Below are 144179 nucleotides of genomic sequence, written 5' to 3' on the forward strand. Positions count from 1 at the left end.
AGGCAGACCCTGTTTACCGGCTAGTGTACCATTCCGAATCATTGCTCAAGTATATAGAATGGTCATGGCCGGTACCATCATAGATGAAGGGGCTTTTGTGAGTATCCTTTCCTCAACTGCTTGGAAAGCGCTTGGTTCGCCATCGCTTTTGCCTGAGATGAGAAATCTGACAGGCTTTGACAAAGGAACCAGTCGACCGTTAGGGATCCTTCCCAATGTGCCCATAACATTGAGAGGGAAAACCGTTCACATGAACGTAATGGTAGTCCAAGGACCCCTGGATTATAATCTACTCCTTGGACGAGACTATATTTATTGCATGGGAGCCATTGTATCCTCACTCTTTAGAGTAATGTGTTTTCCGCACGAAGGAAGAGTGGTCAAGCTCGTAGACCAGCTTTCATTCCTCGGTTCACGCATAGCAAATAGTCATATACCATCCCTGAATGGTCTTTTCACGCAAGGAATGTCTCATCAATCCCTAGTCCGTCCTCCTGATGAGCGCGAGTGATTCGAAGGATATGACTGAAACCCAGGGGGCATGCACCCTGGTCTGCTTCGGCAGGAAAACTTCATGTATAGGGTAAGTTTCCGCGAGGGATATATGACTAGTCTGACACACCCGTCTGTTTTGGAAAATGGGATTAGATTGGAGTAAGATTCCCTCGTCAAAGTTATGTGAGTGGAGGCGTCTGTGCCACTCGCCTTTGTCTATTTCGGTAGACATCGCTGAAGAAGTGTTTTGTTTGTAACACAGATAGAACAATCTTTGGTAACCTGAAAGAGGTAGGCCTTTCCCGATAAAACAAATGTTTTGTCTACAAATTGAGGGGTAACCTTGAAACTCTATTTCACTATACCTGGGGGCATGCAAACCTTTTGGCATGCAAGCGAAGAGCGACCATTTATTTTTTAAATTTGTAGGTCCTCTAACTCTTTAAACTCGTAGGATTGGTCATTTCCTAACTTGCATAAAAAAAGGATGTGGGGCAAAGCTTTGAAAAAATGTCATTTTTAGATGAGACATTCTTATTATACGACTGGATCGAGCAGTTTTAATGCGGACTTCAAGCTCGTTAAAAAATAAACATAAGTAATGAGCAAGTGTTTCCCCCAGCGTTTAAGCTCATTTTAAAATAAAAAATGAACCAATTTCCGGTAAATAACCGTCGTGAATGTAGTACTTCAGCCTTTAAAGCCTTGTTTATGTTCTCATCGCCACCTCCACTTTGTATTGTCCGATCATTCACCTCCACTTGATTGTTTACCCCTTTTGAGGAACAACTGCGAAGAGTGATCCTCTTAGCCATCCTTGTAACACTACCGTGATTGGAAAATTCCAAAACCTTACCTGGAATCAGCTGCTACCTGAATTTATCACTCGTTCCTCAAAGACGAGTCTCCTTTAAGCTCTTTTCAACTAACTCGTAAAATATGAAAATATTGCCGAGCCATTGGCCTCTCCAGCTCGTTAAAGTGATCGGAAGTGCTATCCCTCCTTTAGATTTTAATCATTTTGGACCTGAGGGATTATTACACAAAAATATCGAGCGCTTGTTTTGTTCAGCTCGTTAAAAGTATCGAAAATTCATCCCTTCTGTATTATTTTATACTTTTTCGGACTTAAGGGATTAGATGACAAAAAAGGATTTTTTGGAGTTTCCTTTACGTCCCTTTTCAGACTCTCTAAAATTGAAAAGGACCGAGTTGTCTTTGTCGTTAAACTCGTTAAAACCTAATAGCGACAAACTTGTCCATAACAGACAAGAACGAGTTTCACTATCGCTAGGCTCGTTAAAACATAGCGATGGGTTTGCCCGAAGGGAAAATTATAGAACAAGAATATGTTATCCTCCTCAAGTTTGACAAAAAAAAAGAGGTACTGGTCAGCAATGACTGGGGAAAAAATTGGGAAGAAAACTTGAAGAAACTTTGTTGGTAGCAAGTCGCTCTTGAACATGACACTTTCACTCCGCATCCAAGTCGGGTTGGGTTGTTCCATTCACTGGTCACATCACCATGGTTCCATCACACCATCCACATTTGGGGTTAATGCTACCGATCCATCATGTCAGTGTCGCCGATATGTTCAAGATAAGTCGCTCAGAGAATTCACCTGTGTCTCACCCACTGCAATACATTTACGCTCCATTCTTTCATGACCGCCACCCTGAACCTTATATCACGAGATCGTTTTCACCTCCATTAAAATCATTTGCTCCGTTCCGTGTCATTGATGTGGGATTCATTAAGGCCCTCCTATGACAGATCGCTTCTTGTCAACATCAGCTCATTATCCAAGAAGTCGATCTAGGAACAACCCTTTCAGTACTTTGAAGCTTGCATGCCTCAATGGCAAGTTTCTCACTTCTGGCGACACGTTTACATCAATGGCCTTCGACCAAAAGATTTTGCGTGGTGTTCGACGCCAATTCCTTTATTCACACCACGTAAATTATACTGTAGTACATTGAGGGTCATCATCATTATCAGTGATTCCTCTCGCACCTGTTAATGGCTTACAACATTGGCTGGTAACAAAGCGATGTCTTTCCATGTTCGACTCCAGATGATCTCTCACATGGATCGAATTGTACTTTGAGTGAAGATCGAATGAGATTGAAGACCCCGGATCTAGTTTCATCCATCCGGGCTGCGATATATATTCAGGAAAATAAAGACATCAAATGTACATCATTGTTGCACAGATAATCATCCAATCTAAGGGATGATGGCTCTACCAGAATCATTAGTCTACACTCAGACGATTGTCTGTCTCATGTACATGAAAAATGAATTTATAAAGCTGAGCATGGGAATGCCCGCCTCAGCTAGATCATGAAAATATTATGAAGATAATGTATTGTATTGTATCTTATTACAGGTCTCCTTCCAGCTTGAAAGAACTTCGGATCCTCATGATAAAGCATTTCACCCGACATCAAAAAGATTAACAACCTCATGCTTTAGGGGGCAACTGTTATAGAAATTTTTGGGCACTGCAACCCCAAGCATAAATGTCCATAAACCAAGGGCTCCTAAGTCCCTAAAGGTGTTGTTCCAACCCCTAAAAGAACAAGGTCAACTGATTACAGCTTCTCCCAGAAGTTCTCCATGAAAAACCACTCAGAACTAGTCAAAACTGGACCATTTCACCTGCTCCATAGGCAAAGTGCGTTGCATCCCACCTGAATACACATAGTAGGTGCGTTGCATGTCAAAAAGCCCTTTTATGGGGTGCGATGGGCGAGAAGGGACAAATGGTAGGGTCAATCTGCAAGGTGGAAAAGAATGGAATCTTCCAGAAACTTCTCCTGTGACACTTCCCTCTCTGAATTCGACGAGGGATGAGTAAGACATCATCAATCTCCAAGTGGAATCAAGAACTATTAGAGGGAATACACTAATCAAATCTCAAGCTGACTCACCTCCCTTGCAGACATCTATATATGGATCCCTCATCCCAGAGATCTGGAGGCTGGAATTTTGTATCTTGTAAGGAAGTGCTGCTGGTTTCTTGGTGCAATATCATAGTGTTGGGTGATCTAAGCTTTTCATGAGGTGAAGAAGGGCTTCTTGCTGAGAGGATGATGTTGGGTCAGAACAATTGGTTGTAATTCTCTTGGCTCTTTCTTGATTATCAATAAAGCTATTCAAGTTTTCCTCCATACACTTGTGTGATTGATGTTTTATGCATTTGTATGGTTAATATACATCTGATCCTATATTGCTTATGATAATAGATCTATGTTATTTTAATTAATGGAAAAACCTGTGAGCAATTTATGAAACCGACGTTTCGGACTAGCTAATGAGTCCATCATCAGGGTAATGAGATCTGTATTTTGAGAAGAGAGAGTCAAGAAGATGTGAACCTATTAATAGAAGGATAGAGAGATAACTTTGGGTAGGAGAGGTCGGCTTGAATTTTCATATATTTATTAATAAATTGATTAAATTAATTTTAATTTAGTTTTGAATTTTATTTTAATAATAAATTTAAAACTAAATTAAAAATAAAATTAATTTAACCTAAATTAAAAATAAAAATAAAAATAAAAATAATTTAAACTAAATTTAAAATAAAATCAATTTAATTAATTAATTAAATTAATTTTGAATTTAGTTTAAATATTATTTTAATTCATTAATTAATTAATTTAAGTATTTATTTATATATATATAAATATATATATATATATGTATATTTTTATTTTTATTTTAATTATAATTTTTTTAAATTAAGAGCTGTAAATGCTGCCCCAAGGAAGAATTTGCATAAATTAAAGTTACTTTATTTTATTCAGCAAGGGTTTCCAGGTATTACTTAGTTTAAGACCATCATCCCTATTCATATTATTAGAAGATTTTTCAATTTCAATTGCCTCTTTAATTCTTCTTTTTAAATAGTGGTCTTCCTTATGGATTAATTTAGCTTGTTCCATGCATATATAGTGAGAGGTGGAACAAGCGTGCTCTGCAAGACCTGATTTATCAGACCTATTTCTAGTAATATCACTAGTGTGTTCTTTTAATCTTACTCCAAAGGATCTCCCTATTTCCCCTATATAAACTTTACCGCACGAATAGGGAATCGAATAAACGCCTTTGTGATTTTTTGGGTCGATTGCATCTTTAGCAGATTAAAGCATGTTTTTTATGGTGTTAGGGGGGGTGAAAGCTACCATAATGTTGTGCTTAGCGAGAACTTTGGCTATTTTATGAGCGATTCCTTTGATATAGGGAAGGGAGATTCTAGGGGTTTCAAATGATTTCCTTTTGTTTTGTTTATTGGTTAAGGAATCTTTAATTATTTTGCGAATGGTGTGGTGTTGATAGCCATTGTTTACAAAAACTTCATGGAGATGGACAAGTTCTTCATCTAGATGTTCTGGGTCGGAGATTCTAGAGGCTCTGGTGGCTAGGGTTTTTATGACACCCATTTTTTGCTTAGGATGGTGGTGGGAGTTTGCATGAAGATACCTGTCAGTGTGCGTTTGTTTTCTGAAGACCTGGTGGCTTAGTTTGCCATCTTTCTTGGTGAGGAGGACATCTAAGAAGGGGAGCTTGTTGTCTTTCTCAATTTCAATGGTGAATTTTATGTGTTGAGAGAGGCTATTTATATGGGATAAGAATTCCTTGAGCATAACCACACCATGGCTCCATTTAGCAAAAATATCATCTACAAAACGTTTCCATTCTTCAGGTGTAAAGGGGAAAGACTTTAGGGCCATTTTCTCAAAGTGCTCCATGTAAAGATTGGCGATCACTGGAGATAATGGAGAACCCATTGCAACACCATGAGTTTGCTCATAAATTTTACCTTTAAAACTTAAGTATGAAGATTTAAGGCAAATGCTTATAAGTTCCACCGTTTCTAAGTCTGTAAAGTTCTTTAATACTTCTAAGGCTTCATCTACTGGAATCATAGTGTAGAGAGACACTACGTCAAAGCTTACCATTAGGTCATTGTCATTAAATTCTAGGTTTTTGATCCATTCTATGAAGGAAGGGGAATCTTTGATGTACGAGGGAGTGTTCCCAGATAGAGCTCTAAATTTGCTTGCTAGATATTTAGCTAGCCAATAAGAGGGGGATCCTATAGATCTATGTTCTCGTATAGTGTTATGCTGCTTTGATTCTACAGGTATTCTATGAAGCTGGGTACACAAGAAAGCAAGTAGCAAAGGACTATCAGAAGAGAGAGGAATCGAGCAAGGAACCAAGCGCAAGACAGAGGTTGGTCTCCTTTATTCTTCTCTCATCTATCTCTCATAAAGGAAAACGAAAGTAGTTTTAGTTTGTTTGTTTCTAAGGTAGCTACCAGCCTTAGTGGGATTAGCAGCTTTGCATAGACACTATTCGCGGTAACACCACTGAGCCTCTGGTTCTTTTACCCAGTGCCACCATAATTTTTCTCCTAAAACCTTGCTTAGAATCTCAGGATCATCTAGTCCAAGACCCCCATGGTTTTTTGGTTTGCAGATTTTTTCCCAAGCAACCAAGGCCCATTTCTTCTTTTCTTCCCCCTTGCCCCAGAGAAAGTCTCTTTTTATGGTTCTGAATTGATGCAAGACTCATTTTGGAGCTGAGAGAGCTGATAGCAAGAAGATTGGAATTGATTGGAGAACAGCCTTTGTAAGCACCAACCTTTCGGCCAAGTTTAAGGATCTCATGGTCCATTTCCTGATTTTATCTTGCAATTTATTAATGACTGGTTCCCAGATGTTCTTGTGAAATGGTTTGGTAGTTAGAGGCACTCCCAAATATTTTGAGGGGAGAGTTTCCCTTTGCAAACATAGAATTCTAGAGATGTTCCTCTGAATAGAAATATTAGTATTGAAGCAAAAAATCTTAGATTTGGAGAGATTAACTTCCATACGTGAAGCCTTGGGAAAGTCACTTAGGATTTGTTTATGTGCAAGAGCTTCTTTAACTGTGGGGATTCCCTGCAACATGGTATCATCAACAAATTGTTGATGAGTCAAGGTCTGTCCACTATCAGAAAGTTGGAGCCCTTTGATCTTACCAACGTCTTTTGCATGCTTGATAGACCGTCCTAGTCCTTCCATCATGAGGATGAAAAGAAAGGGAGAGAGTGGGTCACCCTGTCTGAGGCCTCTATAAGGGGTAAAAGTCTTCGAGGGCGAACCATTGACTAGAATTGAAAAGCTGGAGGAAATTACTAGGGCCAAGACCCATCTTACCTAGTTGTGATCAAACCCAAAAGCAATGAGAAGTTTCCTAATATAGGTCCAGTTCAGCTTGTCATAGGCTTTGGCTATATCTAATTGCATGATCATTCCAACCTTCCTGTTGCAAGTCAGAGAATGCACCACCTCATGAGCTTGAATGATGTTATTAAGGATTTGCCTTCCTTCCACATATCCAGATTGTTCCATCGAAACCAGGGTAGGAAGAAGAGGTTTGAGTCTATTGGCCACAACTTTTGATATAATCTTGTAGACCACATTGCACAAGTCTATATGTCTAAACTTATCAGGAGTTAGAGCTGCCTCCTGTTTAGGAATCAGGGTTAAGAAGGAGGTGTTCAACACTTTCAAAATAGTTCTATTGATCCTGGAATCTTCTACTACATTAAGAATATCTTGTTTGACAATATTCCAGCAAGCTTCAAAGAAGTCTACATTGAAACCGTCTGGGCCTAGTGCTTTACCATTCTGCATTTCCTTGAGGACCTCACTAACCTCCTCTTCCATCACTGGCCTGTTAAGGTTGAAATTATCCTCTCTAGACACTAGCTTAGGTATATGTCTAGTGAAGTTCCTGATTGAGTGCTCTCTTTCATAACAGGTTTCCTTTGCTATGCCTCGAAAGTGTTGAACTAGCACTGCTTCTATTTCTTCATGAGAATTGAGAATATTACCTGCCCCGTCCTTGATAGAAGAAATTCTATTATGAGCTCTATTCGCTTTGGTGGATCTGTGGAAAAATCTAGTGTTACGCTCACCTTCTTTTAGCCATTGAACTCTGGATTTTTGTCTCCAAAATATTTCCTCTTATTGACATAAATTTTCCCAGTCTTGATGAAATTTGGTGGCTTGATCACTTCTAACTTCATCAAATCCATCCGTGATAAGGGTTTGGTTGAGTTCCTGCATTTTACCTTCCACATATTTATTTTTCTCAAAAATGTTACCAAATTCCTTCTTGTTCCAATCCTTGAGCCTGAGCTTGATGTGTTTTAGTCTTTTCTGAAGAAGGAACATTCTTGCACCTTGAATGTTCAAGTCTTCTGACCACCATTTGGCAATGTTGCTGATGAAATCTGGGTGGGAAAGCCATATGTTCTCAAATCGAAAAGGCCTGTTCCTGGGGGTACCAATGCCCTGAACCTCTAGTTGAACCGGCCAGTGATCTGAGCCTCCAAAGGGGAGAACTCTTGCTTCTATTTCTTTGCCATTGAGCATAAGGTCCTTAGAGATTAAGAATCTGTCTAATTTTGAGGCTACCTGAGACTCTCCTCCTCTTTTATTGTTCCAAGTAAAGATGTCGTTACTCGTTACAATGTCCGCTAGCTTCTTATTGTCTATAAAAGTTTGAAATGTCAAAGATTCTTCACTTAGAACTCTAGTTCCCCCTTTTTTTTTTTCTGAAAGTGATTTGATCGTGTTGAAATCACCCCCCAAGATCCATGGAATGTCTGAATGTCTGTCTCTGACATCCTCTAAAGCATCTAGAAATTTGAGTTTGCCATCCATTCTTTGGGGACCATACACATTCTTGACTAGGTAGGTCTCCTTGTCTCCCACAGGCTGCATGACCACTAATAGGTAATCCCTAGATGCCTTAGCATCTAAAATACCAACTTTTTAAGGATTCCATAGAGTGAGTATACCTCCTACTGTATTCTTTGCTTTGACTTCCAGAAACTCAAATTGATTGAGCCATTTTCTATGAATCTCTTTTATTTTATGAATGGAACATTTAGTTTCCTCGATGAAGATCACATCTAGTGCTTCTTGTTTCATTCTATTGCTAATTATTATTTGTTTTCTTTTGCTGCCTAGACCCTTAATATTCCAAGAAGTGAACTTCATCATTAAAGATTCGTAAAGGAATAGCTGGTTAGGTCTTTCATCTTACCTGAGTCTATCATTAGCTTTCCACATTCCATCAATAATTCGTTCTACTTCTTCTTACCTTTTTTCTTTCCTGGGTTTCTAGATGCTAATCCTGGTGTGTTTTTCATCGTTTTCACACCTTCACTGCCTTGCCTTTCCTTGTTTCTTTGTCTCTCCCATTCTGTGGTTTGGGTTTTCCAAAGAAACAACTGCTGAACTCTATTGAACTCTTCTGGGGGTAACGAGTCTACCCCTTCCCTAGTTCCTTGATTCAAGAAACCTTCTAGATTTAGGTTCTCTTTCTCGAGAATCTCCTGTAGTTCATTATCCTCCATATCCATCTCACTTTGGGTCATTTCATGGTCATTCTCCTGTTCTGCATCACTCAACATGGCTTCTTTATGTTTATTCTTATCTTGTGTTTGTTCCCTGTCTTCTTCTTTCCCTTCCTCCTCGGGACCTCCTCCCTTTGCCTGATCTACATCTGTTATCCCTTCTTCCTCTTCGAGAACTTGGAACCTGTTCTAACTATCTTGTTGCCCTACTGACTTTTGTGTCTTTGGCCCTCTTTTGCTTCCTTTTCCTCTATGTGCTACTTTGTGAAAGCTTTCAGGATCTTCCATATTATTTGGTTTACTCTTATTCTCTATTTTACTGAGAGGGAAATCTCTGAATAGGTTCCATGCTCATGGCATTTGCGACACGTGAATGGAATATGTTCATAATCTACTATTTGCACCCATTCTTCATCAAATACTTCTAAGATTACCTCATCCGGTAGAGCTCCACAGAGATCCATCTCCACACATATTTTGGCAAAGGAAGTATACTTTCCCCTTCTAGTGGCCCCATAAGTTTTGACAGAACGTCCTAACTTATTTCCTATGGAAGATAAGGATTCCGTTTGCCAATCATCAAGAGGTAGAGAGTAGAGTCTTACCCAAATCGGGACTAAAGTAAAAGTTTCACACTCCGATACAAAATTCATAATCCATGGTCGCATATATAGGTCTGTTGTTGCATAAAAGTAGGGCCCTCCTTCAAATACTATGTTTTTATCTTTAATGTTTGCAAATACCACAGTGAAGAAACCCTTTGACCCAAGATGTAGGTCAATGCTTCCTTTTGGTTTCCAATGGTATTTGATCCACAATTGTAAAGCTTTTTTAGTGGGCCATATACCCATGAATTTACAAATGATAGCATATGTCTGCATGTGGTCCATGTGCGCTTGTAGAGCTGGATCATTTAAGACGACTCTGGGAGTAACTGTTGCTTTGGGTTTACATGGCCCCATGTGTGCTTTGTTTTTTGTTCCCTGTTCCTTGTCTTCTTCCTCCTTTTCCGCAGCGCTATTATTCTCCCTCAACTTATTACCCTCTTGTTCCTCTTCATTATCTCTTTTCCTTTCTTCTGAAGGTCCTCTATCATATTCCATTGGTTTCTTACCCCTTATGGCCACAACCTGCTTGTAGGAGGGAGTGGAGCTCCCTCCTCTATGACCTTCCATGGAGAACAGTCTCCGCAAAAGCCTGAAACCCTAGCTGATCGTCCTGCGCTCCCCTATCAGATTCCTTAGTCTACTTGGTCAAGCCAACAAATATTAATAATATTAAAAGTAATATTAATATTCGTATTCATATCAATTAATATTAATATTAATCATTAATATTAAAATTAATATTTATAAATAAATGAGAGTACCTTTCAGATTAATCACATTATTAGGATTTGGTCGACATTTCGAACCAATTAATGTAGTTCATCCATATTAAATGTGGTTCATCCACATTAGTTGGTTCAAAATGTCGACCAAATCCTAATACTGTGATTAATCCGAAAGACACTCTCATTTACAATATGGATCACAAAAGCCTAATATCTAACATTTGTAAATAATATTAAAACTTAATATTTAAATTTCAGTAATATTTAATGTTATTAATGTTGATGGTATATTAATTAATTAATTAATTAATATCAATAATATTAATAAGTTAAAATAATAATAATAGATAAGATTGTAAATTTAAAAAATTAAATATTATTTTTAATATTAAATGTTGATGATATTATTTATAATAATAATGTTAATGTCATTAATAATTTTAATATTTTTATTAATTAAATGTTATGAATATTAATATTGGAGATCTATAATTGAATGCATAATTTATTCTTCTAATTATATTCATCATCTATTTCAATTTATTCTTTTAATCTATTTCATATTTTGATTTTTTTTTTAATTGCATTTCAAAAATTATTATTTAACAAATATATTTCAAAGCTTACTCATTCACTAGTATTGATATCTATAATTTTTCAAATTAAATTTAATCTACTTTACATTTTAAGAATTTAATGTTCAACAAAGATAAATTTTAGAATTATATTTCAATATTTAATATTTTTCAAAAATAGATACTTATCATTTATTAATTGATGTTTTGTTGTTATTTTCCACTTGACATTTTAAAATTTCTATGTTTAATAAAAATAAGTTTTACAATTACATTTCAAAATTTGTTGTTTCACAATGAACATGGATAATTTGATACATATCCATTTTTTTCGGATTAATTTTAATATACACTTCATATTTTAACATTTCTATCTTTAATAAAGACAAAATTAATATAATATTTCAAAATTTTATGTGTTATAATTACAACTTGGAATCCATATATTTATGATGTGTTGTTATTTTCCAATTTACATCAATTTTTTAATGTTTTTCTACTCTTTCAAAACCATGTATATTTATAATGTTGTATTGTTCTTTCCCACTTTACATTCTAAAATTTATGTTTAGTGAAACTTTAAATTTGTAAAAGTAAGCTTCAAAATTACTATTTCACAAATATGGACATGTATAATTTAATAGATACACAAGATCTTTAATTAATTTTATATTCTATAGTCTGATATGATAATTATTTTTGTAATGAAATCTTTGTGTTTAATTTTTTTGTTCATTTAGTTATATTTAAGCTAAACGGCAAGTACTAACTACTATATAGCCTTGTTTTATCTTATATATACTAATTTATAATCAAATAAAATATAAACATAAATTTAGAAATATAAAGTAAGTAATATTTAAAATATTATTATTAAAATGAAAAACATAAAAAATTGCCAATTTCTTTCTTTTTATAATCATAAAAATACTAATTATATTAAAAAAATTAATTTTAAATTAATTTAAAGTTTAGAATTTAATTTATCAAACAAATGCAAATATTAATATTTACAAGATAATTCAATTATGAAATTATTTACAATCATATTTACATTTATAGCAGCTTTGGATTTTTCATGGCAATCATATTTGCATTTCCAGCAATTTGGGATTTTTCATTGCAATCATAATTGCATTTCCAGCGTTTTTGCATTTCCAACTTTTCTGGTGTTTTTCTGGGAAATCATCTTTGCATTTACTGCATTTTTTTTTCCAACCATATTTACATTTTTGGATTTTTTGAAACAACCATCACTAAAAGCATGTTACGAATTTCTACAAATTTTCCACAACCATATTTATGTTTTCAATTCAATCATAGATTTTGGTTTTTCTTTTTTTTAATAATCACTAATATCATGTTCTGAAATTGTTAATAAAATAGAAAGTTTGCATTAATGAAATTGTAATTTTAAATGTTTAAATATATTCAACAGTGTGGAAGAACTTTTACTACTATTTAAATATGTTTTTTCAGATTTTTTTATTATATTTAAAGAAAAATAAAAATTAAATGATCACTATTTCATAAAAATAAAAATAATTTTGTGGGGTAAGTTTATCTTTTTTCGAACTTACATTTAAAAGAAAAAGTTAATAAAAAATAAAAATTATCGATATTTAATAAAAATAAAGATAATTTTGTCCAAATAAGTTTATCTTTTTAATTATTCTTATCAACTTTCTCCTTATTTTTAAATTGAAAGAACATGAAGAAATATCCAACAACCTTCGACTTTCTTTAAAATTGAAAGATGGCTAGGAAATATCAAAATCGACCTATCCCACCCTCCATGTTGTGTTCAATGATGTCAATACACATGAATTTATCGACAATGGCTGTCTGCAATTTGACATGGAACGGAGCAATAACATAGTGCTCCAATGCGATAGTGCGTGGACTATTGGAAATGGCTATCCGTGATTTAAACACTCCAACGCTGGGATAAGATAACAATAGCGGACCCGATAACCTTTTCACTTTTCTCCATAATGGTTCGGGTCTGGGTTGTCGGAGTAACTACTATATTTTTGTCAAGATGAAATAACACAATTTCGTTTGGCCACTGATTTTGGAATGGTTTGTAATACATTCATTCAATATTGAATCTACTATATGGAGTAACTACTATATTGAATCTACATTCATTCAATATTTCATGGAAAATGCCCGCAAAAGGCTATGAAGTTTTTGAGGCCAAAGGAAAAAAAGGATACCCATGCTGTGACTTTTTTCATTGGTATTACTTATATCATAATTAATAAAAAAAAACAAAAAGGAAACCCACAAATAACTCAGAAAATTGAAATTGAGCCTTAAATGGGGCGAAATGCTCCTTTGGTAGGTAAAGATTATACTTGACTATGATAAAGTATAACCACGGCTTATACTTGATTTTCTTTGGGTTTTAAAGAGCGACTATGATAAAGTATAAGCACAGTAATAACATATTTGGAAATTCAAAATACAGGGGTAAGAGAATTTTCATTTCCAAAGTTAGCTCCGAGCGACATTTATTAGATACAGTATAAGCACAGTAATAACATATTTGGAAATTCAAAATACAGGGTAAGAGAATTTTCATTTCCAAAGTTAGCTCCGAGCGACATTTATTAGATACAGATCACTTTCAAACGTTATTAAAATGTAATCCACCTTGAGACGTTATTAAAATGCAATCCTACAAAGTAATGAATTTGGGCCGGGAATCTTCCATCCGGGAGTCTGCAGTAGGCCAACGAAGTATACACATCGGAAAATAGAGAACTGCAAGCAGTTTCAAGTGAAAATTTCCTAAGAATCCAGAAAGTTGTGCAAATGATAGAATCTGGGCTGCTCGTGACAGAATTTGGCAATATTGCCCTCGGTCATCGTAGTGGATCTGGATTTCTCCGAGTTGGCAATCTTTACAGTTGAGACTTGAGACATTTTGTGTTCCGGTAAATTGGCTCTTCACTTGCACCAACACATTAACAAGGGCGATTACCATCAAAATGTACATTTAAAGATTTTGTGAATAAAAGAACTACAGAGTAACTTCGTAATCAAAAGTGGAAACCATGCTAGCTTTTTGAGTGCGCTTGTCTTGCGAATTGTTCTCGAGAGAGTCTTGACTGCATCTAATTACATCTGCATTGGGGTTGTTGGTGTACATGCACTTAGACTAGTAGTTGTTGTTGTACATGCACTTAGACTAGCTGTGTTGGTGTACATGCACCTAGATTAGCTCTAGTTAACTTATTGTTTGCATGTGGCACATGTACACATTAACATAAGATAAAGCACACTTAGCTTTAGTTAGCTTTAGTTATTGCATGTACAACTAAGCTTAACTTAGTTGCTTTTATGTATTTATTCTAAAACTAATATTGTAGAATCAATTTCATTCTTTTCTCAATTCTTGCTCACTTCCTTCTCTTGCAAGCTTGTTTATTGTTTTGCAGATCTAGATCTGTGTATCTCAAAAATCTTACATGGTATCAGAGCACAACTCAATTCTTGCTCACTTCCTTCCTTCTCTTGCAAGCTTGTTTATTGTTTTGCAGATCTAGATCTGTGTATCTCAAAAATCTTACATGGTATCAGAGCACAGGGATTTGTAATCAGTGCACAAGCAATTTTATTTGCAGGTTCAGAAGATTTAAGCAAAAACAAAGAATGGAGTCTAAATTGGAGTTTCCACAATCGGCAATTCTCACTCCATATAATTATTTCGAATGGAAGCCAAAGATTCAACTTCATCTCAGAAGTAGAGGCTTATTTCGAATAACCATGAAAACGGAAGTTGAACAAACATCGGCAATGGAGAAATCAAGATATTTCAATCGCATGGACGAGGCCTTTGGCATCCTATGTTTATCTATTTCTCCGGAACTGCTATTTCATGTTGAATCATGTTCAACTCCAAATGAAGTATGGAAAAAATTGGAAGGATTGTTTGGAAAACAGGATGAAATGCAAGGTCACATTCTCGAAAATGAGTTACACTCATTAGATCCGAGAAACTTTGAGAACATTCAAGATTTTTTCACAAGGTATAAAGCCTTGTTGGTTCAGCTGAAAGGATGCGGGATCGACAAATCCAAGCAAGAAAATCAGTTGATTCTTTCCATTTTATCAAAACTTGGTCCAGAGTATGCAGTATTCGTCTCTACATTCCACACAGTCAGATTTGCAACTGGTGCAGATTGGAAGATGCCCTCATTGGATTCTTTTATTCAGTCTTTGATGCATGAGCAAGATAAGCTCATCAAAATGGACACACTTAAAAATTCCAAAGCGCATGCACTTACTGTGCATGCAAAAGGAAAGGAAAATTCCAAAGACCATCAGAAAGGAAAAGGGAAGAAGGATCCTGATCCAAGAAAGGGAGGACATCCCAAACCCCCTGATGGATCATCTGGCTCAAAGAAAAGGAAAGGAACGAAAGGGCAATCAATGTGCAATTATTGCCACCGTGGTTTTCATCATGAATCTGCACGCATGAAGAAGACTATAGATCTTATGGCGCAGACACTCCAACAACACAATCTTGGAGACCACATTCCTGAGAATGCTAAGAAGAAGTCTGGAGAAAAAGCACTAGATCCAAGAGGTAACGGGCATGCTTGGATTGCTCTTCATTCTGCACCACAAGAATGGATCATCGATTCAGGAGCTTCACATCATATGGCTTCTTCAAAGGAATCCTTTTCTTATCTACATGCATACTCAGGTCCTCCCATTCTCATGGGGGATAATTCTGCAGTTGCAGCAACTGGACAAGGAAGAGTGCAATTCGAAGATGGAAGTTTTGAAAATGTCTTGCATATTCCAAGGCTTTCTGTGAATCTTCTCTCAGTGTATCAGATGACACACACAGGCAGTGGAAGGAAAGTGGAATTTACCCCAGATTCCGTGAGCATTTATGACATGCAAACCAATTTGAAGATTGCATCTGGCAAGGTAAATGATCAATCTCGTCTGTATACATTTTCTGATTTTGTTCCTCAATCAGATTCCTGTGATGGAAATCGAGGTCAACAAGTAGTGAAGGGTTCTCTAGTTGTACCCTTCCCCCCAAATCCAATGAAGGTGAATGCCAAGGCTGCTCCACCTCTAAAGCCTTCCCATGATTGGAAAATATTTGGCCAAGAACTCAGCAAATCTACCGAAGCTGTTGTCACCAAAGTGGAAGATAGAGATCGTCATTATCAGCCCGTTTTCCGTCCACCTTACGCCCATGCTGCTTCCTATGTAACAAACGAACAGAGGATACCTTATTCAACTGTCAATCAGAATGGGTTGCAATCACCGAACTGGAGCCATATCAGTAATGGTGAGGCTGGGGAAATTTATAATAAGCGTGATCTGATAAAACCTAGCATATTTTCGCCACTTGGTGTTGCTGGCCCTTCGCTTAATGAAGTAACTGCTCGACCGTCCATTATGGAATCTGAGGAACACTCAGATGTGGAAGCCTCGGAGCGTAGGTCCGTGGTGGTTGAAGAGCGTAGACCAAGGAAAAGGGGAAGGAAACCAGCCAATGGAAGAGAAGAGCCCCTCAATCACGTGGAAGCAGAACGCCAAAGACGTGAGAAGCTCAACCAACGATTTTATGCATTGCGAGCAGTGGTGCCAAACATCTCAAAGATGGACAAAGCTTCATTATTAGGGGACGCAATTTCCTACATTCAAGAACTCCAGAGTAAAGTCAAGGATATTCGAACAGACGTTAGTCCATCGCTAGCGAAATCATGGGATGCCTCATGAAGCCACGCAGACGATACAATGTTGCAGTACTCCGTCGAACAGGAAGTGGCTTCTTTTCTCTACTTTTGCATTATATTTTGAGGGGGGGTTTTCTTCCCACTGGGTTTTCCCTCTTTCCTCCTTTTTATGCATTGTCTATGGGTACCTAAAATGGCCGTGTTGCCGGGACTCATTAATTTTGCATCACACTCACCTAAGTTATGCTTAAGGGGGGGTGTTGGTGTACATGCACTTAGACTAGCAGTTGTTGGTGTACATGCACTTAGACTAGCTGTGTTGGTGCACATGCACCTAGATTAGCTCCAGTTAACTTATTGCTTGCATGTGGCACATGTACACATTAACATAAGATAAAGCACACTTAGCTTTAGTTAGCTTTAGTTATTGCATGTACAACTAAGCTTAACTTAGTTGCTTTTATGTAATTATTCTAAAACTAATATTGTAGAATCAATTTCATTCTTTTCTCAATTCTTGCTCGCTTCCTTCCTTCTCTTGCAAGCTTGTTTATTGTTTTGCAGATCTAGATCTGTGTATCTCAAAAATCTTACAGGGGTAAATGCTTCCCATATTGGCTTCATGATCAACGATCGAATTAGGCTTAGTTATAGCCTTTCTAGGTACAATGCTATCTACTGATGTCGCTCGCTGAGCACCATGCACCATTGATAGGAAATGTAAGTTCAAATGCCTTGATCATCAAATTAGTTACTTTCCAAAAAGACCAAAGGTTATTGTGAGCACAAAAATTTACATTTACATTGGCCATGCCTACTCTTGTTCCTGCTGGTGACGCGGGTTTCTTGAAATTCCCTGGCTTAGCCGCTGTAGCCTCCGACATGCTGATGATCTTTCATCATGCCAGTATTCCTCCTCCCGTCCATAACGAAAGCCTCTTCTTCGCTAGGCAGTGACAAGGGATAGCGAAATAAGAAGAAATGAAAAGTAAAGCATCAGAAGCGCTGATCCCACTCTCATCCTTCGCTCCATTTCGGAACCAAAGGTTTTGGTCGACGGACTGCTGCTTGCTTTTACTCAATCTATTGCATGTGTGGTGTATAATTATGAGCGAATAACCTGGTTTCTTACATTTCAGAATGCAAAGAGACATCAATTTCAACATTTTGTGGCATTAATTTTTTAATTTCATTTTTCTTATCATTTTTTCTAATCCCATATAGCTGGGAGAAATGCCAACAGTCAAGTGTTTCATGATTAAATGATGGGATAATTGGATAATTGCATGTTGCCAGGTTGCGCATATGCAAGGAAAACTGTTGTTCCATCCTATATTGTTTCATATTCTTTTTATTTTTATTTTTAATATTATTTTTGTTAATCTTTATCCGTGGAGATAAATGAGAGGCACAATAAAATTTTAATCTCATTTGGTAAAAAATTAATTTAAGTAGGGTTTAAACACCCCTTTTAGATATGCAAGGAAGTTATGGCTTTTAATTTCAGTCATTGTTCTAGTGGAGACTACAAGAATATATTGCATCTTTGAATTCAGGCCATCCGATCAAAAATATTAATTAAGAAAATGATTAACTTGTTGATTCTGATAGGGAGAACGCCTATCCACGTAATTAGTTTACTGATATATAAATTAAAAAATAAGCGCCACCTAAACATTATTGCAGAGATTTTTTAGAAAATTGTTTATTATAATTTATCTATTTTTTTTAGAACTTTAAAATTTAAGTACGAATTAGTTTACTCATATATAAATTAAAATAATAATAAATGTAAATAGGCGTTAGTTAAACATTATTGCAGATATTTTTTAGAAAATTGTTTATTATAATTTATCTAGTTTTTTATACAAATTTAAATTTAAGTAGGAATAAAAATCTAAATATGTAAGTTTAATAAATATAGTATTCATTAAAATTTAGGCAAATCTTTGCACAAAATATAGATGGGATGATTGATATTATTATTTTTTCACTAATTTAAAATTAGATTGTGAGAATAAAAAGAGATGATAGATAAATGTAGATAAATATTAATCCAAGAGTTACTTTAGATTTAGGTAAATAATGTGCACCATATTTTATGCAATTCTTTACATAAATTTAGATAAAAGTAAAAATTATATATGCAGATTAAAGTTTAGTGTCCACCAAAATTTATGGAAATCTTTGCACAAAATTTAGGTAATAAGATCAAACTAGCCAATGATTTGTGCAATAATGTATAGTCACTATTTATGTAAATTCAAATATTTTGCAAATCATACTCAACCATTCTCCAAAAATTCTCAAGTATCTTGAGAAACAATTTGTAAGTACAAGGAGTTATGAGAGAAATTATCACTAATGAATAATATGTAAAAGTATATAAAATCCCAATATTCAGACACTAGCTTTTCAACATGTAACATACATTTTATATTGATATTGTAATATTATTATTTTTTTATTTATAATATAATTTATTTTAAATTGTATTTATAATTAGCTTATGAGGTGTAGAGTAGATGGTGAGAGGGTCTTCTCTTAAGGCATTTCCTGGCATAAAAGACACTAATTCTAAACTTGTCAGTAAAAATCCAGCCATGCTAAGGGTTGGTGTGGCCCAAGCTAAGACACAGGTTAGGAGTATATATATATATATATATGACTTTTCTGGATATGTTGTATTTATAAAATGTGTATTCACCCATGGTCTTGTAACATAGTATTGACTCATAGTTATTGTAACAAAGTCTATTTACACATTAAGAATTTCTATGGTTAAGAATTGTGTTACACATTTTCTTAAATATATGTATATTTAACTTATATATTAATTGTTTTTAATAATAATATTATTTATAATTTAAGATAAAGGTAGAATTTAGTTAATGTTATGATTTTTTTATCTTAGCAATGTAAAATGTGTCATGACGTAGGTGTTTTTGATGCATATCCGTATTTACCAACCATTTTGTAATAAGAGAAATATATGTGACAAAATAATTTCATCTTATTTCCTTTTGACCTGGTCAATCATTTTGTAATAAGAGAAATATTTATGTGACAAAATAATTCATCTTATTTCCTTTTGACCCGGTCAATCAGCTTTTGAATATATTCATCCTAAGTTGTTGCTTACACATGGTACATGAAACTTTGATAGTGTTGTCTCTAATTTTCAACTTATTTTTATGATGTTATAACTACATAGATAGACATCCTCTTATTGAACATTAATAGATTAATTTCTCTTTTAATCCAAATCTTTATTTTATGGTGATAAGTGAAAGATATTAACATATTGTTGTTGTCTCCTTTACATTAATAGACAGAATTTCAAATATTAATTAACTTGCATCTCTAAACATATATTTACATATTCACATTTACCTAGTATAATTATTAAATTACAAAGTAAATTATCAAATAATAAATAAAATTGTGTAAATATATGTTTATATTTTTACATTTACCTAATATAGTTATGAAATCACTCTCTAAATTATTATATAACATTATATAATAAAAACATTATGTGAATAAAAAATTTATAAAAAAATAATTATAATAAAACCATTAATTTAAAAGGAAAAAATAATAACATTAACTATATATTAATCACATTTACTAATATAAATATGTCAATAATCACTCCAGTAAATCACTATTAATACAAAACAAAAATCACTCATATAAATCACTCTAGTATATATGTCAATTTCATGACCCACAACAGATTCGAATCTTAAAAATACTTAGTCGCGACAGATTCCTCAGTTCGAAAGAGAATGTCGCTGTACCGAGATTATTGAAGAATGATGGATGATTAAAATATAGTGTCATGGAAAGTATGGTAGGATTTTGAATCTTAATAATATTTTTGGAAATTTTGTTGTTTATAGCTACTAAGGTGTAAGATTTCAGGTGTCCAAGAGTTTAGAAGTGTTTGATGATGTTAAATTTATTTCTATCATAAAAATAAAAATATCATTAAGGTATTTTTATTATTAATTTTTTTTTGGAAAAATGGTTAGATTTTTAAATTTTTGTTTTCTACCCAAAATTAATATCTTATAAAAAAAATGACTTAAAAATTATAATTTTATTATTATATTATTAAAATGTAATTTATGATAAATAAAAAGTAAATATAAAGTTTTTACAATATTTTACTATAATTATCTAATTTAATTAATTATCTTAATTATATTAAAATTTAATGTAATTTTTTATTATTATTTTTTTGCTTAAGCAAGAGACGGTCCTTCTATTGACTTAGGGAAAAAAATAAAATACAATGGTTACAACAAGCGCACATAGGCGCAACCCCCACAAAGGAAGAGGGAAAATTAAACCAAGTGCCCTGAAAAGCTCAGAATTAAAAACGTGCACGAGGATCTCAAAGTCCTCTCACAAGTTAGCCTCCATTGATCTTGTGCTTTTTAATCTGACGGTTTAAAAAACAAATCTCACGAAGAAGTAGCCCGCAGAATACCCCCTGAACTGCTTGACCAAATATGACTGTCGATCACTCCCTTTCTGATCCTACGGCTAGTATCCATATCGCACAACTTAAGAGCCCAACGCATATCGCGCGATGAGGGCGATATTCCTTCCCCATCCCCCGCCACATGTTGCCCTCCGAGTGGCATCGCTAGCTTTTCATGAAAACCATCTTTGGGTTTGAGGGCGCTCGATAAAGGTGGTGAGCCGTAAGCAGTTTTGACCCTCCGTCCCCACAAACCTGCACAACCATATGTGGCCGTTGATCGACCCCCTCCTGATCCGACGGCCATAAGCAATATCGCGCAGCACATAAGCTCTATAAATACCGCGCGATGAGGGCGGTATTCATTCTTATTCCCCCGCAACGCGTCGCAAGCTGAGTGGCATTGCATGCCATCCGGGAAAACTACTTTTTGTTCAAACAACGCACGATGCATGTGGTTTATCCTAAGTAGTATTTGACTTCGGTTTTCTACTTCCCCAGTCACCAAAGCATTGCACAAGGAAAACATGCCCTGAAGGGTTGCGTCTTGCACGGAAAACACCAGGAAATGCGCTGGCCCCCTTAATCGTTTTTCATGGTAGCCCATTTCCTCGAAGCTTTTCCTTTTGAGCAGATAGCTTCTGGCCTGATGAATTCCTCTGTCCAGGTTTCCAGTAGCCCCCAAGCTAATGTGGACTTTGTTAAAATTTTGTGCAATCTTAAAGTGTCTGTTTGCTGAGAAGCTGTCTAAAGTGATTTTATTCCTCATTTACCTAGAGAGAAATGTTGTCTCTCTGTCTATTCTGATAGTGCTTTCTGTCTGTGAGGGCCCGATATGAGCATTCCTCTCTCAATCTGTCATCGGTTACCTCCTCCCACCTACAACACCTATCGATGAGCTTGCTTCTAACCCCCTCATTGGCAAGCCAGTCCGCTAATTTATTCGTGTCCCTGCAAACATGCACAAACCTGAGAGTTCTTAGAATTCTTAGGTTTGCTTGAATTCTCTGGTAGACTTGCAGTAGCCACCAGTGCCCTGGGATTTTCTTTAGTGTTTCTCCTGCACTTATCTGCTTGACTGAATTAATGACTAACTCCGAGTCAGCCTCAATTATGACATTATGGATGTTGTGCTTGAGCAATATTTCGAAGCACAGTTCCATCGCCATGAGCTCAGCCATGTTTTTGGTTCCCTTCCCTAGATAACTATGGAAAATTACCTGTATGTTGCCCTCCTCATCTCTCATGACCCCTCCATACCCTGTGTCTCCAGGATTACCTTTTGAGGCTCCATCTATGTTAAACTTCAAAAAACCTTGTGAAAGGGGTTGCCAAAAGGCCTTTCCTTCTGAGTTGTGCTTGGTAATCCATAGAGGACTTTGAGGGAGATGAACCTGAAGCTCCAGCTTTTACAAGATACTAGCCTCTCTGTGTCCCCTGGGTTTTCCTGAGGAAACACCCCCCAACATGTGGACAGTCTCCTTGATTTGTTTAAGGATTAGCTTTATGATGTTGTCCACCGGGTCCATTTTATCTTTGAAAATCCTGTTATTGTGCTCCTTCCATACATTCCAGATCAAGAACCCTGGAGTCAAATCCCATGTTGAGTTTATTGTCTCATTATCCGAAAAAATTTTCCTCCAATTTTTCAGCATAGCAATGATGTCATTTTCATGCCTATCTATCTGCTCGAAGACATTCCCCACCCAATTCCATAGTGTTGCAGTGAAGGAGCAACTATTGAGGAGACGATTAGTGGTTTCTTCCTGTTGACCACACATGTGACATATTGAGGGGCCAACAAAGCCTCTCTTTCTAAGATTATCCAATCTTGACTTGTCGAACCAGCCACTTGAACAGTTTGACCTTCATCCAATGAGGTAATCCCAGAGTTCTTTCAAGGTATTGTCAGTGCTTAGAGAGTTAACCCATGTAGCTATTCTTTTGGCCTCTTTAAGGGTGAAGAGACCCGCCTTATTCCTCCTCCATCGCAATTGATCATCTCAGGTTGAGGTTAAGATTTGCCTTTTTTCCAGAATACCTTTGAGGGCCTTAGCTTGAGTATTTAGGATGTTCATCTCATTGTAAGCTGGAAGTTTCCATATTCTCCATTTTCCATTGTTCCTTGACTGATCCCAATAGTCACTTACCCTTCTTAAGCCTTCGTTGATGGTATCTATTTGGATACTTGCTAATTCCTCTCTACTCAGTTGCCCTCTTGTTGCCAATTGTCCTCCTAGAACCAGGCTGAATTTCCATTTCTGATCTCCCAAAAACTGTGTTTTTGAATTAAGGCCCTGTTCTCCCAGGCCCTGTTCCAAACTTGAGAACCTTTTAATTGTCCTGTAATTCTTATGAGGTTCATATCCTACCAATTCATTGCATACTTTTGTTTCCATAGTTTTGCCCAGGGGACTCGTATTTCCGTTAGCCATCTCCACAAAACTTTTGCTCCCAGAACTCTGTTTAGAATTCTTGGGTCATGGAGACCCAGGCCACCATGGGCTTTAAGGATGCATACCCTTTCCCATGCCACCATAGCCCATTTCTTCTTTTCTTCTCCTTTCCCCCAGAGAAAGTCTCTTTAAATGTTTCTTAATTGAATACTGACTCCTGTTGGTGCTAGAATGGCTGATAACATATAAATAGAGATGGTTTGGAGTATAGCCTTAGTGAGAGTCAACCTCCCTTCAAGATTTAGGGCTCTGTTTGTCCACTTACCGACTTTATCTTTCAATTTATTTAGAATAGGCTCCCAAATGTCCTTGTGAAATGGTTTGTCGGTGAGGGGAAATCCCAGATACTTCGAGGGTAATGTATCCCTTTGAAAGCCAAAAATTCTGGACAAATTTATTTGAATCGAAATATTAGTATTGAAAAAGAATATCTTTGACTTAGTAAGACTTACCTCAGTGCCGGCTACCATTGCAAACTCATACAGAATTTGCTTGAATGCTTTGGCTTCCTTGACTATGGGTGTGCCTTAAAGCATAGTATCATCCACAAATTGTTGATGAGTCATCGTGTCTCCACCTCGAGTGAGTCTCGGACCTTGAATTCTTCCTTCCTCCTTAGCAGCTCTTATTGCTCTATCCAACCCTTCCATCATGAGAATGAAAAGGAATGGGGAACGAGGATCACCTTACCTGAGACCCCTCGTGGGCTTAAAGGTTCTAGAGGGGGAGCCGTTGAGAATAACAGAACAGCTAGCAGTAGTAACTAGAGCCATGACCCATCTAATCCAGTTGTAGTCAAAGCCATAAGCTTTTAGCATTGCTCTTATGTAAGTCCAGCTAAGCTTGTCATAGGCTTTCACTATGTCCAATTGAATTATCATCCCTGCCTACTTATTGGTAATGAGTGAAAGAACCAGTTCGTGAGCTTGAATTATGTTATCAAGAATCTGTCTTCCTTCCACATAACCCGTTTGCTCTTCTGACACCAGGGTAGGGAGGATTCATTTGAGTCGATTGGCAATTACTTTGGATATTATTTTGTACACCACATTGCATAAGGCTATAGGTCTGAATCTATCTGGAGAGGTGGCATTTTCCTATTTGGGGATTAAAGCAATGAAGGATTCATTAAGCACCCTCAAGACTGTTTTAGATCTTCGTGAGTCTTCCACCACCTCTAGAATATCATGCTTTACAATCCTCCAGCAAGTTTTGAAAAAGTCCACATTGAAGCCATCAGGGCCTGGAGCTTTCCCATTGTGCATCTCTGTGATGACTTCCTCAAGATCTTCCTCTGTTACTAGTCTATTGATATTGTAATTGTCTTCTGTGGAGACCAATTTAGGAATGTATTGCGTAAACATTTTCATAAACTATGATCTATCTACAGTGGTCTCCTCAAAAATGCTTTGAAAATGCTGGACTGGAACCTCTTCCATCTCCTCATGCATGTCTCTTTCAACTCCATGATGGTCTGTGAGTTTCACAATTCTATTGTGTTTTTTGTGATCTTTAGTGGATCTGTGAAAGAATTTTGTGTTCCTCTCCCCTTCCTTAATCCATTGGACCCTGGATTTCTGTCTCCAGAATATTTCCTCTTGTAGACATTTGTTCTCCCATTCATGTTTAAGTGAATATACAAGCTCTTTCCTTTCGTCTGTGTAGCCTTCTATGATAAGAATTTGATTTATCTCCTTTAGTTTCTTTTCCACTTCTCCTTTAGCTTTGAAGATGTTGCCAAATTCATTTTTATTCCACTCTTTGAGTCTGCCTTTAATGTGTTTAAGCCTGCAATGGAGAAGGAACATCTTTGTGCCTTGAAAGTGTATCTCTTTGTTCCACCATTTTTCAATGTTTTTGAGGAAATCTGAGTGCGTGAGCCATACATTCTCAAACTTGAAGGGGTTGTTCCTAGGTTTACCAATTAGAGAAGCTTCCAATTGAATGGGCCAATGGTCTGAACCACCAAAAGGTAGGATGAGCACTGTGAGGCTTCTTCCCATGAGTAGAAGTTCCTTTGAGATAATAAATCTTTCTAATTTTGAGGCTACTTCGTTAGAGCCCCCCCTTTTGTTGTTCCAAGTGAAAATTCCATTGTTAGTGTCCATATCCACCAGTTTCATATTGGTGAGGAAGTTATGGAAGGCAACTGAATCCCTACCAAGTGTTCTAGTTCCCCCTTTTTTCTCCATGAGATATTTTATCATGTTAAAATCCCTCCCTAGAATCCAGGGTAAAACTGGGTATCTCTTTTTCATATCCTCCAATGTAGTAAGGAGCTGAAGTTTGTCCTCCACTGGTTGAGGACCATAGACATTGATAATCATATAAGATTGTCTATCACCCACAGGTTGGATTATCAAAGAAAGGTGGTGTCTGGATGCCTCTACATCTTGTATACCAAATTTCTGAGGATCCCATAGAGTGAGAATGCCTCCAGCCGATTTATTTTCCTTGACCTCCAGATATTCATATCTATTTAACCATTTGTTGTGTTTTTCTCTGATCTTCTCCACAGAGAATTTTGTTTCTTGTATGAGCACTATGTCAGGTTTCTCCTCTCTGATCCTATTTCCTAGATTCCTTTGTTTCCTTCTTCTCCCAAGTCCTCTAATGTTCTAGGTTGTGATCTTCATTGAGGTGGGGTTTTGAAGGAGTAACTAGACAAATCTTTCATCTTTCTTGAGTCAATCATGAGTTTGCCACATTCTAGCAGCAATTCTTTCCATCTCTTTCTTCCTCTCTTCCTTCCTGGGTTTTTTGCCAATTTTCCTGTTATTAATCCTGTTGAGGAAACCCCTTTGTTTTCCTGATTGGCATGTCCTCTCTTTGCTCCTACAGCTATTTGATGTGACTTGTTGAGGAATATCTACTGAACCTTGTCAACTTCCTCCTAGAGTATGGAGTTAATACCCAGGCTTCCTCCTTGTTCTAAAAACTTTTCTAGCTCCAGGTTCTCCCTTTCCAGGATATCCTGTAAGTCTTGGTCCTCTGTACCACTTTCTCTTTGAGTCATTCCATGGTCTTTTTCTAATTCCATGGTACTTAATGGGTCTGTTTTGTGTTCATTCTTTTCCTATATGAACTCCATACTTGTCTCTTTTCCTTTCCCTCTTTCCACCTAATTCTCTGTTTGCATTTGATTTCCCTCATCTTCTTCTCTTTCTTCTAAGATCTCAAAACTATTGTGACTTCTAATTTTGTTATCATTAGGGTTCTTTTTGTCTTCCTTCCCCCTCCTTTCCCCTTTCCTCCCACTTTAGTGAAACCCGTATGTTCTTTCCCTTTACTGGTGTTTTGGAATTCCTCCTTTTTGTTAAGAGGGCAATCTCTGAATAGGTGTCCATGGTCATGACATCTGTGACATCTGAATAGGATGTTCTCATAGCCAAATGCCTGAACCCATTCATCATCATAGACTTCTAGAATGACCTCATCTAGAAGAGATCCTAATAGGTCCTTCTCCACACATATACGGGCGTAGGAGGTATACTTTCCTCATACTGTTGCTTCTGAAATCTTTAAAAAATGACATAATTTATTGCCTATAGCTTTTAAAGACTCTGACATCCAATAATCTAAGGGTAAGGAGTAGAGTCTAATCCATACTGGTACCGAAGTGAAAGTCTCTCATTCCGGCACAAAGTTCCTCATCCATGGGCGCATATAGAGACTAGCTGCTGCATAGAAGTATGGTCCTCCTTCAAAAATCCTATCTCTATCCTCCATGTTCGTGAACACCACTTTAAAAAAACCTTTGGATCCAAGATGTATAGTTAACTCCCCTTTTGGTTTCCAGTTGTATTTTATCTAAGTGTATAACGATTTTGTCTGTCGGCCAGATTCCCATGAACTTTCATATTATAGCATAGTTTGTCATATGATCCCTGTGCACTTGTAGAGCAAGATCATTCAGTATTACCCATGGTTTAGTGTTGGTATTGGGTTTGCAGGGCCCCATCTTGGTTCTGTTCTCTATTCCCTGACCTTTGTCGTCCACTTTATCCTCTTATCGGTCTTGCTTGTGGGTCCCTTGCTCTTCATGGGTTTTGTTCTCTTCTGCCGTCACGAATTTTTGTCTTGTCCTCCAAGGAGTGCAGAGGCTTGTTCCTATTCCCTGCTCTTCCTCTATTTGAAACCACATTACTGTAGGAGGGAGTGGAGCTCCCTCCTCCTTGCGCTTCCATGGTTACCTGTTGACCCCTGTCTTCTTCGTTGGTGAACACTAGCTCCTGGTTGCTCTCCGTCCAATGCAATTATTTATTATAGTTATTTCTAATAATATAATTAAATATATATTTATATTAATTTAATCATATTATAATGTGAGTTGAATTTAAATATAAGATACATGCCAATATAAAAATTAATACAAAATTAGGCCCATGTGGTAGCTTAATTTGGGTTTGCTTGATAATCAAATATTATATTCCATGAGACTCTAGATTTGAACCCCTTATAGGTCAGCCAACAAAATAATAATAATAATAATAAACTAGTAATATATTTTTAACGAGTATTTAAAGGATCTTGGATGGGGTGTTATCCAAGCAAAAGTTGGGGATGGTTTATCGTCGTTCCACCTTGCCAAGACACTGACAAGGTACCCAGATGCAACTATTGGTTGTTTCCCTATCACACTGGATCATGTCATACCAAATTGCTTCACTTGTTTCTCATGTAGATACCCTCGTACTTTTCAATTGATGGGATTTTTGCATCAAAATTTCCAAATTTAAAACTTTACAAAAACTTCCCCATCCAAGACTTACCATATTGTACTATTCCATGTTCATTTCAACATCTCAGTACTCAAGTAGCCCGATACGGACCCCACAAGGTTTGACCTTTGGATATGTACTATTTTGGCACAAAACCTTTGATTTTAGCCATTTTGGAAAAAAAGAAATACACAGGAAAATCTCATCAGACGGGATCTTGGTATGAATCCCAAGACCTTTGAGTTTCTCAAGTCAATCCACCATGGACCAATCATGCATTGCGACATGGTCCTTCTTCCAACTCATATTTTTCATGTCTCATTGCCACATCATATCGAATCCTGAACTCAACTTTCATATATAAACTACACTCAAGTGTCGGGTGCTCTTGTACCCAATATACTCAAGCACTACTAATCATGTCCCATACTCACTAATCTTGGTTTAATAATCATTAATCATGGATTAGGGGCCAAGATTAAGGAAACAGGATCTCATGAGAAATTCATTTATTTTAGTTATAATATTTTTCTCCAAGTTATATACTTCCCTAAGTCTTCTAGGAAATATACTAGATTATCCCTTCAACTTATACCAAGCCCCTTTGTTGCCTATTGATCACATTCATCTACCACATTGTGTTAGACCCTTAGCTACTTCTTGATCTTGGTTTGACTCCCCCTAATATTGATATCTATGAATGGCATAACTTGACATCATTGACAACAGATACTACTAACATAGGGACCCTTGTAACCATACTTTTAAATGATTATTTTGTCATTAGAAGGTGTTTAACTTGAGAGCAAAATTTTGAGTTACAACATTGTGCATGTGGCTATGAGTTCATACTTTCTTTTTTTTCAATACACCATCCATACTTACATGGAACTGTTGTTTAAAGGAGAATGGAAATATGTTCCTTTCACTTTCTATGTGTTGTTTTAATTAACATTCCTTTGCACCTTCCAGGGAAATTACTAGTCTGAGTGTTTCTCTTGTCATGAAACATGGAGACAAATGTAAAACAATTCTATGTATTCTTATCATTGACGGGCATGGGACAACCATAAATCCAATATCAATTGTCTATATGCACAAAACTATCGTCAATATCCTTCATGATAATTGAAAAACAAACGATAATTGAACAACAAATGACCATGTAAGCATCTCACGGAAAGAAATCAATTCTAGCCGTGAAATCTATGATAACATTACTAATCTGAAATGAACATAACCAATTCGAGAAAGAGCATCACAAATATGACATCACACGGCTAATTCTTGAATATTGAATAAACAACAAATTTAAATCAGAATTGGCAATCCTCTCATAATTAGAATCTTAACAATAAAAAACAGTGAAGAATAAACAAAAATTATTATAACATGAGTGAAGCAGTAGATATTCTCTTGATTGGGCCCAAAGTCGCCAGAATTCCCCACTATTAGATACTCATAACACGATTATGAATTAAACACAGTCTTCTTCATTGAATCAAGTAACAGAGTTACAACATCACCAAGATGAAAGTATTATATGTCTAAAATAATAGTTACAATCTGTGAATTTCTAAACTAACTGTTCAGTTTCCCTTTTTGTGTTATATAATAGTTAGAAAAGTAAATAGATAAAAGCGAATCCTCGTGATGAGGGGATCCTGAGGATTTCACAATACTCGATCTGATTTCATCATAAAATAGCTTTGGTATACTCGGTCTTCCATTGTCCTGCTTGCCCTAGACGCTATCTATTTCCTTTACTTGCTGTTGTTGCTCTATCGATTGAACAACCATCGTCCAATCCGTGTCTCTGAACATAAAGATATTAAAAGTTAGTTTTCTACGCCCAAATTTATCTAATGTGCTACTAATAACTTTTACCCAACTTTAGTTGTTGTTTCCTCTATTTTGATCCATAAAACAAAGATAAAAATATGAAGACAAATGTTAAATTAAGCTATTGACGACGAGAAAACATACCTTTTTCTCGTCCCAACAAGTGGTTTAGTTTCAAATTCTTTCCCTTTGACTTCATCTTTGAAAGATCTTGTGCCCTTTGCACTGGTTTCGGAGCATCCCCCGTGTAGACATAGATTGAGGATGATGATCGATTATGAAGGAATGCCATAGTACTGTAGTGTATGATTATCCTATAGGATTTTTCCTGAATAAATCAAACTTTGTCGACTTACTAATATGTCGAGATGGTTTTTTATTTCAACCTTTAATTCGTGTATCCACCTCCCCTTCCAGATCCGCTTGCAGACAGTCCGACCTTGCAGTGTTCTTATGAAAATTTGTATCATATCCAATGTTGTGTTGGGTGGATCTATCCTTGACGGAGCTCGATCTATTGAAAGGTACTTAGGTTCTATTAGATCTGGTTGAAATGGACCCCCCTCTATTGCTTATGTCTTCAAAGCTGGACTAACATGGCCTTCCTGTGTGATAGGCAGTGTAGGTTACTCATTGCTCGATCTAGAAAGACCCTCAACTAAAGCAGTCACAACGTTCTCTGCTATTGTTGTATACTGTTGCTTGTTTTCGATCTGGTGGGCCTCATTTAAAACATTCACTACATTTTTTGATCCAGGTACTGTGTAGCGCTCATCGAACCCACACTCACAATTTTGTGGGTTTCAGATCAGATTCACAATGTTTGCAGGAGGCCCATTGTGATCTAAGCGGGGCAGGGCAGGTTGTGCTTCAAGTGATTCCTTTGCTTCTGCACTAGATCTGTGTCATGTAGTAAATCCGATGAGGCTGACGCTTATGGAATCCGATTTGGAGTAAATGCGATAAAGTACGTGAATCACCAAATCTGGCCTATGCATAGGGAAATCCACTTGATTTAAGGGCGTATCCATTATAACGATGGGATCCGATCTAAAGTGTGATCCAGAAGATAAGAGTAAATCTAGATCCGGCCTGTGCATGGGCAGATCTTCTTGTAGTGAGGGTGGAACCATGAAAACTTTGTCAGATTTGGATGTAGGCGTGTGTTTCGAAAGGCAAAATATTTTCCCATTTCTAGTGAGATTATGTACGAGGGCATGGATCATTAGCACCAATTCATGTGAGGGAGTTTCCAGTAATGACCCAGCCGATTGTCCAAAAAAAATGGTGGATTTGCTGGATGTACCATGGGAGCTAGACCTTGGTGCATTGTTGTTGCTCAGGAGGCTGGCCTGAACAAAACCGGAAATGACTCCTACAAAACCCCTCAAATCTGCTACCATATCTCTTCACCCCTTCCCAATCGAGAATAATCAACAAACCAAAATTGCCTTAACTCCAAGAGGAATTTTTGAATTGAGCTTTGAATGAATTCTTTGCTACAATCTTCTTCTAGAACTTCAAATCCAAAAGTGATCATTTATTATAATTATTGCTATATAATAATAATAATAATAACAATTATATTGCATTATTATTATAATAATATAATATTTTTATTATATTATTATTATAATTATAATATTAACTCCGAATAACAACCATGGTCCAATAATAATTAGAATTGTGATAAGGGAATAATAAACCCAAGGGATTAATATATAAACTCAACATATATAAACCCAAAGATAAATATTATAAACAATAAAATAAACATGATTGATCATCGTGGATTTTCATATTGAGATAATCCTTATCACAATTCCATGTTGGGCCATGGTTGACATCATAATAAACCATGGTTGACCGGGGAATAATAAACCCAAGAGATTGATATTATAAACCTAAAGGAACAATAACCCAAGGGATTAATACTAAAACCCCAAGGGATTATGAACCTAAGGGAATAATATTAAACCCAAGGGACTAATATTATAAACCCAAGGTATATAAATCCTACGTGGAGACAATTTTTGTCATAATGCAAGATCGGACCATGATTGACCATAGTTCACCATGGTTGACCATGATTGATATTATAAACCCAAGGGATTGATATTATGAACCCAAGGGATTAATACTAAACCCCAAGGGATTATGAACCCAAGGGACTAATATTATAAACCCAGCATTGGAAAAACCAAATATAAATATTACAAATACTAAAATAAACATGGTTTATTTTCATGGTGAGACAATCCTTGTCACAATGCAACATTCAACCATGGTTTACCATGGTTGGCTATGATTGACAATGGTTGACCATGATTGATATTATAAACCTAAGGGAATAATAAACCCAAGTGTTGTGGGGAAAAATGCCTATGCAGGACGATCCTATCCACCTAAGGTGTGACAGTGCCTTAGAAAAAAACAGAGACAACTATTCTAGTATTCTTCCTTTATGAATTAAGAATGAAGAGAGATAGATGGACTAACCGGTGTCTTCCGTTTGTCCCTCGATCTGGTCTCTCTTCTCTTTGAGGGTTCCCAGCTACTTGCCTTCTCACTCGCCCAGCTTCAAGAGGTTTCTGCAAGATCAAAAGAAGAGAACACTACACAAGACATGGATTCATATTCATAACTAGTTCAGGATTAGAAATAAACTAAACATACTAATGCAATCATATCATCAAAGATACATCAGTATATAGGAGAAACCAAGATAGCTTTATTGATGAATAACAAGGTTCAGGAAGAGATACAACCCAGAGGGCTCCAATCCAGCATCTCCTTCCCAGCAAATGGAATTCCTATCTTCACCCCCTTCAAAGCATTAAGCAACCAATGATTCCAATCTCAAACCAACAACAATTCTTTGCAATAACAAAATTACAGCCTCTAGATCTCATGGAGGAGAGATCCATATATAGATGTTTGGAGAGAGGATGAGTCAGCTTGAGATCTGACTAGTGTCCTCTCCCTCTGTCAGTTCTTGATTCCACTTGGAGGTTCTTGCTTCCACTTGGAGATTAGGAACCTCTTACTCATCACCAGTCAAATTCACTGAGGCAAGTGTCATTGAGGAAGATTCTGGAAGCTTCCTGGGTCTTGACACCTCTTGGAATGAACTTGCCACATGTCAACTCTCGCTCAGCGCAGGTAGCCAGTGTTGGCTTTGACATTCAGCGCAGACAGCTAGTGGAGCCACTGAATTGATCCTGAATTGACTTGTTTTTGAGCAGTTTCTGGTGGAGAACTTCTGTGAATTGCTGTGGTTTGTTAGCCTTGTTCCTCTAGGGGTAGGAACAACATGTTTAGGGACTTTGGATCCCTTAGATTATGGACATTTCATGCTTATAGCTGTAAGGCACAAAAATGTCTATAACAGTTTCCCCCTAAAGTATGAGGCCGTTTATCGGGTGAAATTCTTTATGAGGAGGATCCGAAGTTCATCCAATGCTGGGAGGAGACCTATAATAAGATACAATACAATACATTATTTTTCATACTGCTTTCATGATCTAGCTGAGGTGGGCATTCCCATGCTCAGCTTTATAAATTCATTTTTCTGTACATAGAACAAACAATCGTCTCGTGGTAGACTGATAATTTTGATGAAATTATCATCCTTTGGGTAGGATGATTATCTGCGGCAATGATGTACATGTCAATGTCTTTATCTTTCCTGAATATATATCGCAGCCCGGATGGATGAAACTAGATCCGGGGTCTTCAAACTCGTTCGATCTTCACTCTAAGTACAAGTCGATCCATGTGAGAAATGTTCTGAAGTCGAACATGGAAAGACATCGCTTGATTACCGGTCAATGAGGTAAACCGTTAACAAGCGCGAGAGGAATCACCGATAATGATAATGACCCTCAAGGTATTGCAGTACAATTCACGTGGTGTGAATAAAGGACTTGGCGTCGAACACCACGCAAAATATTTCGGTCGAAGGTCATTGATGTATACCTCTCGCCGGAAGTGAGAAACTTGCCATTGAGGCATGCAAGCTTCAAAGTACTGAAGGGGTTGTTCCTAGATCAACTTCTTGGATAATGAGCTGATGTCGACAAGAAGCGATCCATCAAAGGAGGGCCTTAATGAATCCCACATCAATGACACGTAACGGAGCTAATGATTTTGATGGAGGTGAAAACGATCTGTGACATATGATTCAGGGTGGCGGTCATGAAAGGATGAAGGATAATGTATGGCAGTGGATGGGACACGGTTGACTTTTCTGAACGACTTCTCTTGAACATATGGCGACACTAATGTGATGGATCGGTAGCATTCCCCCAAATATGGATGGTATGGCAAAACCATGGATGTGACCGGTGAATGAAACAACCCATCTCGATTGTGGTACGGAGGAAAAGTGTCATGTTCAAGAGCGACTTGCTACCATCAAAGTTTTCTTGAGTTTCTCCCAATTTTTCCCCAGTCATTGCTGACCAGTAAGTCTTTATTTTTGTCAAGCTTGAGGAGGATAACATATGCTTGTTCTATAACCTGCCCTTCGGGCAAGCCCATCGCTATGTTTTAACGAGCCTAGCGATAGTGAAACTCGTTCTCGTCTAAAGACAAGTTTGTCGCTATTTAATGATTTTAACGAGTCTAAAGACAAGGATAACTCGGTCCTTTTCATTTTTAGAGAGTCTGAAAAGATACATAAAGTTAACTCCAAAAGTCCTTTTTTGTCATCTAATCCCTTAAGTCCGAAAAAGTATAAAACAATACAGAAGGGATGAGTTTTCGATAGTTTTAACGAGCCGAACAAAACAAGCGCTCGATCTTTTTGTGCAATAATCCCTCAGGTCCAAAAAGATTAAAATCTAGAGGAGGGATAGCTCTTCCGGTCGCTTTAACGAGCTGGAAGGCCAAAACTCGGCAATCTTTTCATATTTTACGAGTCAGATGAAAAGAGCTTAAAGAAGACTCGTCTTTTGAGGAACGAGTGATAAAACGGGTTAGCAGCTGATTCCAGGTACAGGTTGGAATTTTCCAATCACGGCAGTGTCACAAGGATGGCTAGTGAAATCACTCTTCGCAGCTGTTCCTCAAAATGGGTAAATAATCATATGGAAGTGAACGATCGACCAAATGAAAAGTGGAGGTGACGGTGCAAACACGACCAAGGCTTTAATGGCTGATAATGTTACATTCACAGTGGTTATTTACCGGGTAGTGGTTCATTTTTTATTTTAAAATGAGCTTAAACGCTGGTGGAAACACTTGCTCATTGCTTATGTTTATTTTTTAACGAGCATGAAGTCCGCATTAAAACTGCTCGGATCTTGTGTTTATTTTTTAACGAGCATGAACTGTGTGCTAAAACTGCTCGAATTACCCAGTCATATGATAAGAGTGTCTCATTGAGATTCTATTTTTTATGGAGCTTCATCTCACAAAGCTTTACCCCAGATCCTTTCATTATGCAAGTTCGGAAACGACTAATCCTACGAGTTTAAAGGGTTAGACCTACAGGTTTAAAGGGAGGACCTAAAAATTTAAAAAATAAATAGCCGCCCCTTGCTTGCACTCCAAAAGGTTTGCATGCCCCCAGGCATAAAGTACGATTTCAAGGTTACCTCTACTTCATTTCCGTCAAAACATTTGTTTCACCGAGAGAGGCCTACCTCTTTCAGGTTACCCAAAGATTGTCTCGTTAATCTTTCAAACAAAACACTTCCTCGGCAATGTCTACCGAAATAGACAAAGGTGAGCGACGTAGCCCGCCAACTCACATAACTTTGACAAAAGAATCTTATTCTAGAATAACCCTCTTCCTAGACGGACGGGGTACAGACTAGTCATATTCTCCCGCAGAAACCTACTCTATACCCAAAGTTTCCCTGCCGAAGCAGACCAGGATGCATGCCCCCTGGGTTCCAGTCATATCCTCCCGGATTGCTCGCGCTCATCAGGAGGACGGACCGTGGGTTGAGACACTTCTTGCGTGAATAGACCATTTAGGGATGGTACTTGACTATTTGCGATGCGTGATCCGGGAAATGAAAGTTGGTCCACGAGCTTGACCATTCTTCCTTCGTGCGGAAAACACATTACTCTAAAGAGTGAGGAGACGATGGCTCCCATGCAATATATATAGTCTCGTCCAAGGAGTAGGTTATAATCCAAGGGTCCTTGAACGACCATCACGTTCATTTGAACGGTCTTCCCTTTCAATGTTATGGGCACATTGGGGAGGATCCCTAAAGGTCGACTGGTTCCTTTATCAAAGCCTGATAGATTTCTCATTTCAGGCAAAAGCGCTGGCGAACCAAGCGCTTTCCAAGCAATAGAGGAAAGGATACTCACAGATGCCCCCTCATCAATGATAGTGCCAGCCATTACCATTCTGTATATTTGAATGATAATTCTGAATGGTATGCTTGCTGGCAACCGGGGTCTGCCTAGTTGGTTCCAGTCGAACAAGACAACTAGGTTGCTTGGTGGTGGGACCGAATAGACGGCCGGGTATGACTCTGGCGAAGTTCCTTCCTGCGATAAAGGAATGGGCAAATTGCCCCCTTGTTCGTCGGAGTCTGTGTTGATGAAGAGAATTTGGACGGTGTCGTCTTTATTCTCTTCTGTGATGGTATCATTTGAGGATAGAGCCTCTAAAGGCAAAACCGGGTCAACTGCCACCTCAACCTTTTGACTTTCGTCAGGTATGGATTCTGACGGTTCATCCTCAATGATAGGTGCTTCGGCTGACCACCTGAGCGGGCCAGCCAGGTTCTCAACTGGTGAAGGACTTGGCAGGAGTTTTTGATATCCAAGAGGAAGTCACACTGGTAAAACCGGGCGATCTTCCAAAACTCTTTTAGCCTCGTCTAAAAAGGGACAACGGTGGATGGCATGGTTGCCTTCACACAGTTTGCAGGGAAATCTAGCTTTCCCTCTCTGTCCTGTGACTTCACTTTCACTAGTTGACGGTGAGCTGTCAACATGGCTATCAGAGGTTGACGCCATCGAATTGTGCAAACGGGGGGACCAGTCCCTTAGTATCCGAGGGATGCAGGGACAATCTTTGTGGAAGTGGTCTCCCTTGCATATGACACATGGCGATTTAGTCCTAGTCAGTGCTGTGTGTGGATTTTTGTCAGACGACACTTGTTTGCCCCCAGTCGCTTTTGGCTCTTTCTTCTTCTTCTCTTTCTTCTTCTTTTCCTTCTTCTCCTTAGGAACTTGGTTTTTTGTTTTACCAGTTCCGTCAAGCGAAGAGGAAGGAGGAGAGGAAGAATTAGATGAAGTAGAAGGCTGGTGGGCAACTCTGGTATGGTCTAACTGTTGATTTGACTGTTCAGGAATAGTGGTGTTCTGAACGACATTGGTTGAAAAGAGCCAGACCGGCAGGCCAATTGTCAGTCCTGGAAGCGACAATGTGGCCATATGGGGCGCACCAACATCTCCCCAAGAGGAGAAGGGACTAGGATTTCCACCAAGGGGAATTCCTTGGTTGGTGTGCTCCATTTTCTCAACCTAAAGATCAACGCAGGAATAGGGGTGATTGTTCCGTTTAAAATAAATTTTAACGACGCTTTAGACACAACTTGCTTTTTCAATTTTAAAAAGTCGAGAAAAAGCTAAAGATGACTCTAGTCTCCTTCGATGTTTTAACGAGCCCGAAGTGACAAATGCTCGGATGGAATTTTTCCGTTATAGAGTCTGAAAAAGGCCAAAAGGAACTGCTCTGGAGTTCTAGGTAGAGGGTGTGCCAAACTTTTCGCAAAACCGCAGAATACTTTTTAGGGTACGGGCGGTCGATCTTCCTGAATGCTGTGTTCAGTGCATTGCGATCAATAGGGCGGCCGACACGACTTCCTAAGGATAAAGGCTTTATGCCTATAGGGGTCTCCCAATACATACGCGACGGTACGTGGGAGCACAATCCGTACTTGCGCTATTGTTCCTCAGGAGGAATAACCCACCATCAACGAGATCGACAGTCACCAGGCTTTACGACGCCGGAACACGTCTCTAGCCTAGACCTCTATGTTGTGTGTTATGTTGCAAAGCGTTGTTAAGTTCATTCAATTTATTTTAGGTTGATCTTTTTAGAAGTTTGCCTTTTGAGGTTCACCACGAGATGTATGATACAATTCCTAAATGCAGTCTAAAGATGATAAGCAAGCTTTATATCTTTTCGACTTATGAAAATCCTAGCTACAAAGGGAAAAGAAAGACACCATCTTTTCTCAAAGAGCAATCAGCACACTCTAATGCACTTTTCCTAAATCAAACATGCAAACTATCAAGATGCAAATGCACAATGCAGGTGTTTGTTTTCCACTTTCTTAGTATTGATGCCTACAAAGAAAGCTTTTTGTACAACTTTGAATTTGCTTTTAAATGACAAATACAAACAAGTTTACTATTTCGAAATCAGAGAGGGTAGAAGAGATTACAACACTTAACGATTTTCGAAATGAACACTTGTTTCGACACTTAAAAGAGACAAACTCGAACCAATAAGCAAGAGTAAATGTATAATCAACTGTAAACAGCCAATGAACTCTCTCCTAAGATCACAATCAACAGATCTGAATCAAGGGCTACAGGATGATTATTTCACTCATGCAAAGGAAAACTGTAAATGACGCCACAAACACATAAAAACACTCACAGTCTTTTTGTACAAAAGGAGGCGGAATTTAAGCAGAGAAAAGGAGTTATCAGACTGGTACCTATGCTGGTTATAGGCTGCAAAAAATCAGAGATCAAAACAAGGCAAAACAGAGCAGAGAACCCCAGCTGCACAAGGGCTAAACTGGTTCAGCGCAACCTCAACACAGTGGTTTTTACATTTAGCGCAGGTAGCCTTCACGGGACCTGCGTTGAAATGCAGAATCCCTTCACAAGGTCTGCGCTGAAGGAGAAACTCTCGTTTCTCACTGGTTCTGTGTCACAGATTGCTATTTAATCTACTGTTTTAGGCCAAATAAAAGCAACAAGCAAGGTACAATCAAAAGGATGCTTTGAGGGGGTACTAAGATCTATCACAAAGGATCATCAAATCATTTGTGAGTCCATTGTTCAGATCATAGACAAGTCCAGTGATTGGATCAAAGTAGCAACTGTCTACTTTGCATCTGGGAATAGCAGATGCAGTTCGATCGTTGCTGTCGAGTCTATGAAACAAACAATGATGGAAACACAAATAAAATGACTAAACAAATCTCCCCAGCGGAGTCGCAAATTTGTTGTGGGGAAAAATACCTATGCAGGACGATCCTATCCACCTAAGGTGTGACAGTGCCTTAGCAACAAACATTGACAACTATTCTAGTATTCTTCCTTTATGAATTAAGAATGAAGAGAGATAGATGGACTAACCGGTGTCTTCCGTTTGTCCCTCGATCCGGTCTCTCTTCTCTTTGAGGGTTCTCGGCTACTTGCCTTCTGCTCGCCCAGCTTCAAGAGGTTTCTGCAAGATCAAAAGAAGAGAACACTACACAAGACATGGATTCATATTCATAACTAGTTCAAGATTAGAAATAAACTAAACATACTAATGCAATCATACATCAAAGATACATCAGTATATAGGAGAAACCAAGATAGATTTATTGATGAATAACAAGGTTCAGGAAGAGATACAACCCAAAGGGCTCCAATCCAGCATCTCCTTCCCAGCAAATGGAATTCCTATCTTCACCCCCTTCAAAGCATTAAGCACCCAATGATTCCAATCTCAAACCAACAACAATTCTTTGCAATAACAAAATTCCAACCTCTAGATCTCATGGAGGAGAGATCCATATATAGATGTTTGGAGAGAGGATGAGTCAGCTTGAGATCTGACTAGTGTCCTCTCCCTCTGTCATTTCTTGATTCCACTTGGAGGTTCTTGCTTCCACTTGGAGATTAGGAACCTCTTACTCATCACCAATCGAATTCACTGAGGCAAGTGTCATTGAGGAAGATTCTGGAAGCTTCCTGGGTCTTGACACCTCTTGGAATGAACTTGCCACATGTCAACTCTCGCTCAACGCAGGTAGCCAGTGTTGGCTTTGACATTCAGTGCAGGTAGCCAGTGTTGGCTTTGACATTCAGCGCAGACAGCTAGTGGAGCCACTGAATTGATCCTGAATTGACTTGTTTTTGAGCAGTTTCTGGTGGAGAACTTCTGTGAATTGCTGTGGTTTGTTAGCCTTGTTCCTCTAGGGGTAGGAACAACATGTTTAGGGACTTTGTATCCCTTAGATTATGGACATTTCATGCTTATAGCTGTAAGGCACAAAAATGTCTATAACACCAAGGGATTGATATTATAAACCCAAAGGAATAATAAACTGAATGGATTAATACTAAAACCCCAAGGCATTATGAACCTAAGAGAATAATATTAAACCCAAGGGACTAATATTATAAACCCAACGTATATAAACTCTAAGATAAATATTATAAACACTAATATAAACATGATTGACCATCGTTGATTTTCATATTGAGACAATCCTTATCACAATCCCATGTTGGACCATGGTTGACATCATAATAAACCATGGTTTATTGGGGAAAAATAAACCCAACTGATTGATATTATAAAAAAAAAGGAACAATAAATCCAAGGGATTAATACTAAAACCCAAATGGATTATGAACCTAAGGGAATAATATTAAACAAAGGGACAGATATTATAAACCCAAGGTATACAAATCCTAAGAATTAATATTTTAAACTCAAGGGATTAATAAACCAAAGGGCTTATTAATATTATAAACCCAAGGTATACAAATCCTAAGAATTAATATTTTAAACTCAAGGGATTAATAAACCAAAGGGCTTATTAATATTATAAACCCAAGGAATTCTTGAACCCAAGGGATAAATATTAAAAACCTAAGGGATCAAGAAGCACAAGGGATCGATATTACAAACACAAGAGATTAATAAAGCTGACCATGATTGATATTATAAACCGAAGTTAATAATAAACCCCCAAGAGATTAGTACTAAAACCCCAAGGGATTATGAACCCAAGGCATTAATATTAAACCCAACATTGGTAAACACTAATATAAATATTACAAACACTAAAATAAACATGGTTTATTTTCATGGTAAGACAATATTGTCACAATACGACATTCAACCATGGCTGACCATGGTTGGCTATGATTGACAATGGTTGATCATGATTGATATTATAAACCTAAGGGAATAATAAACCAAGCGGATTGATATTATAAACCCAAAGGAATAATAAACCCAAGGGATTAATACTAAAATCCAAAGGGAATAATATTAAATCCAACGTATATAGATCCTAAGATAAATATTATAAACAGTAAAATAAACATCGTTGGCCATCGTTGATTTTCATATTGAGACAATGCTTATCACAATTCCACGTTGGACCATTGTTTAGCATGGTTGACTAGGGAATAATAAACCCAAACGATTGATATTATAAACCCAAAGAACAATAAACCCAAGGGATTAATACTAAAACCCCAAGGGATTATGAACCTAAGGGAATACTATTAAACAAAAGGGACTAATATTATAAACCCAAGGTATACAAACCCTAAGATAAATATTAAAAATACTAAAATAAACATGGTTGAATTAATAAACCCTAAGAATTAATATTTTAAACTGAATGGATTAATAAACAAAAGGGATTATTAATATTATAAACCCAAGGAACAATAAACCCAAGGGATTAATACTAAAACCCCAAGGGATTATGAACCTAAGAGAATAATATTAAACCCAAGGGACTAATATTATAAACCCAAGGTATGTAAATGCTAAGTAGAGACAATTGTTTTCATAATGTGAGATCAGACCATGATTGACCATAATTGACCACGATTGGTTATGGGGCCCCATGATTTGTATTATAAACCCAAGTTAATAATAAACCCAAGTGATTGATATTATGGACCCAAGGGAAACATAAACCCAAGGGATTAATACTAAAACCCAAGGGATTATGAACCCAAGGGAATAATATTAAAAACCCAACATTCATACACCCAAATATAAATATTACAAACACTAAAATAAACATGGTTTATTTTCATGGTGAGACAATCTTTGTCACAATGCAACATTCAACCATGGTTGACCATGGTTGGCTATGATTGACAATGGTTGATCATCATTGATATTATAAACCTAATGGAATAATAAACCCAAGGGATTTATATTATAAACCCAAAGGAATAATAAACCCAAAGGAATAACAAACCCAAGGGATTAATACTAAAACACCAAGGGATTATGAACCCAAGGGAATAATATTAAACCCAATAAACTAATATTATAAACCCAACAATGGTAAAACCAAATATAAATACTACAAAGACTAAAATAAAGATGGTTTATTTTCATGGTCACACAATCCTTGTCGCAATGCAACATTCAACCATGGTTGACTATGATTGACAATGGTTGACCATGATTGATATTATAAACCCGAGGGAATAATAAAGCCAAGGGATTGATACTATAAACCCAAAGGAATAATAAACGCAAGGGATTAATATTAAAACCCCAAGGGAATAATATTAAACCCAAGGGACTAATATTATAAACCAAACATTGGTAAACCCAAATATAAATATTACAAACACTAAAATAAACATGGTTTATTTTCATGGGAAGACAATCCTTGTCACAATGCAACATGCAACCATGGCTGACCATGGTTGGCTATGATTGACAATGGTTGACCATGATTGATATTATAAACCTAAGGGAGTAATAAAACCAAGGGATTGATATCAGAAACCCAAAGGAATAATAAAGCCAAGGGATTAATACTAAAACCCCAAGGGAATAATATTAAACCCAAGGGTCTAATATTATAATTCCTAAGATAAATATTATAAACACAAAAAAAAACATGATTGACCAGCGTTGATCTTCATATTGAGACAATCCTTATCACAATTCCATGCTGGACCATGGTTGACCATGGTTGAAATCATAATAAACCATGGTTGACTAGGAAATAATAAACCCAAGTGATTGATATTATAAACACAAAGGAAGAATAAATCCAAGGGACATATGACTCTGTTGTAAGACATAAAAGAAGCAGAGAATAGAATAGATTGCAAATAACATGAGCATTTCCAGCTTTGTAACAATACAAAAATCGCCACCATAAAATAACAAAGTATATTCACCACCCCGAGTTTTTAGACACAATAAGGTGTAAATTAACTACCCAACACCTATTTATATGAAATGAAAAGCCCTAGTAGAGGAAGGAAACCTAAAACTGCTAACTGAAATCCTACTTCCCGAGATTCTTTATCCCAAGAGATTCATCATCCCAAGACCCTGTATGATGGAGGCTTTAATTCTGTGAGATCTTCTATCAGATATCATCCAAGTCTTGTCCAATCTCCCTATCTCTTGCATCGCCTCCATACCTGCGACATAATATTAGATAGAATGTTTCATCTTGTGGAATAAGGAAAACTTTTCGCCCTCCAACATTGTGAATTTAATGTCATCCCCCTTGCATTTTACGAACACCATATGTGAAATAACTCGATGCCACATGTACGGTAGAGGCCATGGCTCACCCTCTAAAGGTCGCCTTCAACTTGGCCATTCGTATGCTTTGCATGCAAATTATTACCAGCAACGAAAGATTGCTGCCGGAATCCATCATTTGATTAATTTCTGGGATAACACCCAATTGAGATTCTTTATAATATAACACTCACCAATATCTAACATACGAGATAACGTCAATGGGACCTTATATTGAACAACCCAAAACCATGTGTACATAGACTCAAATTATATTTCTTTATACCATGCAGAACACTCACCAATATCTAAACAGACGAGATAACATTAATGGGACCTTATATTGAACAACCCAAAAACATGTATACATTGCATAAAATTAAGAATATTAAATGCACTGACTTCGTTGTTTGAGCTCCAGCCTCCGACCAGTCATATTGGACATTCAAAAATTCGAATTATATGTCCTCGTAAAATGAATGATCCCCTAAAATAATAATATCTTACTGAAAATTTGAATTAGATGTACTTGCTCTTAAAAATCAATCGTTATTTATAACTAGCACAACCACATTTACCAATGTGGTTGATATACGTCGATAGGCATGTATCATCCGCATTAATAATTATTATGCTCATTTTGTTAAAAGCCAACTATCTCTTATTATTCATAACTATATAAATAATAACAACCATATTATTAGATATTTATATATTTATGATTATTATATTATATATTAAAATAATATTAACTTACTCTATAATATTTTATTTAAAATTATTTAATATAATTTAAATATTTAATAATAATATTAACTCATAATAATAATAGTAAATTTAATTAACAATAATAATCTTAATAACAATAATTATTTTAGTAAATATGGTTGATATACATATAAGACTTCATTTGTGTCTATGACATAAACCAATAATAATAATAATAATAATAACAAGGAGCCACTGTTGTGGCGCTAGTCCCTGCCGGTTAACAGAACAGTTTGGTCAGTTATTATTATGAGATTTAATTTGCGTTATCATGAGAGCTGGTTTCCATTACTAGTGTGTTGTAGGCATGCTTACTTGTATTACGATTTAATGAATTGGATGGCCAATTGTTGTATGAACTTTTTGACTTTATGCGAAGAGTGAAATATAATGAACTTTGCCTTTGTTAAGTAAGAATTGTCATAAATGTCATTGAACTAATAAATGCTTGTAATGTTGAGTTTGTATTTCTTAAAATAAGATTAGTTTTAGATATAATTTTCCAATGTCTCATGATTTAAAAAACGCTTAGAATAATAATTAAAATATAATAAAATTTAACAGTGAATCATAGAAAACTGGAGGGAAAAAAACTATAAAAGGTAATAATAATGCATTATAATGTATGAAGAATTAGAGAGTGTTTTTTTTTTTGCTTGTTAAGACTAACCTACGTACCCACAGGGGATTTGAACCGGTGACCTATCGCAAGGAGTGCCTTAACAACGCACCCATTCACCGTCAATCCAAAGCCCCGTGGGCGAAGAATTAGAGAGTGTTAAAGTAAGTTATGTATTTTAATAAGCACGGGGTATAAAATATATTTAAATGCATAATAATGAATTATAATGTACGAAGAATTGGAAAGTGTTAAAGTGAGTTATGTATTGTAATAACCATGGTGCACAAAACATATTAAAATAATAGGAAGGTGTTAAAGTAAGTTATGTATTTTAATAACCATGGTGCACAAAACATAGAATTTTCTTATTTTTTTACATTTGAATATTATGGAAATATTCATAAAATGATAATGACCAAATAAACATTATTATGAATATAAATTTGTTAATTAAATTCGTGGTGGAGAGTGTTCAATATTTACATAGATCATTCTCGAAGGTCAAAGAAGAACTTAAGCATTTAAAAATTATAGTTATGGAGTCTTGAACCCATGATTGGAAGATTACATATCTAGTAACATGTTTGGACATAAATGATACCATTCAGGTTAATCTCAATGATTGACGAATTATTCCATTGTCAAAAGAACAAAAGATATATTTATTTAAAAATATTGTTTATCATAACTTTAGTGTGAACTTTAAATTTGTCCAATTACTAATTAGCAAAGAAAATAAACACTGCATCTAATTTCTAATTAGTAATTTGTTGCATTTAATTAATAATTTGTTGTGATGCAAAAGGACATGACTTTTGACCTTTTTTATAGTTTTGGGTTAGTAAATATAGCATCTAAGTACAATAATAAAATAATTTTGATAAGTTTATTTTATAAATTAAAAATTAAAATAAACAAATTAAAATTAAAAAAACATTTAAACTTTACGAGTTGAAATGTAAATTGATCATGATCTCCAAGAAAAAATTCAATATCTTTTGGTGTTCTATACTCTTGCTCTCTGCAATATCATAGTATTCGAATTAAAAAATATAATTTATAATTTAAACTGATAAGCTAATACATTGTGTAATAATATATTGAATATATATAAAAATATATATTTTTTACACAGAGAACATTGGTTTTGGAGCATAAGAAGTGGCAGTAGAATCCAAATTCAAAATATAATGCAGTTCATGTTTATCAAAATCGTTCTATCATTTTTGTTGCAAAATACATTTATGTCAAGTCAAAGAAATGGCACTTTATAGGCTGGATAAAGAAGTATTGTGTCAGTACAATGTCAAATTTTGTGCTGTAACATTTTGTCATTCTGTCAGTACAATGTCGTTTTGTCAGCAATGACAGCACTTCATTCCAAGTCTCCATGTTTCAAAAGTTTCAGTTGAAGGGGATCCCATGGAATTTGCAGAAATTTATGCTTCTTTATACGAGCTTAGCTGCTGAATTTTAACAACATCATTTCCATACTTTCCTAGAATGGCTGCAACTGTGCGTTCAGATATTACAACTTCAACTGTAGTTTTTGTGATAAGCTCACCAGCTGTTGTGACACTGCCAAAGGTGATATACAATGCTAGGGACATTAGTACAGAAATGGTGATCAGCAAAACCCCCATGATAGCAGCAATCGACAAAGTTTTGCAAATCTTGTGTACCTTCCAAATCTGCCAGAACTCCCTTGACGAAGAATTGGCTCCTCAAACTCAGAGAAATTGCCAATACTGTTTATATCGAGATTTGACTGAATTTTGAAACAAAGCATATAGTTAGTACTACAGGGGTTGGTGTTTGCAGACAGATTTATGCTTAATTATTTTAAATAGAAATTTAATTGCAGCAAGGAATCTGCTTTTATTCTAAGAAATCAAAATCAAAAAGTAGCAACAGAGGGATAGTAGAGGAATTTTTGGCAAATGTTGGAAAATGTCGGAGGGAAATCAAGAACTGCATACAAAATGGGTGCACTTGTTTGCTGTGGAGTTCCTGAAATTTCAACCAGTGCTTCAGATGTTCCTGGTCTAACTTCAAGAAGATTAACTTTGGCATGAGAAATCTGACCATACAAAGAAAACATGATCAGTAAATAAAGGGTCTTCATAGCAAGGTATCAACAATTGAGCTTGAATCACTAGCGATTTAACACATTGTTATTTCCTCTAGCATTGAAGCTAAATTTATGGTTAATCTCATACTGGTGCCATGTTATCTCATTGCGGCGAAATGCGGCAACAGTTTTAAATATACAGAACAGGTCCCGTAAAAAATTGTTCCAGTACAAATACCAGAGCAGAAATAATGTCGAATAGTTGATAATAGTCGTCAAAGACAAAAAACCTTGTTTTAATTAACAATGGATGAAAATTAATAAAAATGTTTAAACAAAGCTGACCTTTGATGACCATGGGGCTGGTGAAGACTGCATAGTCAGATAGCTTGATGATGAATGGCCAGAATCTTGAAACGGGATGCTAGAAGAGAAAGATGTACGAGGAGAGCGGTATTCAAACCTTGTTCTAGTACTTGATGGTGGCAGAGATGAAGAAACCATAGGTGCAGTACTGTACTTGTCATGGTTTAAATTTTCTTGCAGTCTTGAAGTTATATGAACTAAAGGTTCTCGTGCAACCCTTATATCATGTACAATGTGCCAAAAGCTTGTTTAACATTAAAAAGAGTATTTGATTGACTAAAGCTGTATAACAGTAAGATACATCCCTAACATGAGTTGTCTAACTTCAAGGAGATTAGCTTTGGCACGATAAATCTGAATATACAAAGAAAACATGATCAATAAAGGATCTTCATAGCAAGGTATCAACAATCGAGCTTCAATCACTAGCCATTTAACACATTGTTATTTGCTCTAGCATTGAAGCCAAATTTATCGCTAATCTGATACTGCTGCCATGTTATTTCATTGGGGGCAAAAGAATATTCAAAATAGAAAACTCATAATGTATACAGGAACCAGTATGTGGCAGCAGTTTTAAATATACAGAACAGGTCATGTCAAAAATTGATCCACTACAAAATTCTGAAAATGACAGAAACTGTCATTTGCTAAAATTCTAAAATTGAAACATGATACATTGAACCAAGCGATTATAACCTAAGTCGAACAAAAGTTTTGGGGTGGAAAGGTTTTGGGGTCTTATTGCGGGTTTCACATTGTTCGAGGTGAATGGCAGGCTTTGGCTCAGTGTTTGACATTACTGCGGTACAGATGGGAGTCCTTTTGAACGCAGACGGATGTACATTCCCACGGCTACATAGGTACATCACTAAGCTGGAGTATGTATGTGCCGCATATTGTGTTTTTAATGGAATGTATTATGGTTTGGAGAAAGGAATAAAGACCTGCAAGTATTTTTCAAGGGCCTTTTGGAGACTTTGTTAACCAATTTCGTCATTTGCTCATTTCTTGTTTTTGTTTTTGGGTGGGAGTGTGAGGATTTTTACAGAAGCTGTTGTGTTTCTTCGAAGCTTGAGCGAAGTCTGGCGAGCTTTAGCTGAAGAAAACATTGGTACACCGTTGTAGGGTTTCTTTTTTCTTCTTTTCGGGTGAAACTGTGATTCTTCGTACAGATTGAGCAGCAATCTTTTGTAATTTGAACTGTTTTTGCACATGAAGATCTAAATAAATTGGGGTTCATGGGTATTTAGATTGAAGCTGGAGTATGTATGTGCCACATATTGGCTTTTTAATGGAATGTATTGTGGTTTGGAGAAAGGAATAACTGGGCTTTTCATGGTTTAAATTTTCGGGCAGTGTTGAAGTTATTTGAACTAAAGCTTGTTGTGCAACCCTTATATCACGTACAATGTGCGAAAAGCTTGTTTAAGATTAAAAAGAGTATTTGATTAACTAAAGCTGTATAAGACTAAAACACATGCCTAACATGGCTTGTTGCAGCTTTGCAATGTTGAGGAGATCTCTTTTGATTTGCAAAAACAATTTATTAGAAAGTGAGTATTGTATATACCTGAACCAACTGATCAGTTTCGAAAGCACACCGAGGAAGGTCTTCTCTTTGTAATGTTCTAATATTGGCAGATGTTGTGTGCCTGATATCAGAAGTCACTGCAGCACCCCTGCCAATTAGACAACACAATTTCAAAATAAGATCAAGCTGCTGAAAGGTACTTTATCATATGAAATCCTATTACTGGTTACAAAACTGTATCTGCCATCAAACTTCAGATTCACGCTAACTAGCTAAACATGACAATGCAGAAGGAGAGATCTGTTAGGCCAGGGTAACTCCTCATTAAACGAGAGAAAACACTGATTGATTTTTATTCATTAGCTAGCACTTTATTTATACAAATACAAAACGGATCAGTTCATCTTCTAGATGACTGTCTGGCTTCACCTCATCCGTTTCGGATTAGGTGTCAACATTCCCCCCCTTAATCTGAAGGGATGTTGGTGAGTCCAAGCATCATTCTGAATCTTTCAAGCTTTTCTCTTCCAAGCGCTTTGGTGAAGATGTCTGCAATTTGCTCGTTTGTGGAACAATGACGGAGATGGATTGTTTTGGCCTTAACATGATGTCGGATCAGATGATATTTAGTATTGATGTGCTTAGTACGATCATGGAACTTTGGGTTCTTGGCCAACTTTATTGCAGATGTGTTATCAATCATGAGTGGAGTTGATTGTATTTGTTTTACCTGCAAATCTTCAAGAATTTTCCTGAGCCACACAATTTCTTTCGTTGCTTCAGCTGCTGCCACATATTCTGCTTCTGTTGTGGAATCTGCTGGTACTGATTGTTTGCGTGATCTCCAGGAGACAGCTCCTGATCCAAGACTCATAGCATATCCTGAAGTAGATACTCCTGTTTCTTTGTCTCCATCGAAGTCTGAATCAGAGTATCCAATCAAGTTGAAGTCGTCCACCTGTGTATACTTGATTCCAAGGTCTTGAGTTCCCTTCAAGTACCTTAGAACTCTTTTTGCAGCAGACCAATGTCCCTCACAAGGCTTTTTCATAAATCTGGAGAGGATTCCAACAGCAAATGAAATGTCTGGTCTGGTAGTAGTGAGGTAGATGAGACTTCCTACAAGCTGTCTATACTTTGTTGCATCCTCAAATTCTTTTCCTTCAATAGATGTGAGCTTCAAGTTTTGTTCCATTGGAGTAGAAAGGGGATTGCACTCTGTCATGCCAAATCTGTTTAACAAATCTCCAATGTATTTCTTTTGAGAAAGAAATATGGACTTTGGATGTTGGGTTACTTCAATGCCAAGATAGTAATGAACATAGCCCAAATCAGTCATTTCAAAAAATTTTCCTAATTCTTTCTTTATGGATGCAATATAGCTTTCATTGTTCCCTGTCATTAAAAGATCATCTACATATACCACAAGATATACAACTGTTTTTCCAACTTTCTTGACAAATAAAGTTGCATCATCAAGATCAAAATGTTTGAAGTTGAGTTTCAGAAGATGCTCAGTTAGTTTTTCATACCAGGCTTGTGGTGCTTGTTTGAGGCCATACAAGGACTTCACAAGTTTGCATACTTTGTGTTCATGTCCTTTCATAGCAAATCCTTCAGGCTGGGACATAAAAACATTCTCTTTTAGATCTCCATTCAAGAATGCAGTTTTTACATCCATTTGATGGACTTTCCAACCGTTCTGAGCAGCTAGTGCAAAGAGTGTCCGGATGGTGGCCCATTTTGCTGTGGGAGCAAAAGTTTCCTCATAATCGACCCCTTCCTTCTGTGCAAAACCTTTTGCCACAAGCCTAGCTTTGTGCTTGTCAAGTGAGCCATCAGCTTTGTACTTGTTCTTGTAGACCCACTTGCAGCCAATTGGTTTGGTTCCAAATGGAGGATCAACCAGCTTCCAAGTGCCATTCTTTATGAGGGCATCATACTCCTTCTGCATCGCTTCTTTCCATTCATCATGAGAAGCAGCTTCTTTGAAGGAAGTTGGTTCAAAATCTGTAGACAAGTTCAATTCAAAATCATAAGTAACATCCATATCAACAGGTGAATTAGAGTTATCTACATCACCTCCATCTTGTCGGTTTGTATTTCTGGTTCCTGTTTTTCCAATTTCATCAGGATGAACACTTTCAAGTGTCTTTGTCAGCCACTTTGGGGGACCTTTCTGAGATGGTCCAGGCTGTTCTGTTGATTGAGTTGGGTCTGAATCAAGATTGAGTCTCCCAATTCTATCAATTACATCACTTAAAGCATCATCCGTTGTTGGAGTGTCAGGCAGGGGAGATTGTTCTTCAGAAGAAGATTCCACATGTTGATCTAGTATAGGAATCCCCCCTTCAAGATGTGGAATCTGATTATCAAACTCTTGAAATGATTTCGGTTTTGTGAATCTATCCAAGCGATCAAGTTGCCGCTCAACAACACTGTCAGATTTGGATGATTCAAGAAAAATGACATCTCTAGATAAAACAAACTTTTTATTTACTTCATCATAAAGGCGGTATGCTTTAGATGTGTTTGAATACCCCAGGAAGATACACTTACGACTTCTAGCACCAAGTTTGTTTCTATGTACCTTTAGTATTAAAGCATAACAGGTGGAACCAAATATCCTGAGATGTTTTACCGAAGGAACATGTCCATACCACAATTCATAAGGAGTCTTGTTTCTTATAGCACTAGATGGACATCTAGTCTTTATATATGCAGCATGGATCATACCATATTCAAAATTGTTCTGTTCATTCTTTCAGCTACACCATTCTGTTGAGGATTATAAGGCACAGTTGTTTGATGTTTAATCCCATGTTGGCGAAGATAGTGTTCAAATTCATTTGATGTATATTCTTTTCCATTATCAGTGCGAATATGATCTGAATTTGAAACTACTTGAAATTTGTTTGCAAGGTATTCAATTCAGAAATAAACATATTTAAAAGCTTCCCATGTCTTGCAGAAATGAAACACATGAACTTTTCAGCTGATTACAACCCATTTAAGCATAGCAGAATTATTTCTTTTTACTGTTTAACACATAAAAACGAATTTGTTCTGCAAAATAAACCAACCACATATGCACAAGAAGTTGATAAAGCAGTTCACCCCCTCCAGGGCTACGTCTTCTGGGTCCAAAGCCTCCAAATGGGCTTGTCCTTGTTTTTATTAAATGCTCAAATTGAAAATACAGCTGAATAGAAGCATCTACAGGAGAAATAGATGGTAGAAATGGATTCAGAACACATGAATCCTTCAGGATTGACTATTGGATCACCTCCAATGGATACCTGCAACCCTGTATAGTCTTCCCAATACTGGCCCCTGGTGGCTCCTAGAACTTTCACGGCTCCAAAAAGTATGCAAATGACCTCTTATGGCTGTAAGACCTGCACCAATGGCTTCAGAAGGTCGCAATTATCCAAAATAAAAAAAAAAATCGTCCAAAACCGACTTTCTGGGCCAAAGTTATGGCCATTTACTCCAGACTGCCAGTTTCCCTTAAAAAACTCAAGTTATCTTTAGTTGGCGCCAGTTAGGCCCGCCAAATATGGTGCGCTCTGCCAAACTGCCTCCAACAGAACCGCGGGTTTAACTGTGAGTTTAATGCTGCATGTGAGCGCACATCATGGGCGGTTAGGTGCCTTGGATTCCGCGCCGAGGTTAGAGTTAGCCCACGGTTCTCAGATTGTGGTCATATGGTGGGGGGCTGGCGCTTAGGGGCTGGCCCCCTTCATTTCCCGCCCAAAACGCTTTTCAAACTTCAAACACAGTTTGTGCCGCCCTTTTAACCACATGTGACCACGTGGTCCAACGGTAAAGGGCTGTAATGTTATGCATAATGTTGTGGGTTCGATTCACAATCCGACCACAAACTTTTTTAACACATCCGCCCAAGAGCTGCTGACGTCATCTGGGGGCCACGTGGCGCCCTTCGGGCCTGCCATGTGGCAGCCTCTGATTGGTGGCTGAAAAGGGAATATTCCCTGGAATATTCTAAGGAATATTCCTTTTTTAATTTTTTTAAAAAAATTCCAATTTTCTAATGTACTGGACAAAATATTCTTTTTATCATATCTTCTTCATACGGCGACCGTTTTCCGAACCGTTTGCAGTGCCAGAATCGTGAGGACGAGCACTTTCCGGTCGTTCAGCTTCGAACCAGTTCTGAGCACTTTGAATTTTGAGCATTTTTACGACACTAGGACATGAACACCTGATCACGCCTCCCCATTGGGAAGCTTTTGGACCCCAAAAGCCTTCAACTACCTGTTAAAGAGGTGAGGGTACAGCTCCCTCACTCTGTCCACCTCCATCCACTTTGCCTTGTTCGGTTTGCTGCCTTTGAAACCAACCCGAACATAATCTACATTGCCCCTCCTTGAAGTGCGTGTCCTTCTGTCAAGGATTGTATCTTCTTTCAGCTCATCTAAGAATTCTGGCGAGAAATCTTCTATAGATGGCAGCTGAATAGCACTTTCATGATCAACAATCAAAGGAGGTTCATACAAATGTAAGTTCTCCACATTGACAACAGAATACATTTGCATGTAGGAAGGCAAATCTAATTGAAAATCATTATTTCCAACCTTCTTGAGGATTTTGAATGGACCATAACGAATAGGCTTCAGCTTTTTACCTTCTCCTTGCATCCTTTCCTTACTAATGTACAGCCATACCTCATCCCCTTCTTGAAACTTGTGATCGACTCTATGCTTGTCGTGTCTTTCCTTGTACTTGCTTTGACTCTTCTCAAGCTATTCTTGAATTTGCTGATGTATTTGCTGAATTATTTCAATGAATGAATGAGCTTTGTCAATGTCACTATGTCCCTCAATGGCGACATCTTTCTCAAGAATGAAATCAAGAGGTGATTTTGGCAAGTAACCAAAACAAGCTTCAAACGGTGAGGTGTTTGTGGAAGAGTGCTTGGCACGGTTGTAAGCATGCTGTATGTAGTGCAAATGTTCATCCAAAAGCTTGGGATGCTTGCTGCAATAACCTCTCAAGAGGTGCACAATGGTTCTGTTCACAACTTCAGTTTGTCCATCTGTTTGCGGATGGAAAGCAGTGCTTTTCTTCAACTTGGTGTCCATCATCTCCCATAGGTTGGACCAAAAATTCCCCACAAATCTGGAATCCCTGTCACTAATAATGGAAGTAGGAAAACCAAAGTGAATCCATACATGATGAAAAAATAATTCAACAGTTTGTTCAGCAGTTATAGTTTTCTTACAAGGCATAAGTATACACATTTTGCTGAAACGATCAACTACTACATATAAATAATCATGCTGCTTTCTAGATTTTGGCAAACCTCCTACAAAATCCATAGAGATGCTCTCCCATGGTCTAGAAGGTACTGGCAAAGGAGTATACAAACCAAGCTTCCTATTGCTAGGCTTGCTTGTAGCACATAATGAACAACCTCTTATGAACCTTGAAACAGAATCTACCATGCGAGGCCAATAGCAATACCTCTGTAGATGTGCAATTGTTTTGCTCACACCAAAGTGGCCAGCAATAAGAGAAGAATGAGCTTCTCTCATGACATTTATCCTCTCCCCCTGTGGTATACACAACTTGCCCAAATGAAACAGCAAATTTTTATGCATGTGATAATCATTTTCATCTACATGATTCCCTTTACTCAAGTTAGCATACACATCTTTAAAGTCATCATCAGATGCATATTGTTCTATGTAACTATCATGTACAATGGAATCATTCTTAAGTAAAGTAACAGCACCAATAATAGGCCTTGAAAGCATATCAGCAACCTTATTCAAAGTACCTTTCTTGTACCTTATTACCAAATGGAACTGTTGCAAGAAGCCCATCCATCTGAAGTGTCGTGACTGTTGTAACTTGCTTTGTGATTGCAAGTACTGTAAGGGCTGATGGTCGATATGTATAACAGTTTCTTTGCCCATCAAATAGTGTTTCCACTTTTTGACGCTTTGTACCAACGCATACAACTCCTTATCATATGTAGGATAATTTACAACAGCACCATTAAAAGTTTCAGAATGAAATGCAATAGGCTTACCATGATGTAGAAGAACTGCGCCCATAGCATAATCACTAGCATCAGTTTGTATCTCAAATGGCTGTCTCAAATCCGGTAATGCAAGGACTGGAGCTGAACTAATCTTCTCTTTCAAAGATTCGAAAGCTTTTTGCTGCTTGCCTCCCCATTGGAAAGCATGCTTCACACTTGTCACTGCATGCATAGGAGCTGCTATAGAAGAGAAGTTAGAGATAAACTTCCTCCAATATTGAGCTGCACCCAAAAAACTTCTTACCTCTGTTATGGATTTGGGAGTAGGCCACTTCACAATAGCCTCAATCTTAGCAGGATCAATTCTCAAAGCACCTCCTCCTACTATGTGTCCCAAATAAACCAAAGAAGTCTTTCCAAATTCACACTTTGACATTTTAAGAAATAACTGATTCTTCTTCAAAACATCAAGTAATTTTCTAACATGCATGACATGATCTTCTCTAGACTTGCTGAAAATTAAGATGTCATCTAAGTAGACAATAACGAAATCATCAAGAAAAGGACGCAAGACATCATCCATTACCCGCATGAAAGTTGCAGGTGCATTGCACAAACCAAATGGCATCACAAGCCACTCAAAGAGTCCTTGTTTGGTTTTAAAGGCTGTCTTCCATATGTGACTTTCTTCAATTCTTACTTGATGATATCCACTGCACAAGTCTAGCTTAGTAAAATATCGAGCATCTTTCAGCTGGTCTAGCAAATCATCTATCCTTGGGAGTGGGTAACGATTCTTTACCGTTATATTGTTCAAGGCCCTGAAATCAACACACATACGCCAAGTGCCATCTTTCTTTGGAATCAATACAATCGGTGACCCACATGGCGAAGTACTTGGCCTTATGAAACCCTTGTCCAACAAGTCCTTGATTTGCTTCTTTATTTCAGCATTCTCCATAATAGACATGCGGTACATGCCTATGTTTGGAAGAGGACAATCTGGATGCACATGGATTTCATGCTGAATCTCCCTCTTAGGAGGCAAACCTGTTGGCTCCTGAAACATCTCATGATATGCATCAACTACATCATACAGATCTGATTTAAGTTTTGGATCACAATTGTCAAATGACTCATGATTCACATCAACCTTGGGCTTAATCATAAGAAGAACAAAATTCTTACTTGAATTGACCAGCCTTTTTACCTGTCCTGTATTCACCATCGCTATATTTGTCTTCTTGCGATGAGCTCTAACAATGAACTCCTTGCCATCTTTGAACAGATGATATTTGTTTTCATGGCGATGAAAGATAGCTTTCCTGTCAAACAAATAAGGACTTCCCAAAACAATTCCTGCTATATCAAAGGGTACCACATCAAGTTCAACTGTGTCAATAAAATGTGCAGTAATTGCAAAGCGCAATGTGCACTTTCTTGAAACTTGTAAATTTGCATCCTTGCAAATCCATCCAAGTGGATATGGCTTCGGATGTGGAACGGTCTCAAGTTTAAGCTGCTTGACCAAGTCCTCTGATATAAGGTTTGATTGTGACCCACTATCAAAAAGTGTGTCAATCTTAGTATGTTTTGAAATCACCCTCACATGAAACAGTTCAATTCTTTCTTCCTCATTAGGAGCTTGTACATGGCAGTTTGAGGTACTAGTGCTGGCTTGAGTTTCAATTTCTTTTCCCTTCAAGTTTTTCAAACCCATGGCTGCAATTTTGGTTTCATCACCTGAATCTTCCCCTAAATCTTGTGGTGTAGATGTAGTAGCAGCAGTTTTCTGTTTCCCTTTGGATTTGTTAAATTGAGGTCTTTTTTCAGGATATAATTTCCAACAGTTTTTCTCCTCATGGCCTGGTTTAGAACAGTGTTTACATATCACTTTCTCACTCTCCTGTTTGACAGATGCATTCTTTTTCCCTTTTCCCTTGGAGGTTTTCTCTTTGCTTTTCCCCTTGGGGGGCTTGTTTCTACCCTCTTCAAATGTGTTTTTTCCCCTTGCCTCTAAATGGGTAGCTTGGACACAAACCTCGTCCAGGCTAGTAGGGTTAAACATCAAGATGGTGTGTCTAAGGTAGCTATGCAAGCCACCAATGTATTTCAGCAGGGTTTCTTGGGACTGTAAATCTACCCCTAACAAGAGAGCTCTTCTCCTGAATTCTTGGGTGTAGTCTTGGACACTCTGACCCTTAAGTTGTCTGAAATTTTTCCAGTTCATAATGGCTTTCTGCATGTGAGCAAGAGGATAAAACTGTTTTTTAATGGCTAACAGAAATTCAGGCCATGTTAAGGTAACCTTACCAAATTTCTTGATCTCCTCTTTAGTCTTGGCCTCCCACCAGACCAAGGCTGCTCCATCCATTCTCAAAGAAGCCAACTGAATCTTTGTGGCATCATCATGCATATTTTGGATCCTCAAGTAAACCTCCAACTGCCTAATCCAGTTGTCAAGCTTTTCTGCATTCACTTCACCATTAAACATAGGTAATTCGAATTTTACATCAAGCTTTAAAAAAGGACTTTTTCCAGAGGATCTATGCTTATGAACAGAAGAAGACGAGGACGAAGAGGAAGAAGGTGAAGATGGGGGTGGTGGATCACCATTTCCTCCATGTCCTTTCTTGGAATGATCATCATCCTTCTTACCTCCTGAAGAGCCTTCTCCTTCAGGTGGATGTTTGGACCCTTCTCCAGCCAATTTCTCATTTCTTTCTTGGTACAATATCCTCACCATTTCAGTGAGATCTAAGAAAGCCTTTCTGAAGATTCTTTCCTCTTCTCTTGGATCTGTCTCTAGAGGAATTTCTCTTCCATGTTCAGACATCCTTGAAGCTTCTGCTGAGACTCTTGAGGGTGAAATTGAAGGTGGAGGTGATGGCTCTATGGCCTTCCTTGACTGAGGATTCTCTCTTTCTCTAGTCAACTGTCCTTCACCTCTTTTAAGTTTCAACCTGGTAAGCATCAATACTTGCAAGACAGTTAGAAGATCTTTGCACAAAAACCCTGAGCTCTGATACCAACTTGATCTGAATTTGAAACTACTTGAAATTTTTTTGCAAGGTATTCAATTCAGAAATAAACATATTTAAAAGCTTCCCATGTCTTGCAGAAATGAAACACATGAACTTTTCAGCTGATTACAACCCATTTAAGCATAGCAGAATTATTTCTTTTTACTGTTTAACACATAAAAACGAATTTTTTCTGCAAAATAAACCAACCACATATGCACAAGAAGTTGATAAAGCAGTTCACCCCCTCCAGGGCTACGTCTGCTGGGTCCAAAGCCTCCAAATGGGCTTGTCCTTGTTTTTATTAAATGCTCAAATTGAAAATACAGCTGAATAGAAGCATCTACAGGAGAAATAGATGGTAGAAATGGATTCAGAACACATGAATCCTTCAGGATTGACTATTGGATCACCTCCAATGGATACCTGCAACCCTGTATAGTCTTCCCAATACTGGCCCCTGGTGGCTCCTAGAACTTTCACGGCTCCAAAACGTATGCAAATGACCTCTGATGGCTGTAAGACCTGCACCAATGGCTTCAGAAGGTCGAAATTATCCAAAATCAAAAAAAAAATCGTCCAAAACCGACTTTCTGGGCCAAAGTTATGGCCATTTACTCCAGACTGCCAGTTTCCCTTAAAAAACTCAAGTTATCTTTAGTTGGCGCCAGTTAGGCCCGCCAAATATGGTGCGCTCCGCCAAACTGCCTCCAACAGAACCGAGGGTTTAACTGTGAGTTTAATGCTGCATGTGAGCGCACATCATGGGCGGTTAGGTGCCTTGGATTCCGCGCCGAGGTTAGAGTTAGCCCACGGTTCTCAGGTTGTGGTCATATGGTGGGGGGTTGGCGCTTAGGGGCTGGCCCCCTTCATTTCCCGCCCAAAACGCTTTTCAAACTTCAAATACAGTTTGTGCCGCCCTTTTAACCACATCTGACCACGTGGTCCAACGGTAAAGGGTTGTAATGTTATGCATAATGTTGTGGGTTCGATTCACAATCCGACCACAAACTTTTTTAACACATCCGCCCAAGAGCTGCTGACGTCATCTGGGGGCCACGTGGCGCCCTCCGGGCCTGCCATGTGGCAGCCTCTGATTGGTCGCTGAAAAGGGAATATTCCCTGGAATATTCTAAGGAATATTCCTCGCAATATTCTTTTTTTAATTTTTTTAAAAAAATTCCAATTTTCTAATGTACTAGACAAAATATTCTTTTGATCATATCTTCTTCATACGGCGACCGTTTTCCGAACCGTTTGCGGCACCGGAATCGTGAGGACGAGCACTTTCTAGTCGTTCAGCTTCGAACTAGTTCTGAGCACTTTGAATTTTGAGCATTTTTACGACACTAGGACATGAACACCTGATCAGAATAGACCCAATATGAGATTGTGCATCATTTTCAATCCACTTATGAAAATTCTTGAATGTTTGAAAAGCATCAGATTTGTTCTTCAATAAGTAAACCCAACACATTCTGGTGTAATCATCAATAAATGTCATGATATATTTATTTCCATTTGTAGAAGAAACAGGCATTGGGCCACATAAATATGAATGAATAAGTTCAAGCTTCTTATGTGCTCTTGAATGTGAATCATGAAAAGACAGTTTGCTATGCTTTCCTAGAATGCAAGCATCACATTGTTTATGTTTTCTAGGAATTGTAGGCAAACCAGCAACACCATTTTTCTTCAACAAGCGGAGACTATCATAGTTTAAATGTCCAAATCTAGCATGCCATAATAAACTTGATGGAAGTGCACCTTCTTCATGATGAGAAATATATGAGAAATGATGTGCATGAGCAGAGGTTCCTTGCAGTTTAAGGAGTCTTTCTTCTTCTATACCCCTCATGACAAGTGAGTGGTCAGATGCCTTTCTTACCTCAAGCTTGCCATCAAACATGTGAATGGAGTGACCTTGCTGGCGGATGTGGACCAGGGACAGCAAGTTTCTCTTCAGCTATGGGAGATATAGAACATGATCCAGAAGAAAGTCTGGAAGACCAGGCAGTTTAAGCCTGATTGTGCCAAGCCCTGATGGCTTGATTTTTGACTGATCTGCAAAGTATACTACTCCATCAACATTGTCAGTGAAATCTTAAAAAAATTCTTTCCTATAAGTCATATGACAGGTTGCTCCTGAATCAAGCAACCAGTCATTTTTCGAAGAAGCAAGTGAAGCATTAAACAAGTCTTCATTTACTCCAATGTTACATTGTACCTCAATATAGTGAGCGAATTCAGGTGCTTTACCTTTGTCTGTGTCATCAGTTTTACCTTTCTGCTGGTTTCTTCTCTGCTCAACCTTGTCCCATGGTAGCTTGCATGTAGAAGCATCATGTGATCCATTTCGTTTGCAGCGAATGCAATGCAGATCTGAATTTTCTGCTTGAGAATGTCTGCCCCCCTGCCTCTGAAGTATCTTCCTCTTCCCCTTCGTCCACCTCTTCCTCTTGCAGAATCTTGAGCAGGATGCTTTTCTTTGTGAGCAAGGCAAACAGTCTCTTCAGAAGATTCAGGGACTGTTTTCTTTCCAAAGGCTTTCTCTCTTTCAGCAAACTTTTTCACAAGAGAGTCAAAGGTTATATCTTTAAGGTTTCCATTTGCTTGTAAAGACTCAAGATAATTAGAGTAGGTAGGATAGAGTGCTTTGAGAAAGGCGATAAGAGAGATATCCAGCTCAACCTTAGTGGATTTTATATCATGCATTATAGACTTTATTTCAGATGCAAGAGCAAGAGGATCATTATTTTTCAGTTCAAGAGTGAAGAGTTTAATCATGAGCTGAACAACTTCAAGTGCAGAATGTGTATCATAGAGTTCTTTAAGCTTTTGTAAAGCTTCAAAGGCAGTGGAATAGCATGAAATATGACGACTTACTTCCTCATTTACAGATGCTGCGATCAATGCAAAGGCTTTGCTGTTCTTGTTTTCCCAAATGGCGAGTTCTTTGTCTGATGTGGGCTGCACAGGGTCTTTGTCTTCTTCTCTGACACACACTCCTTTCCACAGCTCATTGTAGATAAGGGTGTGTTTTACCATCCGAGACCATTCAGAATAGTTCTCCTTGCCAGTGAGAACTATTCCGACCATAGAAATGATTGAATGCATTCTGTAAAAATATCTCTGCTAAAAAAAAAACTTCTGTTGATAAAAGATTTCTGCTGAAAAAAAAAATCCTTATGCCACAGCCTTATGTATTTTATTTTCTTCCTATGTTTGATAGAAGCATCAGCATCACTGCAATTTTACTATGTTTGAAAAATGCGCAATGGATCTCATCACTTCATTCTATAACTTCAATATATCAATATATATGCAATTGAAAAACTGCGCAAGAGATATATATCTTCAATCAATGCAACACGCATAAGGGATAATATATATTACTTCAATATATATTAATGCAAAGCTGTTATGAAAGCAGTGCAATATATTAAACTTTTTGAATGAAACAACGCGTTTTAATCTTCACAGTCTCCAACACACAACTTTCACCGAAATTACCAAACACCATTCAAAACTGCGCGCACTGAATGAACCGATGCCGAGAGCAGAAATATGATACCATAAAAAAAACGCAGTCAATCATTACAGGCTTCAATACATCAAACACAGTCTTCTTGCGTTGCTTCAAACAGCCAGGCTTCAATACATTAAACGCAGTCAACCATTAATACGTTGCTTCAATACATTAAACGCAGTCAATAAAAAAAACGCAGTCACCCACCGATGCCGAGAGTCTTCAATAAAAAACTCAGTTCCACGGTGAAACAAGAAAATGGCTTTCACTAGAGATGCTCTTTTAATACGTGGCTGTGGTCGCACTGATTTTCAGGGAGGAAGTGCGGAACAACTTTACAAATCTGTGCACTCAAAGATTTTGACATTGCAGCGCGTGCTTTTCAATGAGATCTAATAGAAACATTGGCTGAAAATATTTCACAATGCTGAGGATGTAGGCAATTATGAGATTGGCATTGTCTTAGTATACAACAAAGGGGAAAAATGGTGCAAGAAAACCTTTAAGTCCCCTTGCCGAAGTACTCCAAAGGTAGCTTCTCCATACACGACACTGTGTGTGAAGTGCACTTCAAATCATATAAAAAATGAAATGGGTTGAGGTAAACTTACTGCTTTGAAATCCAACATTGAGTGCGAGCAAGAATACCAATGGAATGAGTGGAAGCTACCAGAAATGTATATCGGCCATTGTGTCCTTCGTCCTTTGTAGATTGGAAACCATGTGACCATTCTTCAGATTGTAAATTGCAAACCATGTCAGCACTCTTCAGATATATGGCATATTCAGATGGTCTGTGGGATAAATTCTGTGCTGGTAGTGTTAGTAGATTTTATGCAAAGCAGTTACCCTGTAGCATTCGTTTCGAAAATATAACTCTACGTTTGACTTTGAATCAGATGTATTTAGGAACATGCAAAAAATTTAAGCAAATTGTAGAGGTAACAGTAAACAGAAACTTACGTAAAATAAAACAAAACCTTTCCATTGCAAAACTTTTGTTCGACTTAGGTTATAATGCTATTATAATGAAAAATCATGTCCGTCAAGCAACGACCAGCAATTGATCGATCCCATATAGTCACAGGGAGGTAGTAATAATACCAAATGCATTATGCCATAATTCCATTTTCAAACAACATATATTCATTTTAAAGTCCATATAGTTTGGTGCTATTTATAAAGTCTAGCTTCAAGCATGTTGCAGAATGCGTTCGATCTCAAATACAAGACAGAAACACAAACAGTACAAACAGACATGTATAAAGACTTTCTAGCTCTCTTTCCTGAATCGTTACCTACACTATGCAAGAAACAAAAACTAACATAGCATTCAGCCATAACATAGGAAGAAACAGAAATGAGTAAGCGATTCAATATACAATTTGTCATTTAACTTGAGTGGATAATAAGTACATGTTTAATCAATCTATGGAATCTTTGGTGTTTGCATTGAGCAGCTGTAGATACAAAATTATTGCTCATCTGATGTTGCATTTGCTGTATTCAATGATATAATTTAAACCAAACATGGTAGTTTTTAAGATGGAGCAAAAATATAAATAAAAAAGGTGGCAAGAAAATCTCTGGTTGTCAAGCTTGAAGCATGATGCAGAATGCGTTCCATTTGAGATACATAACAGAAACAGAAACAGTACAAACACAGATGCATAAAGACTTTGTAGCATTTTTCGTCAACTGTTGCGTTACATGTTCTTTGTAAATGAGTCAAAATTGCAAGTCAAATACTTGTATTACAGTAAGAGCATAATATGAAGAAACATATTCATATTACTTTTGCATTTGTTCTGGACGTGAAGGCCAGCATGTTCCTACATTTTGTAATCTGTATAACAAATAGTTAGTTAGAATAAAATGATAACATTGTAAATTGAAGAGAGGACATATTTGAGACAAAACATCTTAAGGAGTTATGTGAACTAAAGCTTCTTGTGCAATCCTTATATCATGTACAATGTGTCAAAAGCTTGTTTAACATTAAAAAGAGTATTTGATTGACTAAAGCTGTATAAGAGTAAAACAGATCTCTAACATGGCTTGTTCCAGCTTTCCAATCTTGACGAGATCTCTTTTAATTTTCAAAAACAATTTATTAGAAACTGAGTATTGTATATACCTGAACCAACTGATCAGTTTCGAAAGCACACCGAGGAAGGTCTTCTCTTGGTAATATTCTAATATTGGCAGCTATTGTGTGCATCATTTCAGAAGTCACTGCAGCAGCGCTACTAATTAGACAACAAAATTTCAAAATAAGATCAAGCTGTTCAAAGGTACTTTATCACATGCAATCCTATTACTGGTTACAGAACTGTATGTGTCATCAAACTTCACATTCACGCTAACTAGCTAAACATGACAATGCAGAAGGAGAGATCAAAACCATGAGGCTACAAATTCATAAACTTCTGAAATAAGGCTTGGAGTGCCTACTTTTCAACGAGATCTAATACAAACATTCACTCAAAATATTCCACAGTGCTGAGGATGTAGGCAATTATGAGATTGCCATTGTCTTAGTATACAACAAAGGGGCAAAATGGTGCAAGAAAATGAAAACAGCCGACTAGAAATTCTAGGCACTGGTTTCATAAAAACCTTTAAGTCCCCTTGCCGAAGAACTCCAAAGGTAGTTTCTTGATACACGACACTCTGTGTGAAGTGGACTTCAAATCATATAAAAAATGAAATGGGTTGAGATAAACTTACTCTCTGTGTGAAGTGGACTTCAAATGATATAAAAAATGAAATGGGTTGAGATAAACTTACTGGTTTGAAATTCAGCATTGAGTCCGAGCAAGAATACCAATGGAATGAGTGGAAGCTACCAGAAATGTATATCAGCCATTGTGTCCTTCGTGCTTTGTAGATTGGAAACCATGTGACCATTCTTCAGATTGTAAACTACAAATCATGTCAGCAGTCTCCAGATATATGGCATATTCAGATGGTCTGTGGGATAAATTCTTTCCTGGTAGTGTTACCAGATTTTATGCAAAGCAGTTACCCTGTAGCATTCGTTTCGAAAATATAACTCTACGTTTGACTTTGAATCAGATGTGTTTAGGAACATGGAAAAAATTTAAGCAAATTATACAGGTAACAGTAAACAGAAACATAGGTAAAATAAAAAAAACCTTTCGAGCCCAAAACTTTCGTTCGACTTAGGTTATAATGCTATTATAATGAAAAATCATGTCGGTCAACCAACGGTCAGTAATTTATCGATTGCATATAGTCCCAGGGAAGGACTAATAATACCAAATGCATTATGCCATAATTCCATTTTCAAACAACATATATTCATTTTAAAGTCCATATAGTTTGGTGCTATTTATAAAGTGTAGCTTCAAGCATGTTGCAGAATGCGTTTGATCTCAAATATAGGACAGAAACAGAAACAGTACAAACAGACATGTATAAAGACTTTCTAGCCCTCTTTCCTGAATCGTTACCTACACTATGCAAGAAACAAAAACTAACATAGCATTCAGCCATAACATAGGAAGAAACAGAAATGACTAGCCGATTCAATATACAATTTGTCATTTAACTTGAGTAGATAATAAGTGCCATGTTTAATCAATCTATGGAATCTTTGGTGTTTGCATTCAGCAGCTGTAGATACAAAATTATTGCTGATCTGATGTTGCATTTGTTGTATTCAATGATATAATTTAAACCAAACATGGTACTTTTTAAGATGCGGCAAAAATATAAATACAAAAGGTGGCAAGGCAATCTCTGGTTGTCAAGCTTGAAGCATGATGCAGAATGCGTTCCATTCGAGATAGAGAACAGAAACAGAAACAGTACAAACACAGATGCATAAAGACTTTCTAGCCTTTTTTCATCAACCGTTGCGTTACATATTCTTTGTAAATGAGTCAAAATTGCAAGTCAAATACTTGTATTATAATAAGAGCATAATATGAAGAAACATATTCATATTACTTTTGCATTTGTTGTCGATGTGAAGGCTGCCATGTTCCTGGATTTTGTAATCTGTATAACAAATGGTTAGTTAGAACAAAATGATAACATTGTAAATTGAAGAGAGGACATATTTGAGAGAAAACATGTCAAGGCATATGTTGATGTACCTTCCATTTGTTAGTTGACATGTAATAGCTCACTATCTTCATTGAGTGTGAACTTGCTCTGAATTTTGAAGTCATGTAAGATGTAAACAGTGGTAGATTTCTGTTGCAAATATGTTTCATATGACATTGATTTTAAATCAGGAAGCAAGTCATGTAATAAGGGCTCCCTGATAATGCACTGGACAAAGTTATTTGTAATGGATTCTATTACAGCATTCATACAATGCTTGTAGAGGAAAGGGCAATTATCATTGCATTGTGAAGAGAAAATTGTTGCATTAGCTATTGCTATGGATGAATTCACTGGGGAGTTACAAATTGCACAAACAGGTTCGAAAGGAGTTGAATATGGATTTGTTGCGATCAGAATACCTTCGACCTGTTTATAAAACATTCAAGCGTTAATTTACATTATTACATGGCGAATGCAAAGGCATCAAAAACATTATTATTGCTATACTTACAGCATAGGTAGATGTAGTTAGTTTTCTGAGATTGTTGAGTGCGTCTGTGTTAAGTTCAGTCATGAATGTTGACTTCGATGCTCTGAATATTGTTTCTTTTGTGTTTAACTTTTTTGTTAAATTTTTGAAAAGGATGAGCGGAAAGTGTCCTTTTTGCAATTGTTTTTCCATTGAAAGGAAAAATTGTTCATATGTGTCAAAGAGTTGCAACTGCAAAACAGAAATTGTTATGTATTGAAAAATACAAAAAGTAATATGCAAATACATTGTTCGTATGCATTGAAAAATTGCAATTGTACTAGACAAATTACAAAAACTATAGACAAATTACAACAACTATGTATTGAAGTGATATTTGTTATTTACTGAAAATTAGGAATAAGTAACATCTGAATACATACAGTTGCATTGTCGTTTTCAGAATCTCCATCTTTGATATGAAGTATGTAATGCAATCCAACTCGTTTGGCAAGTGTAACGGCGGCAGCGATTGTGCCAATTGGGTACATTTCTTTTTTGTTTGCAAATTTCCTAATGGTTGTATTGGGAATGAAGCAATATTCTTTGCAAACTTCAGGTACAGTTTCTATGATACTTGATTCATTAAGCAATATTATTTTGTCACAGTCACCGCGATCATAAACAGTTTTAGGCAATATCCTGAAATTTGTAATTGAGATGTTGTTGCCTTGCAAAATTTTGTGTTCATGTCGCTCCACCAAATGTGCAGGTACACTCAACGTTATAGTCATCATTCTTTGAGCATCTGTCAAATCAGCTTGCAATACTTGACGTGATTTGTTTGCTTTATCAAGGAATGCAGTATAGACAACCATTATGTCTCCAACAAATAGCTGCCCAATTTTACGACTATTGAGATCTTCAATTGATACTTTAATTGGCAGTATCTGTTTTTTCCTATTAAAATTGCTTAGTTAGAAATTGCTATAAACATTTGTAGAATAGTATGTTTCTCCTAAAGACTGAATAAGTAGAAATAGATTAGAGTGTTGTGTTTCATATGCATACCTTTTTGATGTATCATTTTGTACATTTGTTGAATGAAGTTTGGCTGCGATTGTTTCAGTTGGACTAACACAGGCAAACGCATGATTCAATATGATGTGGATATTATCACATGTATCTTGTGATAAGCAATCAATAAAGAAATTGTGATATGTAACCTGTACATGTCTTATTGCTGCATTGTTTAGGGGGACTTACTACTAGTGCTTTCTTCACTCGTCCAAGATTTTCTAATTTATATACATTTAAATATAGATATGTAAAAAGAGAAGATATATATAGTAAACATTAATCTGATATATATACATTTAAATATAGATATGTAAAAAGAGAATATATATATAGTAAACATTAATATTTTAAATAGAAAATAGCATATTTGTATAGTTGTCATACATACCTTTTCAAAGCAAGTGGTTGGTTTGCCTTTTCTAATTGAGTTATGCGCTCTATTTCTTCAGTTGTTTGTTTTCCTTTTTCAGGATTTATGCTATGTTATAGAATAGCAACATATATTTAGTTCAATTTGAAAGAGCATATAGAAGTAAACAGTTAACAAGGAACATTAAAACCATAGAACCATACATATGTAAAGATAGAATGCATATATAGTAAACATTAATATTCTAAATACAAATTGGCATATTTGTATAGTTGTCATAGACATACCTTAGTGAACATTATTATTCTAAATACAAATTATAATATTTGTATAGTTGTCATAGACATACCTTTGTAAAACAAGTGGTTGGCTTGCCCTTTCTAATTGGGTTATGCATTCTATTTCTTCAATTGTTTCTTCTCGTCTTTGAAGATTTAGGCTATGTTATAGAATAGTAACATATATTTAGTGAAAATTAGAAGTAAAAAGTGAACACGAACATTAAAACCATAGAACCATACATATGTAAAAATAAAAATAGAATGCATATATAGTAAACATTAATATTCTAAATACAAATTAGCATATTTGTGTAGTTCTCATAGACATACCTTTGCAAAACAAGTGGTTGGGTTGCGCTTTCGAATTGGCTTATGCATTCTATTTCTTCAATTGTTTCATTTCCTTTTTCAAGATTTATGCTATGTTATAGAATAGTAAGACATATTTAGTGCAAGTCAAAAGAACATATAAAAGTAAAACTTGAACAAGAACAGAAGATCCATAGGAAAGGAAAGGCAAAAAGAATATACTCTGTTTGTTTATGTTGCATGTTGTTGTTCTTTTTTCTTGGTCGTTCTGTTCAATTGAAAAGGGTTTTACTAGCAGAATCTGCATCCATAAATAGATGAGGTCATATCTGCAAATTTATGATAGGATACTTGTGTTGGTTAATTGAAAAGGCTGTCTTTGGCATAACTTGCATTGATCAGTACAGAACGCCATATATGTAAATGTACAATAGAATGCATATTATGTATGCTGTTATCACTTCGTTTAGTACAAAAAGGATATTGTAGTATGCTTTAGTAAAATAGATATGGTAAAACCAATGAGGTATTGCAAAAATGTCAAAATTTGGAATTTTGTAAACTGTTTCATGTGTATATCATAGCTGAAGGACAAGAGATATTGTATCATGGTCAGACCAATATGTATCCAATACGAAAATTCTATATTTTATATTAGCTAGATTTGCCCAAACATGGTCAATCAATGATTTGTGCATGCTATTAGTTTTGTCAACTAGGAAATGAAGATTGTAGTTTTGCATGCAGGTTTCTAGCTGCTTTGTTTTTTGATTGCAATGTACCATATCAATATTGAAGTCCCCTAATATAACTATGATATTGTTTATATCTAAGTGGTATAAAGCTTTTGCAATGACATTGAGGATATTGTTTAGGTTTGCATGTGGCAATGCATATATATTGAGTATTGCAATTTGTAATGTGTGAACTTTTATTTTTGCGAGCAATGCTTCTACAAAGCAGTCTTCAAAATGGGTATGTTCAAGGATAATGATATTTTTCTTTATCAATATCATTACTCCATGCTTAATGCAACTTGAGATGCAATTGAAATTTTTGAAGTATTCATTTTCCATACACAGCAACATATGTGTTTCTTGTAAGCACAAGATATCAGATTGCATTGTGTCATAGTCATTGCATATGTCAGTAAGATGCGCATGAAGATTGCGAGTGTTCAATGAAAGAATAAAGATGGATCGCAATGATTGTATTGATGAAGAGTCATATTCTAATTGCCATTTTGCAGTGGTTTGCAAACGTTGCATTTCACAATTTACTTTTTGCTTGACCTTGAAATTATTATGTTTAAGAGGATTAAGCAAGTACAATGATTCTATGTTTCTGACACGTGATAGTGTTGTGTATACTAGGCCATGCACTTGTACTCCAGTAGGGTCGAATGCAAGCCTATCCAAGGTTAAGCCTTGTGATCTATGTATTGTGCGTGCACATGCAAGTTGAATTGGAAATTGTTTTCGTATTTTCAATGGGGCCATCTTTGATGTCATAGGCATTTCTTTTGATATTCGCAATATTGGTGTCCAATCATGTGCTATCTCTGAAGTATACAAATGAGCTAGTTTTCTAGATTGTCGATGACCAATATTAGGGTCATGGAACTTAATCCATAGAACATCGACCTTATCTGTATGGGTATATGCTTTAACTATTCCATCTGCACCATTCACTAGCCCATCTGGTGCATCATAATTGCAAGCATACATTTCAACTAACATGTTCAACTTTATCAAAAGGTGCGGAGGCAAAATAGTCGTATGTTGATGAGTTGGGAAATTGTCGTTATTCTCCTCATTTTCGTCAATTGCATTAATTAAAATTTCTTTGCCAGGCATCAGCATCAACATTTTCTTGTTATGCATTGCAACATCTTTGTTTTTGTAAAATAAATAGGGAAATGTTGGATCATTTGGTACAGGGCGCATGCAACTTGTATTCATGTATGTTATATCGTCAGATGTTTGACAATTTGTTCGCATTCTATTTAACACTGATATGAATCTCTTATTTGTTTGTCGCATCGTCATATGAAATTGGAAGCACTTGACATTATCCTTCCAGAAATCATGTGTTATCGTTTGATTGTTGATTGTTGGTTGTTCAAAAATAAGAGAGTCTTGAATAGGTTGTGCTTGATAGAAATCACCACAAAATATGATGTCAATGTTCCCAAAGTATTTCGTTTGGACATGTTTTATGTTTCTGATTCTATTGTCAATAGAATATAAGAACCGACTTCCAATCATCGATATCTCATCTATGAAAGCTACTTGCAATTCTTGATATAGCTTTGATAAGTTGTCCAATACTTCTTTGCTTAGTGAGAACAGTTGAGACTTGTTAAAAGGCATTAGCAATGCAGAATGGATTGTTGTTCCACCTGCATTATATGCAGCTTTTCCTGTGTATGCTAATATTAGACCTTTTGGTTTCATAGGATCAGTTGTGTTTTGTGAATCATAAATTCGTATAAGCATTTGGAAAATCACTTTTGCTGTGAGCGTTTTACCTACACCTGCTCCACCTGTAATAAAAAGGTAAATTGGTTCCTTGGGGTTTTTTTTTTTTTTTAATTGCAATGTCTTTTACAATTGCTTGTTGCTCTTTGTTCAAGATTCTTCTAAGTTTGTAATATTCATTGTTCTCCATTAAAAATGGATGGGCAGTAATTTGAAATCCAAGATTGATTTTTTTCTTCATTTCAAATTGTTTTGGAAATTGCAAGTCCGATTGCAAATCATATTCCTCATAATGGGAATTGTTCTCTTGGTTTTGCATATTCATTTGGTTAGTATTCAAAGAACTAATTTGCTCATTTGTTGCAGTCTCTAAATCACCCCATGTTGGATTGATGTTATATGTAAATTTGGCTTCATTGACTTGAATTGTTTTTTCATGTAATGTATATGCAGAGAGCCATGTAGGCAATTCTTGTTTCAATGTATCTTCACAATTTTCAAATGGCATATATAACAATAATTTCTCTCGACAAAAGTTTTCAATATCATTGTGTTTGTGATATTTGACAAATCGTATAACATTTGGTTTTTTCCTTTTAGATATGGGTCTGCCATCTTTCTTGTAATTTGATACAAATTCTGCAAGGCAGATTTTGCTAATGGAACTTGGTCGTCCAATGTAGTAGTCAACAATGGAATGGCACATAACATCTTCTGAATCATCAGGTTCTTGTTTCAAAAGAATAGGCGGTTTAAGCATAAATGTGCGTTCATCAACTGGAGACGTGTTTACAAATATACATTCCCTTGAACTACAACTCAATGGCAATGAAAGTGCTATATGCACTGCTTGTTGAGCTGACATTTGCTGTAGATTGAGTAATGTATTTCCAAGTTTACGAATCATTTGCATAGCATCAATTTCATCTTTCTGATGCTCTTTGCGTATTCTTCTAAATGCATTTGTCATAGACTTGTCAATTTTGGTCATATATGAACTACAATATGACGCTGCAGCATATGCATTTAGCACAAATTGTGCATCTGTATTTGCATTCCATAAAGTAGGCATAGCCTTTGCAAAACTGTTATTCCAAATGTGAGAAGGTTTTCGTTTCAGGAAAATTGTTGGTTGCTTTATTGTATGTTGTAATAGTTCTATGTACTCATTTTCTAGTAGCCCTATTTCTAGGAGGAAATTTTCATGTGTTATTGAATCATTGTAGTTTGTTTGCTCCAAGAATGCAAAAAACGATATTGATTTCTCTACAATTTTTTTATTTTCTGCATTGGTTGGTTCAATGATCATTGTTGATTTCATTGGTGGCATGGGGAAGTTGTATCTGCAATTTGAATTTTTTCGCTTCTTACAACTTTTTGTATGGTGATGTTTATGCAATTTAGCAACATCTGGCTCCAAATGATCTGTATTACAAGTGATGTAATTGTCAAGAAACTTCTCAATTTCTGAATTTCTTTCTTTTCCATATATTGGAGCATTCTCTATCCATAACAGTCCATGTTCATGTTCAGTTCCTCTATTTTGGAATTCTGTTACGAAATAGTAATCAGATATTTTTCCAAAGAATGTAGTATCTTGAGATATCAATCGCTTTATAGCATTAATTCTATGTCTATAGTATTGGCTACATGTGACTGGATATTTTCTTATAAGGTAGTCAATGTCATCATCTTCTAATATATCAATAGCATTTTTATTTGCTTTATTTCTAAACAATGTGACGAGTGTATCTACTAATGGTTTCCATCGATGTTCTGCACTTGTGAATGTCACAAAGAAAGTTGGAGGCCCCAGTTGTCGTATCATTGCAAATATGTTTTTCCTAATTTGTTCCAAATGGTCAGAAGATATGCGAATGTTTTTGAAATCTATGTATCCAATGTCAGACTTCAATAACTTTTCCAAATTTGCTCGATACTTGACATCTTTTGCTAATATTTTCCTGCCTTTTAGTTGTCCTTTTCTTATTCGTACCCATATGCAAGAAAGCACTTTATCAATTATTATTCGCAGTGTCTTGAAAAACAAATTTGTTGTATGATATTGGAAGTCACCACTTGCTTGTAACAATTCCCATTGTACAATTTTTTGGTAACTAAACCTATTTGTGATGTCATGATCACGTGCATTGTCATAAAATAATGTTGGAAAGTTCATTTCTTCTGCATATTTGTCCTTGAAAATGCCTAATGGTCGTTGTCCTTCAGCAGGTGCCAATTCAATAATCTTGTCTTGCAAATCGTAGATGCATTGTGATTCTATTAATCCATGCACCAATGTTTCAGTAGGGGTTTCATTATTTGCATCACTATCTGTATCACTTTCATTGTCACTGTTTGAATTTTGTACAATGTATTCATTATTCTCTTGTAAAACATGGGCCCAATTCTCATTTATACAAATGTTGCTAGCTTTATAAAGACTTCTAGAACATAGTTCGTTCAATGCTTTAATGACAATAATTGGACGTACTTTACCTGTTTGGTATGCATTTTTGTATTGCAATCGTCTTTTCAATGCAACTGCAATTGTCATTGTATCATTTAGATATTGTGGCAATGCTTTTTGCACAATGTCCATATGAACTGGTACATTGATAATTGATCCTGTTAAGCCAATTTGTGATCGTCTATGTCCCCATTGTCTGATTTGTGCAAATGCAATTCTCAATGACACAAGTCTTTCTTCTAGGTCTGAAAGTATATTTACAGTTGGCAATGAAATGTTACGTCTTATTTGTTCAGGTGTTGCAAATTGTGGTAGCTTTCCATTCTCGAGCACTTTCTTGCAAGAAACACATATGTTTTCATTGCTAAAGGTCCTATTGTTCAACGTCAAATTCATATGCTTTTCTTGCAAATCTATAGTGAAGAATCTAATATTTTTTGCAAAATGCAATTTGTTGCAAACTGCACATGTATTCCTAGGCGTGTCTTCGACTTTTTCCATATAAATTTGTATTGCATTTTTCTTGCTTGTAATTCTTGACTTCTTATTAGAAAATGGTTTTTTGCATTTGTCATTGCATTTGCGTTTTGTACGTATGAATTGCTTTAGATTGTGATAATTCAGCCTACAATCCTTAGTTGGTTGCATTTGATCTAAATGACATGCTATCTCAAATGCAATATTATTGCTAAAATGTACTTGAGATATACATTGCTCGTTTTCTAGTATATGCTTATGACGCAATTGATTACAAACGTCATTTGCTTCCATGTGCAGTTGTTGAGAATTGTGAACATATTCTTGTATCATTGCGTGGTAGTGAATATGTGATGTATTTGTCATGAATGACAAGATGTTAACAATATCATTGCATCTCGAATAAGCGGAACTGTAATTGACAAAGTTATTAGCAACAGAGGACCATACTTGGATATTGACTTTGAATATCACAGATATCCATTGTAGACAAAATGGTCCGCCTTCCACTTGTCCTTTTTCATATGGCATTGCCATATTTATCAGATATTGTTGCCAGTTGCTATTCATTGTATAGTGTATCGCATCAACTACTAGGTATTGCTCTAAACAATGCAATGCCTCTTGATTCTTATGCATAAGTCCATTGCAAAAAGATTGCACAATGTAAAGTCGCAAACACTCTGCATTGAATTCTGTTGCTACTAAATAGCAAATTGCATTAAAGAGACTGTCACCACAATTAGATGTCACTTGCTTTGCAATTGTTAGTCCATTTAAAAGCATATTATTTGCAATGTGCATCCAATGGATTTCAATATCTTTGCAAATAGGTGACAGGTAGATATTAGACTGGTTGCAAATGCAAATTGGAAACTTTTGGTAAACCAATGGTTCATAATGACCACTAACAGGATTTGCATCATGAAAGAGAATGCAATATGGAATCGCATTTTCATGTTGATTAAAGAGCAAATATCTCGTTTTTCTTGTCAATGACCAAACTGCAATTGATATATCTAGCCATTTAGCTAACCAATGTATGCAAAAGGTATCACCCCATAAACCTCGGTCAGACTCCTTTATATTTGTAGATGCAGAATAACGCATTTTATGAAGATATGTACCAATATCATTAACACCATGTAACTCGTATAGGAAGTCAGGTGCTAGTTCATACTGATATGACTGTATTGCTTCAACGTCATTGTTCTTTAAGCAAAAAAGAAAGTGGTCTATTAACCCATTTCGCAATTCATTTGAAGTATAACGAAAATGTAGAAGCATTTCGAATGAGTCAAATAGACAATCTCCTACAGTATATGAAAATGCATTTAGTCTAAAAAGACCATTTCTTTTTAATACAATATCAATGTTCTCAGGCAAAATGCATTGCAATCTGAATTTGTAATTGTCAACATCTATTATTTCTTCCATCATTTGCAATTGCTTACCAGAGTTGCCTTTTGCAATTGTCTTGTACAGCTTTGCAAAAAATATTGATGAAGTTAGCAAAAACTGAACATGATTGTTTTGAACAAAATGTATGTATATTAAAAAAATAGGCTATTGCATTATGTTGCTAAACAAATATCAAATTTCTAGCAAGAAGCCATATTTATAAATAACAAAGAAATTGGAAATGGAAACAATGCAAAGACATAATGAAAAAATGGAGCATAATTTTAAGAATATTTGTGCAAGTTAACAAAAGGAAGCAATGGAAAGACAAAATGAAGTTAACAAAAGGAAGCAATGGAAAGACAAAATGAAGAAATGCAGCATAACTTTAAGAATATTTCTGAAAGTTAACATCATTGTCAATTTCATTTGTGAAATAAAATAACTGTGAGGCTATTTATGAGTTTTACATAAGTGGTGCACCAATTCAACTGTCAAAATATAAAAAGTATTGTCTCCAATTTGTGCTAGGTTGCAACTCCAATATATTTCAAGGTAAAAAGTTTCCTGCTATTCGGTATCAGAGTATGGTTATACTATATGGATCTAAACAGAATTCAAGGATCAAGGAACCCAAACAAGGCATTGAGAACCAGATACGAGTAGTGCATAAGCGTACTTCCATAAGGCTTGTCAAGAAGATCCATCATTATGTGATGCTGGAGGTATGATTCACATAAATGATGAACATGTAATATGTTCAAAGGACAGCTTTGGCAAACACCGCAACAATCTGCCTGAGCAAATTGTCCCAAGACTGTTGCCAATTGTGGCACGTGAAAAAAGATGCCCAAAAATTACAGATCTTTGATGATTCACAAATTGTGGTGAATTGGATGAATGGAACAAATTCATTGGATAATTATAAATTTCAGCCTATATTTCAGGAGATTCAACTTGCTTGAACAGAGTATTTAACACATTATCTTTCAACATGTCTACAAAGACAGGAACATGGAAACTGATGGACTGTCAAAAGCTAGATTACACTTGGTAGCACGAGCTTGGATCATTCAAGAGAAAGTGGAAGGGCAGCTCATGGAATGTCTTGACACACTTTTCATATAATCATGGGACTGTTTAAATGTGAATATCTATATGTATATTTTTTTATGGCACTGTTTATGAACATATCTAGGAGCTAATTTTTTATGAGACAAAACTGGTTTCAAACCTGCGATATATGTCAGAATGACCATGATAGGGCTATCATATTGACATTTTTGAAAACTGTTTATGAAGCAAGATATCTTCTCAGCCATACTTTTATCACTTCCTATGCTTAAGGATATCTCTATATGTATATTTTTTTATGGGACTGTTTATGGACATATCTAGGAACTAATTTCTTATGAGACAAAACTGGCTTCAAAGCTCTGATATATGTTAGAATGACTATGATAGGGCTGTCATATTGACATTTTTGAAAACTGTTTATGAAGCAAGATATGTTCTCAGCAATACTTTTATCACTTCCTATGCTTAAGGATATCTGTGAAATGCAGAAACATATATAGTAAATGTAATTTTGTTTTCATAATAAAATTATTTTTTCTCTCTGAGGAGAATAAGGTAGTTGAACATCATATCAGAACCAATCTGGTTATAACTAGCTAACATGAGATTTTAATCTAAGGTTTAAATAGACAAAATGTCTTGATACATCATTATACGGAGCTAGTTGGATGCATTACCCAACTTCTACTTGTTGGGATCATCTCAAATAATATTATTGTTATGATTATAATAATTAATAATATTAATATTAATATTAATGTAAACACAGAATAAACAACGACGATTCCAGATTTGAATTCCAATATAATTGAATGAGAGAAAAAATACAAATGAGCCAATACAGCTTAAATATCTATATTTTTTAAAACAATCACGGAGTAACTCGACTATAAACCTACAGTAACTGGACCATAAACCTACACAATGCAAAAATTAAAAGCCTAACAAATTGACAAAAAGAAATTAATAGAAAAATTGACAAAAAGCAATTAGTAGAATAACGTCGTACCTGCAACGAAGCCGAGGGTTCGAATTCCTTCTCGTCTAGACCATATTCATGCACAACACAGCCTGTACGAGTACCATGAGAAAATGTGCAAATGACGAAATTGGTTAACGAAGTCTCCAGAAGCCCCTCGAAAAATACTTGCAGGTCTTTATTCCTTTCTCCAAACCATAATACATTCCATATAAAAAGGCAATATGTGGCACATACATAAATACTTGCAGGTCTTTATTTCTTTCTCCAAACCACAATACATTCCATTAAAAACCCAATATGTGCCACAAACAGTTCAAACAGTTCAAAAACCCCAATTTATTTAGATCTTCATGTGCAAAAACACTTCAAACTACAAAAGACTGTCGCTCAATCTGTACCAAGAATCACAGCTTCACCCAGGTCGTCTCGGCCCAAATGACAAGGAAGTCACATGGTGGTCGAAACTGACATTTACGGAAATTTCCATAAAACCCATGCAGGTAACATAAACCCTCAGTATCACGGAAAATCTTATAATTTTCGCAAAGGAAACATTTCATCCAATATATAAACAACAACAAACGAAGAACATCTAGTACCAGTATAGCAAACCTTCAATTCAGCAGTTCTTAACAAAGCAAATGAACTTAACAGTAACTAAATGAACTTAATAGAGTTCTTAACAAAGCAACCTTCCGCTCTAGGAGTAATGTCAGAGTCGAATATTCATACATCCATAACAGAATTACAAACTTAAAAAAACATTATGCACCAAAGTAAGCATACAGATAAATTATACAAGCGAAAAACCTTGAATACACGCCTAAGATAGGAAACCATGCAGTTACAAAACAGACTGCAATCTTAAATATTTTAACATTTCGGGCAAGTAGAACAGCAAAACTTAGCGACAGGAAGAGCAGTCTGCTCAAGCCTGACAACTGGTGAAACCAGACCCTTGAATTTAACAGAGGAGTACCAGGAAAACAACGCTCCTTTCTCCAAAACATAACACATTCCATTAATAACAATACATTCCATTAATAAAAAAAAAAGGCAATATGCGGCACATACATACATAAATACTTGCAGGTCTTTATTGCTTTCTCCAAACCACAATACATTCCATTAAAAACCCAATATGTGGCACAAACAGTTCAAATAGTTCAAAAACCCCAATTTATTTAGATCTTCATGTGCAAAAAAAGTTCAAACTACAAAAGACTGCCGCACAATCTGTACCAAGAATCACAGCTTCACCCAGGTCGTCTCGGCCCAAATGATAAGGAAGTCACATGGTGGTCGAAACCGACATTTACGGAAATTTCCATAAAACCCATGCAGGTAAGAGAAACCCTTAGTATCACGGAAAAGCTTATAATTTTTGCAAAGGAAACATTTCATCCAATATATAAACAACAGCAAACTAAGCTAATTCAATTGGTAAGCTCTCATTCTCTGTCCTTCTCAGAAACCATGCCAACCTTCTTCCTATCTCCGCCTTGTTAACCAGAATGCCATTAACTTATAATGCTCAAATAACCATGGACTCTTGAGGGAAACGAACAGACAACACTGTGACAAACATCAATTCCAGTGGAAAACGCCAAACAATAGAGGAACAAACATATAAACAATACAGTAGCCAAACTTACCAAAGCGTCACCAGACAGTCGAGGCATACAAGCCGGACCTGGAACAACAGAACCGCAACCAAACGTTTGCTATACAGTTAACCGAGCACGCAGGAACCGCATTGTGTTTTCACCGCAGACAATACAACAAATACAAAGGAAAAATCGCAGAGACTGCAGAGCTAAACAACCAAGTAACAATAATAACCCAAAGGACGCGAACAGGGTAAAACCCAAGCCGAGTAACTTTCCAGGATCTCGAGGAGGGACAGTTGTCCGCCGATAAGACCACCACAGTACATGCCGTAACCCAAGTTGATTGTAAATCAATCTGAATTTATTACCAAATCAATTGTATACTGTCTGATTCATAGGAGCGTTACACATCCGCTTGGGAGTCGCGGGACCACGTGCCCTTCACCTCGAATGATGCGAGGCCCGCAATAAGACCCCAAAACCTTTCCACCCCCAAAACTTTGGTTCGACTTAGGTTATATTGTTAATATAATGAAAAATCACGTCGGTCAACCAACGGTCAGCGATCGATCGATCGCATATAGTCCCCGGCAGGGATCACGGAGTAACTCGACTATAAACCTAGAGTAACTTGACCATAAACCTACACAATGCAAAAATTAAAAGCCTAACAAATTGACAAAAAGCAATTAATAGAAAAATTGACAAAAAGCAATTAGTAGAATAACGCAGTACCTGCAACGAAGCCGAGGGTTCGAATTCCTTCTCGTTTAGACCATATTCATGCACAACCCAGCCTGTGCGAGTACCATGATAAAATGTGCAAATGATGAAATTGGTTAACGAAGTCTCCAGAAGCCCCTGGAAAAATACTTGCAGGTCTTTATTCCTTTCACCAAATTCAGCAGTTCTTAACAAAGCAAATGAACTTAACAGTAACTAAATGAACTTAACAGAGTTCTTAACAAAGCAACCTTCCGCTCTAGGAGTAATGTCAGAGTCGAATATTCATACATCCATAACAGAATTAAAAACTTAAAAAAACATTATGCACCAAAGTAAGCATACAGATAAATTATACAAGCGAAAAACCTTGAATACACGCCTAAGATAGGAAACCGTGCAGTTACAAAACAGACTGCAATCTTAAATATTTTAACATTTCGGGCAAGCAGAACAGCAAAACTTAGTGACAGGAAGAGCAGTCCGCTCAAGCCTGACAACTGGTGAAACCAGACCCTTGAATTTAACAGAGGAGTACCAGGCAAACGGCACATACATACATAAATACTTGCAGGTCTTTATTTCTTTCTCCAAACCACAATACATTCCATTAAAAACCCAATATGCGGCACAAACAACTCAAACAGTTCAAAAACCCCAATTTATTTAGATCTTCATGTGCAAAAACACTTCAAACTACAAAAGACTGCCAGTCAATCTGTACCAAGAATCACAGCTTCACCCAGGTCGTCTCGGCCCAAATGATAAGGAAGTCACATGGTGGTCGAAACCGACATTTATGGAAATTTCCATAAAACCCATGCAGGTAAGAGAAACCCTCAGTATTTAAGCAGAATGCCATTAACTTAAAATGCTCAAATAACCATGGACTCTTGAGGGAAACGAACAGACAATACCGTGACAAACATCAACGCCACTGGAAAACGCCAAACGACAGAGGAACAAACATCTAAACAATACAGTAGCCAAACTTACCAAAGTGACACCAGACAGTCGAGGCATACAAGCCGGACCTGGAACAACAAAACCGCAACTAAACGTTTGCTATACAGTTAACCAAGCAGGCAGGAACCGCATTGTGTTTTCACCGCAGACAATACAACAAATACAAAGGAAAAATCGCAGAGACTGCAGAGCTAAACAACCAAGTAACAATAATAACCCAAAGGGCGTGAACAGGGTAAAACCCAAGCCGAGTAACTTTCCAGGATCTCGAGGAGGGACAGTTGTTCGTCGATAAGACCACCACAGTACATGTCGTCCGCTTGGGAGTCGCGAGACCAAGTGCCCTTCACCTCGAACGATGCGAAACCCGCAATAAGACCCCAAAATCTTTCCACCCCCAAAACTTTGGTTCGACTTAGGTTATATTGTTCATATAATGAAAAATCACGTCGGTCAACCAACGGTCAGCGATCGATCGATTGCATATAGTCCCCGGCAGGGACTAATAATAATAATAATAATAATAATAGTTTATTTGATCTTTTATAAAATTTAATTTAATAAACTACTTATTTTATTAAAAAAAATAATTAATTTTTAATATTGTTTTTAGAAAAATATAAATATTTATATTTATATTTTATAATTTGTATTAGTTTATAATAATAATAATATTATTATTATTGTTGTTGTTGTTATTATTGTTGTTAATAGTAATTTACTAATAATAACTAATAATTAACAATTAATTAATTAATTATTATTAAATAATAATAAAAATTTCTTAATTAAATATTATTAAATAATAATAATAATAAACCCTAGGAATGTGAACCCTTAGATCAATAAACCCAAGGTACTGATATTATAAACCAAAGAGAATAATAAAACCCAAGGGATAAAAATTATAAACACAATGTATATAAACCCTAACATAAATATTATAAACCCTAAAATAAACATGGTTAACCATGGTTGACCGTGGTTGATTCCCATATAGAGAAAATCCTTGTCACAATGCAATGTTGGACCATGCGTAAACTTGGTTGAACATGATTGGTTTTCATATTGAGACAATCTTTGTCAAAACACGATGTTGGATGATGGTTGACCATGGTTGATTTCCATATTGAGACAATCTTTGTGGCAATGCAACATTCAACCATGGTAAACCTAGGGTCTATAAAGCTAAGGGAATAATATTAAACCTTAGGAATATGGACCCTTACATTAATAAACCCAAGGGATTGGTACTATAAATCCAAGGGTATAATAAACCAAGGGGATAAAAGTTATAAACCCAAGGTATATAAACCCTAACATAAATATTATAAAACCTAACACAATATTAATCATGGAATAACATTAAACCCTCGGAATATCAACCCTTAGATTAATAAACCCAAGGGATTGATATTATGAAGCCAATGGAACAATAAACCCAAGGGATTAATACAAAAACACCAAGGGATTATGACCCCAAGGGAATAATAGTAAACCCAAGAGACTAACATTATAAACCCAAGGTATAGAAACCTTAAGATAAATATTGTAAACACTAAAATAAACATTCTTGACCATGGTTGATTTTCATATAGAGACAATCCTTGTCGCAATGCAATGTTGGACCATGGTTGACCATGCTTAACCATGGTTGATTTTCATATCAAGACAATCTTTGTCACAATGTGATGTTTAACCATGGTTGAGCATGATTGACCATGGAAAACCACGTTTGATTATACAAACCATGGTTGACTTTACAAAACATGGTTGACCATGGTTGACTATGGTTGACTATGATTGGCCATCGTTGACTATGATTATCATATTGAGACAATCTTTATCATAATGTGACATTGGACCATCATTGCAACAATGGTTGGTTTTCATATTGAGACAATCTTTGTCACAATGCGATGTTGGACCATGGTTAATCATGATTAACCATGGTAGACCACAAATGATTTTATAAAATATGGTTGACCATGGTTGAATAATATTAAACCTAAGGGACTAATATTATAAATCCAAGGTATATAAACCCTAAGATAAATATTATAAACACTAAAATAAACATCATTGAACATGGTTGACCATGGTTGATTTTCATTTTGAGACAATCCTTGTCACAATGTGATGGTAGACCATGGTTGACCATGAATGATTTTCAAATCGAGAGAATATTTTTCATAATGCGACATTGGACCATGGTTGACCATGGTTGATTCTCATATTGAGACACTATTTGTCACAATGCGACATTGGACCATGGTTGACCATCATTGAATTTATAAAACATGGTAGACAATGGTTGACCATGGTTAACCATGATTGATATTATAAACCCAAAGGAATAACATACCATTGGGATTAATACTAAAAACCAAAGAACTATAAACCTAAGGGAATAATATTAAACCCTAGGAATGTGAACCCTTAGATATATAAACCCAAGGTACTGATATTATAAACCAAAGGGAATAATAAACCCAAGGGATAAAATTATAAATGTAGCATATATAAACCCTAACATAAATATTATAAACCATAAAATAAACATGGTTGGCATTGTTTTACCATGGTTGATTTCCATATAGAGAAAATCCTTGACATAATGCAACGTTGGACCATGTTTAAACTTGGTTGAACATGATTGTTTTTCATGTCGAGACAATCTTTGTCAAAATGTAATGCTGGACCATGGTTGACCATGGTTGATTTCCATATTGAGACAATATTTGTGGAAATGCAACATTCGACCATGGTAAACCCAGGGGTCTACAAAGCTAAGGGAATAGTATTAAACCCTAGGAATATTGACCCTTAGATCAATAAACCCAAGGGAATAATAAACCAAGGGGATACAAATTATAAACCCAAGGTATATAAACCCTAACATAAACATTATAAACCCTAAAATGAACATAGTTGACCATGGTTGATTTCCATATTGAGGCAATCCTTGTCACAATGCGACGTTGGACCATGGTCCACCATCATTGACCATTATTTTTTCATATCGAGACAATATTTGTGAGAAAGCGATGTTGGACCATGGTTTACCATGGTGGGTTTACATATTGAGACAATCTTTGTCACAATGCAACATTCAAGCATGGTAAGCCCAACGGACTATAAATCAGGTCAATAAACCCAAGGGATTGATATTATAAGCCCAAGGGATAGAAAATATAAAACCAAGTTATCTAAACCCTAACATAAATATTATAAACTCTAAAATAAACATGGTTGACCATGGTTGATTTCCATATTGATACAATCCTTGTCACAATGCAATGTTGGACCATGGTTTACCATCATTGAATTTCATATTGAGACAATCTTTGTGATAATGCGACATTGCACCATGGTTGATTTCCATATTGTGACAATCTTTGTCACAATGCAACATTCAACCATGGTTCACCATGGTTGGCTATGACTGAACATGGTTGACCATGATTAACATTATAAACCTAAGGGATTGATATTATGAACCCAAGGGAATAATAAACCCAAGTGATTAATACTAAAATCCCAAGGGAATAATAAACCCAAAGGATTAATACTAAAACCCCGAAGGATTATGAACCCAAGGGATTAAAAATCCAAGGTGTTATTAACCCAAGGGAATAATATTAAACCAGAGGGACTAATATTATAAACCCAAGGTATATAAACCCTAAAATAAATATTATAAACACTAAAATAAACATGGTTGACCTTCATTGATTTTCATTTTGAGACAATCCTTATCACAATGTGATGTTGGACCATGGTTGATTTTCATATCGAGACAATCTTTGTCACAATGCAATGTTGGACCATGGTTGATCATGGTTTATTTTCATATCAAGACAGTCTTTATCACAAAGTGACGCTTGGCCATGGTTGACCATGATTGTCCATGATTTTTATATGGAGACATTTTTTGTCACAATGCGAGATTCGACCATGGTTGACCATGGTTGGCTATGGTTGACCATGGTTGGCTACGGTTGACTTTGGTTAACCATGGTTGATATTATAAACCCAAGATAATAATAAACATAAGGGATTGATATTATGAACCCAAGGGAGTAATACTAAAATCCCAAAGGATTATGAACCCAAGGAGACAATATTAAAGCCAAGGGACTAATATTATAAACCTAAGGTATATAAACCCTAAGATAAATATTAAAAATACTAAAATAAACATGGTTGATTTTCATGGTGAGACAATCCTTGTCACAATGCAACATTCAATCATGGTTGACCATGGTTGGCTATGATTGACAATGTTTGAGCATGATTAATATTATAAACCTAAGGGAATAATAAACCCAAGGGATTGGTATTATAAACCCAAAGGAATAATAAACCTAAGGGATTAATACTAAACCCCAAGGGAATAATATTAAACCCAAGGGACTAATATTATAAACCCAAGATATATAAACCCTAAGATAAATATTAAAAATACTAAAATAAACATGGTTGACCATGGTTTATTTTCATATTTAGACAATCCTTGTCACAATGTGATGTAGGACCATGGTTGACCATGGTTGAACATGGTTGATTATGGTTCACCATTGTTGAATAATATTAAACCCTAGGAATATGAACCCTTAGATCAATAAACACAAGGGATTCATATTAGAAACCCAAGGGGATGATAAACCTAAGGGATAAAAATTATAAATCCTAATATAACTATTATAAACCAAAAAATAAACATGGATGACCATGGTTGACCATGATTGATTTCCATATTGAGACAATCCTTGTCACAATCCAATGTTAGACCATGGTTTACCATCATTGAATTTCATATCGAGACAATATTTTTCAGAACGCGACGTTGGACCATGGTTGACCATGGTTTATTTCCATATTGAGACAATCTTTTTCACAATGCGACATACAACGATGGTTGAACATGATTGCCTATGATTGACCATGATTGACCGTGATTAATATTATAAACCCAAAGGAATAATGAACCTAAGGGATTGACATTATAAACCAAAGGGAATAACAAACCCAAGGGATTAATACTAAAACCCCAAGGGTTTATGAACCTAAAGGGTTTATGAACCCAAAGGAATAACATTAAACCCAAGGTATATAAACCTTAAGATAAATATTATAAACACTAAAATAAACATGGTTGATTTTAATATTGAGACAATCCTTGTCACAATGTGATCTTGGACCATGGTTGACCATGAGTGATTTACATATCGAGACAATATTTTCTACAATGCGACGTCGGACCATGGTTGACCATAGGTTATTTGAATATTGAGACAATATTTGTCACAATGCGACATTCGACAATGGTTGACCATGATTGACCATGGTTTCCTACGATCGATTTCCATATTGAGACATTCTTTGTCACAATGTGACATTCAACCATGTTTGACCATGGTTGGCTATGATTGAAAATGGTTGACCATGATTAATATTATAAACCTAAGGGAATAATAAACCCAAGGGATTGGTATTATAAACCAAAAGGAATAATAAACCTAAGGGATTAATACTAAAATCCCAAGGGAATAATATTAAACCTGAGGGAGTTGATTTCCTTATTGAGACATTCTTTGTCACAATGCGACATTCAACCATGGTTGACCATGGTTGGCTATGATTGAAAATGGTTGACCATGATTAATATTATAAACCTAAGGGAATAATAAACCCAAGGGATTGGTATTATAAACCAAAAGGAATAATAAACTTAAGGGAATAATACTAAAACCCCAAGGGAATAATATTAAACCCAAGGGGCTAATATTATAAACCCAAGGTATATAAACCCTAAGATAAATATTATAAACACTAAAATAAGCATGGTTGACCATGGTTGATTTTCATATTTAAACAATCCTTATCACAATGCGATGTTGGACGATGGTTGACCATGGTTGATTTTCATATCGAGATAGTTTGTCACAATGCGACGTTGGTACATGGTTGACCATGGTTGATTTTGTATTGAGACAATCTTTATCACAATGCGACGTTCGACCATGGTTGACCACGATTGCCCATGGTCGACCATGTTTGATTCTATCAAACATGGTTGACCATGATCAACCCTCGCTAACCATGGTTGTCCATGATTGTCCATGATTTTTATATGGACATAAATTTTGTCACAATGCGACATTCAACCATGATTGATATTATAAACCGAAGGGATTGATATTATGAACTGAAGGGAAAAATAAACCCAAGGGATTAATACTAAAAACCCAAGGGATTATGAACCGAAAGGAATAATATGAAACCAAAGGGACTAATATTATAACCCCAAGGTATATAAACCCTAAGGTAAATATTATAAACACTAAAATTAACATGGTTTATTTTCATCATCATACAACCCTTGTCATAATGCAACATTTGACGATGGTTGAGCATGATTGATATTATAAACCTAAGGAGCCCACGGGGCTTTGGATTGACGGTGAATGGGTGCACTGTTAAGGCACTCCTTGTGATAGGTCATTGGTTCAAATCCCTCGTGGGTTCTTACCTACCAAAAAAAAGATATTATAAACTTAAGGGAATAATAAACCCAAGAGATTGATATTATAAACCTAAAAGAATAATAAACCCAAGGGATTAATACTAAAACCCTAAGTGATTATGAACCTAAGGGAATAATATTATAAACCCAATGTATGTAAACCCTAAGACAAATATTAAAAACACTAAAATAAATATGGTCGACCACGGTTGATTTTCATATTGAGACAATCCTTGTCACAATGCAATGTTGGACAATGGTTTACCATTATTCAACATAATTGATTATGGTTGACCATTGTTGAATAATATTAAAACCTAGCAATATGAACCCTAAGATCAATAAACCAAGGGATTCATATTATAAACCCAAGGGATAAAAGTTATAAACCCAAGGTATATAAACCCTAACATAAATATTATAAACCCTAAAATAAACCTGAGGGATTATAAATATTATAATCCCAACAGATTAATAAACCCAAGGGATTAATATTATAAACCTTTGGGATTAATAAACACAAGGGATTAATATTACAAACCCTACAATGAAATTTTTATTTTCAATTACCATTGAAACCAATATGTCCATGGAAAAATTTGAAACAATTCATGGACATATTTGAAATGGTTGTTGTTGCCACCTAACATGTCACATAGAAGCTCTACCATTCATTTTAGAAACAGAAAACTCAGACTATTCATTTCCAAACCCTCAACCATGGTTGACGATAGTCGACCATGCTAACTTAAGTCAACTATAGTTGACAATGGTTGACCATGGTGACCATAGTTAACTATGCTCAATCGTAGGTGACTATGATTAACTATGCTCAAGTTAACCATAGCCAATCATGATAATGATACTTGATCATGCTTGATCGTGGTTAGATTATGCTTGACCTTGACTATAGTGGAATACGTTATATATATATATATATATATATATATATATAGAGTATGGTATTAATAAATTAATGTTTTAGTTAATATAGTAATCTATTAATTAATATTTTTATTAAATTAAAATATTATATATAATATTTTTTTAATAATTAATAATGATATTAAAATTATTATTAATACGTTTTTAATATTATTTTTAATAATAATCATGTTATTTTGTTAATAATAATGTGTTATTAATAACATTAATTACTACTGATATCATTATTTTATCAAATGCTATTTTTATTATTTAAATATTAATAACCTTAATATTGCTAGTAATATCCCTAAAATCTAATATAATAAATGAATTTTTATATATAGTAATATTTAATTAACATATTTAATTGCCAATGGAGCTAATTACAGATTGGAAGTAATGGCGATAACTTATTACTATTACCATAAATACATACAATTAAAGAAATAGAGCTAGAGACAAACAAAAAATTTGTAATCACGGGAATTGAGAAGACTAATACAGTTTACACGACCGATATAGGTTGAGAGACACAGATTTTGTCAACTTGGATACAATAGCTATGGTGGTCCTGCTATTGAGATTCATCGTGGGAATAATTGGGCAAGATCACCTTCGACTTGGAGGGGAGACACCAAAATAAAATGAACCATCCTGTAAATGGAAACCTTGCCGTGACCGTAGTAAGTGGAGTGTCCCCACACCATTCAAATTTGACCTCATGAAACAGAAATAACATTATTTAGTTTATTAACTCATAAAACACCATGAAAAATTAGGGTTTTGGTTAAATCTACCTCTCCATTTTCTCTGAGAAAAAAAAATATTCGTTAATAAGAAATCCTCACCTATTCTTTAATATAAAATCCTCACCATTTATTTAATTAAAACCCCTTAATCTTAACCATTAAGCCTAAAAAATATTTAAATACATTTAGGAAACCCACATTCTTATTCCATAAAAATATGTATTAAAAGCTGATTACTTCGAGTAATGTTGAATATTTACTTTGATCACGATGTTTTTCTTTGGGAAAAATAATCATTTATTCTGGAAAGCAGGGTAGAAGGGATTTTCTACCTTCGGTTTCACTTGATTTAAATTTGAATCCCAATTTTCTCCATAAAAGGAGTATTGTTAATTAATAAACACAAAGAAATGGGTTATATTTGTCTATGTTGAAAAATTTGTTAAAGAGGTCACATGCATGGATTGTGATGAGACACCCCTTAGTACTACGATTTCACAAAATAGACCACACTCAGAATATGCATGATTCTTACATCTTCCCAATATGCGGTTCACGGATTTTAGCATGTTTTTCTAAGTGTTTCCCCTTCTAATCAAATCATATTGTAGCTTGTTAAAATACTTCCTTGCTATCTTAGGGCATGTTTGCTTCACTTGATACATTGATTGAAACAAATATTAACGAATTCTAAAAAACTCTGGAGAGAATGTTGTTATCCTGATGTATTAATCAAAACTTATTAATTATATTTCAAGACTTGCATCAAAATGTACCTTTCAACCTATTTTTTCTTACAAGTTTTCCTACCTTATTGAGTGCCATTAATTTTGGATTTGTTTTACTTTTCCAATAGATAGAATTTGCAATCTGAACTGAAAGTTGTTATGATATTTTTTTTTCATATTTTGACTAATAAATACATTTCATAATGTATTTCATTGGTAATTTTTAATTTTTAGAAGTTTGTTAAATAATTACATCGTAAAAGGTAGTTATAACAACAACTTTTGAAATTAATCATTTGTTCTCAGACAATTAGGGCAAAATCTGAGACGTAGGTTTTTTCACCTACTGTCTCGATCTGGAAGAACACATGCCCAATAACCATGCGATCAATGCACTCAATCTAGTAGCAAAAGTGTAGGGCAGTTTTATATTTTCGCTGAGATCTAATATTTTGAGTTTCGCTGATATATTTTTATAATCACCCAAATTATTATAATCACTCAATTAACAAATTAATTGTTACCAAAATAAATGAATGAGTTGGGTTACCGCAGGAAAAATTAAACATTGTGATTATTGTTATTAGCATTCTTTAAATGTTAACCTCGACATTCAGCTTTTGTGGAAATCCAACCATTCATAAATCTAAATTGCATTGCCTGGACATTGCACAATTTATAAATCTCTATTTCCTTAAGGAGCTAGATTTACATTTTTTTTTATGATAGCTATCTGCTCATCGGTAATTTGTTAGGGTTCCAGTGGATGCGCATTTCCGTGATTTCTTTGGAATCCAGTGTTTGCATTTTTTTCGCTCATTGCATTTCACATTAATCAATGATTTGTCTAGATTGATAGAATGCTTAAAAACCCATCACAATTATTGCTCTATTAATTTACAGGAAATTTTCACATCATAAATATTTTACCATATATATATATATATCGTGAATAAAAAATCATTGACACAAAAAAGCAATGAAATTCCGGGCGTAGTTTATGTGAATGATCCGCATCAAAACTGAGCACAGAACCCTAATTTATAATCATGCACATCCGAACTTAAAGTTGAAGGAGATACAGAATAATTATTATACATTTAAAAAAATGTATCGTATCCAATGATTATACAATAAAGAATGCCCAAGAAAACCTTAGTGTGTTTCCTCGCAAAGGAAGACCATTTTACCTCCCGTGACTTGAGCTGTGCCATAACGTCATTCCTTAGCGTGTTTCCTCGCAAAGGAAGACCATTTTACCTTCAGTGACTTCAGTTGTGCCATAGCGTAGAGCAAAGATATCCACTAAACCCTATAAAATCACATCCACATGCACTTTCAATAATTAAAATGAAAAATAATAGTCAAATATGTCAGTTCAAGGTCATTTCGAATCGAACGATAATGCTTTAAAATTTTGAAAAACTTTAACAAATCTCAGATGAATTGCCGCACAATTGAACGGGATCTTGAGAATTTTTAATGAAAAGTTCCCCATCCTTCAGCGAAGCTCCTTAAATGTCGAGAATGCCATAAAGCCGTATGAGAAAGGATTATTAACCATATAAGTCAATGCAGACAGAGAAAGAAACCACAAAATAACACAAAGACAGAATTTGATAGCTTCCAATAAGTTCCCTTAAAAGTGCAATAATAAACATAAACCCTTCACATGTGTCAATTTTTTCGACGGTTAATCATACAGTTTTTTGTGCTAATACACGGGTAATATCTTTAAATCAATGGAAAATACTCTGAACGACTAGCCGTTTCAAGGAAGTAGGCGTGTTTCCTGCACTTTTCCGTTTATCATTCACTACATTTAATATCCAGCTCCGCATACGTTTGAAAAAGGAATGCACATGGACGAATGCACTTAATGGAGTGAATATTACACTTGGCAAATCGTTGAATGTGAATCGTTATAATAAAGTTTCAATGCATAAATTTTTAATCATGTTTTGTAAAAAAATAATTACGTTGTAAGGCGTTTCCTCTAAAATGAACTCCCCAAACTGTTGTGGTGTCATTACGCCGTAAGGCGTTTCTCTCTGAAATGAACTCCCCAAACTGCTGTGGTGTCAAAATATGTGCCGTTCGATTTTGTTGTTAGACAATTGGGTAATCATTAGCCGTTGATTTGAATTGAGCAATGCCAGGCACAACGGTTGTTCGTTTGTTGGATCCTGCAATAACTGTCAACTATCTTCCATATGAACCGTCAACCGTCTTAACATCCAGATGTGACGTATCAAATTACCAATTTCTTGATTGTAGTGGTAGGGATTACCAAACAATTCATCGGGTATTCTACTTCTTCATTTAGGTTGTTAGATGATGGGGTCGCTTCCATTAAGTCCTCAATGAATCAACGTTGTTTCCATTATCAGGCTGATGAATCAGCTCGGTGGTTGATCGTTTCATGGTTGAGGGATCATTTCTCCACGCCGCGCCACGCTACTTTGAGAAAGGTAATATTAGTTTTTACCATGAAATGCCATTGAAATAACATTGATTTCCCTTCCCAAGATATTTAGCATTTTTGGTGACACAATTTGAGTAGGTCAGATTTTATGGCCTAGGTATGAGCAATGGAGCAGCCAAGTAGCTTCACTAATTTTGTGTGATGTTGGAGCAGTGGAGCAACGAGGTAGCTTTATCGGCTCTGCTTTAGATTTGCACAGTGGAGCAACCACGTTACGATCCGATGACAACAACCAAATGGTTTTAGTGGTGTTATCGGTATGTTTTTGTGCCATTATTCAATCTTGTTTCAAACTTTTTATTTATATGTTTATGATATGTTTTGCATTTTGTAACCAGGTTTTCGATAGATTCTATGTCCATCAGGGCGTTAAAGAACATTGAAGAATCTGCGTATATCCCATGCCTGAGTACTCGACCCAGGAGGATCCACTTCAACGTTTGGAATGGGGACAAATTAAAGTGGTCACCTAAGGAGGAAGGGTTAAAATAGATTGGCGCAAGACTTCGTTTGTGGCCTCTTACCAATCTGTGAATGCATGCAGGGATATGGAGATCCCTCTGTTCAAAATCTTAACAATGCCACTGCCAATAATAACAACAATGCTAATTTTGATTTTAATTCATTGCATATTTTGCATGAAATGGCCATTCGATTTTGTTGTTAGACGATTGGGTAATCATTAGCCGTTGATTTGAATTGAGCAATGCCAGGCGCGACAGTTGTTACTCGGTCGTTGGATCCTGCAATAACTGTCAACTATCTTCCATACGAACCATCAACAAGGTAATATTAGTTTTTACCATGAAATGCCATTGAAATAACATTTATTTCCCTTCCCAGGATATTTAGCATTTTTGGTAACACAATTTGAGTAGGTCAGCGAAGTAGCTTCATTAATTTTGCGTGATGTTGGAGCAGTGGAGCAACGAGGCAGCTTTACTGGCTCTGCTCTAGATTTGAGCAGTGGAGCAACCACGTTACGATCCGATGACAACAACCGAATGGTTTTAGTGGTGTTATTAGTATGTTTTTGTGCCATTATTCAATCTTGTTTCAAACTTTTTATTTATATGTTTATGATATGTTTTGCATTTTGTAACCAAGTTTTCGATAGATTCTATGTCCATTAGGGTGTTAGAGAAAATTGAAGAATCTGCGTATATCCCATGCCTGAGTACTCGACCCAGGAGGATCCACTTCAGCGTTTGGAATGGGGACAAATTAAAGTGGTCACCTAAGGAGGAAGGGTTAAAATAGACCTAAGGAGGAAGGGTTAAAATAGATTGGCGCAAGACTTCGTTTGTGGCCTCTTACCAATCCGTGAATGCATGCAGGGATATGGAGATCCCTCCATTCAAAATCTTAACAATGCCACTGCCAATAATAACAACAATGCTAATTTTGATTTTAATTCATTGCATATTTTGCATGAAATGGCGAAGGATAGTCAGTGGTGCAACGTTGATTTTGGTGGCAAGAAATGTGATGGCCCAGCCCTCCAACGATGCGTAGTGTTGTTTCAACCGTGTGTAAGTTAATGCGAACGTAGTTGGTAACCGTGCTAGGTTTGTTGTTGGGAAAAGTATCCAATACGAAATGACCCTATCCCACTCTAAGGGTGATAGTACCTCAGCAACAATCGAAGCAAAGCTATCTAAGATTTCTTCTTTATGAAAGTAAATAAGGGGAGAAAGAGATCCACTAACCGATGTCTTCCGCTAATGGTTGATCCAATCTTCTCTCCTTGCTGCTTGCTCCCAGCTCCTTGCTCTTTCACTGGCCCAGCTACACCAAGATCCTGCAAAATGACAAGAGAGGGAAACTACAAGAAGCATACATTCATAATTGATTCAAGGATTAGAATAAATCAAATACACAAGCATAACAATACATCATTGAGATACATGCATATAGAAGAACCTCAAATGCTTTATTAATGGAAGAAGTAAAGTTCAGGAAGTGATACAACCATAAGAGGCCCAATCCAGCATCACCTCCCAGCAGAAAGAAATATCCTCTTCACCTCCTTCAAAGAAAATCACCCAATAGTTCTAAACTCAAACCAACAGCACTTCCTTACATTCACAAGATTCCAGCCTCCATAGACCTCATGAGAGAGCTCTATATATAGGAGTTTTGGAGAAAGGATGAGTCAGCTTGTAGCTGGCATGAAGCTGACTAGTGTCCTCTCCCACTTTAGTTATTCTTTAGTTCTTGAGTCCACTTGGAGGTTCTTGCTTCCACTTGGAGATCTAGACCCTCTTACTCATCACCAGTCGAATTCCCTGATCCAAGTGTCATTTTGGAAGCTTCCTGGGCATTGACACCTTGAAGAATGACTGTGCCACTTGTCCCAACTCGCCCAGCGCAGGTAGCCTTCTTTGCAGTTGACATTCAGCGCAGGTAGACAGTGGAGCTCTTGAAATTCAGCGCAGATGCTCAGTGGAGCAGTTGACATGATCCAGAATTAGCTTGTTTCTGAGTGTTTTCAGGTGGAGAACTGATATTTAGTGCTGTGGTTTGCTGACCTTGTTCCTCTAGGGGTAGGAACAACATGTTTAGGGACTTTGGATCCCTTAGATTATTGACATTTCATGCTTCATGCTGTAAGGCACAAAAATGTCTATAACAGTTGCCCCCTAAAGTATGATGTCGTTTATCGGGTGAAATGCTTTATCAGGAGGATCCGAAGTTCATTCAATCGCTGAGAGGTGACCTGTAATAAAATACAATACAATACATTATTTTTCATTCTGCTTTCATGATCTAGCCGAGGCAGGCATTCCCATGCTCAGCTTTATAAATTCATTTTGGTACATATAACAGACGATCGTCTGATGGTAGACTGATAATTCTCTGCTGAAATTATCATCCTTTGAGTAGGATGATCATCTGCTGTAATAATGTACATATCAAATGTCTTTATCTCCTGAATATATATCGCAGCCCGGATGGATGAAACTAGATCCGGGGTCTTCAAACTCGTTCGATCTTTACTCTAAGTACAAGTCGATCCATGTGAGAATTGCGCTGAAGTCGAACATGGAAAGACATCGCTTCATTACCGGTCAATAATGTAAACCGTTAACAAGCGCGAGAGGAATCACCGATAATGATAATGACCCTCAAGGTACTGCAGTACAATTCACGTGGTGTGAATAAAGGACTTGGCGTCGAACACCACGCAAAATCTTCTGGTCGAAGGTCATTGATGTATACCTGTCGCCGGAAGTGAGAAACTTGCCATTGAGGCATGCAAGCTTCAAGTACTGAGGGGGGTGTTCCTAGATCTACTTCTTGGATAATGAGCTGAAGTCGACAAGAAGCGATCCGTCAAAGGAGGGCCTTAATGAATCCCACATCAGTGACACGGAATGGAGCTAATGATTTTAGTGGAGGTGAAAACAATCTGTGAAATATGATTCAGGGTGGCGATCATGGGTGGATGAAGGATAATGTATGGCAGTGGATGGGACACGGTTAACTCTTTCTGAACAACATCTCTTGAACATATAACGACACTGATGCGATGGATCGGTAGCATTACCCCAAATGTGGATGGTTTGGCGAAGACCATGGTGATGAGACCGGTGAATGAAACAACCCAACCCGATGTGATACGGAGGAAAAGTGTCATGTTCAAGAGCGACTTGCTACCATTAAAGCTTTGAGGTTCTCCCAATTTTTCCCCAGTCATTTCTGACCAGTACCTCTTTATTTTTGTCAAGCTTGAGGAGGATAACATATGCTTGTTCTATAACCTGCCCTTCGGGCAAGCCCATCGCTATGTTTTAACGAGCCTAGCGATAGGGAAACTCGTTCTCGTCTAAAGACAAGTTTGTCGCTATTTAATCATTTTAACGAGTCTAACGACAAGGAAAACTCGGTCCTTTTCATTTTTAGAGAGTCTGAAAAGGTACAGAAAGTTAACTCCAAAAATTCCTTTTTCGTCATCTAATCCCTTAAGTCCGAAAAAGTATAAAACAATACAAAAGGGATGAGTTTTCGATAACTTTAACGAGCCAAATAAAACAAGCGCTCAACCTTTTTGTGCAATAATCCCTCAGGTCCAAAAAGATTAAAATCTAAAGGAGGGATAGCTCTTCCGGTCCTTTTAACGAGCTGGAAGGCCAAAACTCGGCAAACTTTTCATATTTTACGAGTCAGATGAAAAGAGCTCAAAGAAGACTCGTCTTTTGAGGAACGAGTGATAAACAAGGGTAGCAGCAGATTCCAGGTACAGGTTGGAATTTTCCAATCACGGCAGTGTCACAAGGATGGCTAGGTGAAATCACTCTTCGCAGCTGTTCCTCAAAACTGGGTAAACAATCATATGGAGGTGAACGATTGGCCAAATGGAATGGAGGTGGCAGGTGCAAACACGACCAAGGCTTTTTATGGCTAATAAATTTACGATCACAGTGGTTATTTACTGGGGTATGTTCATTTTTTAATGAGCTTGAATGCTCAATCTTATGTTTATTTTTTAACGAGCATGAACTATGTGCTAAAACTGCTCGGATCTCGCTTTTCTATTTTTTAACGAGCATAAATTCCGCGGTAAAACTGCTCGATATACCAGTCATAAGATAAGAATGTCTCCTGTGAGATAGCTATTTTTTATGGAGCTTTATCCCACGAAGCTATGCTCCTTCTCATCCTTTCTTTATGCAAGTTCGGAAACGGCTAATCCTACGAGTTTAAAGGGTTAGACCTACAGGTTTAAAGGGAGGACCTAAAAATTTAAAAAAATAAATAGTCGTCCCTTGCTTGCACTCCAAAAGGTTTGCATGCCCCCAGGTATAAAGTAAAATTTCAAGGCTGCCCCTACTTATCCGTCAAAACATTTGTTTTAAAGGGTGAGGCTTGCCTCTTTCTGGTTACCCAAAGATTGTTTTTTTAACACCATCAAACGAAAACATCTCCTCGGCACCGTCTACTGAAGTAGACAATGGTGAATGACCTTTGTCAAACAAGTAACCTTAACAAAAGAATCCTATTCTAGAACAACCCCTCTTCCATCCACGGACGGGGTACGGACTAGTCATATTCTTTCGCGGAAATTCTGCCTTATACCCAAGGTTTCCTCTGCCCGAAGCAGACCAGGATGCATGCCCCTTGGGTTCGAGTCCCATCTTTCTGAATCACTCGCACTCATCGGGAAGGAGGACTGGGGGTGGAGACATTTCTTGAGTGAATAGACCATTGAGGGTTGGTATGTGACTATTTGCGATGCGTGATCCCGGAAATGAAAGGTGGTCTACGAGCTTGACCATTCTTCCTTCGTGTGGAAAACACATTACTCTAAAGAGTGAGGAGACTATTGCTCCCATGCAATATATATAGTCTCGTCCAAGGAGTAGGTTATAATCCAAGGGTCCTTGAACGACCATCACGTTCATTTGAACGGTCTTCCCTTTCAATGTAACAGGCACATTGGGGAGGATCCCTAATGGTCGACTGGTTCCTTTATCAAAACCCGAGAGATTTCTTATCTCAGGAAAAAGCTCCGGGGAACCCAGTGCTTTCCAAGCAATAGAGGAAAGGATACTCACAGATGCCCCTTCATCAATGATAGTTCCAGCCATTACCATTCTATAAATTTGGACTATGATTCTGAATGGTACACTGGCTGGCAACCGGGGTCTGCCTAGTTGGTTCCAATCAAAGGACACAACCAGGTTGCTTGGCGGTGGGACCGAATACACGGCCGGATATGACCCTGACGATGTTCCTTCCTGCGATAAAGGAATGGGCGCATTGCCCTGATGCTCATCAGAGTCGGTGTTGATGAAAAGAATCTGGATGGTGTCATCCTTATTCTCTTCAGTGAGGGTGTCATTTGAAGATGAATCTTCAGTGACGGTGTCATTTGAGGATGAAACCTCTGAAGGAAGAACCGGGTCAACTGCCGTTTCGACCTTTGGACTTTCGTCAGGTCTGGATTCAATAGGTTCATCCTCAATGACTGACGCTTCAGCTGACCACTTGAGCGGGCCAGCTGTATTTTCAACCAACGAAGGACTTGGCACGAGTTTTTTGTATCCAAGAGGAAGTCTCAACGGTGAAACCGGGCGATCTTCCAAAACTCTCTTCGCTTCGTCTAAGAAGGGACAACGGTGGATGGCGTGATCGCCTTCACACAGTCTGCAGGGGAATCTTGCTCCCCCTCTTTGTCTTGAACCTTCACTTTCGCTGGTTGACGGTAAGCATTCAACATGGCTATCAGAGGTTGATGCTCCCGAACTGTGCAAACGAGGAGACCAGTCCCTTAGTATCCGGGGAATACAGGGACAATCTCTATGGAAGTGGTCTCCTCTACATATGACACATGGCGATTTAGGCCCGGCCTGTGCTGTGTTTGGATTTTTGTCAGATGTCTTTTGCTTGCCCCCAGTCGCCTTAGGCTCCTTCTTCTTCTTCTCTTTCTTCTTCTTCTCCTTTTTCTCCATGGGAGCTTGGATTTTGCCGGCTCTACCTTGCGAAGATGAAGGATTGGAGGAAGAGTTATAGGAAGTAGAAGGCTGGTGGGCAGCTCTAGACTGATCTAACTGTTGACTCGACTGTTCAGGAACCATGGTGTTCTGAACTACATTGGTTGAGAATAGCCAAATAGGCAGGCCAATTGTCAGTCCTGGAAGCGACAATGTGGCCATGTGGGGCGCACCAACTTCTCCCCAAGAGGAGAAAGGACTAGGATTTCCATCATGTGGAATTCCTTGGTTGGGGCGTTCCATGTTCTCAACCTACAGATCAACGCAGGAATAGGAGGTGATTATGTTCCGTTTAAAATAAATTTTATAACGACGCTTTAGACACAACTTGCTTTTTCACTTTTTAAGAGTCGAGAAAAAGCTAAAGATGACTCTAGTCTCCTTCGATGTTTTAACGAGCCCGAAGTGACAAATGCTCGGATGGACTTTTTCAGTTATAGAGTTTGAAAAAGGCCAAAAGAAACTACTCTGGAGTTCTAGGCAGAGGGTGTGCCAAACTTTTCGCAAAACCACAGAATACGTTTTACGGTACGAGTGGTCGATCTTCGTGAATGCTGTGTTCACTGCATTGCGATCAGTAGGGCGGCCGACACAGATTCCTATGGATAAAGGCTTTGTTCCTATAGGGGTCTCCCAATATATACGCGACGGTACGTGGGAGCACAAGTCCGTATTGATACTTATCGCTTCACCGTGGAGGAATCACCCAACCACTCAACGCTAAGATATCACGTTTAACGACGTCGGAACACGTCTCTAGCTTAGACCTCTATGTGTTTGCGTTATGTTTCAATGCGTTGTTAGGTAAATTCAATTTATTTTAAGGTTGATCTTGTTTAGCAGTTTGCCTTTATGGATCACCACGAGATGTATAGTAACACTCCTAAATGCAGTCTAAGATGATAAGCAAGCTTTTCAATCTTTCAACTTTGAAAATCTTAACTACTGAGGGAAAAGAAAGACATCATATTTTCACACAGATCATAGAGCACACACTAATGCACTTTTCCCTAAATCAACATGCAAACTGTCAAAATGCACATGCACAATGCAGGCATTTCTTTTCTCTTTCTTAATGTTGGTGCAATACAAAAAGAAAGCTGTTGTATAACTTTGAATTCAATTTCAAGTGAAAGCAAACAAGCTTGTCCAAAATCAAAAGACACCTTAAGATTTACTTGTTTCGACACTAGAAATACATAAATTCAAACCATATGACGAAAGCAAAAGCTCAATCAGCTATGAACAGCAAACAAACTAACTCTTAAGATCAAAACGACACTTATCACAGGTCTAGACCTAAGAGGCCACAGCAAGACTAGTTCACTTTTGTTATGGGAAACTGCAAATGATATAAGAAATACACAAAGAACAAATACAGTTTCTTTATACAACCGAGGCGGAATAGTGGCAAGGAAAGTTGGTTTCAGATAGGTACATTGACAGACAACAGGCTGCAAAAACAAGGGTGAAAACAGGGCAATAAACAGGAGGGAACCCCAGTAGCACTAGGCAAAACTGGTTCAGCGCAGGTAGTACACTGGCAGTTTGACCTTCAGCGTAGGTATCCCCTTCGGGAAATGCGCTGAAATGCAGACTGCCTTCACAGTGCCTGCACTGAAGAGATAAACTTTCGTTTTTCTCAGTTTCCGGGTCACAGATTGCTCAAAAATTCACAGTTTTTGGCCAAATCAGAAGCTATCAGTCAAGTACACACTAAGGGATGAAAAGGAGGATGAAAAGCTATCACTAAGAGCTATTTAGAGTCCTTGTGGATCAGCTCTTCAAATCATAAACTTGCCCAGAATGAGCTACAGTAGCTGCCCTCTACTTTGAATTTGAAAGAATCCAAATGCAGTTCGATTCGGTACTCCCTGTGTTTATGAAATGAATAGCAAAAACACAAACAACCATCAAGATACGATCCCCAGCGGAGTCGCCAATTTGTTGTTGGGAAAAGTATCCAATACGGAATGACCCTATCCCACTCTAAGGGTGATAGTACCTCAGCAACAATCGAAGCAAAGCTATCTAAGATTTCTTCTTTATGAAAGTAAATAAGGGGAGAAAGAGATCCACTAATCGATGTCTTCCGCTAATGGTTGATCCAATCTTCTCTCCTTGCTGCTTGCTCCCAGCTCCTTGCTCTTTCACTGGCCCAGCTACACCAAGATCCTGCAAAATGACAAGAGAGGGAAACTACAAGAAGCATACATTCATAATTGATTCAAGGATTAGAATAAATCAAATACACAAGCATAACAATACATCATTGAGATACATGCATATAGAAGAACCTCAAATGCTTTATTAATGGAAGAAGTAAAGTTCAGGAAGTGATACAACCATAAGAGGCCCAATCCAGCATCACCTCCCAGCAGAAAGAAATCTCCTCTTCACCTCCTTCAAAGCAAATCACCCAATAGTTCTAAACTCAAACCAACAGCACTTCCTTACATTCACAAGATTCCAGCCTCCATAGACCTCATGAGAGAGCTCTATATATAGAAGTTTTGGAGAAAGGATGAGTCAGCTTGTAGCTGGCATGAAGCTGACTAGTGTCCTCTCCCACTTTAGTTATTCTTTAGTTCTTGAGTCCACTTGGAGGTTCTTGCTTCCACTTGGAGATCTAGACCCTCTTACTCATCACCAGTCGAATTCCCTGATCTAAGTGTCATTTTGGAAGCTTCCTGGGCATTGACACCTTGAAGAATGACTGTGCCACTTGTCCCAACTCGCCCAGCGCAGGTAGCCTTCTTTGCAGTTGTCATTCAGCGTAGGTAGACAGTGGAGCTCTTGACATTCAGCGCAGATTCTCAGTGGAGAAATTGACATGATCCAGAATTAGCTTGTTTCTGAGTGTTTTCAGGTGGAGAACTGATATTTAGTGCTGTGGTTTGCTGACCTTGTTCCTCTAGGGGTAGGAACAACATGTTTAGGGACTTTGGATCCCTTAGATTATTGACATTTCATGCTTCATGTTGTAAGGCACAAAAATTTCTATAACAAGGTTACAGGTCCCTCTTGTCCCTTCGTTATTTAAACTGTGGTTATATTACATGTCATGTTGTGGTGCGGCGATATTAAACACTCCTCAGGGATCCGTGGATTTGGATCCACTTGCAATCTTCATGTATTTATTACTGTCCCTTCCCACCGGTCATGGGACGCCACCTGTCGGTCTCCTCGGTCTGGTCGCTCCCGCCTTTTGACAAACCCTACCCTCGTTTGGCTATCATTCTCATTTGTTCATTGTGCTTTGGCTCTTCGCTCTGCTTTGCCGAGGTATGTTGGTGCCTCCGGGTTTCTTTTGTTCTGTGCGTTGAGCTTTTATGAGGGCGACAACACCGTCAGTTCCCTGCTCTGTGCTATGGTATGGTTGCTGTTACTCTGGACTGTTTCTGTCGTATGGGTTCGTTTCTCTGCTTTGGTAACTTGTTGGTTTTTAATTGTGACAGGGTAACCTTCAGTTCCACGCTTCCGGCTTGATTCGTTCGACCTTGCCTCCGAGGTATGCACTTGTTCTATGCCATACTCTGCTTCGCACCTTTTTCAGTTTCTTACGGACTCGTTCCTTGTCATCAGGCTCTGGTTGTCGGTTTCGGCTTTGCAATGCCGCCTTATCAACCACAGGTAAACGCCAATGTACTTGTGGCTTTGTTTTGTTTGTTGTGTTAGCTCGTTCTCTCCTTCCGGTTCTGCACTTCCAACAACTAACCCTCGTCCTCCTCTGTTTGCAGGTTATTTAAGGTGGCTGGTTGCCGAGGGCTTGCTCTCTCTGCAATCTCCGGGGAGCAGGACAAAGCCGGCTAGACTCACACAATGGGTAGGGTCATTCTGACCACGATTCGATTGTTAGCTTTGTGATGGGTTTCGATACTCTTGGTTCTCGTTCCTTTGTAGTTACAGTCACCTGAGTTGTAGTTGGGTCCGTGTTCCACTCTGTCACTTTATGGCTCGAATAGCCCCTGCTATGTTGTATTTAGCTTAAAAGGTTTCTTTTAAAATCAATTTGTTTTTGTTGAGCGCTGTCTGGCTCAGAAATCTTTCTGTGCGCTCTTGCTTGTAATGGACGGTGGTTAAATAGGTTAATCGAATTAAATTGTTTCACATTTGCTTTCAGTACTTGTATTATTTTTGTAAATGGGTTGAAGGCATCGTATGCGTTACGTGGTCGTTCGTCGGTGACTGTTGCTTATGCTGAATGGTTCTCCCTCTTCCGCTGAAAATGGTTCCCTGTGTGCAATGCTTTTCCCTTTTCGACTTGTATAGACCTTGTTAGAGTAAATACAGCTTGTTGTTCTATTGATTCAGATGCATTTTATTCACAGTAGAAGGAATAATGAAATGAACATAGAACTCAGTGTATGGAATAATTGGCAATGGATTTTTAGTTGGCAAAGAAAATGATTTTATTTCTTTATTACAGAAGACTGTCTTCCTATCTGTTTCTTCTCACTGGAGATTCTACCTTTTTTTCCAACTATTTTTCTTTGTTTTAATACTTGTAAGGTGTAACTGCTTCTTACTTTCGGTTGAACTTTTCAACCAGAATTTGTCCAACTGTTAGCCAGTTCTTTTTCTTTTTGTTTTAAAAAAAAAAAATAATAATAACCAACTGCTAATTATTTCCTAAACTAAAACAGTTCATAATTGTAATCCTGCTGTCGTTAACAGACTTCTGGAAAAATGAAACGAATAACAAAAGGAACCAAAAATGACAAGTTTAATAACCTGTCTAGCAATACATGTAGTCTTCGGCTTGTTTTTTTCCTTTTTCGAGACAGTTAACCACCTTCTGTCTCCTCGGAGCTGGATGCTCTTGCATCAGGCTCCCGGGGTGGCAAAACGTCATGGCTCTGTTCCATTAGGTCGTCGACAGAATAGTCTGCTTTCTGTATCTGTGTTGTGTCGAGCCACGAACTGTCCTCTATCGGACGGTCCTTCCACTTGACCAAGTACCGCAGATATTCCTTCCTGCGTGTGCGCCTCGCTACCTGTGTGTCAAGGATCCTCTCGATCTCAAGGGGTTGTGCCATTGGCATCTGTCTCATCCATGAACTTTCCTCACAACTGGTGTTCCGCGGTGGCTTTGCTGCTGCACTGTCTTCCGGATCAGCGACATAGGGGAACAGATCTGCCACGTTAAAGATGGGAGAAATACCGATCCCTGGTGGCAACTGTAGCTCATAGGCATTTGCAGAAAACTTGCGAATGATTTTGCAAGGACCGATCTTTTTATACTTCAACTTGTTGTATTCCCGTTTTGGAAACTGTTCCTTACGTAAATACGCAAGGACTTCATCTCCAACGTTGAACTGAACTTCCCGACGCTTTGAATCAGCTCGCTGCTTATACTTTTGACTACTGTCCTGCAATTTCAGCTTTACCTGCTCATGTAAGTTGCTCATTGCTTGGGCGAAATCTTCCCCATCAACACTTCGTTTTTCGAGCTTTCCCAAATCTCGTAATTCATGCACTCCGCGTGGATGCATGCCGTATAAGATCTGGAAGGGACTATAACCGGTGCTGCGATTAGGTGAATCGTTATATGCGAATTCCGCCTGAGCAAGTACATGGTCCCACATCCGTGAATTTTCGCCTATCAAGCTCCGTAGCAAATTCCCCAGACTCCTGTTTACCACTTCAGTTTGTCCATCGGTCTGCGGGTGGTAAGCGGAGCTGAACTGTAACTGGGTGTCCAACTTTTTCCACAGGGTTCGCCAAAAATGTCCGGTGAACTTTACGTCCCTGTCGGAGATGATGGACCTTGGGAGACCATGCAGTCTAACGTTCTCGGTAAAAAACAAATGTGCTACATAAGTAGCATCACTAGTTTTCTTGCAAGGTATAAAGTGCGCCATCTTTGAAAATCGATCTACCACTACCATTACTGAATCGAAACCCCGCTGTGTCTTAGGCAAGCCCAGAACAAAATCCAAGCTGACGGAGTCCCAGGGTCTGCTCGGAATGGGTAATGGTAAATAAAGACCTGTATTCTCACTGTGACCTTTTGCTAGTTGACAAATCTTGCACCTACTTACGTACCTCTGTACATCCCGTTGCAACTTTGGCCAAAAATAGAAATGTCTTGTCTATACCAAAATGTCCAGCCAGACCCCCACTGTGTTTTTCCTGAATAATGTTCTCTCGTATAGAACAGTTGGGAATACATAATTGTCCTCCTTTAAATAATAATCCTTCCTGTAAATTGTAGTCCAACCATGGGCTACTATTTCTCAACAGAGGGTTTTGGCAGGCCTCATAGGCCTCCTTAAAATCTGCATCTATTTGATACAGTTCCCTCAGGTGCTCAAAGCCTAAAACTTGCATTGTACTTTCCTGTAAGAGTAGGGTCCTCCTACTCAACGCATTTGCCACCTTGTTCGCTTGCCCACTAATATGTTTCAATACGAACGTGAAATTCTGAAGATACTCAACCCATGCTGCATGCTTATGGTTCAATTTATGTTGCTGCATGATGTACTGTAATGCAGAATTATCCGTAAATAAAACAAACTCATTACCCAACAGGTAATGTCTCCAATGCTTTAACGCTTGTATAATTGCGTAGAACTCCTTGTCATAGGTTGAGTACTTCTGTCTACTCTCGTTTAGCTTTTCACTGAAATACGCGACTGGTCTATCCTCCTGACTAAGCACTGCCCCAATGGCTGTACCACTGGCATCACAAAGAACTTGAAAAAGTTTGTTGAAGTCAGGCAGCTTCAATATCGGCCTTTCGGTAATCTTCCTTTTCAAAATCTGAAAATTATTTTCCGCTGCTTCGGTCCAGTGAAAAGGCTGATTTTCCTTCTTGATTGTATCCAGCATGGGTGCGCAGATCTCACTGAAATTCCTGATGAATTTCCTGTAAAAACTTGCTAGTCCGTGAAAACTTCGGACTTCAAATAAACTTCTTGGAGAAGGCCAGCTAACTATGGCTGCCACCTTTTCTGGGTCCATCTTCAGTTCATTCTCCGCAATTACAAAACCTAGGTACACTAACTCCCATTGAAAAAAAGTACACTTTTTCAGATTGATCAGCAACTTGTTTTGCTGCAGCTTCCTCAACACACTTCGAACATGCCTGAAATGTTCTTCCTTAGTTTTACTAAAAATCAGAATGTCATCCAAGTAAACTATTACGAACTTCCCAATGAATTCCTTCAGCACCTCATTCATCAGGCGCATGAAAGTACTGGGAGCGTTGCTCAACCCAAATGGCATCACGAGCCACTCATACAGCCCTTCATTTGTCTTGAAAGCTGTCTTCCACTCATCTCCTTCCCGGATTCGGATCTGGTGATATCCACTCTTCAAATCAATCTTCGAGAAATAAGCCGCCCCACTCAAACAGTCCATCATATCGTCCATTCTCGGCAATGGAAATCTGTACCTAACAGTAATTTTGTTAATGGCTCTAGAATCCGTGCACATTCGCCACTCTCCTCCTTTCTTTGGAGCCAAAACGGTCGGTACTGCACAGGGGCTCATGCTTTCTCTAATCAATCCCTTATCCAACAACTCCTGGACCTGCTTCCTAATTTCTTCGTGGTCCTTAGGGCTCATACGATAGGCTGCTTTATTTGGCAGACTAGCCCCTGGTATAAAGTCAATATAGTGACTAATACCTCTCCTGGGGGGTAGTTCATCCGGAAGATCATCCACCACGATGTCTCCAAATTCCTGCAACATATTTTGAATTCCCTCGGGCAAGTCTGAAATCTGTGTATGCAGTATCACTGCCTTTGGCCTTCTTATGACAGCAAAATTTACATCACTGTCTTCAATCTGTTTTATAAATTCTTTTCCGCCCATCAATAATGCTTTTACCCCACTGGTCTCAGCTGCACTCTCCTCTTTAATGGGTACAAGCGTGTGCTTGACCCCATCTTTGACAAACTTATAACAGTTAGTTTTCCCGTCATGAACTGCGCTTCTGTCAAACTGCTAGGGTCATCCTAGCAGTATATGACAGACATCCATTGGCATAACATCGCAGATAATTTTATCCTTATACCTGCCTATCTGAAACTCCACCTCACACTGTTCATCAACTAACAGTTGATGTCCTTTCTGCAGCCATGACACTTTGTAGGGAGTGGGGTGCTTCAGCTTTTTCAATCCCAGTTTCTCCACCATCTCTACAGCCACTAAATTGTCGGTACTTCCACTGTCGATGATCAGCTTGCAGCACTTACCCTGTGACTTGCAAACTATTCGGAACAAAGCCTTTCGCTGGTCAGGTTCTGCAATTTCTTTTGCTGGTTTCAACAACACCTTATTCAACACCAAAGCTTCACCCGTCTCTGGTGCGTTCTCCACTTCCTGAGGTAATGCCTCAGCATCCTCTGGCTGGGCAACATAAGCTCCTCTCCCACCTACTGGTTCACCTTCAGGACAGTCATATGAATTGTGTCCCCACTTGTGGCAACGATAGCACTGGACAGTGCCCCTGCCCCGACCATTTCCTCGCCCTCGCTGGGCCGGTCGTCCTCCTCTAGTGCTATTGTCCTTCTCTGCTGTTATTGTAGACTTAGAACTGCTACCTTCTTCACTTGAACCTACACCTCTGCCTCTGCCAAAAACCTTTCCATTTCCCCTGCCAGTTCCGCCTCCTCTCCTGGCATTCTGTTTCCTGTTGATTTTCTCCTCCGCCTTTAGTGCAAACTGGTATGCTTCATCCAAATTTCTGGGTGAGAGGATACCGATTTCATCCAGTATTTCTTCCCTCAACCCATTCACGAATCTGGCTGTCTTTTCTGGGGTATCTTCCATATACCCTGCCCGCAGATTCAGCTTATAGAACTCTTTTGTATATTCCTTAACAGTCATCCCTCTTTGCTTCAAATTTTGTACCTGCCTATACAACATGATCTGATAGTCTTTCGGCAGAAACTTCTCCTTTAGTTTTGCTTCCATCCTGGTCCACTTCTTTATAGGCTGTTTGTGTAGCCTTTTCCTTTCCACCTGAACGCTATCCCACCACAAGGACGCATGTCCTTTCAATTTCGTGGTGGTGAACTTCACCTGCTTGTCCTCACTGGTTTCCTCAAACTCAAAATATTTGTTTACTTCACTCAACCAATCCAGTAACACATCTGCAGACAAACTTCCGTCATAAGTGGGAAGCTCGTGCTTTGGCTTATGACTGGACAACAAAACTGACTTTAATAACCGGAGTTCAGGTGTCACCCCTTCAAACTCGTCTTCTAGTTCTGCCACATCTTCATCACTATCATCTGCTGGGTCCCTCCTTCCCCCAGCTTCTACTACTGCCAATCTTTCACGCAAAACGCGAATCTCCTCACGTAGTCCCTCTTATGCTATTCTCCGGACTACTCTTCCTCTTCCTCTTCTGCCAACCTCCATTTTTTTCTATTCAGCAAACCTGCTCTGATACCACTTTTGATGGCCCAGCCCTCCAACGATGCGTAGTGTTGTTTCAACCGTGTGTAAGTTAATGCGAACGTAGTTGGTAACCGTGCTAGGTTACAGGTCCCTCTTGTCCCTTCGTTATTTAAACTGTGGTTATATTACATGTCATGTTGTGGTGCGGCGATATTAAACACTCCTCAGGGATCCGTGGATTTGGATCCACTTGCAATCTTCATGTATTTATTACTGTCCCTTCCCACCGGTCATGGGACGCCACCTGTCGGTCTCCTCGGTCTGGCCGCTCCCGCCTTTTGACAAACCCTACCCTTGTTTGGCTGTCATTCTCATTTGTTCATTGTGCTTTGGCTCTTCGCTCTGCTCTGCCGAGGTATGTTGGTGCCTCCGGGTTTCTTCTGTTCTGTGCGTTGAGCTTTTATGAGGGCGACAACACCGTCAGTTCCCTGCTCTGTGCTATGGTATGGTTGCTGTTACTCTGGACTGTTTCTGTCGTATGGGTTCGTTTCTCTGCTTTGGTAACTTGTTGCTTTTAATTGTGACAGGGTAACCTTCAGTTCCACGCTTCCGGCTTGATTCGTTTGACCTTGCCTCCGAGGTATGCACTTGTTCTATGCCATACTCTACTTCGCACCTTTTTCAGTTTCTTACGGACTCGTTCCTTGTCATCAGGCTCTGGTTGTCGGTTTCGGCTTTGCAATGCCGCCTTATCAACCACAGGTAAACGCCAATGTACTTGTGGCTTTGTTTTGTTTGCTGTGTTAGCTCGTTCTCTCCTTCCGGTTCTGCACTTCCAACAACTAACCCTTGTCCTCCTCTGTTTGCAGGTTATTTAAGGTGGCTGGTCGCCGAGGGCTTGCTCTCTCTGCAATCTCCGGGGAGCAGGACAAAGCCGGCCAGACTCACACAACGGGTAGGGTCATTCCGACCACGATTCGATTGTTAGCTTTGTGATGGGTTTCGATACTCTTGGTTCTCGTTCCTTTGTAGTTACAGTCACCTGAGTTGTAGTTGGGTCCGTGTTCCACTCTGTCACTTTATGGCTCGAATAGCCCCTGCTATGTTGTATTTAGCTTAAAAGGTTTCTTTTAAAATCAATTTGTTTTTGTTGAGCGCTGTCTGGCTCAGAAATCTTTCTGTGCGCTCTTGCTTGTAATGGATGATGGTTAAACAGGTTAATCGAATTAAACTGTTTCACATTTGCTTTCAGTACTTGTATTATTTTTGTAAATGGGTTGAAGGCATCGTATGCATTACCTGGTCGTTCGTCGGTGACTGTTGTTTATGTTAAATGGATCTCCCTCTTTCACTGGAAATGGTTCCCTGTGTGCAATGCTTTGTGTAGACCCTGTTAGAGTAAATACAGCTTGTTGTTCTATTGATTCAGATGCATTTTATTCACAGTAGAAGGAATAATGAAATGAACATAGAAATCAATGCATGGAATAATTGGCAATGGATTTTTAGTTGGCAAAGAAAGTGATTTTATTTCTTTATTACAAAAGACTGTCTTCGTATCTGTTTCTTCTCACTGGAGATTCTACCTTTTTTTCCAACTATTTTTCTTTGTTTTAATACTTGGAAGGTGTAACTGCTTCTTGCTTTCGGTTGAACTGTTCAACCAGAATCTGTCCAACTGTTAGCCAATTCTTTTTCTTTTTGTTTAAAAAAAAAATAAAAAATAATAACTAACTGCTAATTATTTCCTAAACTAAAACAGTTCATAACTGTAATCCTACTGTCGTTAACGGACTTCTGGAAAAATGAAACGAATAACAAAAGAAACCAAAAATGACAAGTTTAATAACCTGTCCAGCAATACATGTAGTCTTCGGCTTGTTTTTTTCCTTTTTCGAGACAGTCAACCACCTTCTGTCTCCTCGGAGCTAGATGCTCCTGCATCAAAATGACACAAGCCAATGCTTATCGCATCAGTCCATGATGTCACATTCTAAGTGGTAACCAGTAATGTGTATAACGTGAACAAGTCAGTGAAAATTTTGGTTTCTTAGAAATATGTTTGTGTGTTAAAAGCATATGTTTCTGAGTTTTTTATATGCACCTCATTTAATATTACAATCAGGCCCTATTCAAATATTGGCTCATCAATAAAAAGTTTTGACTCCGTCGTAAGAGCGTGTTTTAATTTTAGGCGTAAGTGATATTTACCAAACCTCATAATTTTACCAAGAGTTTCGAGCTTCATACATTTTAATGTGTTACGGTAATGAGAAGGATTGTAACCATTTCATGTTCTATTTTATAACGCCCTATTGTCATGACCCTACTTGATAACAAATCGTAAACACAATTTACATGTTTAATCCCGCATTCACCACATTATTTTCGAAATTTCAAAATATATATAACATAGTATTATGAATTTTATTGACATCTTAGGCATTCTCCCTTTGCCAGCGAATGAAAGAAAATGTGAATGTGGGCAGAATTACCATGCAAATTAAAAGTTTATTCAAAATAATATAAAAATAATGTTAATTATATGATATTTACCAGGTAAATTTTATAACAACTGCCAATATTTTATAAACTTATAATATAATATTCACATACATCATTTTTATTTTCAAGTATATTTTATATTAGTGTGTACATTGTGTATTAGTGAAGTACTTAAATAAATTATAATTTTATTTTAAATTATTGTTATTAATTGTAAAAAAAATTAAGATATTAGTCAAATATATAGATATTTAAAAAACATGTAACAAGATTTTTAACTATGAAGATTCACCTCTATTTTACTTTGGAAAATCTTAATCTATAAAGAGACTTTGTTATAATACTATAGGTCAATACCATGGCTTCCTAATACCACATATGCATAAACCATAACATATATTGATATAGCACTTATATGACACATGTTCATTTGACATTTTTTGCAATTAATCAGTTTAATCAAAAGCACATAACTACTTTTGAAATAAATCACAACTTTTGCTCTATAACTATTACTAAGAGTATTTTAAAACATTCTATGGAGATTAAATCCTTACCCATCATCTAATAATTATTGATAATTAAATTGTAACATGGAAAACTTATTGTAAAATATATACATCTATAAACGTAATTAGTACTTCTAATAGAGTTGAACTATAATACATTTAAATAATTTAATTTCATCATCCAAATTTTAGGAACATATGATTTTGACTATATATTTATATAAAAAAGTATAAACAAAACAAAAATAGTTATAAAATTGAAACATTCAAAAATCATCAACAAAATAGAGAACAAAAATATAAATAAAAGGGAAAATAAAAATATAATAATGTTCATAGCATTATGTAAATGTTTTGTAGAATATTTTATTATCAAAAAATGGAGAAAGAATAATAATAAGGTGATTTAAATTTCATGTTATGGTTTTTTTAAACTTAATGATATATTTAATAATACATTTATAGTCATAGATTTTGTTCGTCAAGGATCTCCCATAGCCATGGCAAAGGTTCTTGTGTAAACAAATGAGGCACATGAAACTTGTGTAGGTAGCTTCAATTATGCTATTATACAATGTTGTAAGCTTTTATTTAGCAAACAATGTTGATTGTTTCCATTATAGTTGCAAGAATGGTGGTGTTATTTTATTACATTCAAACCCCAGGTTTTTCTGCAATAAATCACCTTGACATTGTTTTTATTTCTTATTTCAGGCGTCAACTTGAGAAGATCATTCTTGACAAGAATGAAGACACCATGAGCAAGATGGGTGAAATTTTAGCTTGTGGTATTTTAGATACAGGTGGTTGGGATGTCTCAATTAAGTTTTCATTTAGGACTAAGCATGACAAAATTACTGTTGATGTTATTATGGCAGTATTCACTCAATTTTGGTATTAGTATCCACTTCTATATTTTTTTGAGCTATGGATGAGGGAAACATTTCTGGTGAAGAAGGACCCATGAAAAACCCAAAATCTAGTGATAAGGAGGGAAAGCAATGCAAGTAATTTCCATCTGTAACTTGATTCCATACTTTTACAAGTTCTCAACATAAATGGGATATTTTTATTAAATGGAAGTGCATAAGTCAACATCGCTTTCTAGATTTTTGTAGAGCTCCTTTACCATTCATTGACATGTTATTATAGTTACAAGGTTATTTGTCAAATTTCATATCATAGCTATTTTAGTCTTGTCACCTTTTATTGGTCATTTCCCATTTCATATCTATGATATCTTTGTATTATTTCCACCTTATTGTATGTAATGGTTTTCTCTTTAGTGAAAATGGGCACAAAGTTTCTGTAGCCAAAATTTAAGTTTATTTCACATGCGAAGCCCTCATTATATGAGTATCCTCATCCTACAACACCTCCAACATAAAATTCTACAGTAAAATTGGCAACTGTTGTTTTGTATCTATTAGCAAAGGCTAAAGTGAGAACAAAGAAAGAAACATATCAAAAAACTGCTATGGATGAGGAAAACATTTCTGATGAAGCAAGACCCATAAGAGGCCCAAAATCTAGTGATAAGGAGGGCGAAGAAATGTAGGTAATTGCCACCTACAACTTGATTCCATACTTTTACAGGTTCTTAACGTAAATGGGAAATTTTTATTAAATGGCAGTTCGGAAGTCAACATCTTTTTTTGAATTTTGTAGAGCTCCTTTACCATTCCTTGAACTGTTATTATAGTTGGAAGGTTATTTGTTAAATTTAATATTATAGCTATTTTAGTGTTGTCACCACTTATTTGTTATTTCCCATTTCATATCTATGTTATCTTTGTCTTATTGTCACCTTATTATATGTAATGGTTTTCTCTTTAGTGAAAATGGGCACAAAGGTTCTGTACAAAATATTGTAGTTTAGATCTACGAATGGAGTGTATCACACCAGTGTTGTTTATGGTCATAGTTGTCTTGAGAAAATCAGGGTCAATTTAACATTGTTATTTAAAGTTTATTGCTCCTTCATTTTATGATCTTGGGCTTCTTCTCAATTTGGCTGTCTACATAACCCACTCTTCCTCTATGCTTATTCAAGTTAATTTCATTTTTGTAGGTGGATATTACATCTGAAAGGAAAGCTCAAGCTGAGCTATTTTGTGAAAATCTCTCAACTCTTGCTTGAGTTGCTCAAGTGCAAGAAAAGTATATTGAATTTTTTTAAGGGAGTAGATATGTGCACATTAAATTAATTCCTTGAAGGTTTGTTGGAGCTAGCAAAACATGCAAAATTGGAACCACATTGAAGTGGACCATATGTGCAGTTGTCCAACATCTATGTTGTCGCTGGTAGATGAGATGATAAAGCCAATATTATAAAGGTGATGAAAGACAAAGAGGTGAAGAAGGAAATGGGACACAACTAGATCAAGATTAAGAATGAGGTGTATACATTCAGCACACCTGAACACTCTTTACTTAGATAGTGCAATCTCTAGAGAGGATTTTGGCATAAGTATGGCCTTGCTTATAGTTGGAACTACGAGTGAAAAGGGCAGTGAGACACTTGCATATGCACATGGTACTCAACATGGAATGATTATTAGGTATTGGTGGTTACTTACGTCTGAAATTTGAAAAATATTTCATTTGAAAATAATATTCGAAGATTTATTTTTCCTTATCTAATTCAACTCAATTTGAAACTTTCCACCAGATTTTAGTATGTCCATTTGTAAACAATTATGTACAAGGATCTGGTGCTTGAAATATCATTAACTGTATATGGAAGAGGAGAATAGGTAGATATACTTATAGAACAAATGACTCGTGATTAGTATCCAATTCTATGATATGGTGTGATTTATGCTCTCGCCCTCCCATACAGGGGCACATCCAATAACAAATCCATTCATCATCTATTGCACTTCATTGTTTTTGATGTTAGTGATGATGTGAGAAGAACTGCGGTGCTAGCACTTGGATTTGTTTTATACTTTGAACCTGCGAAGCTTTATGTGCTATCTTACATTGTACCATGTTTTTATTATTAAATCAATTTTAGACTTGATTTGTTATGAATTTTGTACTACAACTTGGTGGAGCATTTGGCTCAAAATTGTAAGAATAATAACAATGGGGTCAGTATATGCTCTTTTTCTCCTTTATGATGGTGCTAAATCAAACTCTGCAAATTTAAGAGACCATATGAATAGTTTCTTTACTGTCTGAGTCATATAATCCACATGTCAGATATGGAGGAGCCTTGGTTGTGGGTCTATCGTATAGACACATAAGTAAGTGAGGCCATTTTGTTGTTGGAACCATTAACATCAAATGTGGTAGAGTTTGTTTGTCAACGTGCCCTTATAGCCATTGGATATGGTTCCGTGCAAACAAATGAGAAACATGAGCCTCGTGGTAGGTAGCTTCAGGTATGCTATTATATAATATTGTAAGATTTTATTTAGAAAACAAATATTCATTGTTTCCATTGTAGTTGCAATTCTATTGTTATTTTTTAATGCAAAGTTGATTTCTACCACTACTACTATAACATGACTATTACCAATTAAATTGTTCATAGAAAACTTACAATTTATTCCCTTTATCTAATACTATTTGGTATTTTTTTATTTATTTCTTTATTTTTCTTACACTTATACAATTATCTTAGAACATAAATTATGCACATAGTTAAACCTATAATATTCAAATTTCTTTGAAAGATCTTTCATACCATCCATCTCTACATACATTTGAATATAGTTTATTATTAATTATCCTGCAATTTAGTTTGTTAGCAAATATAGCATTAAAATTATATTTTAAATATGGAATTATAATTTAATGTCTCTTCACCTTAGTTGTTGTTAAACTTCAACCTCTCTTTGGTTGCCAACATCCTTATTAGTTCGCAAAGGATCATTTTCTTCTCATTTGTCACACTATGTTGCATGACCATATATATTAATGAGTTTGATAATGGACAATATACCCTATATATTTACCTCATATACATATCATGTAACATTATCCATATCATTTGGCCCTGAAGAAGAAAGAGTGATTCAATTTTTCTAAGCGCTAAAAATCTCAACAAATAATCAAGTTGAATTTCTTGTGCTTTGGAGGGTTTTGAAAATGGCTTCCTCTAGAAGTATTCACCAATTATCACTTTTTTGAGACTCTATGATAGTCATCCAACAAGTGATTAAACTTCAAGGAAATAATGAGCAGTTAATTCGCACAGATCTACATCGAATAATGCTAGCTACGGACAAATGTGATCATATTAAATTCTTCCACGTCAAGACAAACCTAAATAAGGAAGTCGATGTCTTCGTCAATTAGGGAGCACAACTCGAGTAAGGAATATTAAACATAATTGACAATATAATATTTTTTTCTTAGAATAAATTATTTGGTAGAATTCATTTGTAGCCTTTGCACTTGCAAGTAGATTTTACATTTGGCATTAACACAAACTAATCTGTCTTGGGTTTGCAATGTATCATTGTATGTCAACTTTTACAAACATAAATTTACCAACTCTTATACTGTTTAGCTAGGAAATTAATACTATGTATCCTTTTAAAGTTGCTTTTTGTAATATGTTAGACAACATTATAACTGGCCTAGAAGGTTAGCCACTACACATTGCTTCCTTATGTCGGCAAAATGGCCCTTGAGAGGTTTGTCACTAGAAAAAACTCTTTGCAATTTAGTTTTAGCAATTAATACTTAGCATTTGTTTTGATGTGCTTCCTTCAAAGTTAAACATTATAAGTGCTTGGAGGGGTGTGAGAGGTGAACCACTAAGCACAACTGAGAGCATAGATTTCTCCAGATCAGAAATGCCTAATTATACAATCCCTTCTAAATTAAACATATCAATCTCAATTTCATCATAAAAATAATAAATATTTAAACATAATAATTATAATCTCTTTGGAATAATCTCGAAATCCATTGGCCACCTCCAACAACTAGAAAAATTAAATCATGCTCTGAACCAATTATCGAGTAGTATAAATGCAACTCTTGGGAAATGTTTACTACAACTAGCCCTATCATATAATATGCTCACAGGGCACATACCTCATGAAATTGGGGGTCTCCATTCATGTAGGCCTAGGTAAGCCTCTTGTAAAGTTAAATTAGTTTATTACCTATTTTTTTATGAAATAATTTATGTTGCAAAGGAACAGTTCCAAACTAGACAACATCTACATCATATAACATATCACATCTCTCTTCATCTATGTTCTTCTTCCATATGCCACCAGCGTATCATGTTTCACTGGAGAAGGCCTCTTTTCCTAGTTTGTTTTGAGAAGACAAGGCACGTATTATGTGGATTAAAATTTGGAGGAGTGGGAGCATGGGATAAGGTGGTTTCTTCTTCATATCGCCAATCTTTCCTACTACTCCCATTCCTATTTCCTTCATTATACATCCCTTCTTTGCAATGAGTCTCTGTACTAATATGAAAATTTTGGATCTTAGTTTTACAACAGTAGATGGTTTATGTTTGGCTATTATAGCGAGTGGTGCCAAAATGCTCAGGCATTTGAGCTTGGTGGGGTTTTTTGTCTGGTAATTTATTGAGATATAGAATGCACAACTTTGATTTTGGTTGGGTGATGCTAATCTTGTTACATATATGGTTTTAACATGTTAACTTCTACTATAATTTTGTTCCATTATTTGAATTAATTTTTATTAATATAATATGCTTTGATTAGGATGCCAATCAGTGTATATATGGTGATATGTGGTCTTAAGATGAGAAGTCTTTTACACTCAATAGAAATTTCATTATTAAATCTTATAAGGAACGAAAAAGAGGTTGCGACAAAATGTATATTTAGATTAACCTTTCAGAATTAAAATAGATAATGTATATTCAAATAATGAAACATTCAATAAAGTACTCCCTTAATTCTAGAGAAAGTATTTTTTTTTTTTTTGATGTCTAGCTGAATCTGTAATGACACTGGTGTCGTACTCGTGTTACACGGGGTTGAATCCCACTATCTGCCATTATAACATCTAGGAGGAACCACCCAGCCCGCAAGGAATGGCCCCTTAGGATAAGACGATACTTGAACACGTGACGTGCACAGCGGCATGAACGACTTAGTAGACCATTCGCTGACCACGAGACCAAACCCCTCCGGGCTTAGAGAAAGTAATTTTAGAAATGAACCCATCTTGCAATTATAATCCATGATAGTGTTTGATTTTGTAAAGTTTAAATTTCAAATTTTTGAAGTTTCCACAAAATGTATATTGACATTAACCATTTCTATTTAGAATAGACAATGTATATTCAAATGATGAAACTATGTTATTACATGACAACAATTCTTTGGAGAAGGAAAAATGCCAAGCGGTGGGTTTCGTGTGCTGCATCTTGTGAGACCATTTCTTTCAATCTTACCATAAGTCTAGACAACCGAATGAAAAGTACCCTTTAGGGAGAAGGTTCTTTAAACTGTAATCTCCCTTTTAATCTTTCTCGTATGCAGTCAGTTGCCTCTATATGGAATACATTCAGCAACCGGTGCGGATCCATTCTATTGGATGCGTGTAATTCTAGCATAAATGTGCGCATCAATCAGTTTGATAAAAACAGAAAGAAGAAAAGAGGAGTTGGAGGTTATATTTTAGAGTGGGTCAACACTAATCAAATTCGTTAGCAATTTTGGGATAGCGGCAGACGTAAGGAATAATTTAATGACTTTCGAGATACACGTGGTCTTGTATTACATCACAATTGATGCGGGGAGAGGTCATGCTGGCAGAGAGCAATGGTATTCATGGGAGCAGTTTATTTCAATACCAGAACTGTGTATGCGATAATCTTATCTTGGCATCTTGTTTGTCAAGTTTTCCCAATTGCGTATGCGGACAGTATGTTAAAAATGAGCGTAATAAAAGTGAGCACTAGTTAAATATTGTCCAAGCGTGACAAGATGCCCTGCATTGCATTCTGTATATCCATATATTCTGTATCTTTGAAGTCTGGACAACTATCACAATTTGCAAGTTGCAACGAAGGTGCGTTGAATATGCTTCGATGTACTTTTATGGTCATTATCATCAATAAAACAAAACAAATACATGAGATATCATTGACATCCATGTGGGATAATTTAAAATATAGTTGAAAGTGCTAAATGGTGTTTTTAAAAGTTGTTTATTAATGATATCAATAAAAAATAGTGAACAAGTACATGACATATCGTTGACATCCATGTGGGATAATTTAAAATATAATTGAAAGTGCAAAATGGTGTGTTTAGAAGTTGTTTATTTAGATTTCTGTTTAATTAATAATATTTCATCTATATTAAATGTATTATAATTATTAATAATTAAAAAATAAAATAACAATTATTATAATTTCCAAAGTTATGAGAATATCTCATAGTACCCACTCATACATAACTTACTCTATATAATTTGGCACATTATTTCATACTTTTTTTTGTTAGTTTACTACATATTTTAAAAATAATAGTTTACTACATATTTTAAAAATAATTATTTTAAATATTAAAATACGACTTATTATAAATTCAAATTTAAGAAAAATGATCTTAGAATGCATTATTTGAACAAAATATCGCAGCTTGAAGACTCTTGTATGTGATATGTCTCAGCCCTATTCAAAGTTGTAAAGTGTGTTTTTTGATGATCTCCTTGTTACTAGTGGTAATGCTTCGAAGGACAAGGGCAGTCCTTTGATAGACAACAAGATGGGGCAAATGAATGGAGAAAAAATGATGGGAATTGAATAAAATCAAGTGGTCAACTGAAGAAGAATGAGGTTCATCTGAGGATGGGAATGCTGTTTTTGATGGCAGGTCACATCCATTGCAACAATTCGGATATAAAGAACACCCACTCTAGGATTTCATGTTTCTTGGCTCTGTGATGAAAATAATGAATACAAAATACATGTTAATCTGTTACTTGTGTTCTTTGATGGAAGTTTTGTAATGAATGATTGAGAGCAAAATGCATATTATGCTAATTAAAGAATGTTTTTCACTTGTTGAACAGTATTGAATTTAGCACACTAACACTTTACAACAATGAACTAACAATCTTCATGATGAAAATAGTAATATGGAAGATTTATCTACATAATGGAAAAGGCAATATGGGATATTCCAATCACGTTCCAAGGCATTTTTTAAAATGTGGATGTGAGAAAAGGTTGTTGAGGAAGGTGTTGTTTGTATATGGGAAATTTCCTGATCATGGTGTGTAATCCTAATGTTGATAGATATGTCTACTTGTTGTGGAAGGTGTTGTTTGTATATGAGAAATTTCCTGATCATTCTGTGTAATCCTAATGTTGATAGATATGTCTACTAAGTGGTTCCAGTTAATGGGACATTGATGTGAGCATTCAATATATTTTTATTCTTTATCAAAGTATTTTTTTGTTGTATTTGCGTAATTCAATTTATGCCTTATGACGTTTCCTTTGCAACATGTGATGCAAATGCTAGTTTAAGTATGGTTTAAATATGTGATTTAGATATGTATGGAGGTTAATGGTGTGAATTCCAATCATTGACGGAGTGGCAATTTAGACCATCCCATCAAAAAAATTAATTAAGAAAATGATTAAAGTGCCCAATTTCAATAAAAAAGAGACCTATCAATATAAAAATACATAAGATTGATTTAAATGTTTTTTTAAACCAGAGTAAATTGTTATGGGAGCGATTTCTGGTGTCGGACGCGATCGCTCTGCTAGGGTTCTGAGCGACCCATCTACGGCGCTGACAGCACACCAGGCTAGATCATTTCAGAGGTGAGAGGGCAATTGCAGAGTTCCAGAACTGCAGCGCATCAGGGCCTCACCATGGCGCAACCTCTGGGGGGGGCGTCAGAGCCCTCCCCGTCGTAGCAAGATCCTGCGCAAAACGTCATTTTTGGCTCAGTGGACAGAGAGATCCTGAACAGGGGGAAAAAACCCCAGAACGACAACAAAGGAAACGGAAGACGTAAGGAAGGAGAAAGCGGTCCCCAAGAGGGAACAGAAAAGTCTGAAGAAGGTCCGAAGATAACTTCAACCACATGCAGACCAGTGGCCAAGGAAAGGCCACGAATCGAGCTGCCAGGAGACAAGATTGACAGAAGAATAGAGTTCATGCGAGATCACGCCCTCATTGGGAAGTTCATAGGGTTCTGGCCTACTGAGAAAGCCCTATATGGTTGGATAGCGGCGAAATGGAAACCAAAAGGGGATGTCACGCTACAGCTAGGGCCGAAAGGTTTCTTCACAGCAATCTTTTATTGCTTGGAGGACAAATACAGAATACTAGTAGGAGGGCCTTACTTTTTTAATTCGGCTGGATTATACCTGCGGGATTGGATCCCCAGATTTAACCCAGACAAGGAAGATTTAACATGGGCGCCAGTCTGGATCAGGTTATACTCTCTCCCGGATGAATACTGGGAGGAGGACTTACTCAAAAGGATCGGAAATGGGGTGGGAGAATATATCAGAGCGGCAGAAGAAACCAAGTCTCGTAAGTACATCTCCTATGCTCGAATCTGTGTATTCATTCGCCTCAATGAAGCTCTTCCAGAGTCAGTAACTCTAGCCCATCGAGATGAGGAATGGATCCAGCCTCTCGACTATGAACATGTTCCTTTTCGATGCCGAAAATGTCATGCCCTAGGTCATCTCTTTAGGGATTGCCCTCAAAATGTCCAAAATAGCTTACCTGACTCTTCTGATACCCCTGCCCAGGACGGCTTCACTAAAGTCCCTAGCAGGAAGCGTTCTCACAAAAAACCCCAAAATGGGTCTAAACCCCAGCCCAACAAGTCTCATGGCCCAGTAACCAAGAACAGCTTTGATATTCTTGGCCAAGCCTCTGAGGAACTCCCATCCAATGTTGAAGCCAACCCTGATCACCCATCCTCCTCTTCTCCTCCCCCTTCATCTAATCCCCCTCCTAAATCTCCATCCCCCATCATCATCCCTACCATTCTTAAAAGGGATCAGAAAGATGCTGCAGAGATCCTCAAAGAAATGGAAGTTGATGGTAAAACAGACCTTCCCCAGAATCCAGAGACCAGCATTGAAGACAGCGATCAAGCGCAAATAATGGAAGAAGAGCCAGAGAGTATAGATCTGAATGGCTTAGACATCCTGGAATTGGAACTGGCTTGCAAAAAGAAAGCATACGATACAATTCCAGAGCTTCAACTCAATAAGCTCGAAGTGATCATTTCTCGAGCTTATCATCAGAACCAACTCGGGATACAACCAGGCAGCCAGTGGGATGGAAGTCTGCGCCCAAAAGATACAAAAAAAAGAGGAAGAAAGACAGACCTGCAAAGAACAATAGAGATTGGGAAAATCCTGGTAGATTCAGGCAGATATGCTAAGTTGACAAAGTACTACAAGCCCTCTGTCAACGGTTAATCATGAAGCTGGTGTCTTGGAATATAAGAGGGCTAAATAGCCCCGGAAAACTCAGGATGTTAAAAAACATGATAAAAAAGGAAAAGCCACAAATGTGCTTTCTCCAGGAAACTAAGTGTAATAGTACTACGCTAGGCAGCATTCTTTCAAAAGCCTGGCCCGGATGTAGTTCGGTTGCAGTGGATGCCTCCGGAGCTTCAGGAGGGTTGGCAATAGCATGGAATACCCAAGCGGTATCCCTTTCAGATTTTCATGCAGCGCACTACCTTATACAGGCGACCTTTCACATTTTGGGCACCAATATTTACGGCAACCTATCAAATGTTTACTTCCCACAAGACACTGGAAGTAAGGTAGCGCTCCTTGACACGATTGAAGCTCTAAGCAACAGCAGAAGGTACCCACTCTGGATCGTTGCTGGGGATTTCAACATGATAACTAAAACTGAAGAGAAGCTAGGAGGCAGAAGTAGAATGGAGCCTGAAGTCAGTCGCTTCAAGGATTTCATACAAGCAACATCTCTTATAGACATGCCGTTCTGTAATGGCACCTTTACTTGGAGTAATCGCAAGGCTGGCAAACACCAAATCGCATCTAAATTGGATCGCTTCCTCCTCTCAGACAACGCGGTCCACTTAGGAGGAGACATCTCAGCGGCCATCCTTGCTCACACTGGATCGGATCACTGGCCAATAGCTCTACAGTGGCAAAGACCAGGTAACTTAATCAAAAGACCCTTCCGATTTGAAGGATTTTGGCTCACGCATCCCACTTTCAAGGAGTTTGTCAAGACTACCTGGGCCTCATTCATTCCCCCAGAAGGAGCAAAAATGTATCAATTCCAGCAAAAGTTAAGATTTCTCAAAAGTCACCTAAAAAGATGGAATAGGGAAACCTTTGGAAATATCTTCGAGGCGCAGCAAAAGCTAATTTAGGACCTGGAGATTCTTCACCAAAATATTATCACGGAGGGGCACACAGAAGCCACCCTGGAGCAGGAGCGTCTCATCCATAGTCAGCTGGAGAATAGGAAGAAGCAGGAAGAAATCTACTGGAGGCAAAAGTCAAGGGTCAGATGGCTGAAGGAGGGTGAGCGTAATACCAAATTCTTCCACAGAACTACAGTTCAACGAAGAATGCATAACAATATACCCTTCATTCAAAACCAAACAAGGGCAAAAGTAGAGACTCATGAGGAAATTGAAGAGGAACTCCTCAACCACTTCCAACAGATCCATCAAGAGCAGAGAGAAGATCGGCGACAGGCCATTCGCAAAATCACCAGCAATATTCCAAAGATCATAACGGAGGAACAAAATGATCTCCTAATGCGCCCTTTTCGTCCCCAGGAAGTGGATGAAGCAATGACACAGCTCAAAGAAGGTAAAGCCCCAAGGCCAGATGGATTCACCACCACTTTCTTTCACTCTTTCTGGGACATGCTAAAGGAGAAAGTCTGGCAGATAGTTGAAGAATCCAGGGCAATGCGTTGGCTTCTTCCCTCTCTCAACTCCACCTTTATTACTCTCATCCCCAAAGAGGAGGACTCCATCACCCCTGACAAGTTCAAGCCAATTGCATTATGCAATGTCATTTACAAAGTTATATCAAAAGTCATAGCAAATCGTCTTAAACCGCTCCTTCCTGGGCTCATCTCTCCGGAACAGTCAGGGTACGTGGAAGGACGACATATAATGGATGGCATCCTACTCTCTCACGAAATCATTCACTCCCTCAAGCACTCAAAGCAAGCAGGTATGCTTCTCAAATTAGACCTTTCCAAGGCATTTGACAAACTAAGCTGGAATTACATTCATCATATGCTAAAAGCTTTTGGTTTCTGCTCTTCTTGGATCCGTTGGATCATGAGCCTGATTACTACCACTCATTTTTCAATTCTTGTTAATGGTATTCCCTCCCGTCCCTTCAATCCCTCCAGGGGTATCCGGCAAGGGGATCCCCTCTCCCCCTTTCTCTTCGTCATTATGGCTGAAGGGTTGGGGCGACACATCAAACAAGCCCTCCATTCTCATCAGATCAAAGGCATCTCTGTGCACAACTCCCCTGCCACCTCCCACCAGCAGTTCGTAGATGATACTATGCTTTTTGGTTATCCATCTGCTCAAGAAGCCCTCCGTTTGAAATCCCTCCTCCAGGATTTTTCGGAGGCCTCGGGCATGCATATCAATTGCTCTAAATCACAGGTTTTATTCTTCCATACTCCGCCCTCGGTCAAATCCGCAGTTTCTCACATCTTGGGTTTCCCCTCGGCTTCCCTACCCTCCAAATACCTGGGCGCACCCCTCACGGCTTCAGCCATTAAGCTACCCGCATGGCGCTCCCTTCTTGAGAAACTTGAAAACCGTCTCAACCTCTGGACTTATAGATCTCTTAACTTAGCCAGTCGAATTGTCCTCATCAAATCAGTTTTGCAGGCAATGCCTCTGTACTTGTTCTCTATTCTAGCTGCGCCAAAGTGGGTTTTAAAAAGCATAAGAAACCTTCAGCGCAATTTTCTGTGGAGCAGCTCTGCTACCAATCACAAATGGGCCCTGGTGAAGTGGACCAATGTATGCATGCCCAAAGATAAGGGAGGCATTGGGTTAAGGGACCCTGAGCACAACAATTCCATCATGAACGCCAAGATCTGGTGGCAATGGATCACTAACCCAGATAAGCCCTGGGGAAAAATCTGGACTGCCAAATATGCAGGAAATCGACCTCAAGAAGAACTCATCAGATTCATTCTTACTGAAAAGGGATCCACAATATGGAATGCAGCCAAGCAGCATTATCAGATAGTCCAAAAGCACAGCTTCTGGGAAATCAGGAATGGATGCACTGCAAGATTCTGGACTGATGCCTGGAATCAAATGCCTAAACTCAAAAATATTCTTCACCCTTCTCTAATTCCAGATAGGCAGGAGCAGCAGCAGGAAAAAGTTCACCAATTCTGGATGCCGGAGATGGAGTATGGCTTCAGGAAATGGAAACAGAGCAACCAAATACTCAACAACACAGATGTTCGGAAGGAGGAAGAGCTCAGGATCGAACTAAGGAAAAGAAGTATTAGGCAGGATAATGGTGGGGATATTCTCAGATGGGGATACCTACCCAAGGGATCCTACACTCCCTCAGAAGCCTACAAGTTGATATGCAACTTCCCCTCTCCTCCAGACCCTGTTTGGAGCAGAATATGGGAGCTCGGACCTTGGCCAAAAATCTCCTACTTTCTCTGGCTGGTAGGTCACAAAAAAATTCTCACTTGGGATAAGCTTAGAAAGCGGAACTTTCACGGACCCTCGATTTGTCTTAACTGCTCTCAAAGTGAAGAAACTCTCCATCATCTCCTGGATACCTGTCCTCTAGCCAATCATCTCTGGGATAAGGTCAGTTTCAGATGCCAAAAAAGATGTAGAGGGGAGGGCGACATCATCAATTCCTTAAGACAATGGCCAAAGCATCCCTACAAAAGTAAGATCCTCAACCACTTATGGAGTATCATTCCGGGGATTGTCCTCTGGAATGTCTGGAAGGAAAGAAATCAGCGTATTTTCAAAAACAAACGATCTCCTTTAGAAGAAACCTGGAGCAGGATTCATAGGAACATTCAAGAGACGATGGCGCTTCAGGTATGGAATAAGGAAGATCTTCCATCTACAGATAATGAGCATAACATTCTAGACAATTGGCAGCTGCAGTTACCTCAAGATTCTCTCAAGATCAATACTCCTAATAACAACTGTAAAATCATCTGCCAGTGGAAAGCCCCTCCCAAAAACTCATACAAGCTGAATTTCGATGGGGCTTCCAAGGGCAATCTAGGAGCAGCCGGATACGGAGGCATATTGAGGGACTATGAAGGAACTCCTATACAGATTTATTTTGGGAGCATAGGGTGGGATACCAACAACTCAGCCGAGTTGGAAGGGCTGTGGCAGGGCCTTCTGCAAGCTTGGAATCTCAACCTTCAACCCCTGATTGTAGAAGGTGACTCCCAGATTCTTATCAACATGGCCATCCGTATACAGAATGGCTCGCAAGCAAGGAAAGTAGCACCCAGTTGGAGGCTAGAAGCAAGGTTAAATGACATAGCACAAAAGCTCAGCAATTCTAGAGCCATCTCCTTCATACACACTAAAAGGGAAGGCAACAAAATAGCGGACCTCCTAGCCAACATTGGAGCAGAGACTGATCTCCCCCTTCTATTTGGAGGCACAGATATCATTCCTAACAGGCAACAGCTCCAGGAATGTCAAAGCCTGATCCAAGAAGAGGTTGTCGCCCCGGATGCGGGTGTCATCAAGTCTGGACAGGGAGAGCCACATGCCCAGCATGGGCTGCCACGTGAGGATCAAGGGCCTTTAATGCCTCTCGCCGCCGAGACTTCAAGTCGGGAGAAGCATAAGGGTAGCCTTAATGAAGGCGCTGGAGGCGATGGCAAGCCTGCAGAGAGTATTCAATGCGGGCAAGTACCGAGGGAATGTTAATGGGTTTAAGAATGATGGATTGTTGGGGTGCGGAGCTCAGTGCGACGAGAAGGCTACTCAGAACTCTGAGCGAAGATGCTGCGATTTCATTGCTGAGAGCTCGGACGAGGTCCGCTCCATGCTTGTTTTTTCTGGTCTTTGTCTATGCTCAGTTGTGCTCAGCCTCGACCCAATTTGGAGACAGCAAGCAGCTGGTAAGGAACGCAGTAACAGTAGGCCCTCCTCTGCTCTGGAACAGGATAAGGAATTTGCGGATACCATGGCGCGGCCGCGTGAAAGGATGCCTTGCAGAAGAGGTTCAGGGCGTGGTGAATCCTCACGTCCCCCTGCAGCGGATGTTCACCATCACTGCTGCTGCTGCTATTGTTATAGAAGGGCGGGAGCTACCCCAATTCCAGCCAGTCAGCTTCTGGAGGCTGGTAGCTCCAATGATGGAGCGCCCATGCTCCCAGCGTTTGGCTCTGTCATTTTTACACTGGGCAGCTCCAGGGACAATGCTGGAATTAATGCACATATCTCAGTGCTTTTCACCAAAATTCCTGAGGAGAATGAGGAAGGACCGTCAATGGTCCCTGTTGATGAACGTCCAGAGGACAATAGGGGGAAGCGCCCAATGGGGGAGCCATCGAATGCAGAGGGTAATTCAGAGAGGGAGCCTCAGCAAGCCCCCTCCCGAACTCGAGAACAAGAGCTACCAGCCCCCGCGCAAGATCCCATGGCAGTATGGGATGGTATCCGAGAGGGACAAGGATGGTGCAGAATACTTGAAGAGGAACCAGAGGAGTAACCCCCAGCGGCACTCCCATGCTTTTTCTTCCTTCTCTCAGGTCGGGTACGGGGTCTCGGTTGATATCTGGTTTACGTCTTATGTCTTTGTTTGTTTCCTTTCTGTTTTGAGTCATGTTAGCGGCTACTCTAGTCTTTCTGCTCTGGGTTATGCTCGCGGCTATTATAGTCTTTCTGGGTCATGAGTCTTTTGTGGGATGCCCCTGCGTGGGCCGTTTTGGTGCTACATTGGAATATCACCGTGTCATGTGTATCGTTCTAAACTGGAAATATCGCTCTGCGAGGCAGAATTATGAGTCTGATAGAGCCGCCCAAGGAGCCACAGTTGGTCCTGGGCAGCCAATATTTTTTGGATGTAATGTTTACCTGTATATAATAATATAGATTAGTTAGTGTTGCCGAGCAAAAAAAAAAAATTGTTATGGGAGCAATTTAGGAAAATTAAAACCGTCATTGTAACATTAGAAATATATTTAACAATGTGTAAACTAGACATAACAAAAATTAAGAAAAACTGAAACTCTAAATAGCAGAGCCTACTCTCCTGGACCAAAAATATGTTCGCATAAAATTGGAAAACCTACAAAAAATAATATACTAGTGTACCAAACGTTACTCTCGCTAAAGGCTTAGAAAATTGACTTAATTAAGAACGCTATTACAGGGAACTTGCAAGCCATGGGAACCCAGCTGACTTATTGTTCTATATCATCCCTATAACACAACCGTGACACCAATTCTGAAGCACATCATGCGTGACGGCGGTGTAAATGACGAACAACCTTTCCTCATTTCCACACACGAAAGTAGTGTTTCCCGTCTCTATTATTAAACATTAACGATTACCGTAGTTAAATCATGGCTCCTCCCTGTTGATTCTGGTATGAATCACGCAAATTAATGACATTGTAAATTAAATTTACTGAAATTTATAACTTAACACCATCCAAAACTCAAAATAAGAGACCTTACTCCTGGACCAAAAATGTACTCCATAAAATTGGAAACCCAATAAGAAAATAATATCCCATTTTACCGAACATTCCTCTCGCACGAGGCCTAAAAAATTTACCAAATTAACAACGCTATTACACCCTCTCACTCTTTTACTTTACGAATTCAACTATAACACAACCGTGATGCCAATGCTGACGCGCATCTTGCATCGCCGCACCCTTGGTCCATGCATGAAGATAGTGTTGCCCATATCTACTTAAGATCAACAAAGCCCGTAGTTTAATCACAGCTCCTTCCTGTTGATTATTGTACGAATCCTGCAATTTAATCATTCCTCCTCCCTGTTCTGATTCTCCTACAAATCCCGCAGTTTAATCACAACCCCTCGCAATTTTGATTCTTCAGCGTGTTTTAGGCTTCTCTGTTTCTGCATTCCTTCCGATTTGACTCTGTAAAATTGAAAGCACAGACAAGAAGGGTAGGATAGAATCAATGGCGTCCAGTATGCATGACCAGGAAAATGGAAGGATGGCTCATAAGCATCATGTGATGATGCTTCCGTCTCGCCAAGAAGCTGTTGGAAATTTTTGGTAATTTCAAACAAATAAACTAAACAGAGAAACAATGCTCTATTTTAACCCAGGAAATAATACCCTGTTTTAGCACAGGGAAGCAAAAAAAAATTGTTTGCTGGAGATGAAGAATAGAGTTTCACACACCAAAATAAACACTTTGTATTCATTAATCAAACCACTGCAGTTACAAATTTCTTCCTCTCTCAGAGGGATTTACACAAAAAAAAACTTCCACCAAAAATACTCTGTCCCTCCAGAAAATTTTACACTGCTGTGTAAAAATTTCTTTACATTCACCAAAAAAAAATTCTTACATTCACTCGCCCTGCTGCATGTTGCGTATTACATTACGCATTACATATACAATAAAAAAAATTCATTCTCTCTAGCGCTGCTGCGCATTCCCATTCGTCTTCACTCAACGAACAAAACTACACACTGCTGCTACATGCTCACATTTACCATACACAATGAACAATAATAAAAAACATTACATATACTATTACCTATGCCCATACTTCCGTGCATAAAAAAAACTAATAAAATTAAAAATTCTTACCTATGTTCTACCCATCACAATAAATTTCATTAACTTGCTTTATTGATAGGATGGCGGTCAACAAAGATTTCACTTCACGCAATGTCCATATGGTGTAGGGCTGTACACATCTTTGGCTTTAATCAATGGACATCCACCATCCCTTCAATCGGACGACTGATGCTCAGACAAACTAAATGAGATTTACGTTCCGGGAAAAAAGTGGTTTTCAAAAATGCTGTGGACACGCGTCAGCTGGCGTATAGTATCGGGGCCGTTTGAGAAAATACCACCAACTTGTGAAAAGCGGTGCGATAAACTCATGGTGGTTTTGCTGAATTAAATGCGTGGCATTTGGAATTATATTTTCAACACTTCCCTTTAATTTCAACTGTTGGGTTATCAGTCATACCCAAACATTTCCTCAAAAATTCAAAGCTTTTCTGTCCCAATGGCTTGGTCAGAATGTCTGCAACCTGCTCCTGAGTTCTGCAATGTTCTAAGACAATTTCTCCACTGTTTACCAATTCCCTGATGTAGTGAAACTTTATGTCAATGTTTTTCGTTCTCTTATGAAACACAACATTCTTGGATAATGCAATAGCTGAGCTATTGTCACAAAAAATCACAGTTCCTTTTACTTGCTCTTGGCATAAACTCCTTAACATCCTTCTCATCCAAACTGCTTGACATGCTGCTGCTGTAGTTGCCACATATTCTGCTTCTGCTGTAGACAATGCTACGATAGGTTTTTTTTTAGAAGCCCATGAAATGGACCTTGAACCCATGTGAAAAACATAACCGGATGTGCTTTTCCAATCATCTATACTTCCAGCCCAATCACTATCAGTGTATCCAATTAAATTTGAACATTCTGAAGTAGTATATAAAATGCCAAATCTTTTAGTACCTTTAACATACCTCAGAATCCTTTTTTTTGCCTGCCAATGTGCTTCTTTTGGCTTCTCCTTGAATCTAGAAATTAAACTAACAGCATGCATTATATCCGGCCTAGTTGCAGTCAAATACATGAGGCTGCCAACTATGCTCTTGTACAACCTAGGATCAAAATCCCTGCTGCTGTCCTCTTTGCTGAGTTTTAATCCCATCACTGTGGGAGTGATTGATGCTTTTCTCTCCTGCATATTAAATCTTTCCAACACTTCATTAACATATTTTGCTTGTGAGATAAAAATCCCATTTCCACTTTGTTCTACTTCTATTCCTAAGAAGTATCTCAGCAAACCCATGTCAGTCATTTCAAATTCTTCTTTCATGACTGTTTTGAAATTTTCAACAAAATAAACATCATTACCTGTGAAAATCACATCATCAACATATAACACAACAATTAGAATTTTACCATCCTTTTCTTTGATGTAGAGAGTGGGTTCTCCCTCACACTTCTCAAATCCATTTTCCAATAGATAGGAATCTATCCTACTGTACCATGCTCTTGGTGATTGCTTCAGCCCATAAAGAGCTTTCTTCAATCTGCACACTTTGTGTTCTTGCCCTTTCTTTTCATAGCCTAGAGGTTGTTCAATGTAAACCTCTTCCTTTAACACTCCATTCAGGAATGCTGACTTCACATCTATTTGGTAAACTTTCCATTTGTTTTGTGCTGATATGGACAACACTGCTCTCACGGTTTCCATTCTAGCAACCGGTGGAAAATTTTCCTCATAGTCTCTCCCATACTGCTGCTTGTATCCTTTGACAACCAATCTTGCCTTGTGTCTTTCTATTTTGCCTTCAGCATTACTCTTGGTCTTGTAGACCCATTTAACTCCAATGACTTCCTTTCCTTTTGGTAGTTCAACTAAATCACATGTCTTGTTTCTTTCTATGGCATTAATCTCCTCATACATAGCTTCTATCCATTTCTTATCCTTAATTGCCTCTTCGAAATGAATAGGGTCATCAACATGACAATATAATGCAAACAAAGAATTCATACCTTCATTTGCTACCTCTTGTTCATAAATATCACTTAAATTTCTAAACTTCTTACCTCTTTCATTTGGTGTGCAAGTGCTTGAAGAAGCACTTGAATTTCCTCCTTGTGGTGTGCTTGTAGAAGCACTTTCATTTCTCCTCAAGGGTGTCCCTTGCTGTCCTTGTGTTGGTGCTGCTGTTTGGGGATGTATTTCAGCCATCTCCTCATCATGTTCATCATGTGACAAAGAGCTTTTAACATTCACTGTTTTCTCTATGCTTCCATCCCAAGCTTCCTCCTCAATGAACTGAACATCTCTACTCACAATGAGCTTCTTGGTGGATGGGTTATACAACCTGTAAGCTTTGGATTCCTCACTGTATCCAATGAAAATACATTTCTCCCCTTTGCTGTCCAACTTCTTCCTTAGCTGATCTGGAATGTGTGCATAAGCCACACATCCAAAAACTTTCATGTGGGTGACTCCTTGCTTTCTCCCACTCCATGCTTCTTCCGACACTCTGTTCATGACTGCTTTTATAGGGCATCTATTCAAAATGTATGCTGCACAATGTACAGCTTTAGCCCAATAATCATTTGGCAGATGCTTTGCCTTTAACATGCTCCTCGCCATATCCATGATTGTCCTATTCTTCCTTTCAGCAACTCCATTTTGCTGTGGGGTGTACCTAGCTGTAAACTGCTTATGAATTCCATTTTCTCTACAAAAATGTAGAAATTCCTTGGAGATATACTCACCTCCTCTATCAGTTCTCAGAACTTTGATATGCATCTCGCTTTGGTTTTCAACAAGTGCTTTGAAATTGCAGAATCTTTCAAACACTTCAATTTTGTTCTTCAAGAAATAAACCCAAGTTTTTCTTGTAAAATCATCAATGAATGTTAATATGTAGTGGTTGCCTGCAAGTGATGGAGTTTGCATCGGTCCACATAAATATGAGTGAACAATTTCTAAGGGTGCTTTTGCCCTTATGCTTTTCCCTGATGGAAAACTTTCTCTGTGTTGTTTCCCCAAGATGCAACCTTCACAAAGGCTGTCTGGTTTCTCTATCAATGGTAGTCCTCTTACCATTCCTTTTCTGCTCAACAAATTAAGACCTCCAAAGTTGAGATGTCCAAATCTCAAGTGCCACAACCAATTTTCATCCTTTGGTTCGCTTTGGAAAGCCTCTTGAGTCACTGCTGCAATTACTTCTTTATTTTTCAAATCTGCCTTCATTCTGAGAGGGAACATCCTGTTCCTTGTCATCTTCACTTCAGCAATACATTGTTTGCTGGGTGCTCTATCCATGATGGTGCATACATCATTCACAAAGAAAACATTGTAACCCTTTTGAACAAGTTGTCCAATACTTAAGAGATTACATTTCATTCCAGGAACATAATAAACATCTGCTATGGTTTTCTTTTCACCTTTCTTTGTTAAAACTTTTACTTCTCCTTTTCCCATAACAGAAACTTTGTTATCAGTCCCTAGTGTGACTTGTGACTTCACATTCTGATCTAACATGGAAAACAGGGCTATGTTTCCTGTCATATGGTTGCTGCAACCGGAGTCTAGGAACCATACATCTTCACTATTTTCTTCAGCCATATTACAAGCTAAAAACAAATTATTTTGGCTGATATTTTCTCTAGTAAGATTTGCATTAGTTCTATTGTTCATATCATGTTGCTTCTTCCTACATTCATTTGCATAATGCCCATATTTTTTACAATAATAACATTGAACATTGGCTTTTTCATACCTTTGTCCTTGAGCATGATGTTGTCCACTTTGTTGGGTGCTGCCTTGGCCTTGGTTCTGATTTGGATTGTTGCCTCTTCCTTGAGCATTTGCTGGATTGTTTCTTCCACCTCTGTTTTGGCTTCTGCCTCTTCCTCTCTTGTTTCCTCTGCCTTGACCTCTTCCTCTTCCAAAGGACATCTGGGTCTTGAAGGCATGCTCTAGAGATGAGTTTTTATTTCTACTCAATCTCTGCTCATGTGTTATCAACGATGCATGTAGTTCATCAACTGTGAAGCTTGTGAGATCCTTTGTCTCTTCTATGGTGGTGATAATCACATTGAACTTTGAGGGTAGGACCCTCAACAGTTTCTCCATAATCCTCCTTTCTTCAAGAATCTCTCCATGAGACCTTATCTGTGTGCCCAGACCAATCACTTGTGTGAAGAATGAGTCAATATTGTCTGACTCCTTCATGCAAAGATTCTCAAAATCTCTCCTCAGCAACTGTAGTTTTGCTGTCTTCACTTTGTCCATGCCTTGATAGACAGTCTTGAGAGTTTTCCATGCTTCTTTGGATGTCTTAGCTGCTGCTATCCTTGGAAAAACACTCTCATGCACTGCTTCATACAAAAATACGAGGGCTTTTGAGTCCTTCTTCTTATAGCTCTTCAACAGATCTTTTTCTGCCTGTGTCAAGTTATTAAACTCTTCTTCATCTGCTGGTTCTTCAAATCCATCCTCAACAAATTCCCATAAATCTTGTGAGGCAAGCAAAGCCTTCATGGTTATTTCCCAATAGTCATAGTTTTTCCCATTAAACTGTGGGAGCTGAGGATTTAATTTTCTATATCCTCCCTCACTCTATTAACTATAACACAACCGTCACGCACATCAACACTGACGCCGCCAATGCAGGCTAAGGCCCCACATCAACCGTGACACCATTACAGACGCACATCATGCGTCACGGCGGTGATTGTAGAAAAGAGATTTAATCTTTTTCTATTATTAATAAAACCAAATTCAAAATAAATTTAAACTAATTAATATAACATCAATTATAATTTGTGACATCAACACATATGTCACAAATTTTCACCTTTTAATTTTATTTTTTTATTATAAAAAAAATTATTTTTTTCTACCATTAATAAATTCAAAATTAAAATAAATCTAAACTAATTAATATAACATTCATTTCAAAATAAAAGAATTATTTGCAACACACAGGTGACGGATTTCCAGCGTCTCGTCTTTTTACTTATTTATATATTTTGAAGGTTACGATTAAAGGAGACCGTGCTCTTAGAGGAGGGCCCACCGTCCGTGGTCGGGGTTTCTGATTAAGTTAGAGATAGCCGAATGTGTCGCAATCATTTTTCAGGAAGGTGAAATCATTACATCAAAATCCAAATCCATAGTAAATTTCCAAATTGATTATTTAGTCACATGTTTTTATAATAATAATAATTAATTTCCAATAAAATAAATTTGCTAATTATTTTAATAATATATACTTATAAATTTTATTATTTTTCTTAAACCGAAAACATTAACTAAATATATATTTCTTCCTACTCCAAACAAGTTAAAATCCTAATAATTATATTTTTCTCCTTATTCTATCTAGACACGTCAGAATCCTAATTGATAAAAATTGATTATTTAGTCACATGTTTTTATTTCCAATAAAATAAAATTGCTAATTATTTTAATAATATATACTTATAAATTTTATTATTTTTCTTAAACCGAAAACATTAACTAAATATATATTTCTTCCTACTCCAAACAAGTTAAAATCCTAATAATTATATTTTTCTCCTTATTCTATCTAAACACGTCAGAATCCTAATTGATAAAAATTGATTATTTAGTCACATGTTTTTATTTCCAATAAAATAAATTTGCTAATTATTTTAATAATATATACTTATAAATTTTATTATTTTTCTTAAACCGAAAACATTAACTAATTATATATTATTTTTCTTAAACCGAAAACATTAACTAATTATATATTTCTTCCTATTGTTTCCTCATAATTATATTTTTCTCCTCGTTCTATATAAACGCGTCAGAATCCTAATTGATATAAATTATGTTTAGAATTTTAATAATTATATTTTTCTTCCTATTCCATCTAAAACAAGTTAGATTCCTAATTGATATAAATCTCAAATTTAATTTTTAGAATTCTAATGAATATAAATTTCAGATTTAATTGACCCATCATATTTGTCATGACATTTTACTTTATTAGTCCCTGGCCAAAGGGCCGGCAGGGACTCTCGTTTGATTTAGACCATCAAAAATTAGGATGGACTTCCAATTCGAATTCAAAACGGAAAAGTACTATAAATTAGGATGGACTTGAATTCAATTTCGGACGGAAAGTTGGTATGAGGTCCTTCAATTTTATTTTGGTATATATTTATACTTTGCCAGTGTTATTTTTATATTTATAATTTATAATTTTTATTTTATAGTATATTATGTTGGTATAAGTATTTATTTTGCTTTTGGTGTTTTGGTTTGATGGTGAAGGGTATACTTTTAAGGCACTTCATGCTAGATTACTAGTTCTACAACTAAAAAAGAAGAAGAGAGTATCTATTTTGTAATAAAGATGTTAGTATATTTTAGTTGCCTCTTTTACATTAATGGATGGAATTTTAAATATTAACTAACTTGCATTTCTAAATATATATTAACCTTTTCATATTTACCTAATACAATTATAAAATTAACATACAAATTAACAAATCACAAATAATATCATGTAAATATATGTTTATCTTTTCACATTTACCAAATACAATTTATGAAATCATTTTATAAAGTATCATATAACAATTAATATTATTCATAAAAAAATGATTATAATGAGATCATTAATTAAAAAACACACACACATACATCCACAATAAACATATACTAGCAATTGCACCATATGTTGCAAAGGAAACACATAAGGTGATAACGTAGGACAAAAGAACAACTGACTCATCTCCTAAAAATATTATGATTGTTATTAGAGCTTGATGTGTTCTTGGGTAGTCTGAGCTTATGAATTTGAGTCAGATGAGTGAAAAGGCTAGAGGAAAAAAAAATGTGCCTACCTTGGCTATTATCACATTAAAAAAAAAACAACCTGAACTAAGCTAGTAAGACTTTTGACAACTTTATGCTAATATAAAACCTGACCTTTAAAAATAGAATAAACATATTGGTTTTAGTAATCATCTCAGCCATTTTCTTAGATCCCCAATAGATGAAGGGGTTGTCTCTTCTCCATTGTTGCTTTTAGAGGCAAAAATCTTTATTTTTATAGGACTAGGCATGCTCTTCAAGATTGGGCTCCTTAGACTTGGGGTCTTTCCGACATAGGGAACTACTGGTTGGATGTTCATATGGGGAATTTGAAGCCTTGGAGGATGTTCCTCTTGCTGCCCATGATTACTAAGAAAAAAACACATTCACATTGTAACAATTGGACGCAAGACTCTTTTGCAAGGGGCATTTCTTTAAGGGAAAACACTACAATACAAAAAGCCCTTTTTCCATCTGTCAGGACCTCTCAACAATTAGATTACAAGTATAGGCAACAATGTGCATACTTATCATGAAATCACTTGTTTGACCACTAGAATTCCATTTCTAGATTACACAATTGGCCAGTCTTACTCTTGATTGGTACGAGAGTGTACACAATAGAAATTGCTCCCAACATAACAACAAGATCAATCTAAATGGTGAAAGTGTAGGTTTACAGTACAAGCTTGGGTTTCCCATTTAGTACTTTAGGTTGATGAATAACTTGACCTCCTACTAACCATAACGAGGCCTCCTCCCATAACTCGGTTTACTCTCTCGTCCATATTTATAATTAGAATACCCAGACTGATAATGCTGGAGTGATATGTTCCATCTAGGATTTTCCTCATACTAATATCCATATAGATTAGCCTTGAACCCATATGCAGGTTGAGGCTGAGGTCGAGGGTTGGGCCTCCATAATCAAATCCTTTACCACAACCACAATAGTGGATTCATCTCTGTCATAGGAAGGGGTCGATATGGATATAAGTGTGGGTCTCTATTAATTTACATCATGGGCTCCTGCTACTCCTCGATAAGGGCATGAAAATAATCCATATGAAAAGTCATGGATCATATCTTGCTCAACAAGGAGTATAAAAAGTATCTTAAGAGGGAGGTTCAGGTTTGCTCGCCTAACATAAATGTATCAATCAATCAATCAATGACCTTTACGACTACTTCATGATATTAATGCTATTACCCTTGATCATATCCACCACCAAAGAGAGTGTGATTGTAGTCATCAAAATAATCCAAATGCATCATGATCATATTTAGAGATTACTTCAAGCCTGGTTTGTTTCTAACAACTTCTTGAGCTTCCTGCAAGGCTTTTGACAATCCCTTTATTCTCACGATCTCTTGCAGCTCATGTTTGGAAAGAATATATTTTCTGAGCAAGAGGCATGTTTGACACCAAATGTCATGGCAATGTGCAAAAAATCCATGCCACAAACAATCCATATGATTGAAGAGTTGATAGGGGTCACTTATTCCCGTTGAGAAATGTTAAAGGCAGTAGAAAATGGAAAACATAGAGAGACAAGCCTCCCTTCATAGCTCATAAATAAAGAACATATTGAACCCACAATCCAAGTTCTTATTCAACAAATCCCTATTACTAGAATTTTTGGAACTCCTATGTCCTTCTCATTTATCGATAGTGTGATGTATGTTGCCAAGTTTGCGGTAACTGTGTTTTTTCCCTCAGCTTTTGCCTTGGAACAATAATATGGCAATAATATTTTCCAACTTCTAAGCATGGGAAGACAAGCGCGTATAAGAGAACACATACAAGCGCATAGAAAATGCATGTTGCAAAGAATACATTTCAATCATTAGTCTGAATGTTATAGCTTCCCAGCGAGATCAAACTTATATATCAATAATATATTTGAATACAAAAGAACCCTAATCTCTTTCAATACTCGGTCCAAGATTTTGACCCTCATCAAAGAATTCAAAAAATGCATGTGGGGATTAATTGATTGGGACTCCAAATTTCATTTAGTGGTGGCCCGAGAAAGAAAAAAAATGATCCAAAATTGCTGAAATAAAGCACTTGGATATTTTAAATTCAATCAGTAAAAGGACCACAGATAAAACAACTAAACCAATGAACCAATAGATTTAAACCCTAACCAACCAAAACTCGCACTACGAAATGCAGAAACTAACATAAAATCGAAATCTTACCTGAGAAGTAACATTTTGAAGGGGTTGTCTCTTCTCCATTATTGCTTTCAGAGGTTGAAATCTCTAGTTTTATAGGACCAACCATGCTCTTCAAGCTTGGGCTCCTCAGACAAGTTTGGGCTCTTACTGACATATGGGATTGTCGTTTGGACGTTCATATGGGGACTTTGAAGCCTTGGAGGATGTTCCTCTTGTTGCTCATGATTACTGGGAAACACACACATTGACATTGCAACAATTGGATGCAAGACTCTTTTGGAAAGGAAATATTTTAAACGCAAACACTACAATACAAAAATCCATTTTTCCATTTGCCGAGACCTCTCAATAATTAGATTACAAGTATAGGCAATAATGTGCATACTTATCCTGCAATCACTTGTTTGACCACTGGAATTCAATTTCTAGATTACAGAATTGGCTAGTCTTACTCTTCACTTGTAGGACAGTGTACACACTAGTAATTTCTCCCAGCATGCAAACACAATCAATCTAAATCGTGACCTTCCCAAATGATTTATCAATTTCATTTTTAAGATTTGAATGGCTTAGGATCTTCTATAGTGTTCGACATGATTTTATTTCATTTCAAGGAAGATGTCCTTTAGTTCCCAAATTATTTCTTTAAGAGTTAAGGTGATCATCAACGTTTTATTTAGATTCTATTCGGGATTTTGTACTTCACTAGAAAGTGACAACTGATCAAGCAGTAATCTTGTTGTAGACGATTGCTGATTCATTCACTGATCTATAAAATGCTGGCAAATATTTTTCGTAATTTTAAAATTAAGCCTCTTAAGGTTTGAGTTGACTTCAAAGATGAGCATTCCTTATTGGTCGCACTTGTCAATTTTCTCTTATAACGATGTCATGAACACGTTTGATGTCCAAATCATATGGAGTAATTCTAATCCATTTGGATCAATGCATTTTAGAACTGACCATCATGCGAAAAAATTTAACTTGTTTGATAGCTCTGAAACCCCCTAGGCCTTTCAAATCTTCCTCTAATGCAAACATTCAAAAACTTGATTCCTCCGACTTATGGTCAATCGTTGAATATATTTCCACGCTCCATCATGCCCAACAAAAGGAAAAGAAAAATGATTGAAAGAGAGTGACGTAGAGAAATAAAAGTGCTTTTATCTCAGCTTAGATCATTGCTCCCCTAATAAAATCTTCGACTGACTATGCTTTCTTCTTCTCAATATATAGGGTTTTGGGAAATCAACAACATTCTTCAAGGTTTTATTCAATGGAATTTGGATGTTTTGTCGTGTAGGGAAAACAAACAACGTCAAAACAAGTACTCAAAGCTATGAATTAAGTTTTCCATCTGCAACAAAAAAAATGAAACAACTTTTGTTGGAATTTAATTCCAACTGCAACATAAACAGCTGGACAGAAATCTGATTTGCTGTAGATATTCCAGACTGTTGGATGCCTCAAAGTCGTGTTTGATATTTTCCACATTAATGTGCATTAAAATTTCAGTATTAAATTCCCCTGCAACAGCCGACTTCATTTCTTCAAAAGGCATCACCGCTTGCTGCATTCAATACGCAGATAAGCTTTAGAAGATATTTTTATTATCTTATTGTTTAAAGCCAAATATGTTTTAACATATAAATGTAATGAACAAAAATTCTGTTTTAGGTTAGAAGAATGATAGAGAATTTTTTTGTAACGCACAACAATGCTGAAACTGTACTTTTCTGAGATAGCAGAAATCAGTTTGTGGAACTGAAGCGTTCCTGTTGTAATCCCTCTGTCAAGAGGAAGATGCTCTTCAACATAATCTTTTGTGAAAATCCCTCTATGTGAGGAAGACGAATTTGTATGAGTTGATTTACTGTTTATAAATAGAAGTTTTATTTCACGTCGCTGTTACACCGTAACCAGAAAATAGTCTTGACGTCAAAACAGAGTGTTGTTGGTACACGAGTTTCAGCGTTGTTGAAACACCGTTGCTGATACACTGCAAACAACAACTGACAAAACTGCGTTGCTGAAACACCGTATTCAGCAAACGATTTTTATTTTCGTTGTGTTAAAACAGAGTATTGTTCTGTTTTTTCAGTTTTGTTTAGAATTATCAGAAATTCCAACATGGTATCAGAGTTGGTCTAGGTACTCAGTGAGTCAAAAACAGAGTTTGTTTTTTCACTGTAGGAGCTATAAGAAGCTTATTGAGCAGATTTTCTCCTGCAGAGAAAGTTTTTTGCCTATTTTTAATTATATAGTCAGTATCTCTTCTTTACTTATATAGGTTAAGATGGCAGATGCTGGAACAGGTTTGAAAAATTTCCAATTGCCACAATTTAATGGGAAAAATCACAGTTATTGGTCCATAACAATGAAAGCATTGTTTGCTTCTCAAGGAATATGGGAGCTGGTTGAAACTGGCTATGCTGAACCTGCAAATGCAACAGCGTTGTCTTCTTTGACAGTAGCGGAAATAGACCAGTTGAAGAGCGACAGGAAGAAGGATGCCAAAGCCCACTTTTTTCTATTCCAATCAGTACATGAAAGTGTTTTTCCACAGATTGCAGCAGCAACAAAATCCAAGGAGGCATGGGATATTCTCAAAACTACCTATCAAGGCATGGAGAAGGTGAAGACTACAAAGTTGCAGATATTGAGGAGAGACTTTGAAACACTCAACATGAAGGAATCTGATACAATAGATTCATTCTTCACTCAGGTTATTGGGTTGATAACCCAGATAAGATCTCATGGTGAGATTCTTGAAGAATGAAGGATTGTAGAGAAGATCTTGAGAATTTTACCCTCAAAGTTTGAATCTATTGTGGTAGCAATAGAAGAAACAAAGGATCTCTCACAGTTCACAGTAGATGAATTGAGTGCTTCTCTTATGTCTCATGAACACAGACTGAGTAGAGGAACAGATTCCTCTTTTGAGCAAGCATTCAAGACTCAGATGTATTTTGGCCAATGAAAAGGTCGAGGCAGAGCAAATAACATAGGTCGTGGAAGAAGCCAAAACAAAGGCAGAAATAATCCTGTAAGCACAGGCGGAGGGAGCTGCAATCAGAATCAAGATGAAGGTTCAAGCAAACAACAAGCTCATGGACAAAGGTATGAAAAATCCCAAGTCCAATGTCATTATTGTAAGAAATATGGGCACTACGGCAATGAATGTAGGAAAAAACAAAATGACATGAATAGTAGGTAGAATGCTAATTTTGCAAATGAAGAAGATAAGAATCCAAAGATTGTGTTGTTAGCATGTAACATTGTACAAGACAAACAAGAATATTTTTGGTTCTTAGACTCAGGTTGTAGTAATCACATGACTGGAAATATTGAAATGTTTGCCAATCTGGATGAAAATGTGAAATTTGAGGTAACAACAGGAACTAATAGTAAGATATATGTCAAGGGTAAGGGCAGAGTCAGTATCCAAGCAAGAAATGGAGAACAGATGATTGTGCCAGAGGTATACTATGTACCTGGTCTGAAATGTAATCTTTTGAGCATTTGACAGCTCATTAACAAAGGTTACAATGTGTTCTTCAAAGATGATATGTGTACAATCAGAGACATACCTCCAAGTAAGAAGATCATTGCACAGGTGTAGATGACCAACAATAGAATGTTTCCTCTCAAACTCAGGGCAGATTTGAAATAAGGAAGAACTATTGCAGCTGTAACACAAGAAGTCTTTCAGGAACAAGTGAAAGATGAGAATTGGTTGTGGCACTTGAGATTTGGACATCTCAATTTCGGAGGTTTGAATCTGTTGCACAGAAAGGGAATGGTAAAGGGATTGCCATTGATCGAGAAACCGGACAGCCTTTGCTTAGGCTGCATCTTGGGCAAGCAACACAAAGAAAGCTTTCCAGCAGGAAAGAGTATAAGGGCAAAAGCACCCTTGGAAATTGTTCACTCTGATGTGTGTGGACCGATGCAAATTCCATCATTTTCTGGAAATAAATATGTTTTAACTTTCATTGATGATTACACCAGAAAGACATGGGTGTATATGCTGAAACAGAAGAGTGAAGTGTTTGAGAAATTCCACCACTTCAAAAATCTTGTTGAGAAGTAGTGTGGGCATTATATCAAAGTGCTCAGAACAGATAGAGGAGGAGAGTACATCTCCAAAGAGTTTCTGCGTTTTTGCAGAGAGAATGGCATACAAAAGCAGTTCACCGTAAGGTATACACCTCAACAAAACGGTGTTGCCGAAAGGAAGAATAGGACCATTCTTGACATGGTCAGAAGTATGCTGAAGGAAAAACACTTGCCGCATGAGTATTGGGCAGAAGCTGTCATTTGCGCAGTTTACATCTTGAATAGATGCCCAACTAAAGTTGTCATGAACAAAATACCAGAAGAAGCATGGAGTGGTCAAAAGCAAACTGTCACTCACATGAGAGTATTCGGTTGTGTAGCATATGCACATGTACCAGATCAGCTAAGGCAGAAGCTTGACAATAAGGGGGAGAAGTGTGTCTTTATTGGCTATTGTGATGAGTCAAAAGCATACAAACTCTATAATCCATCCACCAAGAAATTAATAGTAAGCAGAGATGTGCAGTTCATTGAAGATGAAGCTTGGGATGGAAGCTTAGATAAGACAGTGAATGTGAAGACAATTGTGTCTCACGAAGAAGAAGAGGAAGGGACAACAGCAAATAATCCTTCTTTGGTGGCTCCTCTTCCACCACAACAAGTACAACAAACCACACCACAAGCTGGAATTTGAACAACCTTGAGAAGTCAAGGAAGTGCTTCTCCAAGCACACCACAGGGATCAGAAATACCCTCAAGTTCAGATGGAACTCCAAGCACACCAAGAAGACCAAGATTCAGAAATTTGAATGAGATTTATGAACAAGGAGAGGTAAGTAACAATACTGGTCTGAATTCATTATTTGCTTTGTATTGTCGTGTTGATGACCCAGTTCATTTGAAGATGTTGTAAATGAAGATAAATGGATTGAAGCAATGAATGAAGAAATTGGTGCAATTGAGAAGAGTAAAACATGGGAGTTAGTGGACCTCCCTGAAGGCAAAGATGCCATTGGAGTTAAGTGGGTCTATAAGACCAAAAGAAATGTTGAAGGAAAGATTGACAGGCACAAAACAAGACTTGTTGTGAAAGGCTACAAGCGGAAACAAGGCAAAGACTATGATGAAACCTTTGCACCAGTAGCAAGGATAGAAACAGTCAGAACAGTGTTGTCTATTGCAGCACAACACAAATGGAAGATTTATCAGATGGATGTTAAATATGCATTCCTGAATGGAGTGTTAAAAGAAGAGGTTTATGTTGAATAACCTCCAGGTTATGAAGTTGAAGGCCAAGAGCATAAAGTCTGCAAATTGAAGAACGCTCTTTATGGGTTGAAGCAAGCTCCAAGAGCATGGTACAGCAGAATAGATGCTTATCTGATTGAGAATGGGTTTGATAAGTGTGATGGTGAACCCACACTTTACATAAAGGAGAATGACAGTAAGATTCTTATTGTTGTTTTATATGTAGATGATTTGATTTTTACTAGCAATGATGCTTCTCTCATCGCTGATTTTAAAGCAGTCATGAAAAGTGAATTTGAAATGACTGACTTGGGCTTCTTAAGATATTTTCTTGGAATTGAAGTAGACCAAAGTGAAAATGGTGTTTTAATTTCTCAAGTTAAATATGTAGAAGCAGTGTTGAAGAGATTTAACATGCAAAATAGCAAGGCAGCTGTGACTCCAACTGTAATGGGGTTGAAATTGACCAAAGAAGACAGAAGCAAGGATTTTGATTCAAAATTGTACAAGAGCATAGTTGGCAGCCTTATGTACTTGACTGCAACTAGGCCGGACATTATGCACGCTGTGAGTTTAATCTCCAGATTTATGGAAATACCAAAAGAGACTCATTGAGAGGCAGCCAAGAGGATTCTAAGGTATGTGAATGGAACGAAGGGGTTTGGTATTTTATACTCCTTTTCTAAAAGTTTCATGTTGACAGGTTACACTGACAGTGATTGGGCTGGAAGTGTTGATGATAGGAAAAGCACATCGGGATATGTGTTTCATATGGAATCGGGAGCCATCTCATGGGCTTCCAAGAAGCAACCAGTTGTGTCTTTTTCAACAACAGAGACAGAGTATGTGGCAGCAACAGCAGCAGCATGCCAAGCAGTGTGGCTGAGAAGAGTTCTCAGAGATTTGTGTCATGAACAAGAAAATGGCACAACCATTTACTGTGACAATAGCTCAGCAATAGCATTGTCTAAAAACTCTATTTTTCATAAAAGGACAAAGCACATAGACACCAAATTTCACTTCATACGTGAATTGGTTAACAATAGTGAGACTGTTTTGCAGCACTGTAGAACAGAGGATCAGTTAGCTGACATCTTGACAAAACCATTGGGAAAGAAAAGTTTTGATCATTTGAGGAAATGCCTGGGTATGCAGAAAAACCCAACAGTTGAAATTAAGGGGGGGTGTTGGAATTTAATTCCAACTGCAACATAAACAGCTGGACAAAAATCTGATTTGCTGTAGATATTCTAGTTGGATGCCTCAAAGTCGTGCTTGATATTTTCCACATTAATGTGCATTAAATTTTCAGTATTAAATTCTCCTGCAACAGCCGACTTCATTTCTTCAAAAGGCATCACCGCTTGCTGCATTCAATACGCAGATAAGCTTTAGAAGATATTTTTATTATCTTATTGTTTAAAGCCAAATATGTTTTAACATATAAATGTAATGAACAACAATTCTGTTTTAGGTTAGAAGAATGATAGAGAGTTTTTTTTGTAACGCACAGCAGTGCTGAAACTGTAATTTTCTGAGATAGCAGAAATCGGTTTGTGGAACTGAAGCGTTCCTGTTGTAATCCCTCTGTCAAGAGGA

At 37.2% G+C, this 144179-nt stretch overlaps 1 protein-coding gene across 1 annotated transcript; it reads right to left on the minus strand.

The window, feature by feature from the left end:
- Positions 1-43405: 43405 nt before the first annotated feature.
- Positions 43406-107824, minus strand: LOC149146469 (uncharacterized). Its single transcript, XM_089452774.1, has 5 exons — positions 107805-107824; positions 106271-107462; positions 105713-105970; positions 103139-104244; positions 43406-43460 (listed from the first exon to the last, which is right to left on the minus strand). The coding sequence occupies exons 1-5, from the start codon at positions 107822-107824 to the stop codon at positions 43406-43408; spliced, it is 2631 nt and encodes an 876-aa protein (XP_089308900.1).
- Positions 107825-144179: the final 36355 nt, after the last annotated feature.

This window comes from Pinus tabuliformis, chromosome X, assembly GCF_031772625.1.
Source record: "Pinus tabuliformis cultivar Carrire ecotype Pingquan chromosome X, CPIR1, whole genome shotgun sequence".
Taxonomy (NCBI): Eukaryota; Viridiplantae; Streptophyta; class Pinopsida; order Pinales; family Pinaceae; genus Pinus; species Pinus tabuliformis.

What these genes read in the sequence shown, in the direction of transcription:
- LOC149146469 (XM_089452774.1), bottom strand. Translation starts at nt 107,824, where the DNA reads ATGACCGGTGGGAAGGGACA. An exon ending in ACGAAGAAATTAGGAAGCAG is followed by an intron (nt 104,245 to 105,712) that starts GTCCAGGAGTTG and finishes TTTTGGCCAAAG; the next exon opens with TTGCAACGGGATGTACAGAG. An exon ending in CGCAGGAAGGAATATCTGCG is followed by an intron (nt 43,461 to 103,138) that starts GTACTTGGTCAA and finishes ATTATGTCGCAG; the next exon opens with GTATGGAGGCGATGCAAGAG.